Here is a 144179-nt window from a genome sequence, read left to right as displayed (position 1 = left end):
GCAAACCGTTTAAGCAAATAGAACATTATACATTCTTTATCTGTAAAGCTCATCAGGTTATTTTCATATTTAGAAAATCTGGCAAAACATCTCTTAAAATCTTAAAATGTTTGATCCTTCTTTCCCACTAATTCGTCTAGTAAGAACTTATCACTGGAAAAAAAAAGAAATCTATATAAATATTTATAGCTGAAAATACAGTAGAGTAGTAAATGTTTAGACTGAATCTGAATGAAATTTTAAAAGTCAGTGTTTCATGTCCAAACGGGAAAAGTGGGCCGGCAGGATGGCGCAGTGGGTAAAACCGCTTGCCGAGCAAGCCTGGCAAGCTGAGTTCAAGCCCCGTGATGCATATAAAAAGCCGGATGCTGCCCCGGTGTGTCTGAAATCCCAGCACACATGGTGAGATGGAAGCCAGGGGAGACAGAAGTGCTGTGGGATGGTCTGTATGTCAAATGTGTTGCTGATCGTCAATAAATAAAACACTGATTGGCCAGTGGCCAGGCAGGAAGTGTAGGCAGGACTAACAGAGAGGAGAACTAAGAGAACAGGAAGGTGGAAGGAAGGCACTGCCAGCCACCACCATGCCAAGCAGCATGTGAAGATGCCGGTAAGCCACGAGCCACATGGCAAGGTATAGATTTATAGAAATGGATTAATTTAAGCTGTAAGAACAGTTAGCAAGTAACCTGCCATGGCCATACAGTTTGTAAGCAATATAAGTCTCTGTGTTTACTTGGTTGGGTCTGTGCAGCTGTGGGACTGGCAGGTGACAGAGATTTGTCCTGACTGTGGGCCAGGCAGGAAAACTCTAGCTACACAGAAGCCCTGAAGTTATCCTGAAGCGTGCTGCACAATGAAAAGAAGAGAGACCGCCTCAACAAGGCAGAAGTCAAAAACTGGCTCCCAGAAGTTGTCCTCTGACCTTCACATGCCTGCATGCCTGTGCACGCTTGCATGTGTGCACACACAAACACACACACACACACAGACACGACAACGACGACGATGGTGATGATGATAGTTTTTTTTGTCTTTTCTTTTTGGTTTTTCAAGACAGGGTTTCTCTGTGTAGCTTTGCACCTTTCCTGGAACTCACTTGGTATCCCAGGCTGGCCTCGAACTCACAGAGATCCGCCTGGCTCTGCCTCCCGAGTGCTGGGATTAAAGGTGTGCGCCACCACCGCCCAGCTATGATGATAGTTTTTAAAAGGAAAAATGATTAAATGAACTGAGAAGGAAGAAACCATCAGAGGATCCCTGAGGGAGTACAAGTTCAGTTGATTTGCTAACATTATCTTGAGAGGAAAGAGGAAAGCATTCCCTACACTCTCCTGATCGAGGATCTGAGATGCTGATCATGGTGTCAATAGAATGCAGCATAGGAGTCGATCTCTAAGAATCCTACAGAAATATTTACACTTAAATAATAAAAAGGCCCATATGCATGGAAATTCACCAGTTTTACATTAGCAAAATGTGGAGGAAATCCAAATACCTAGGACCAGGAGACTCACATATATATATAATGGTGCACAGGATATGCATGTGATGGACAGTATGTGCAGTTATCTACATGCATTCAATGAGTGTTCTAATAATGGATTATCATTAAAAGAATGAATATGATCTATATGTGCTGAAACAGAATATATACATATACATATCCAAGATAACCTCACTGTGGTGAGAAAATGGCCTACTGGGGACACCATCCTCGACCTCAAATCCTGCCCAGCTAATTGGGCTCCATTACTGTTTGGAGCCTCCATTCCCTGATGAGACTAAGGGTAAGATGACGTAACATTTGTAAGGCTCAGGGAACATATGATCCTCTGCAGCCTTTCCCTACTGATCTACTTGCCAACTCCAAATTCACAGATGTGATCTGAATTGCTGGGTACTTACATGGGCTCCTGTTAGACATCATTTAAGAATCTAGAATAAAATGTCTTTGGACCTTATGTCTCAGGCCCTAGAAAAAGAGAACAATTTGAAGAAAACATTCCATAATTTGGAAAAAGGATTAGCCAACTGAAAGTCAGAATCCCCATAGTGTTCCCCGCTTTGGAAGAATATTTCAAAAAGCAGAAGCCTCAGATGAGTTGTTGGGCAGGGGTCCGTGGCTGTGGGAGTTGTGAGGAACAGTGGGGCAGAGATGCAAAGCATTGATCTGCAGGGATCCCTTAGGACATGACATTGATGTCAGACCAACACTGAGAGAACCCCTGGGGAGGAAGTAGAAAGGTTCAATAACATCTCCGACAGGAGTGGGTAAGGCTGTTGGATGAAATCTTAAATCGATATGTCTCTGTATCAAGATTAGAAAAAGAGCATAGTTGTTAATAGGCATTAAAAGTAGTTGGCAGGGTTATATCCCATTTGTAGAACGTTTGCCTAGCACGCAAGAATCCCCAGGGTTCATGCATTGCAAGACAAAAAGGAAATAATAGTAGTGGGATGTTTTTTTAGTTCTGTCAGGTTTTTTTAAAACGATATTTTATTGTTGTATTATATGGGTGTTTTGCTTGTGAGTACTGTGTTCTCTGCGTGTGCCTGGTGCCCACAGAGGTATTGGATCCCCTGGAACTGGAGTTACAGGTGGTTATGAGTCATCACATGGGTCCTCTGCAAATGCAGCCAGTGCTTTAAACACTAAACCATCTCTCCAGCCACCCACCACGTATGGATTTCCCAGGGGTCCCGGGGATTTCACTGTGTCCGGCGTGGGATATCTGAGGGAGAAAATCTACATACACTATGCTTTTATGTCTGTTAACTTTATTCTTCTAAGACAAAATTCCATCTATTCAGCTACAGCTCCATCAGGCATACAGAACAAGAATAAATCTAGATACACCAAGCTCCTTATCAATCCTGTCTATATAGCATCAGTTCCATCCGGTTCCCTCTCATAGTCCTGCTAATGACTAAGCTCTTATGCTTCCAGTCTCATCTTCGTCCTCTGTTTCCTCATTCTCCATCTCTACTTTTCTCTACTCCTGGCACTGACAGACTCTATAAGAGTTCTGCCTTACCATCTACAAAACCTCTGTCTTCCTCTCTTCTCTCTGGTCATGCCCTTCTGTCCGCTCTACAGAAAAATGCCTGTCTTTCTTTCCCTGGCCCCGTGGTTCTCTGCCTCCTCAGGAATGTTCCTCTACCTTCCACCTTGATATGTAAAAACTTCTTTTGTTCTCAGTCAATTGCTCTGGAGAGCAGCTAGGCCTCCAGGCAGGGGGATGGTCTGAGCTTCATTCGCACAAGAAGCAAAGCTGTGTATCTCCCATCAGCTTGTCTCCTAGGCTCAGTGGAGGAGTTAGTAACCTAGAGGTTCAGCAGGTCTGGGAAGCTGAACTATTAGCCTAATGGTCTGGAAATATTTGGGCACACAAGAATTTCATAGCAGAAGACAGCTGAAATATTAAAGGCTGGATAGCACCAAATATACATAACATGGCTTGCCTTTTGACAGACCCTTGGCCGGTCAAAGTACAGCTTTAATACACAGCTGAATGAATCACTATAATATATTCTTCCAGCCCGAAAGACCCATGTCCACCTCACCCCACTTCCCCAGGCAGAGATATGGAGATACTCCAACCCCCAGGAGGCTGAGGCAGAAGGATTGAGAGTTTGAGGCCAGCCTGGGCTACACAGCAAGACCCAATCTTGAAAACAAAACAATAAACCATTCTATAAACTGTAAACTAAGGTAATATTTTTCTCTAAGTGAATTTAAAGAACAAAGAAAATAAAGCGTTCTAGAGAATCCACAGGTAGAGGAGAGCGGAGCCAAAGAAGGAAGTGAGAAAGGAACTCCAGGGAAGTAGGAAGTGGAGGGTGGAGGAGAGAGGCTGGTGGCAAGCCCTGCCTGCAGCGTCCTCCTAGTGGAGACAAGCTTGGGAAATATCAGTCAAAAACCATTGTGTTCTTGGGTAGAGTGTTTGCCTAGCAGGCAAGAAGCCTGGGTTGCATCCTTACACCAAAGAGACCAGGTTCAAATGCATGAATCTCCTGCCTTTACCTCCCAAGCGCTGGGGTTTACAGGCACGTGCCACTATATTCTGGCTAACTAATTAATAGCTCCGTGCCTTGGTTTTCTCAGCTATAAAATGGGCTAACTCGTACTAACCTGGTTAGATTATAGTGAGAGTTAACATGTCTATCACCCTTAGAAGTGTCTGGCACCCAGCAGACACAGCTCCCTTCATTCCCACAGTAGCTTAGTTGACAAATGACCACGGAGAGAAGTTCCTGTGACTCCCATCATGAATGATCAAGAGAGAATGCAAATTAAATGACTCTTCTGAAATTAATGTGTCCGGACTCCAAAAACGGATTGGAGTCCTGACACATTCAGGAATGTCCTCTGACCTTCTTTCCCTGTTCTGTCCATCTACCACCCAAAGAAGCCTCTAGACCCAGGAGGCCTAAGGGGCTAGTCCTCTCTGGACAGGCACTTGTAGAAGCTGTGGACAAGTCTCATTCCACATTATGAAGGCATCCCTACAGACTAGCACAGTGCCTGGCACACACAGAAGAAATTCTGGAGATATGTGTAACCTGAGAAGAGAGAGAACTCTGATCCATTATTGCTTGAGGTACCCACAATTCCCCTTAAAACAAGAGGTTGAAGGATTCAGCTGGTCCCACCTACTGTCCTCAGTGAAATCCCCATCTTGCTTGGACCACAGTGTCTTTGATGGGACTCTGGAGTTGAACAGCTCTAGTCCAGGGGAGGCCTCCTCTTGCTATGTGACAGAGGTCTCTGCCCCTGACCATACTGGCCCTTAAAGCTTCATTTCTCCTCATCACAGTAAGTCACTAGACACTTAGACTGTCCCCTTCAGGTAGTCCAGCCATTCTAGAGTCAGCTCAGGAGAATGGACTCTCTCTTATCAGGCTACACATGTCTCTAGAATTTCTTCTATGTGTGCCAGGCACTGTGCTAGTCTGTACAGATGCCTTCACAATGTAGAATGAGACAGCTTCTAGAAGTGCCTATCCAGAGAAGATCAGCCCCTTAGGCCTCCCGGATCTAGAGGCTTCTTTGGGTGGTTGATGAACAGAACAGGGAGGGAGGATCAGAGGAAGTTCCTTGGTTCCTCTCTCCTCCCTACTTCCTGGCCTTCAGATCTAGTGACACCTCTCCTGCCTGGGCATATTTTTATAAAAGAGCTGAGAATGCTGGGTCTTTTTTTTTTTTTTTTTTTTTTTTTTTTTTTTTTTTTTTTTTTTTTTTTTTTTTTTAATGCATTGGTGTTTTCCCTGCATGTACATCCATGTGAGAGTGTTGGGTCCCCTAGAATTAGAGACAGTTGTGAGCTTCCATGTGGGTGCTGGGAATTGAACCCAGGTCCTCTGAAAGAGCAGTTAGTGCCTTTAACCACTAAGCCATCTCTCTGAAGAGTCCAAGAATGCTGGGTCTTGGCCATGCCTTTCCTACCACTGTGGGGAGTTCTCATATACCTTCAAACATCTAGGCAGAGTCAGGGGCTCAGAGCTGGAAAAATCTTGGGGGATCACTCACCCTGTTCTTTCACGTGGGGGATCATTCACCCTGTTTTTTAGCATGGGGGATCATTCACCCTGTTCTTTAGCATGGGGGATCATTCACCCTGTTCTTTAGCATGGGGGATCATTCACCCTGCTCTTTAACAGGCAAGGTGAGACAAGGACAGGACATGGACACTCAGTAAACACAATCATAGTGACATGCTAAGAACTTCAAAATGACTTCATCTGACCCTATGACAACCCTGAGGTAGGTATGACTTTCCTACTTAAAGGGACCCGAGGCTGGGAGAAGTCAAATGAGTTGCTTGGGGTCATAAGACAGTGTTGTAGCCCAACATGAACCCACCTGTCCGTACTTTATGGCGCCCAAGTCATTCAAGTGTCTACTAGCCTTGTCCTTTACCGCCTCTTTCAAGTGCATGGCAGCTTTTCCTCAACTCTGACTCAGTCCATGACAATGTATAAGCAAGATAGCAAAGACACAGGACGTGGGAGTTTAGCACAGGGAAGCCAGCATGGTATGGGTCCCGGGAAGCTCTGGCTGGAACCTGCTGGTCTCCTGTGTGTTGGACTCAAAGTCCCGGGGCCTGCAGCCGCTGAGTCACTGCTTCACTCTGCCCTGGATTAACAGTTCCTTGTCTTCAGTTTTTTCCTCATTCACTCCCTCTCAGATCATATGTTGACCTCTTGATTTTCTGATAATAGCTCCCCCATTAAGTTCCTGAGAATCAATCTTTTTTCTTTTCTTGTGTGTGTGTGTGTGTGTGTGTGTGTGTGTGTGTGTGTGTGTGACGGAAATCAGAAGACAACTTTTCAGAGTAAGCTCGTAAGTTCTCTCCCTTTATCATGTGATTCCTAGAAGTTGAACTCAGGTCATAAGGCTTGGTGGAAGGCATCGCTACCCACTCAACTGCCTTGCCAGTCCCAGAAGAATCAATAACTCTTGATGTCTTTGGGGCTAGTAGCCCTGTCCTGTGGCATGTAGTGTGTGACAAGGAACATGTTTCACTTTGGTATTCATGGGAATAAATAGTACTTGAAATGTATACTGTTGGCCGGGCAGTGGTGGTACATGCCTTTAATCCCAGCACTTGGAGGCAGAGGCAGGCGGATCTCCGTGAGTTCAAGGCCAGCCTGGTCTACAGAGTGAGATCCAGGAAAGCTGCAAAGCTACACAGAGAAACCCTGTCTCGAAAAACCAAAAAAAAAAAAAAAAAAAAAAAAAAAGTTAAAACAAGAAAGACATGTATACTGTTAGGCCAGATAAGCACAGCATTCAGTATACTTACATGGTAAGAGAATAAAGAGAAACATGGCCATCCTATTTGAATTACTCAGAAACTTCCTTAAAAGTCTTGTCAAGTCTTTTAATAATCCAAAGATCAGCATCCTAATACCTAATCTAGTTAATTCCATAACACACAGAGTTGTATACCTACTAAAGAGAGGCCAGAACAGCAAAAGGAAATTTTATGTGTTTGGTCCTTACTTCTTCCCAGTAACCTAGTAAGGTTTGGTTAGGTACTCTGTCCTGCCACTGAGGGTATGGGGTGTGGGGAAGCTTCTGGTACAGGTTCACTGATGGTGGTCCACCACTCCAGAGTGACTGAGACACTTTCCCTATGACCTCACACTGGCCCCTGCAGGAACTGTTGCCATATCCCTGGAAGGGATGGCTGCTTTTAACAATATGGAAACTCAGGCCTGGAGACATAGTGATGTGTTCAAGTTTTGAATGGTAGAGGATCAAGCCTCCATTTCCCCAAATGATCTGAAGTCAGTTAGGACACTACGGCCCCACCCTCAGCAGCCCCTGGGGGTTTCCCCTCACATTGGTCATAACCTGGAACCCATAAGATTTCCTAGTTTCAGTATCAATGTGTGTACACAGGCTGTGGAGATGGCACAGTTGATAAAATGCTTTCATGTAAGCATGGGGATATGAGTAGTTCCACATGTAGCATACATGTTCAAAGCCGAGTGGAGCCGTGAGGCTCTGTAATCTCAAAGCTGGGGAGATGAAGGTAAGACGGATCCCTGGAGTCTGCTGGCCAGCCAGCCTAGTCAAACCATGAGCTCCAGGGACAGTGAGAGGTAGTGTCTCAAAAAGTAAGGTGGAGAGTAATTTTTCCAGAACTGAGAAGAGGCCCACAAGTGAGGCCCTGGGTGCCAAGGGGCTCATGTGGATTGGTAGCTTGTGGGTCCAGTAATCATGAGCCTGTAGGATTAGGCAGGACTCACGGAGTTTCAGTATTACCCACAGAAGCCTGGGCTGACCCATGGGAGGTGTACTTCCACCATGCCTCAGGGATTCTGGATTCACTACCCCCAAAGGCCCATTTTCTCCCCATAGTTCCCCCCTCACAATGAGTGGATTGATGTACCCTTACCCTTTCTAGGTTGTGCCTCTGCCTTCAGCTTTATGTGGAGTACTGGAAGACCAGTCACTGACCACACCAGGGCAGTGATGAGCCCAACCTGTCTGCACCCATCTCTGGGCTTCTGCAAACCCCTTAGGATCACACTGCAAGCCTGAGACACAGAGCAAGGTGATATCCATAATGCAGGTATTTCCACATAAAGTCCCTCCCCCCATCCAACCTGGGCCATTCTCTGTCCCTCAAGCCACCCCTTCACCCAGGACCTGAACCAAAACTGGAGAAAGCCCCTTACAGTTAATTCTGAGATACTTCCCATGGGGTCTTTCTCCCCAGGAAACAATGTATCAGTACATGAGGGGACCTCAAGATTGTCCAGAAAGACCCTTCAGATAGCAAAGGAGGAAGTGGAGGCTGACTGGAAACAGAAGTGACTTGGTGTCATAGTGACCGGTGGCGGGCCCAGGATTTAGACATCCCTATCAGTCCTATAACAAATCCTCTACGATACGCTGCCTCTCAGAGGCTGCATGAGTCCAAGAAACAAGCCGTTCCTCTGGTTGGAGGATTCACCAAGAAGTCCCATGGTGCTAACACCAATTACATCCTTGCCCACTATCAGGTGCCAGACAGGAAAAGAACTCAGTGTCTGACTCAGCTAGGGCTTTTAAAGCTGGGAGTGAGGGGCAGAGGCTGTGAAGGCCGGGTGGGGGTTGGGTGGGGTGGGGTGGGGCTGGGCAACACCAGTGTAGCAACAGCTGTGCAGGGGAAGCATCCACTGGTGTCCGGGGAGCATACCCCACCAGCTGTGTCCTCCCAAGGCTGCTGTACCGCAGCCCCTTTCCAAGCACGGTTCCTCCCTTAGCCTGTGGAGTTGGCATGTGCAGGGGCCAGAGAACTGTCGGCCACCAGGGGTGTAGCCCTTGACTGGGCCTCGCCATCTGTAGCTGGGCATAGCCTCTGTCCCAGCTGCCTTCCTGAGCATTGCTTCCCTGTCTTGGTTTCTGAACTTTGAGCCTAATCTGACATCACGAAAACAGAGACAGTTCTGAGGAAAAGGCGAATGTCAACAGATCCTGTGTGTTTCCCCTGCTCTTGACCTCTGGCTTCACTACCCCAGCATGCCTCCTTTATGCAAAAGGAGGCGGCAAGATTGTGCTGCACCAGAGAGGCTGGGAAGAGATAGCCGGGAAGGGAGTGGCTGGAGCCAGCCTGCCAGCCTCCGGGGGTCCTCTGAGCTGCCCTCCCCCCCCCCCCCCCCCCCCCCCCCGTCTGGGTTAGGGTCACCTGCAGGGTCCTCTTCTCAGCTCTCTATTCTTAACCCCACTCCACCCTACCCCAGTACTGGGAGTGCCAACTGGGTGGGGTCCTCCATGTTGACTGAATGCAGGCCCTCCCTGGTGAGAGCACACAGAAGCCGCTGGGCCTTCCAATGCTGGGGAGCGTCAGGGAAATTCAGATTCTTGGTTCCGGGACTGATTCACTGAGATAGTCAACAATGAGTACCTGTGGAGGTGGAGGGAATGAATTCCCATCTTCTGCAGCCTCTGGATAAAGATGTAGAAGGAAACCCCAGACAACTCAGTGATGCTTCGCCATGCTTGTGGCTCACTGAACAGCCCACCCCAGCCTCTCTACTCCTGGCATGTGTGTGGCAAGCCATAGCTTGAGAGCTGAGGGGTGGACATGAACATAGGAAGGATCCTCTGAGCTGCTATCTTGGGGTTTTGTTGCTTTTGTTTAAAACACACTCGATGTAAACTAGGCTGACCTTAAACATGATCCTACCTCAGCACTCCAAGTGCTGGAACTACAGGCAAGCACCACCACGTCACTTCTGAATTACGGTCGTGATCAGCCACCCACTCTTCACAGTTCTAAGGGCGTCATAAAGCCCAAGTGAAGCTGGAAAACGGAAGTGCCAAGACCAGCTTAGAAGACCTACCGCAAGTGCAATTTTAGGCAAAGTGACACATCTTTGTTCTCCATGGCTCTACCTGTCTGGCCTTTCAGTGGCCCCCCTTTCACTGGGACACAACCAGAAGAAAACTGGTTAACTGTAAATTTAACAGAGAAATCTGTCCCTGCCTAAGGCATCTGAGAGGTCTTCCAAGGTGAGGGGCTTTTCTCGTTCCTACCAGAGGAACTCTGGGCATCCCCATATTGGAAGGACTCTTCACAGAAGGCAAGTAATAAGTCTGGTGCTAACTGAATAGGACAGAGAGAAGGAAGAGCAAGCCAGTAGGCGTGTGAAGCTGCTGAGTGTGTGTGGACAGAAGTCTTGTGAACGTGCCTCCTGCATGGGGGGGAAGAGAAGAAATGGGTTTTGCTACTTTGCCTGAATTACTTTCTCTACCTGCAAGATATTCATTACACACTTGCCACTTACGTTTCTAGCAGTTTGTGAGATTACATTTAGTACAGAAAATGTCCCCTGCCAAAGCTTTGTGATTCTTCCTTGTGTGAACCGGGCAGCCCAAGTCTACTCCCTAAACAAGCATCAACCACAGCAGGAGTCCGACACCAGCGACAGAATTTATTTTGCAAAGCTCAGTTATTGGCCACGATCTTCTCCAGCAGATTCTTTTCAGCCATTCTCTACCTGCAGCCGAAGAGGTGGGTTAAAGTCTGTAGCCCAAGTTACATCACTGCTACTCTTAATTATTTTAAGATCACAAAGGGTGTGATTTGAACCCAAATCTTATATAGAAAAGCCCTGGGATGAAAAATTCTGTGGTGTCCACCCAACAGATGCCACCAGCCTTACCCAGCTATGAGAAGGGGACATTTTCAGATAGCCAGAACTGAGTGGAATGGGGTAATAATTGCCTGTGAGTGAGCATGGGAACACAAGCCCTCTAGTACTAATTAGGCAGGATTTAAGATCTTCAGGTGGAAGGCTCCTGGTTGCCTAGCAACTGACACTCCTCCTTACTGTGAAGGAGCAGTGTTGGGAAGGTGGTCTTCCATTTACAAATGTAATGACTGAATTCTTAGGCGTTGAGGAAGAGGTGGTCCTTGGGCAGAGGTGAGTGCCCTTACTTCCACATTTAGGGAATGTAAGCTAGTGCACCTCATACGGGATTTGCTTCGTTCTTTGGATTGGTTTTTATCCTGGATCCAGAAGGCGAGTTTCACTCCTTATTCCCCTTTTATCATCAAACCAAATGAAGCTTGGCTTGACAAACACCATTCTCTGAACTACAACAGATGACAACCATTCATCCAGACCAAAGGATCAGCTATGGGGCCACTTCCATCTTAACAAAGTCCTTTCTTCCTGAGTCAGCCCCATCCCCTGGCCAGTCACAGTGGAACAAGGACTTCAGGGGTTTTATGTCCTCACCAAAGAAGGTACCAGAGGAAGAGGGAAGGAAGCTCCCAGCACTGCCAAACTCTGCTCTCTCTGCTAGACTTTCCTCAATACAAGCATCTCATTCTGGCTACAAGGTCCCCCAGAGTGTCCCTACTTCTGTCTTTAAGGCACACCAACTCCCCTAAGGCTCTCTGCTTATTATGAGTTAATTATTTTTACCATTCAAAAGGAAGTTCTGCATCCAGGGCTTCCCCTTCCCCGCCATTAGCCCTTAGATGCTGAGAGGGTAGGCTGAGGGCACAGACGAATTCACATTAGGGGTTCTGGTCATTGGGGTCACACTTGATCATAACTTTCAGCCCCAATCCCTTTTTGGAGGTTTCAAAGGCTTCTACAGCCTTCTCCAGAGGAAATCGATGGGTAACTAAAGGCTTCACATTCAAGGCCTTCGATGCAAGCATGGAAATCGCCATCGGCCACCTGCAAGAGATCATAAGCATTTTGTTAACCTTCAGGGGCAAAGCCCAGGTCCCAGAAACTGCTCGGCCGGCCGTGTTTATCTCTAGCATGGCCCTTCTGCAAGGTCAGCTTCACAGAGTGACGAGGGCCTGCAGCTGTAACCTGCAGGTACAGAGGCTGTTCTCAGTCGCCCTAGCCAAGCCTCCATCCCCTGGCTTTGCAGTCTGTGCCATGAAACCTTGAGGTTCACTAGCATGAAGGACTGAGCTATACTGCAGAGGCCAGAGTGAAAAGGCAGGAAACGTCAGGGAGGTAGCCTGGGAAAGGTCAGGATAACGAGTTTGCACAGATTAGCAGCCCAGCCTGGCAAAGTTTAATGCAAAGTGGGTGCTCTGCTGAGGCCATGGAACTATAAGCTGGTTGTAAGAGGCATCACTGTGCTCCAGACAGAGCATCCTTGCTGCATACAGTGGGGAGCAGTAGGATATGGGGAGGGTGGGTGAAAAGCGGCTCTCCCCCAAGACAGACTCCTTATTCCCTTTAAAAGAGAGGAAGGGAAGTCTGGCTACTTAAGGATATGAAAGGAGGAGAGATTAGGTGATGAGTGGCAGATCCAAAATCCCCCTCCCTGTCTGATCCTCCCTCTGAGGAATAAGTACATGTTCTCTCTTAGCAGCCCTATCATATCGTGTGCTGGCAGTGTGGTCAGGGAGTGCCCCTCATGAATAAACATGCAGAGACTCCTGGTCTCAGAGGCTGCATAGGACCTGCCTTGGCCATGCTGGCTGTTGATCACTTTGGCTCACCCTCAGCATACTCACGTGTTGCAGTATCGAAACACGCCCTTGATATCCACCTCCCGCACAGATGCATGCATTAGGGGTAAATTGACCATCTCAGAGCCCATTCCCACAATCACCAAGGTCCCACCAGAGTGTGTGGCCTAAGGAAGAAATAAGAACAAGAGAACTCAGGATATACAGGAGGTCCAGAGGGTGGGATTCTTGCTACACTACCAAACTCTTCAACATGCCACCCAACCCAACAGGGCATCCAGAAATGTAAGGGTGACTAAAGAAGAATCAGAGACACCAGGAACCGTCAGTATCGGCTGGGCATGATGGCATATACCCATAATGGCAGCATGCAGGGGGCTAATGCAGGGGGGTTGCTGAGAGTTCAAGACCAGTGTGGGCTACAGAGTGAGGGCCAAGTCAGTCAGAGCTACAGAATGAGATCCCACAACTCAAAAACTCAAAATGAAAATAAATAAGGAACTCCCTCTGAGCTCATCAGTAGTGAGAACACTGCAGCTACTGCACAGATAGGCCGTGAATTCTGTGATTTAAAAACAGCTTCACCCACGAAGGCAGGCAGGAACCACTTCGTTCTTCACCTCAATGGTACTGGGCATAACGGATCTGTCGTCCTTAAATAGTTGTCTGGAAATCCAGTGCTTTGCTAATGTCAAGAAACAGACTCCAGTGGAAGCATGGCAGAGGAGGGAGACTATCTCCTGGCAATGTCTATGCAACCCTGTGTAAGTACAACGCTGGCCCTGTGGTACCCTGTGTTCCCTGCTGGGAGAAGCAGGAGAATGGGCAATTCAGTCCTGCCAAACTTCTGTGATCGTCAGACATGGCAGCAGCACTTACCCCAGGACAGTTCTGAGAGCTACAAAAAAGAGCTACAGGAAGGCCCACAGCCAGCCCTTCTGAGGGGAGGGGTGAGAGAAAAATGCCATGGAGAGAGGCCTGCAGTGCCCAGATGAGAGGTGTACTCCAGCCTGCAGCACTGTGAGGCGACTCCTGGTGTTAAGACCTCTGAGCAGCCGACCCTGGACTTGGCCTTTCAGCTAGCACCTCATGGGTAACATCCCAATGCTTGGTACTAGTGTGTACTCAACGTTCAGCTGTTTCACGCTTTCACTGAAGTGCAGAATCACTTACAAACTACCCAGGAATATGGGTGTAATGGAAAAAAACATCACTGTCCCCACTGGAGATGGGCGAGAAGTCAAAGCCGTGAGTTGAGTCACCGTAAACTCTTGATTAACAACTTTTCCAGGAAAATGGTTTCCCCCTTAGGAGTTGCCCTCCCTGACAATGAGGAGGAACCTGCTGGCTATTCCAAGTAGCAGGGGTCAGCAGTATGCTGGCTATAGGCCAAGGAATGCCTTGAAATACCTAGGCCATAGGTCAAGAAATTACTTGACTACTCTGGGTGTGGTCAATATACCAAGAGACACCATCAGTTCTACCCAAGGACATTGACCAGGTCGCACAAACAGCACCCAGTCACCTCCCAGGAAGGTGATGCTCAGATGTGTCCATATTTGGTGCTACTGCCTGCTGCACTCATTGGCAGTGTGGCCTACCTTTACAGTCCCTGTCATGCATGATGGCTCCGTAACCATGTCAGAAGATACATTGCTTCATGCCTAGGGAGTACCTCAGATCACATTCACCTCTATACCATCCTCAGGTAGCCTGGCAATTGGCCTACACTACCAACTACTAGGGGTGACATCTGTTCCCAAATATCAGGGCAGAAGAGAAGGACAGTCACAGCCATTAAGTTTCATTGCCTCTCTGTGGTGTGGTATCACTGACCAGCTAGCCACCTGAAGATAGTAGACATACCTGTCATAACCTGCAATGTGTCTAACACAAAGCCTGGCACCCAGGAGGTCCCCAAGACACACTGTGAGTCTGCAGTTCGATTTGCCCTTCCCCACATGGAGACCATTGCCTATGACAGTGGAACAGAAGGCTGGTTGACTCTAGCAGAAAGTCAGGACAGGACCAAGTGGCACTTGCTCATCCCTCCTGCCACCTCCTTGCCCTCTGTGACACTAAGCACCTGGACAGGAGGAAACATACAGCTCTGCAAGTGTCCCAGGCCTGAGGGTGTGCCATAGGTAGAGATATTCCTTCCTGGAATATCTCACGTGCTGCAAAGTGCCCTAGGCATGAACTAGCTATGACTCAGAAGGGAAGGAGAAGCCCATGGCCCTGTGAGGAAGCAGTCTAGGAGGCAGAGGCAGGAGCTCCTCCCAGCTCAGGCCCTCCCATCCTGGTACAGCTGCTTGTTCAATCCTTCCCAGCCTGTGGGTAAGGCTTAAGTAATGGGGTTTGGCAGGGCTAGGATTGACTCTTGATCCTGACTCCTAACCCGAGGAATTGGAAGCAAGTTCCCAAGACTCTGTCAACTAAAGTGTTAACTGAATTCAGAAGTAAGGTGCAGAGGCATCATACCCACAGAGTGCCCAGCAGAGGACTGGCACACAGGAGGGCTTGTGCTTCCTCCTTTCCTTGTACTTTGCTCTGTCAAGGCCACACCCTCCCCACCAACTCCCTCTCTGTTTCCCATAAGTTGCTGGAGGGGTGAAACCTTGTGGGGCAGCTTATCTGTTCCTACTTCGGGAAGACAGCACCCCATTCACCAGCTTCGGCCTTGAAAATTCACCTCACCTTGGTGACAAACTGAATTACTAGCTCTTGTTTAGTATCAATGACTCAAAGACTAGTTTTCCTCAATAAAACAATATAGTTATCTCCTACTCTACTAACGCATGATTCCCTGTTTGTCCCACTGATGGTTTCGTCAAGAGCACTGCTTTACAGGTACTGGCACGATGCTAAGGGCAACCCCATCCTGAAGGGGCATGCATGTCTGCTTTTCACAGGTGAACCCCATTATGACTCAATGAAGCCTCAAGGCAAGTCCACACAAAAGGTAAGAAAACGAGGTGCTGAGGGGTTAGCTGTTTGGGGGTCACACAGCAGCCTGACGGAACTTACCGCTGCTCTCTGTACTACTCTGTACCACCCCTGCCCCCAAGCTGCAGGCCAGTGAGCTGCCCTCAGCTCACTCACATAGATGCCCGTCTGGATGGAGGATTCCGCTCCTGTGCATTCAATAGTGACTTCCGGCTTGCTCCCTAGCATACTTTCCACTCTACTGGCAACTTCCAGAGGAGATTCTTTGGCAATCTGGAGGGTGAAATCAGCTCCAACTTCCTTGGCTTTGGCCAACCGAGAGGAAGATAGGTCTAAAAGGAAGCATGAGTTACTTTAAATACAGAAGCCGGATAAGTGACTAGGAAGAAAGGAAAATGGAGGTAGAGATCTGACGCAGCAGTCTCCAGTGCAAGAGGTGGAGCTGCTGAGCTCAGCACACCCCCACCCTCACACGTTGTCCGCTACGTGCTGCACGGGTACACTCATGCAGATACCCTTTCCTTATGCAAAACACCCCTACACAACACCACACACACACACACACACACACACACACACACACACACACACCCCATCTTTGCCTTCTAAATTAAGTCAGACAGACCAAAGGCTGAGCCTCCTCTTAGCACTAAGAGGGCAGTGTGAGGCCCATACATAAGGAGCCACATTCTCCTCTATCTTCTCTTTCACAAAGGAGACTTCTCCTCAGCCCTGAGCTGGTCATTCCTGGACAGGCTTTCCAGCTCTAGAACCCAGGGGACAGGAAGTAGAAGTTCTCCAGCCACCAGTACTTCAGGAAGTGTGGTGGTTTGTCCCCTGAAGGTTCACACAAAGGTTTGGCCTCCAGTGTGGAGTTCTGAGGTGGTACAACCTCTAAGAGGTGGGACTGGGAGTTAGGAAACCAGAGTGCCAAGCTTGAAAGAGACCCCTCTTACCAGTCACCAACACCTGAGCAGCTCCCATTGCTTTGGCCACAAGCAAAGTGACTATCCCAACGGGCCCTAGACAAGGCAGAGAATGGAGACTGCATGTTACTAAACATCAACTTTCCTCCTGCCTGAGCCCTGGACAGGGGCTAGGTTTTGTACGCGTGCGTGCGTGCGTGCGTGCATGTGTGCATTGCTAGTGTCTATCCAAGTGCCTGGCACACAATAAGATTTGTAAAGCTGTGTGTGAATGCAGATGTGAATAAGTGGATGAAGGCTTGTTCTTTTCATGAAACACATTCCTAGCAGTAAGTTCTGCTTGATCCCTCACACCTCAGAGCTAGAAACCCTTCCCTTTCTCTTAGGCTCTGCTGGAGAGAATCTCAAAGAGCCAGAAACTATGAATCAGAAGATCTGGACGTGTTTCCCTGACCTGACTTCAGGAGAACACACCACTCCTCCCCAGGGAGAATCACACTCTTCCCTGACACCCCGAGCACTCCTCTTTCGTGAGGTGGGTCCCTGGGTTGACCCACCCACTTCCACGGTATTTGCTTGCTAGATGGCACTGTGGATTTACTATAAAACAAAGTCCCACAGAATGAGACAACGGGAATACTTAGTTTGCTTTTTTGCTGCACTCCCTTGAAAGCAACGTTGTCGTGTTTCCCCCTAGAAAGCAACACACTGGAAAACAATACCTGAAGTGTCCAAAGTGGGTGACCAGTTACATGTTCTACAGAAAGGGTTACTACACAGCTTTCAAAATTATGTTACAACTCTGCAGCCATTGACACAAATCTGTTTACAGAATCATGATTTTCTTATTGCATTCATTTACTATAGTGTGCACATATACATGTGTGCAAGCATGTTCATGTATCATGGTACATGTGTGGAGGTCAGAAGACAACATGCAAAATTCAGTTCTCTCCTTTCTTCATGTGGGTCCCAAGAATTGAGCTTAGGTCATCAGATTTGGTGGTGGGTGCCTCTACCAGCTGAACCATCTTGATATCCCAGGTTTTCTGTTTTTGTTTTTAAGGGAGTGTACTACTCCATGGCATAAAGCCTGTAACTCCAGCACTCAGGAGGCTGAGGCAGGATTGTAAGTTCAGGGCTATCCTGAGCTACATAGCAAGATTCTGTTTTTAAGTCTTAAGTTACACAAAAGACCTAGCCAGGGGTGACGGCACACACCCACTATTCCAGCATTTAGGCAGCTGGAGCTCCCCAAGTTAGAAGCCAATCTGGCTACCCAGAGAGACCTTGGCCCAAAACAAGCAAAACAAACCACAAAACTAAAGCTAACTGATTCTGCACCAAAATATTAACAGTGGTTCTCTCGGGCTCGTGAGTATCTGTGCGTGCGTGCGTGCGTGCGTGCGTGCGTGCGCACGTGTGTGTTGTCTGGGTTACTAGCAATTAAAAACCCAGAATGATTTGGTCTGAGGCCTCTGGGGTTTGTTCCAAGTGGCCCGAAGCAGGAGATGGGAGAAGACAGAAAGCTGGAACCCCTAGTCAGTGGCTGGACCCCCTCCTTCTGTGAACAGAGCCTACCTACTTCCTTTGCCTAGTGGGCAAGACTATCATTTCTCTAGTGTGACTTACAAGTTCCAAAGGTTACTCTTTACTTTACTACCCCAAATATTATCCTAGTTTTATCAAGGGTTCAAAATTTATTGCAAGCTTTATTTATTATTTAAATGGATAGAGGGTTATATTCCCTATGAAATCTGTTAGTTACTACTGTGCTTGCAGACATTTTATTTACTTATCTGTCTGTTTGGGCTTTTTGAAATAGGGTCTCACTGTGTGTGTAGCCAAGACTGGCCTGGAATACACAGAAATTCTCCTGTCTCAGCCTCCTTGTGCAGAGATACAGATGTGTGCCACTACATCCACTTCAGATACTTTTATTTATTTAGTCAAGTGCTGATCACTGAATGAGACACTGTAACCTTCTCCTACCCAGAAAGTGTCTAGAATCAAACCCAGCTCCCGGAGAAGGAATGAGATGGGGATTTTCCACATGCCCAGCCTGTGAACCCACAGCCAGGGGCTCTGTTTCTTACCAGCTCCACACACAAGGACCTTTTTCCCCAGAGAAACAGAACCTCGACGGCAGGCATAGATCCCCACAGAGAGAGGCTCTATCAGGGCCCCTTCTTCAAAGGTGACATTGTCAGGAAGCCTGAGGAGTAATCCAACATACACAATTAGGGTCTCTGACTTTACTAGGGTACTGATGATGCTATTAACACTACATGACCACAGTAGTGTATTAACACTATAACCCTGTCACTGGTACTCCACTGCATTGACAACAGCTGACATTTGAGCACTGACTAACGCGTACACTTGGCATGCGTTCGCTCACAACACCGTCGGAACAGTTCAGCAGTACTTGCTTACCCCAGTCTACTGAGAAAGAAATTAGGCTGCTTCAAGAGTTAAATGGCTTATCTGAGAAGTTCAAAGAGAGGGCTCAAAGCGTTTGAAGTAGAAGCAGATATGTTTGCTTCCAAAAGCCACGCCATTCTGCCCCAGGAAAGTAATTTTCTTTGGCAAAATCCCTTCAGAGTTCAGTGACAACATCATGGTTTCTGGTGATTTTTTTTTCCGTGCTGGGGACTGAATCCCATACCTGCACATAAACACTGATCCACACTATGTGTTTTTCTAACATGCCTCCCAAGCTAAGGTACAGTATGGTTGTCATGAACCAATGAAAGCTCACTCAACAAACGCTTAACATAACCACACTCTGGCATTTCAGCCTCTGGACTTTTCAGCACGTCTGGTTTCACTCTGGCAGTCCCTACTGTCAGAGCTTTGCCGAGCGGTGACTTAAGTGTGAGACCCTCTCCGCTATCGCCCCCATCATATATTCCAGAAGCACATCTGGTGACAGCAGCTGCCTGGCTGCCCCATGACTGGCTGAGATGGGGCAGGAACTGTCCCACAACGCTGACTTAACAATGTGGCCCCTTCACCACTAGGTCCTTGGTTTTCTCTTCTGAGCCCACTGGCATCTCAACTGCATCCACAATCCCGCTGGTGACAGTGAGTGTGTGTGGGAGGCCTGGCAGGCTAGAATGCTTTCCCACCCATCCTCTCATCTAACCCTGTCAGGCAGGCAGGACAGGCTATTTTCACCTTGACTCTTCAGTGACAAGTTTGCAAGGTTGGTCCCCAGCAAGACTCAAGCCGTGGAGTCCTGATTGCCCTCCTATGGCCCACATCAGATGCCTCTTGGCAAGTGTCGCTCTGGGGCTATTTTATTCCTGCTGGCTCCTTGCTATCCAATGTTTATTTAGTTCCCAGCAACACTTACAAACATGGGAACCTACAAGTTCCCCAAAGAAATGAATGTGTTCACCCCCACACCCTCTTGTCACTGTTCTAGGACCTTACAGAATGAACTGCAAGGCCTCTGCTTCTCTCCCGTCATGCCCCACAGTCTAAGCCATACTCTGCTCATGCTATGGCACATTCTGTCTAAGAGGAAAACATGAAACAAGGAAGATTCCTAAACTCTCAGGGACCGCCCCCTTTCCACACACAAACACACACTCTCAAGACACAACATCCTGTCCCTCTACATTCTCCTACAGAGCCAGGGCTGGTTCTAAGCTGAGTGCTCCTCTTTCCCTCTTTGACCTCTCTGTAGAATAAGAACCCCACAAAGAAAAGAGGCTGGAGTGAGACAGGAGTGAGGGACCACGGTCTGAGTGTCATGACAGTCAGGTGCTGCCTCCTCACACTTGCACCAGGCTGAGGGCAAGGCTCCAGGCATGCCGGCAGAAGACCAGGGGTCTGAGAACAGTCCTCTACCATTGACCAAGGGTTGGGGATCGGAGGACTATGGGTTTCGTGGACCTGGGCCTTTTGTAACTTACAAACCCCAGGGGACAGGCAACTTGGGGGTTTTTACAACAGTGTTCAGGGAACAGATAAAAGGGTAAAGAATGGTCAAGAATCCAAGGAGGAAGATAAATACCAGAAGATATGGGGTAGGAAATGCAGAGGCAGTGGTAGTGTAGGAATCCTCAGAAACAATCAAAGAGAAAGGCTAGGGCAGCGCCACACTGGGAAGAGGCAGAAGGAAGCTTTGAGGAAAGGCAGAGATACATGGCCCCTAGAAATTCCCCTCAGATCTGCCATGACCACTGATAACCAGTATATCATTCACCACCACACCCCATCTTACAAACTACCACCATGCCCATCCAGCCAAGCCTCCCTTCTCAGGCCTGAATCTGGACCTCCATCCTCAGACCACAAGAGGCCTTAGTGTCATCACCGAGCACCTGCCATGTGCCATGTGAAACACTTGGTATACTCTTCTCATTGAATTCTTCGGCTATTCTGGTGAGGAAGATACTATCATGATGTCCATTTTACAGGCAAAGACCTTGGTCAAGGTCATACAGTAAACAAAATGGCGGAGACTCGTGTTCAGTCTTGCCTTCCATAAAAGGAGGTTTGAGGCTTACTTGGCAAAGGACCCAGAAAAAGATGGCTGATTCAGGAATCCCCTGCTGAAAGACATACCCCACCCACACAGCCCGCTTTCTCCCAGCACAGTCTCAGGGGTTGGCCTCAGTCATTACCACAAGGTCTCTAGCCTATGTCTCTTCTCTAAGTTTGCCAGGAATACTAGAAAATCTCAGATCTAGCCAGCTGTGGGGTGCCTGTCTGCAACCTAGCAACTTGGGCAGCAGCAGCAGAAGGATTGCTATGTGTTTAATGTCGGCCGAGACTATATAGTAAATTACAGGCTAGCCTAGACTACAAGTGAGAGCTTGTTGACAAGGAGGATGGGAGGGGGGGGAAGGGAGGAAGAGGAGGAAGAGGAGGATGAAGGACAGGAGGAGAAAGAGGAAGAGAAGAGGAGAAAGAGGAGGAGGAGGAGGAGGAGGAAGAAACCAAGACAAAAAGTGAAAAAATTAAAGCTGGGTGGTGGCGCACGCCTTTAATCCCAGCACTTGGGAGGCAGAGCCAGGAAGATCTCTGTGAGTCAAGGCCAGCCTGGTCTACAGAGTGAGATTCAGGACAGGCACCAAAACTACACAGAGAAACCCTGTATTGAAAAACAAACAAACAAACAAAAAGCTGGAAAAACAGAACAAGAAACCCCTCTCAATTAGATCTGTTAGACCTGGTATCCCTGAGCTTGGCACCTTTAGCCTCCGTCACACAAGCCCCCACACTGGCTGAGCTGCCTTGGGATCAGGCTACACAGAAGGAAAGCACTTGGGTTGGTGAAGGGGGAACAGCACGCCAGCAGCCTAAGGCTCCATGGTGCACCATGTGGGACACTGTGTCTCTCAGATGTAGCTTCTCAACCCAAGAGTGTTCCAGGCAAAGGAAGGGCCGTTTGTACCCTGGCTGTGCTCTGTGCCTCAGTTCATTAGCTTTCTTCTGCTTCAGTTAGCCTGGCATACAACTGGAACAATGGTACTCATCCCATTGTTAGTCATCATTCATTAGGCATGTAAAGCACCAATTATATACAAACACATGTATGGAGTAATAACAGTGACTTTCCATGCAGTGCCTAATTTAGTCTTCTGCTGGTTAACAGAAACAAAGTCACAAGGAGGGACTGGACCTAGCATGCCAAGACTCATGCCCCTGGACCACACTCGGGCTCCTCAGTCAACCTCTGTAAGGTGTTGGAGTTGTTATTGGTGGTGGTTGATGCAGAGGTCTCTGTTGTTAGTCTCTCCTCTGTCTCTGTCTCTCTACCCTGCCCCCCACTCCCCACACACACGGGGTCTCCATATGTAACTCTGGCTGGCCTGAACTACCGACATAGACCAAGCCTGCCTCTGCCACCAGAGCGCTGGGACCTAAGGGGTGGGACACCACACCTAGCTACAGTTTTCCTCTGTGGCTGCCGTGGAAACCAGAGTGTAGGGTGAGGTATGGCAAGTTCTCTCCAGAATGGCTAGAGAAAGTGAGTGATTTGGGCGATGGTTTTCTATTACTGTCCTGGCAATGGGAAGATACACGGAAAGACCACTGTGAGTCAGACTGAGCCCAGGCAGGCTAGCTCCCCTCAGTGCCACCAAGAAGGGAAGGCCTGCCTTTAATGCCTTGCATTTGAAATGAGCTGGGCATGGTAGTGCACAAAGTGGGCAGTTGTCTGAGTTTGAGGTTAATTATCCTGATCTACCTATCTCTGAGTGTGAGGCCAGCCAGAACCACACAGTGCGACACACACACATACACACACACACACACACACACACACACACACACACACACACTCTCTCTCTCTCTCTCTCTCTCTCTCTCTCTCCTCTCTCTCTCTCTCTCTCTCTCTCTCTCCCCGGGGCAGTGTCACTTTAGGCACTAACTTGTAGCAGAAATCAGCACTGTGCTTGTAGAACCGACACAGGTTCCCGTCATCGGGGGGTGTGGCACAGAAGAAGATGGATGGAGTCAGGTTGTAACGGCCAATCTTGCAGAACTCATCTGTTTCTCGGGGAACACCAGGCTCGATGGCAACCCGATCACCTGGAAAGGGGAGTGAGACAGTGCCACATCTAAGAACAGAGCAGAACCTCACTCCTGCTGGGTCTGGTTCTGCTTTCCAACCTTTGAGAACAAGAGTGGGGGCAGAAACGCTACAAAGGCATGCCGGCTCACGGGCTGACACCAGATGTGAGAATTCCCTAAAGAGCGTTCCTTCTCTCCGGGAACCCTTAGAGACAAGCCCAACCTACTGGTGCCTTCTCTCTTCTCCTCTTCCCCTCCTCTCCCTGTCCCTCTCACCTCCCACCCTATCTCACTGAGATCTTCGGTCTCACTCTGTAAACCAGGCTGGCCTTCAACTCTCAGCAATCCTCCTGCCTCAGCTGAGTGCTGAGATAACAGAGGGAGCCACCACACCCAGCTCTCTCAGTGCTTACAGACAATCCAGCAAAGAGTCACTGAGAGCTGAGAGCCAGCCCCCTTCTCCACCTAGAGATTTAGCCTGTTTCATATTATGCCAGCCTGCCCTTGCTCCCCTGGGAAACACAGAACCAGCCCTATCTCTAAAGGGCAAACCCAGCAGGTCCTCCTATCTCAATTTACAAAGGGGGTATCTACTACACACAGGGGCAAACATTTTTTTCTCCACTTTGTAAAAAGATGAGGCAAGACCTCTACAAATAGAAGGGCTATCATGGGCGGAATGGGGGGAGGGGAAACTGTGATCAGAATGGATTGTATGAAAAAAGTTTTTCAATGAAAATCAAGAAGAGCTGTCATGGCCTGGCGTGCGCTTCCTCTGGTTTAAACGATAGCTAGGGGTCAGCTGTTGTGTGCCTGTGCTCAGAGGTCAGAGGGTGCTGGATCCCCCAGGACTGGAGTTACAGACAGTTCTGCGCTGCATGTGGGTGCTGGGAATTGAACCTGGGTTCTTTGGAAGAGCAGCCAGTGCTCTTAACTGCTGAGCCACTGACCCAGCCTCTCCATTTTTTCTAGTCAACTTCTAAGCAGACTGAAAATGCCCATTACCCTTCAGCCTGTCAATCATTTACTAGAATCCAATAATAGCTTATTCTTCTTTGTTTAAATGAAAATTTAGGTATAATGGCCACACAAGTCTTAAGTGGAGCATTAGGTGAATTTGATAAGACACTTTTACCTGTGTGAGGAAAACTCCCCTCAAGACACAGACAGTGCCACTGCCTCAGGAACTTCGTCCCTATGCCCATTCCTAGTCGGCTCCCACACCAGCCCAAGACACCTGACATTTTGAGTTTGTTCACTATGGATTAGCCCTGCTCTTTACACAGCATTAAAAATGGGGGTCATGTAGTGTGTATTCTTTGCATCCGGCTTTTTCACTAAGTATGTTTTTAGGTTGGTACTTGTTATATATCAATAGTTTATTCCTTTTTTGTGGCCGAATGGTATTCCATCCTGTGAGTATAGCACAGAGAGCTCAACTATTCTCATTGATGGACAACTGGTTATTTCCTGTTTTCTAGATCCTTTTTTATGAGTATCATGACTCATCATTTAAATTGAAGAGTATCTTCAGATTAGTAAGTTGTCTGCTTCATATATACTTGCCAAAATGGGGTGGGGGTGGGGCTGGAGAGACAGTTCAGTGTTTTAAGAGCACTGGCTGCTCTTCTAGAGGACCCAGGTTTAATTCCCAGCACCCACATGGAGGTTCACAACCAACTGTACCTCCAGTTCCAGGTATCTGATGCCCTCTTCTGGCCTCCACAGGCACCAGGAGTGCACATGGTGCACAGACACACATGTAGACAAAATACCTATACACATAAAAATTTTTAAATTGAAAAAAATGTATAAAAAGCTTTATATTCTAAAAACACAAAGGATCCACAGAAACCCAGTGGCTTTTAAGATGTACCTCTCAACTTGTCTGACCCTTCCTCAGCTGTTCTCACCCTGTACATTTTTTGCCGCTCACAGAACAATACCCATCATTAAGGACAATATATTCAACTTGACATTCAAGATGGAGTTTACTACATTATCCCATTTTACCTTCTAGTTATTATTACATTATGCAATTCACATCTGTACAGTCTTTTTAAAGAGGGGCCGTGCATTTTAATTACCTCTACCAACTCCCCAGCGGAAGACACCTGCTCTGAGAATAGGTGTGTGAGAACCCAGACACATTATTTGACCTGTGTCATTTTACTGGTCTGATCCTCTTCACTAACTCAAAACAAAACTTTCTCAAATCTCAGATGACAGGCAGCTCACTGGTTCAAACATTCGTCCTTGAGCCAGATCGAACAGGGTGGCATTCCAGACAGCTCTGAGACTAGCCAGTGTGTGGCCCCGGGCAAGAACCACATTCCACTGTCTGCATCTATCAATAAAGCTAATAATTTGTACCTTGTGGTGCTGTCTCAATAATTAATTACATGCACTGGTGTTTAATGACCAGCAAGCCAATACACACAGGCTTTCTTCTTCCTTTTATAATTATTCTTGTCATATATCCAGCCCTAAGACCCAGAGCTATGAAGTTTCTTTAACCACCCGTGCTCACAATCAGTGTCCTTTCTTTGAACTCTGACTAGATACTTTTTTCCTCCAATTGTTGATGTTGTTGGCAGTTTTAATGTCTGGTCTCCCTAACTAGATCTATGAATCCAGAGCTCACTATTTTTTTTTTTTTTTTCATTTCTCAAAGTACCTGACCCAAGTCTGAACCCACTGTAGACACTGACTAAACACTTGCCAGAATTTAGAGAACCTGGTCCCACAGGTAGGGACCAGTCACTGGCTGGCTGCTGGAAGGTAAGAGCCTTCAACTTTGAGACAAGCCTGCATCACCACAGGCTTTTTCAACTTGCATTAACAATGAATGGAGGCCTTGACTTAAAGACTCTTAAATGGCCAGGCGGTGGTGGCGCACGCCTTTAATCTCAGCACTTGGGAGGCAGAGGCAGGTGGATCTCTGTTGTGAGTTCGAGGCCAGCCTGGTCTACAAAGTGAGTTCCAGGAAAGGCGCAAAGCTACACAGAGGAACCCTGTCTCGAAAAACCAAAAAAAAAAAAAAAAAGACTCTTAAATGATGCACATGTTTAACTTCTAAGTTTACCAATCCCTCTCTATGTCTGGTCTCAGAGACTAAGCAGTTTCACAGCACCTCTTGCCAAACCCCAGCCTACTCCAATTAACCTGAAGTCATTCCCAGGCCATGCAATGGCCTCATTAGCAAAGAAAAGTTGAGAACAGCTACCTATGCCAAGCTCGTTCAGACTTAATTCACTGTGTTGAGGGACAATGTAGTCTGCTGCAGCTCAGCATTCTGGGACAATCAAACCCAGGTTTTATTCGACTGCTGTTTTCCTAGCTATCTAATAAAAAAATCAAAGGCTATGTTATAGGCCCCAGGGAGAAACTTACCCCTGCTGTCATGCTAAATGAATGTGTTGTCAACTACCTGTTAAATATCTGTGCTTACACATAGATTAGTGCTGCCCTCAACCCTGGCCAGGAAGGTTCTCTCTGCAGTAGTCAGCAGTTAATGCAGAGCCTCATAACTGGTCAAAGTGATAAGAACAATTGACTCTTGAGTGTTCATCCCTAAATGGGACATCTACATCAACCCCACACTCCAAGGCTCAGGATCATTTTGGAAGATGTTGTTAAGGGAATGTAAGAGCCAGAGGAGGAGGAGGAGAGCTGTGCAATGCTATCTTCTGAACCTGGCATGGCTGTTCGTACTTACGAACTTACTGCAGCCATGGTTACCTGCACAATATCCATACAAGATCAAGCCTAAAAGATCAGTCAACATTCCAACAGGCAGTACTAACTGGACTCTGTTTTGTGTTAAGGCAAAGACTCAAGTGTGTGCAAGTTGGGAATTCCTGGATTCTGTGGCAAAAGTAGAAGGGATACATTATTTATATGCATGAAACTGTTAGAGAACAAAAAAATTCTATTAAAATAAAAAAAGAAGCTTTGGAATAAAAGACAAGTTAGTTGACTAGCTTAAAGGTTGGGGGTGAGGCTTAGCCTTGTTACAGCTAAACTATTCTCTGAGATAAAAATTAAGTGACTAGAAGCAGGAATGTCAATATTTCAAGGTCATCCTTGGCTACATAGCAAGATGGAAGCCAACTGGGCTATCTGAAAAGAAAATCAAGATCTTTCTAATTCAAAGATTCTAGGGCAGTGGTTCCCAACCCTCCTAATGCTGCTCATGCTGTGGGACTCCCAACCATAAAATTATTTTCTTTGAGCCGGGCGGTGGTAGCGCACGCCTTTAATCCCAGCACTCGGGAGGCAGAGCCAGGCGGATCTCTGTGAGCTCGAGGCCAGCCTGGGCTACCAAGTGAGTTCCAGGAAAGGCGCAAAGCTACACAGAGAAACCCTGTCTCGAAAAACCAAAAAAAAAAAAAAATTTTTCTTTGCTACACCATCACTGTAAATTTGCTACTGTTACGAATTGTAATGTAAATATATAATATGCAGGATATTTAATATGCAGCCCCCAGTTCCAGAACCATGGGTGTGTGGCTGGAATAGATCTATCATGGGAAAGCTGACTGTGCACTGTAAATTCCAAAACGCAGAAAACACATTCTCTCCCAACAGGGACAGACTTTCTTTGAATGCTCAGTGATTAAAGAGTATTCCTAGAGGAAACGCACTCACATCTGGAAATGATATAAGCCAGGCATGCTCATGCTTTTAATAATAGTACTTTGGAACCTAGGACAAAAGGATCACCTTGAATTAGAGGTTAGCCTGGGCTATAAAGAGTTCTTGGCCAACGTGGATTACAAAGTAAGGTCTGGGCTAGCCTGGGCTACAGAGTGAGACACTATCTCAAAAGTAAATGAATAATTAATTAACAGTAAAATAAAAAAGATCTTGATTCTTAGAATTCAGGAGCAGTTCGTGGCTTATATGATAGGAACACTTTCTCAACCCCCTTTTCTGATTTATTTCACATTTTCCATCTTTTTCAAAGGAGATAGGTCTAGATACGACATGTTGATCACATTCTCTACCACACATTATGACTAAGTACCTGCTTTCTGTCCCAAGTCTGTGTCCCCTCTGAGGTAGAAGGTAAGGTCCCTACATGCAGGGACCCAACCCTCTCGTCACTGCTGTACCTCCGTGCTTAGCAGAGGCCTGGTCCAGAGAAAGCATACACTGACATTAATACTGACCTGGTTTCAGATGTTTCACCATCTCTCCTACTTTTATGACGGTTCCAGAAGCTTCATGCCCAAGCACCATTGGCTTTTTCACAACAAAATCTCCAATTCGGCCATGCTGCCAGTAGTGAACGTCTGATCCGCAGATCCCCACAGAATGCATCTTTAGTAGCACCTCTAATTAGAGAGTTGAGGCAGAGAAAACACGTGAGGGAAAGGCAAGCCTTCCATCGCTCTCAGGAGCTTTAGCAATTTCCCCCTGGCCAGGGGAGAGAGCTGGGTTCTCAGAGTCAGGTACACATTGGGATTATGAAGGAAAACAAGCGAAGCAGAGAGCCGAAGAAAGCCCAGGAAAGCAGGACAGCTTGACAGAGCAAAGGAACCGAGTGTGATGGGTAAGTTTACACGTTGACTTGGCTGGGCTAGTGTACCCAGCTGTTGGGTCAAACACCCATGCAGATGTTGCTCACAAGGTGGGTTGTTGTGAGGGGTTTTATGGTACAACTAGCATTTAAACCAATATACTGTGAGTGGACCAGATTATCTTCCATAAAGCAGGCAGGCCTCATCCAATCAAGGAAAGGCCTTGTGAGCAAAGACTGAGTTGTTTTTTTGTTTTAGATTTAGTTATTTATTATGTATACAGCATATATGACTGCAGGCCAGAAGAGGGCACCAGATCTCATTACAGATGGTTGTGAGCCACCACGTGGTTGCTGGGAATTGAACTCAGGACCTCTGGAAGAGTAGTCAGTGCTCCTAACCTCTGAGATTTTCTGAAGGAGAAACTTTCCTAAGACTAGCACAGGAAGCTTTTCCTGAGTCTGCTGTCTTACGCTGCAAACCCAGAGCCTTCTAGACCATTCAATCACAGGAGCCAGTTGCTCAACATAAAATAAACTGCCCTCTTCTCCTACCCCACACCTCTGTGTATCTGCACATACATATACATCCATATCTTATTTGTTCTGTTTGCTTGGAGAGCCCTGACCAATCCTGCTGTAACAAGATATTCTGAGGAGGAAGCACTGTATCAGCCATTTAAAGAACAAACTGTTTTGCAGGAGATAACTGTTTCCAAACACTATGCTGAGCCTGACTCTTATCATCCTGAAAATCTCTCTGCTTGCCACTACATGATGAACTGCCATGTTAAGTTCCTCGTGTTCCTTGTTTTCTAGAAAGGTTCAGCTTTACTCAGCACTCTTGCAAGTTCAACTCACACTTCCTCTTTGAGGACTGGACCAAGTGAGGTCTGGTAGTACTGTTGTCAAATGTCTAAGTTTAAAACAATGATGCCTGGGCTTCTCAGCTCAAGTAGGTACCAAAGAATTCTGGGCTCTGTCTGACTGAGATGACCATATCATGAACACCTCCCTGGGGAAAAAAAACTTCATCTTCAAAAGACAAAGAGGCCCAAAAGCTCTGCTATGTACTCAGATGTCTTAGCTACCGCCCTTGGCACAAACCACCAGCAAATTCCCCCAGATGTGGCTCTGGAGAATGGTCTTTGCCTTTGCCTCTGGTTGAGCACTTAGGAATGGCAGGCTGAATTCTGAGATCAGAGTCAGAGAAAAATTACTGAAATCAGAAAAACTCTGAGCTTTCTCTATAGAAGTCCACTACTTGCAGAAAGAGATGAGATCTAACTTATTGGAACACTCCCTTTCCAACATACCTTCTCTCTTCCAATTCAACTAAAGCAAAAGACAAAAGAATGACAGTGGGCTGGGCCGGAGAGGGCCCTTCACAGCCCAGGGAAGGGCTTGGCCACCTCTGCAACCAAAGTCACCTTGTCGGGTACAGTGAGGCGAGGCCTCCTCCACTTCTCTGAATATGATATCTTCGTGAAAATGGTTAAGCCTTAAATTTGCATTGCTTGCTGAACACTGATAGAAACAGCTGTTCCTTATATCTTATCTCTATAAGTCAATAATGCAGCTGACTGAGTAGCAAAGCTCAGGAGTTACCAAGAAAGCTGGCTTCAATCTATGTCTACTCAGGATCTGTGCTTCTGGGTTGAAGTGTGGCAGGGTGGAAAGGGGTCCCAGGTCATCAAGAAGAGCAAAGGATCTGAGGGACTGAAGACCCTGACCATTGCCCCTAGCCTCACCCTGGATTCCTACAGACTATGAACTAGACTTTAGGACGGAAGAAATATACACTAGCCAACTGTTGACATGACCTCCCCAGGTCCAGATGCCACCAGGAAACCTGCATGACAGCTCAGCCCAGTGGGATCACCCACTAAGAGGCTGAGAAGTGGAGCAAAGGTGTTAAAAGCCCTGCCCTTACATGCTCAGTCACTTTCTGTATTTGATTGATTAAAGGAAGGGACAGGGCTTCCCACAGCCCCTCCCATCCCTACTGGACAGGTAGACAGTTCTGGGCTGGCCCTCTTGGGTGTGCTAACACAATGCTCCTTTGCTAACTACGAGATTTAGTTCTGTAGATTTCTAGAACCAGAATATGATTTGGCATCTAATCTGGTAGACAGGGTACTTGGTTGTTAGGTAAAAAGGGTTGGTTCTGCCTTTGGTCCACAGGCTTCACATCAAAACCCAGGGCAGCTCAGCAGTCTGCTATCTTTGTCTTTCTGTTCCTATCACTGATTCTTATACTTCATACAGTAGCCAAGATAAACCACTGTGGCCAATGGACAAAGAAGTAAACACATTAACCAGTAGGAAAGGAGGGGCAGGGGTCAATGCACACGCCTCCAAGGCCAACACCAGCGAGTACAATGTCAGGTCAGTTTCCCAAGGACCTACCATTTGGGCCTGGCTCAGGGATTGGGTAGTTCTCCTGAAATAAATAAAACCAAGAAAGTTGTTTAGTATACATAATGACTTAGCTCTACAAACATTTTTCCACTTTTAAAATATTCACCTGGAGTTGCACTTAATTATTTCTTAGAACACAAGTTCAAACCATACTCTGCTACCAGTGAGCACTGAAGGGACGCAGCAGACGGCAGGCAGAAGACCGGCCCTGCTCTGCACCATGCTGCTCAAAACAGAGCCACTGACCCAAAAAATGGCATGCACAATATATTCCAAATGCAACAGAAAACCACACCTGTGCCTAGTGACATCCCACAGAAAGGAACAAAGTTCTGAAGCTGGGTTCCCTCCCTGGAAAACTGCCAAAGCCCAATTCTAGATCAGAATGTCAAATCCTGAAGGAAGCTACTCTAGTTACTCAACACACCATCCCCTTTGGTGCTACTTGCCTGAAACTAAGAAAAACTGTGTGCTAGATGTGTCCCCATGCAGAAAGGGTGTCTGAGCTGCTCTGGTCTCTAGATTTGCCTTCCACACTGGATCTTTTCATCCTGGAAATCATGTTCTCAGATACAGATGTTTGGCCTGACATATTCCTACCAGGAAAGGAGGAGGATGTAAGCAGGGCTGACTGTATCTCTAGACAGGTGGGAGGGTGTCTACAACACTACTCCTTCCTCTTTACTTCAGTTTGGCAGATAGGTTACCCAGTCCTCTCTTCTAAACCTCCCATTTGGAGTTTCAGGAGCCCGAGGGAACACAAGGGCTCTGCATTTCAGTGCAAAAAGCAATCTGAGGTATTCTGATGTTCTTAGCTAGTATTAGAATTTGTGGGGCTGGAGAGATGGCTCAGAGCAGGGGCTGCTTTTCTAGAGGACCCAGGTTCAACTCCCAGCACCCACATGGCAGCTCACAACTGTAACTCCAGTTCCAGGGGATCACACATATATACATGCAGGCAAAACACCAATGCACATCAAACAAAAATAAAAAGGAATCACACAAAAAAATAGAACTTGTTTGCTGAACTTTTCTCCATGGTTACCTGGCCAGGGTAAAGTCAGGGTTGACAAGGAGGAAGGAGGCTGAGTGGGCAGCCCAGTGTTCACTTTATGAATTCTTTGTGGGTGGACCAGAAGCCAAGGAGAAGGCAATCTGACATGTTGACAGTGCCTGCCGCGGCCGGGACATTACTTTCTCAGCTTTGCCTTACCAAGAAGCCCAGAGTTTACAGAGGGGAAACCTGAGGTTAGGGAGTTACGGAACTTGGTCAAGATCCTATCACCATGCAGTGGTTAACCAGGGCTCAGGCCAGCTGTGTCTGACCCCTCTATCAGTTTCCATTGTACCTACTGTGGTCCCAAGGGAGAATGAGCTGTCAATCATGGGAGGTGACTGACAGGTAGGCCCCATGCACAGTATTCCGATGGGGGCTATGCTTATAGCTTTCCACCTTCCTGGCCAGTGAGATGGTTCAGCAGGTAAGAGTGCTTTCAGACAAGCCCAGCAACCTGAGTTCGATCCCTGGAACCCACATGGTAGAAGGAGAAAGCCAACTCCCACAGTTGTCCTCTGACTCCATACACCAGCCACATCACACACACACACACACACACACACACACACACACACAAATATTTTTTAAAAAGAAAAAAGGAAGGAAGGAAGGAAGGAAGGAAGGAAGGAAGGAAGGAAGGAAGAGCTTTTCAACCTTCCAAAAGTTTCCTGAGTTGCCTTTTTTAATTTTATGAAACAGGGTCTCCCTATGTACCCATGTACTGGAATCCATTATGTACCCCAGGCTAGCCTCAAACTCATGATTCTCTTGTCCCGGTGTCCTGCTAGGATTTGAGCTTGTACCCCCAGGCCTGGCTCAAGCCACTTGTTATAGGTGGCCTCACAGCATCAATCCACACTGACACCATCTAGAACTAAATGCTACTCAACACCACCATGCTCCTACTTCTTCAACACTAGGTACAGCCCAGCCCCAAACCCAGGTAGTAGCCTTCCCCACACAATGCTTCCATATATGGCCTAACTTCTTTCACTCACTTCAGACCACCAGTTTCTCCTGTGGAGAAAATTCAGCGCTACTTGAACTCCTCCAGAGGAAGAAAACCGATCCGTGTGCTAACGCTGCCCGGCAGGCAGAGAGCTCCACTGTCCCGCAGGCACCTGTGCTAAGTGCTTTACAGGCTTACCATGAGTACAGCCCAGGTGCCGCACAGCCTGAAGCCATTCCCCATAGGCTGAAGAGGAAGAACCGGGACAGTGGCTGCACAGGCTAAGGGCGGGTGACCATTACTGAGCCGGGCAGCACAAAAAGAGCCTCCTGTGAGGGGAAAGGTTCAAAGTACTTAAGGAACTTTTTGGTTTTTCTGGGGGACAGTGGTTGGTTTTCTGATGTTTTTTTTTTTTTTCTTCTCAGTAATTGAAAGGGGGAAATCTATAAATCACTGCCTTAGAACAAGTGTAGCCAAAGTCTTTCTCAAGGAAGTCGCCAGTCTCATGTTTGAAATTAACTAACGTTCTCATTGTTGTGTAAATTTGCATTTCTTAATATTATGTCAGGTGAAGTTTTCAACTTCAATTTCAGTGGCATTTAACAGCCGCTGATTTTGTTTCTAACTTGGAACCTTGCCCCACATCCCTACCGATGGCATCAGCAGGCAAATCCCTAGACACTGACACCCAATTCCACAGTCTTCCTATCTTTGCCTCCAGCTAGGGCAAGCTTCAACACCGGACCTGAATGGGGAAGTGTGAGATTTAAGCTCACCCTAACAGCTGGTACACCAAGTAAGCCCTGAGTCACTAGAGATTTACTTACTGCTGTAAAACCTTTCCACATGCAAAGATGCAGTGACTGTTCCAGACACTAGAGGGTGCTGTGCTGGTAGTCCGTTTACTGTCTAGCGGCAAAGGAGACTGAGAACTTCATTCTTCACACCACTCCCCTCTCCTCTCTAGCTATGTGTCTGAAGGTGAGCTTTGCATTAAGTTTCTCCTCCCAGATGCTAGGAGTACAGCTGAGCGCCACCACACCATATTCCTGTGGTGCTGAAGAAGGAACACAAGACTTTGTGCACACAAGACAAGTGGTCTGCCAACTGAGCTACAGCCCTAAACAGCCCCTCCTCCTGAGGCTTCACTCACCCTTTCAACTCAGGCTCAGCACCTGCCTCCCCCTCTGCAGGGGATATGCCACTGGGCACAAGACCAAATTAAGATCAACCACTGGGAGCTGGAGAGACAGGGCTCAGCAGTTGAAAGTGCTTGCTGATCTTGCAGAGGACCAGTTTGTGTCCTAGCACCCATGTTAAGCTGTTTACAAAAGCCTGTAACTCCAGCTCCAAAGAATCAAACACCTTCTTCTTGCACACACACACACACACACAGATATAATATAAAATGCCTTCTTTATATTTTAAAAAACCATCAATTCTCATGCTGGTCATGGTAGCATATACCTATAGCCCCAGTTTTGAGGAAGCTGAGGCAGGAGGATCTAGAATTTCAAGACTGCCTAAACTAGGCACAGCAAGACTTTTTCTCAAAATAAATACACCTTAAGCTTGTAAATATTATCCTAAGTATCACCGTGGGTCCCACAGCTTTACCAAGTTACCACGGCATGGCCACTAAACACTAAAAAGGTAGTGTGTCACTAGCTACAACCGTGTTTACTTAATCTCCTTTTCCATCTCAGATTTCCCTGGTGCTAAACTATGTCCTTACCTCTCAAGGTTTTTGAAGGCTGTAGCTCAGAATGAATGCCTAAAAGGAATGAGGAGACACGGACGGACACACACACACACACACACACACACACACACACACACACACACCCCTGCTTAGTTCCTCTGAGATCCTAGCCTTCCACTTTATTCCCTGTGATTCTGTCATTTCAGGCACATTCAGGGTTTCCTAAGCAGGATTTCTTGAGAATGAGTCACAAAGGTGCAGAGATGGCTTTTAAGTCTTATTAAGTTCTGTCAACATTCTGGAACTTTTCAAGTCAGAAATACCTCTCTGAATCACATATACAGCTGCCCTTCTCTGCAACACACTCACTCCAGTAACTCTTAGTCTCCAGGAAGATGTCCCTGCGTTGATAGGGCCATCAAAGCTGTCTCTGTCATCCCAAATAGCGTGTGTGTGTGTGTGTGTGTGTGTGTGTGTGTGTGTGTGTGTGTACAAACATACACATGTATATGTCTTGACTGTCTCATCATCAGCTCCCTTTCCATTACTATATTTGAATTTATACCCTCAACCCATTCTGCCTTGGTGATGCTGTGATACTTCAGAACTGTAACTTTGCGACTGTTAGGAACTGTAATGAAAATATCTGACATGCAGCAGATCTGGTATGTGACCCCTGTGAAAGGGCAGTTCAACTCCAAAGGGTCACAACCCACAGGGTGAGGACCACTGGACTAGGCGGTAGGAAGGACTTCAAGACAAGAAGTCCGAGAAGGTAAGTTTTCCCTCCTCCAGCCAGCCTGGGTGTGCTTAGGCAGAAGTCAGACTCTGGAATGGCCTGCCCATGTGCAAAGCTGGTTCTCTTCAATCCACTGTGTACCTGGGGCACATTATATAACCTCTCGAATTTCCTCTTCTGTGTCATGAAGATAATCATGAAAGGGAGTGCCGACTCACAGCAAATATGTTTGCTCTTATTACAAAAGAAATAAGCCCATGTTCTGTTTCCTAACAGTTGAACCAGCTCTGGACGGCCTTCTCCTTTGGGAGAGGACAAAGTACTTCAAACTGTTCTTTTCATGTTAATGTTGAGAGAAATTTGCCCTTTAAAAGGCTGGGGTTTGGAAGAGCTAAAGTAGGACTTTGGCACTGATTTAGGCTTGCTTCTTGTTATGTGGATATACAGCCACCCCCATGCCTTAAAGGGACAGGCAGGGTATGGGGTAGGTAGAGATGGCCTGTGCCCAGATTCTTAGCCGATGTCTTTGCCACTTGCTCCCACATAACAGACTGCCTGTGACCCCAAGGGGCTGTGCTGGACTCGTAAGGTGAACCAGATGCCATTGTCACTTCTCCTGCTTCATTTCCCCAATCCCTACATATTTGTCCTGTGTTCTGAGAGTGGGCGGAAAAGCCAAAGGTTTTCTAATTGGGTGAGAGGCTTTGTACTAGCCATGGGTCCTGGCATGTGAGGCGGTCAAAATAAAGGGTTGGAAGTGCTCCCACAGTCCACCGAGCTGGTCCTCTGCCCAGGCTCTCCTTGTTCTGTCCAGCCTCTGTCCTGATGATGACAATCTCTCTGAAACACGAATCTGTTAACCCTGTAACGTTCCATACCCCTCATACCATGCCTCCATCTCACTTCCAGCCACATCCAACACTTCCTCATCCTCATAGGGGCCATTTCTCCCTCTCCTTCTTCATGATCCCACATGAAAAGGGAAGTGAAGCATCCTAACTCCTGTGGGACCCTTAGGTGACTTAAGTTGGAATGTGTTAGGATTGAAGTGTCTGCAAACACCCAGATGGTTCTATCCACTTGTAGGGTTTTTTGGTTTGTTTGTTTTTTTTTTGGTTTGTTTGTTTTTTTAAATTTATTTATTATGTATCGTGTTCTGCCTGTATGCATCCCTGCATGCCAGAAGAGGGCACCAAATCTCATTACAGATGGTTGTGAGCCACCATGTGGTTGCTGGGAATTGAACTCAGGACCTTTGAAAGAACAGCCAGTGCTCTTAACTGCTGAGCCATCTCTCCAGCCCCGGTTTTTGAGACAAGGTCTCACTGTGCAACCCCAGCTGGAACTTGATATGTAGACAAGGCTGGCCTCAAACTCACAGAGATCTGTCTGTTTCTGCCTCCTGAGCGCTGAAATTAAAGGTCAATGGCTTCCAACGGGCTTTTGTATTCTAGGGACTGGTGCTCAGGTATCCTTTCCTGTAAGATGCCTTTCCTGTGCTAACATGACTGGGAAGACAATTCTTTTGCAACCCCTGATTATGAGACCCAAATCCACACAGGACAGAGGACTATTTCATTCTCATCAAGTAATATATAATTTTTCCTAATTCAAAATGCAAGAACAAGACCATATGCTAACATATTAGATAGTCCCTTATAGTAATCAAGAAATGCTTGTTAGCAGCAGTAGGCGAAGGCTCAGCACAGTTTTATGCAAGTATTTGCATTGTTTTACATTGGACTGATAACACTCTACAAACCTTGACCAAGTTTCCTCTGGTAGATAATGTTCTTAGTATAAATCTAGTTTATAGAAAACCTCCACCTTCAACAACCATGCTAAGAACTAAATAAATTTGTTGCCAATAGAATATATACACATATATGTATGTATTCACTATACACACAACACACATATATGTCATGATATGCACATATTTCTCCTCCTTACTTGTCTTAGGATATTTAAAAGGGAATTTCTCCTAATCTGTGAGCCCTTGTCTTCTCAGAATAGGGTTACTTTCTCAGAAGATTAAAACCCTATCAGATTTTTGCTTCCTTCTACTTTGATAACAGTTAGCTCTATGCCCTAGGCCTTTCCAGCAATGGCAATTGCTTTTCCAAGCATTTTGCAGAGAAGCCAGGATGCTGGTTTTGAATTTGAAACGACTTATCAACGGTTTAGATTTGGTTTGCTACAGAAACATAATTTAGATAAAAAGAAAGGAAGTGTTTTTTTGTTTTGTTTTGTTTTGTTTTGTTTTGTTTTTTGAGCTGAGGATTGAACCCAGGGCCTTGCACTTGCTAGGCAAGCACTCTACCACTGAGCTAAATCCCCAACCCGGAAGTGTTTCTTTGGACAGTTTGTTATTATCTGACTCCTTGTTTTCTAAATGAGTTTGGGGTTCTGTTTTTACTCAGAAGTGACTCTGACAGGTAAGATACTTAAAGCTTCTCTTTTCTGTTAACACTGAAAGTTGAACCTAGGGTCTTGCCTGTGGTAATCAAGCACCTACCTGTAAGTTGCATCTCTAATCCTTTTCTTACTTTTGAGATAAGGGCTAAGTTGTCCAAGTTGGTCTTAAACTCACTCTGTAACCCAGAAAGGCCTTGAACTTTTAGTGTTCCTGCCTCAGCCTTGTGAGTAGCTGGAGTTACAGACTTCGACCACTAAGCCCAGACAGACTAAATGACTAAGCGGCCAGCACCACTGTCTCCAGGTGTCCCCGAAAGTCCAGCTGAGCACTAATAACTATCAAGGTATCCGCTCCATCAGGTGTTGACAACACCAACCAGGAAAACAGACCGGATGCCCAAGACCATTTGAGTTGCTAGGTGATCACGACAATTCCTTTCTTTTCTTTTCATCCAAAGCTTAACATAAAGTATACATAGCAAGGTTGGGTCATTTTTGATGTGTGTGTGTGTGTGTGTGTTTTTAAAGATTTATTTATTTATTATGTGTACAATGTTCTGTCTATATGTATGCCTGCAGGCCAGAAGAGGGCACCAGATCTCATTACACATGGTTGTGAGCCACCATGTGGTTGCTGGGAATTGAACTCAGGACCTCTGGAAGAGTGGTCAGTGCTCTTAACCTCTGAGCCATCTCTCCAGCCCTTAATGTGTTTTATTAGATAGAGAAGTATCTTTTTTTTTCTAAAAAAACAAAAACAAAAACATTATCATTAAAGCAATTCTTTAGTCACTGCATCTTATTTAGTGTGCCTATGCACATGCACATACATGCCACAACATACAAGTAAACATCAGAGAACGACTTCTGGGAGCATGTCTCTCTCCACCAGGTGGGTTCCAGATGGCAAACTCGTGTCACGTGTGGCAGCAAGTGCCATCCTGCCGGTCCTCAAAGCAATTCTTTTGACCAAGGGCATGTTACATTTCCTCAAAAAAGCAACAAGTCAACAAGTCTCTTCACTGAACCCCGATTAATATTTAAACTTCCTACTGATGCGTTCTTTTCTCTGCCCTTTATAATAAAATGACACCAACTCATCATTTTAAAATAACTTTTTCCTTACCTTGTTATCTATTCATATAGCCAACAACAGTATGAAACCAACAAAACGTAAACACCGCCTGCTACCTTCTCCAGGGTGGTCAGCTGTCTGCAACAGCAGCTGATCAGTTCCCTAGCCACAGGCTGAACAAGGAAGGCCTGGTTTTCAGGAAGAAAGGAGAGAGCATGCTCTCAGGATGGTCCAAGAGCTGAGTGTGATGCAATGAGACAAGAAATCGGGAAGCATGCCGGGCGGTGGTGACCCACGCCTTTAATCCCAGCACTCGGGAGGCAGAGGCAGGCAGATCTCTGTGAGTTCAAGGCCAGTCTGGGCTACAGAGTGAGTTCCAGGAGAGGCGCAAAGCTACACAGAGAAACCCTATCTCGAAAAACCAAAAAAAAAAAAAAAAACCAAAAAAAGCAAACAAAAAAAAAGAAATTGGGAAGCACACTTAGAAATCATTAGCATTCTGACCTCAGAGTCCAGTGCAAACGTTAGTCTGTGGTCAACTAGAAATGAAAATCAAATCATTCTTTCATCTCGGAGTTTGTGAAAACACTGAACTAAATAAAGTGCCTGGCACACGGCTGGACTGGAGTAAACTAGCAATACCGTCATTCCTTTTGTTAATTTCCCTTACTATTCTAGCAAACTCTACAGCATAAAATTTTTGAATGCAAAAACTCACAAGCCACCCACTTGCCCCCAACACCAAACAAAGCTTTTTTACAGAAAAGCGAAGTCCGCTGTCTCCTACTCCAATTTCATGAACCAGTAATCCATTCCCAACAGAGAAAAGCAAGTTCTAGATTTCACAAGATGGCCAAAGAGACATAAAGTAGTTGAACTGCTGCAGGTGAATACAGAGTTCTTCCTGGCCCACATTCTAAGAATTTTGCCAAAATTGCCATACATTTGTCAGTTTGGGCCTTTATCCATCTCTTCAAGAAGGTTTCAAGGCTTTGGCCTCCTGCCTAACTCCACAGTTAGCACATACCAGTGACGGTGCATGGGCTGTGTTGGCTCTTTTATAAGCACAGTGCCACTGACGTGCACACCATCGAAATGAGTACTAAGGCCTCCCCTCCCCCTCCTCTTCTGCATTAGGAATTTAACCTAGACTCTACCACTGGCCTTGAACTTACTTTGCAGCTCAATCAGGCCTTGAACTTTCAGTCAGTCTTCCTGCCTCAGTCTCCTGAGTAGCTGGGATTACAGGCCTGGTGCCCCTCTTCAAGACAATTACAGCAGGAGGAAAAAAAAAAAAAAAAAACATTGTTAAGCCATACAACTAACAGCAGTGGAGCTGGGGCTAACCTCTACTCCAGGCCCCCAGGCTTTGCGTTTACTACTTCCTTTCTGAGAAGACTCCCGCGAGCTGACATTGTTTGCTGGTGGGTGGGCTGCTTCCTTGTACCTCAGCTTACTCATTTCTTTCTTCCCCTTGCTTCCTTAAGTCCCGATCTCTCCATTTAAAATAGAGAAATATGAAGCCAGGCTTTAGTGGCGCACACCTTTGATCCCAGCACTCAGGAGGCACAGGCAGGCAGATCTCTAAGTCTGAGGCCAGCCTGGGCTACAGAGCAAGTTCCAGGGCAGCCAGGGATACAAAGAGAAACCCTGTCTCCAAAAACAAAAACAAAAAAACAATATAAAACAAAAAGAATAAAATAAAAATAGAGAAATCTGTTTTTTTTTTTTACCTCATTATGAAGGAAACCTACCAGTCTGTCCTAATGTATATGTGTGCATTTATACATCCACCTCTCTCCTACTGTGTATACACACACCTACTAGTCTGCCCTAATACGTGTGTGTGTGTGTGTGTGTGTGTGTGTGTGTGTGTGTGTGCATGTATACACACCACAATTTATCCCCCAAATTACAAATGCTCGCTCCTTGCCATGTTGGCTCTAAGTGTGAGAAGACTTCCATGACTGCAGCAAGGGAAGGGACTCCTTCTCCAGGCATGCAGAGTTGAGACTGGTGTTAGGTTTCCTTCCTGCTTGTCTCAGCAAAGTGGCTCGGGTCCTGTTTTTCCAGAGCAATGCCCTGGACCTTGGCCAGTTTCTGGCCTCCCTGGTGGCGGGAAGGCCACACCGGGAAAGCCTGGGTCCTCCTTCCCTTCAGAACCCTTCGGATTCCTGCTTTGGATTTTAGGGATGGGTGTTTCTCCAAACAATTCCTTGTATGTGAGGCCCTGAGGCAAGGATTTTTAATCAGTAGACCCTGCCCCTAGTCCACCCAAATGAGAGCTAAGCCTCAGTTTGCCAGCCAACCCCAATGGAAAGACCCAAAATCTGTGGCTGTGTGGTGTCAAATCAAAAGGGAAAACCTGTCTGCCTCCCTCCCAATTTTATAATCCACAGCCCAAGCTGCTATGGCTTCCAAATGCCACTACCACTTAAGCTACCCTGCTCAGACATCTTGGGTTTCACTGTAAGATTTTCATCTTACGAAAGGACAGGGGCCCTCAAAGCCTCCTTAAGACTTTTCCTCCTTGATGCTGTGGGTCAGTGCTGGTACCCGCCCCCCAAACTTATACTACTGAATCTATCTGCTCTAAGGAAATGGAGGGACAAAGGTACCCCATGGGGTGGTAGCTGGGAGAGATCATGCCTGGGAAGGAGAAGAGCCCAGGAGGCCTGTGCTGGATTATAGTGTCCGAGCAACAGCATACTCTTCACTAAGGACTCTTATGACTTCTCACTTCAAGGGTTATTTACAGGCAAGCTGAGACATCTGAAATTTCCCTTAAAGAGCAATTCAGGGCAGAACAATCTTTTGTACAGAACAGTGTCTTAACGACTTCTTTCGTCTGTCTCCCTCTTTGGGGGTGCTTGGGAGCAGGGACTATGTCTGCTCTGGGCCCCCAGCTCAATGCCTACATCCACAGCAGACATATTTTCACTTGGTAAACATTAGTGACATGAAGGACTAAGTTCAAAATCACTCTGTCAGCTTTGTAGAGACACATCGTTTTTCAGTCTCCATACCTGCAATTGACTGTAATAACAATCATAGTGTCTTTTTAATTCAGGATGTTGGGTGGATAGTCTAAAGTGATTGGACCGGGCGGTGGTGGCGCACGCCTTTAATCCCAGCACTTGGGAGGCAGAGCCAGGTGGATCTCTGTGAGTTCGAGGCCAGCCTGGGCTACCAAGTGAGTTCCAGGAAAGGCGCAAAGCTACACAGAGAAACCCTGTCTCGAAAAACAAAACAAAAAAAAAAAAAAAAAAAAACCCAAAACAAATAAAGTGATTGGGAACAGTACAAGAAAGGAAGTTTGAATCTGAGCTCTTGTCTTGGCTCTATGAACTAACCAAGACTACCATCTTGGGGATGTCACTTTTTCCATCAGCTGAAGTGGAGTGTCAGCGGCAGGTAAGTGTTCTTGACCCCTCTAAGAACAGGCCAACAGGTAGAGGAGTTAAGAAACTCCTTGAACACTTGAAAACGCTTCCAAACTCAAATCTGTGTGCAGTCTGTAGAATGAGAAGCCACCAAGGACAGATTCTTAAACAGACAAGATCTGTTGGATGAGTCCCTCCTGATAGATGTCCTTTGAGTGGGAAGGAGACAGAGATGCTGGGGTGCACCAGAGATTGGTACCCAACCCACATACTGCATGCCCCACTGAGATGGACTTTGTCATTGGAAATTTGGCATGACCACAGAGATGATTCAGCAGATGTCTGAACTTTGGTTCAGGGGGCAGAACCAAGCTTACAGCCAGAGACAGAGGTACACAGAATGCTCCAGGGACGTGATACAGATGTGTACTAAGAGAAATAAGTGAGAAGCTATATGCCCAGTTAGAGTGCATTGTGAGCACGGACTGAATGCTGGGTCCTCTCATGATTAAAAAAATAATAATTCTGCGAGGGGATATTATCGGGATTAAACAGAACTTCACTGCTTTTAAGTGCCGTCTCGCCACCCTTTTCTGCCCTGAACTGTCTACCCGAAGAAGATCTGAGTAGATCCGAATCCTGGCCGTCCCCCTCTGAAGGGCAATAACTAGAGTGTGAATTTGCAGCTAGCGAAGGGGCCGAAAGGTTGGTTTGTTTTCAACGGTCCAGGGCACAGGCCACGTGCCAGGCACGGGGCTAAGTTCCGGGAGCACGCGACCAGAGCTCTCCCTAGAGATAGGTAACGGCCCGCTAACTGCTACCCCACCCCCACCTCCTGGTAACCAGCGACGATCCGGGTAAACCGGGGCAGGCAGGGGTGCTTGGTACGGGCCAACGGCCGGCCCTGTGAGCGCCACGGGAACTCGGGAGTGGAGACCGCTGCCCCGCCGGGCTTGCAGAGGCGTGAGGCAGGGCTGGCTGGGTGGGTGGCTGCCTGGGTTCCCACCCTCCTTCCCCTTTTACCAGGCGAAGGTCCCCAGGTCCGTGCACCACCACGGACAGGTTCTCGGCCTTTGCAGGAGCTGCCATGTCGCTTTCTGGCTCCGAGGTGTCGGCTGGACCCGGCGAGGCACAGGTGGTTCTAAGGGCCCCACCGCCAAGGGTCTGGAGTAAGGGGCAAGGGCGGGCCCTGGACCGGGCGGCGCGCGGCCCTCAGGCGGGGCCTGCTCGCGCTTGAACGCCTGGGGGTGGGGCCTCGGGGAGGGGCGGGACTTCGCGCGGACCCAGCAGCCCTGAGAAAGGAAAGCGGCCTATGGAAGCCGCTGTCCGTCTGTGGCTGCAGAAAAAGCCTGGGATGCCTCGTCTAAGGCTAGCACTGAGATCCTCAAACAGCAAGTTTAGGTATGAGGTGGAGCCCGGGTGTGTTGTGTCATTAACTGGAAGAGTGCTGATGCAGGAGGGACGCCCTGAGAAACCCCCGCTCTGCGCTGCAGCCACTTTGGTTTCCCCAGCATCCTGCAAAGGGGCCTGTCATCAGCTCGAATGAAAGAAGGAATGAAGAAGTGCATGTATCACAGGGTCCTGATGCATCTGCATAAAGATGCTGTCGGGCGGAATTTGCAAGCCTTTCTCTTTAAAGGCTTTCTCTCTTGCCTCTGCCTCCCGAATGCTGGGGTTAAAGGCGTGCTCCACCACAGCCCAGTGATGCTGGGGCTTTTATTCCCTCACTATCCCTACTACCGACCCTGAAATCTCCAGGAGATTCTCGCCAGAGCTCCCAGCTCTTGATGTTGTCTCCATGTGACGGTGGAGCGCAGCTTTAAATTCTTTAGCAGCATCCATTCCCTGGATGTACTAGAGGACCCACTGAGGCCAAGGATTTATTTCTTGACTAGAACGTAGTGAGATGTTTAGCACAGCACAGGAGCTTAAAACAAAGTTGTGATGAAGATGGATGCTAAATAATGTCAGAAAGGGGAACCAAGGAGAGGTGGAGCTGTAGAAGTTGGTGTAAGGCTTAATAAAGCAACAGGATGGATTTTTTTTAACTTAGAAAATTATTTTATGATTTTATGTGTATGAGTTTTTTGCCCGTATGTGCATGATGGGGTGTACATTATCCCTGGAGGTCATAAGAGGGCATTGGATACCCTGGATCTGGAATTACTGATGGTCGTGAGCTGCCATGTGGCTGCTGGAAATTAAACCCAGGTCCTCTAACAAGAGAAACAAGTGCTTTCAACTACTGAGCCACCCCAGGATGGATTTTTTTGTTTGGTTGTTTTTTTTTGTTTTTCAAGACAGGGTTTCTCTGTGTAGCTTTGTGTCTTTCCTGGAACTCACATGGTAGTCCAGGCTGGCCTTGAACTCACAGAGATCCGCCTGGCTCTGCCTCCCGAGTACTGGGATTAAAGGCATGTGCCACCACCGCCCGGCCAGGATGGATTTTTTAATTGAAAAGCTAACAAATTTCTAATTACATTGCTCCCCCCAAAACTACAGACTGAGTATCTGGCTGAGATGCGAAGCTTAGAAGATTTAAAAAGATTTTTTTTTTTTTTAAAGAAGTCTTCAGGTTCTTGCTACACACTCTTAATCAATGGCAGCCATGCTGCTCAACTCTGAGAGACCTGACCCACAGCCCAACACCTTCCTTTGGAACATTAACTTCAAGGTGGTTTTTTTGTTTTGTTTTGTTTTGTTTGTGTGTGTGTGTGTGTGTGTGTGTGTGTTAATTATGCTTCAGAAAATTTTGCAAGTTGTTTGATTTACAAAGTCAACTTTTAAAAGCACAATTAGTCAAAGGGTCAATAAACTAGGCAGAAATCATTTTCTAAGAAGAGGAGGAGGAGGAGAAGAAGAAAGCCCCAAATGCCTCCTTGTCATTTTATCCATAATTAAGAACAAAGGGACTTTGACTCACACCAGAAAAAAACTGAGTCATAGTGTGGAATCTGCACTCCAGCTACATACTAACAAGTTCTGCTGATTCAACTGGCTGCTGAGGGGCTTCTCTCTCATCTGTGTTCTGCTAACAGTTACATAAGCAGCAGCTGGTGTTAGAGCAGTGTTAGCACAGTGCTACAGTGGCAGGCACAGGCCACATCTCTGCACACCACTCCTCTGTGTACAGTCAGGCTTCCTCCTCTTCAGTGAAGTCACTCTTCATGTGAAGGGATCTGCAACTTTGGGGAGTTTTCCTCTTAAACATATTGCAACAGTCCAGTGTGTAGCACCAAGCAAATCTTTGGTGTCTAAATAGTTTGCAGCTAGAATAAGCTTGAAGAATGTTCCCAAACTTGGTCCCAAACTAAAATGTCAGCTGTCCACTTTTCTTTGTTCTCATCATCCTCAGGAGGAGGAGCGTCCTCCTTGTGGCTGGCCCGCCACTGAATGCTGCTGCATAACATTGTTAGAGGAACTTGGTCCTTACCTTCCTTATCATCCATTCCCAAATCTTCCAATTCGGGCTTAGTTGTCACAGATTATTTCTCAATTTCTACGTCAACTTCAACTATCTCTCCATCAGAACTCTGTGATATAAGTAAAGGCATGGTGCTCTGACTAAAGGAGACTGCAGACCAGAGACCAATCGATCGATGTGAGAGAGAGTGGCATCCACACCACGGCCACTAATGGGATGGATTTTTGCATAGAACAACTTACTCAGCGGGTTGGGTTCTTGCTTTGACACACCCTCCACAAGGCTTAGCTCTGCTTGGCTGGCTCTTCCAGATTCTCTTGTAGCTAAGCAGATCTCACTTTGCTTGGCTTGCAGACCTTACCATCTGCCTTCACACACTTGTTAAACTAAAACCCAGCTTGGGGTTTCCTCCGTTTCCCAAAGACGTCATCCTGATGGGTGAAGGTGAAGCAGAAACTACAGAATAGCTTGTGAACGGGGGACACGTCCAGTAGGACTTCTTGACTTAAAATTATGAAAACAGGACAATCGGAGTGGAAACAGAGGTCATTACAGTGACGAGACAAGGGCCATGCTTGGAGTTGTTTCCTTTCTCTCAGGCAGTAACATCTGACACTGCCCTAAAGAGTGGCCTAGGGCCGGGCGGTGGTGGCGCACGCCTTTAATCCCAGCACTGGGAGGCAGAGGCAGGCGGATCTCTGTGAGTTCGAGGCCAGCTTGGTCTACAAAACGAGTCCCAGGACAGGCACCAAAACTACACAGAGAAACCCTGTCTCGGAAAAAAAAAAAAAAAAAAGAGTGTTGCCTAGGAACAAAGAGATGCGAAGGGTGTGATGTATATTCCATTGGTAAATCGTCATGTGCTGTTTGAACTCACTAATAATCTGGCTCTGGAAGCAGAGTTGGCCCCTCCCCACTTCAGACCCAAGCATATTTTTGTCAAATGTCCTCCAAGACCCTTTATCTGGGGATGGGCCAGTGCCCCTAACTCTGTAACAGGGAGGGAGAGAAGCGCAAAACAGCACAAGAGTAAAGGCAGCTAAAAGGTAAACATTTCCAGCAGAATGTTGATGATTATCCCGCTTTATTAAAAAAAAATCCTTCAATGGGCACAGGAAGTCTCAAGTTCAGCATGGGAAACTCAGCCACTGAGAAAACTCAATCAGGCACTCCAGGTGGCGGCCTCAGCTTCTGCCCTCAGCTTCTGCTGGGTGTCATAAGCCCTGACTTGATGTCACCTTGTCTGCCCTCTCCATCAGGCCACTGCAGTTGTCACTGCTGGACGTTGTGAACGCCTGACTTGATGACGTTTTGCTCTCATACTTGTTCTTTATTCTTTTACGTTTGCTATCTTCTTATTAAATTGCTCATTCAAAACGGAAAGTACATGGATCATTCTCCAGACTGTAGAGAACAAAGGGTCAAGGGACAGTATCTTCTGTGGTAAGACTTCTGATAGAAAAGATAGAAAGGTTGAGTTGATAAGGATTATCATTGTTATTATTATTTTTTTATTATTTGTTTTTGAGACAGTGGCCCTGCCTGGTCTCAAATGTACTGTGTAGACAAGGTTGGCCTCAGACTCACAGAGATCTACCTGCTTCTGCTTTCCAAGTTCTGGGTTTAAGGGTATGTGCCACCACATCAGTTTTTTGGGTTTTTTTTGTTTTTGTTTTTTTTACTTTTGAAGACATCTCATATAGCCCAGGCTTGCCTGAAAATCCCAATCCCTCGGCTTCCATATCCCAAGTGCTGGGATTATATGAGTCAAAATGCCCAGCTGGATAAGAATTCTTTAGAAACTTTCAAAATCCATTTTTAGATTTAGAAATGTACTGAGTACACAAGCTTTTATATAGCTTTAGTTAAAAAAATAAATAAACAGCAACAGTGAAAAACCAAGATACCAGTTCAAGGTATGGCACTTCAAAGCTTTCAAATTCAAGAAATTAAAAAGTTTATAAAAAACACACACAAAAATGAGCTATGACATTCTATAAAACGAAACTTTACTTAACTAAAGGATTCTTCCTGGAACTAGCTCATTTTAATAAAAAATAAGCAAGAGGAAGGGCTTTAGAGCCCGGGTAACTAGGGTGAAACAGCAAGAAGCTGAGCCTCAAGGGGCAATCCCTGCCCCTCTGGCCCGGTCCAGCTGAGCCTCAAGGGGCAATCCCTGCCCCTCTGGCCCGGTCCGGCTGAGCCTCAAGGGGCAATCCCTGCCCCTCTGGCCCGGTCCGGCTGAGCCTCAAGGGGCAATCCCTGCCCCTCTGGCCCGATCCGGCTGAGCCTCAAGGGGTAATCCCTGCCCCTCTGGCCCGGTCCGGCTGAGCCTCAAGGGGCAATCCCTGCCCCTCTGGCCCGATCCGGCTGAGCCTCAAGGGGCAATCCCTGCCCCTCTGGCCCGGTCCGGCTGAGCCTCAAGGAGCAATCCCTGCCCCTCTGGTCCGGTCTGGCTACTTTGAATGCAGAGATCCTTCCTCACCTGACTATGAATTAGAGAAGCCTGTAACAGACCTCAGTAGGCCCCTAGACCTTAGCACAACCAACTCCATGATGGAAGTGCCATTCAGGCTGTAAAACTCAGCACACAGACAGCAGCACCACCTGCCAAAAATGAAGACCTAATCCATCACAGTCCATAGTTCTGGAAAAGTATTTACCTTGCTTTTGGCTTCTGTAGTTCTGCTTTTGGCTAACTGTTCTTGTTAAGTGAAATGTGCCAACCCAGAACATAGTTTTTGTGCTTAAAAGCTCACTCTGAGAAAGGTTCAGTGCTACACTGGGATCCCTAGCACCCAGTGTAGTCACTGGCAGGCTAATAAAGACTTTCTATTGGCTTAAACCCATGTCCAAACAGTCTCCTCTGGTGAATACCCCACAACAGTCCTGATAACCTGGGCCCCAAACCAGAACGGTCACCAAGGTCCTGGGCAGCAGGCTTCCACACACCCAGTGAAGGGAACTTAAAGACACCCATGGGTGCCTGTGCTCCAAGCATGAAAACACCCCATTTGGTGAGATGCTGACTCAGCTGCTGCTGCTGAGCTGTTCTGAGTCTTCAGGGAAGGAGCCACGCCCTAACTTGTCTGTCTCCAGCTGGGGAAATTAAAACCATGCCTTCTTCTCTCAGCTCCATGCTCCAATCCAACAATGGAAACAGACACCTGTGGTCGAAGTATAACATGCTTTCTCCTCTGATCCAGGCCAGTGTGCAGCGCCGGCATGCCTGTGATGAATCAGTGCAACATCAAAAAAAAAAAAGTCTTCCTCTTGGAGTGGTTTAGACCAAGAGAAAACTCAATTTTGATTCCTCCACTTCTCTCCCTGGGTCTTCTGACTGTCTCTGTTGCCTGTTCCTAGCAAAGGGCTTTGCTCTATAGTTATCAAACAGCATGGTATAGGAAAGAAATGAGGAGTCTCTTGTGTAAATCAAATATTTGACCAGTGTTTGCAAGGAAAGAATTTACTGAAACCTACTGGTCCAGAACAGTATTCACCTGTTGCTTGCAGAATATATTTATTGTAGATACTTGTTTTCTTCAAGGTGGCTTTCAACCTATTGTCTGCTTTTAGCAAACGATTTCTACAACACACACACACACACTATTCTGGGTCAGGGGCTTGGAAGAGTACATACTTTAAGATTAAAGCTTTGTGTTTAGCTTAGCTTGAAAAATCTGATTACATGGGAAGTCCAAGACATAGTAACATTGGTTACGTTGTTAACTTAAACAGGCTGAATAGTAGGAGAGAAACAGATTGGGTATGTAGTTTTCAGTGGTCTCACCGCATATGATAAATTTGGTCCCAAGGTCGGCAAAAGTTTAGTTTCAAGAAGCATGAGGTATTTTCAGAAAAAAGCTCTTTCCACATGTGTCCACTGATGGAACTGTGGGCATCTCACAGATTCCAGCTTCAGAAGAAGAGGATGAGGCTATGGCAGAATCACAGTTCTTAAAGTTTTGGGGTTTTTTTTTTGTTTTGTTTTGTTTTTAATTTGTTGGTATACAAAAGATACAGTAGGCAAGAGGTTATGTTATAGGTTTATGTTGGCCAGTATATTCTGAGTACAAGACTGGATAGTAAGAAGCAAGGCTATATTATAGATTGTTCAAATGGTCTTCTAGGGGACGGATTTGGAGTGTCAAATTCCCTTTGTGTAAAAGAGCAAAGGGGAATGTACAAGACAATCTACAGAAACTGGGCAGTACTCAGTCTACAAGAACCACCAGCCTCCAGCACACTGCCAGAAAGAGCAGGTGATCGCCCTGGAGGCGAGGGTGATCCAGGCACCAGGCAAGGGCAAAGAAAGGCTGTAGGCCCCACGGAGTGTCCCTCTCCTTTGATGAGAGCCTGCTACCCGGGTAGGGAGACAAGCTGGAAGAAGCAGTCGCAGTGATGGGCCCGAGAGGCCTGGAGCTGGATGACAGTGTAGTCAACATTCAGGTGACCGGCTGATCAGGATTGTTTCTGGTCGACTTAGTGCAGAATCAGAGTTGAATCTCTTGATTCGGAAACCAATAGCCTTAGTGATGAGGCTAAGAACTTTCAGAGGAAGACAGCACAGTATGGAGAGTTACAGTGTGTCAAAGGGAAAGTAGGACAGGTCCATCTGAGGAAGACCCAGGAAGCTCCTTGCCTGGCTACTAAAGCAGACCTCAGTAAACAAAATGAATCTTGTGGAACATTAGTTGAAGACATATTTCATTCACATTTATGCTGTAGAACATTTGTTTAATGATGCAACGATGTGTTGCATTCCTTTATGTTGCATTTGTCTAAGTCTGTGAAGCTGTGTTACTTTGTCTATCTAAAACACCTGATTGGTCTAATAAAGAGCTGAGTGGCCAATAGCGAGGCAGGAGAGAGAAATAGTTGGGGCCGCCAGGCAGCCAGAATGGAAGAAGAAGAAAAGGGGGAAGAACGAGAAAAGGAGAAGAAGAGGAGGATACTAGGGGCCAGCTACCCAGCTACACAGCCAGCCACAGAGTAAGAAGAAAGACATGTAGAATAAAGAAAGGTAAAAAGCTCAGAGGCAAAACATAGTTAAAGAGAAATGGGATAATTTAAGTTAGAAAAGCTGGCTAGAAACAAGCCAAGCTAAGGCTGGGCATTCATAAGTAAGAATAAGTCTCATTTATTTATTTGGAAGCTGGGTGGAGGGCCCCAAAAGAGTTAAAAAAAAAAGTCCAACTACAGAATCCTTCCCTTCTCCACATTACAAGAGTCACTGGGCCCTTCACAAGACCTGGCTTCCAGAAGATAAAGAAGAAATCTTGGGAAAACCAACTAGGAAACTCAGCTCAGGCAGAAGAGGACTCGGATGTACCTGAGGGCCAAACAAAGGCAGTGAATGACTCCCAAGGGCCATGTACTGCGGAGAGTGAGAACTAGTCACACCCATCAGCTTCTAACAGCGTTTATAGTAGCTGAGAAGACAGAAAATATGAGAAGGAAGAAACGCATCACAAGAAAATATGGAATCCATTGACCTCTGTACATTGTCTCAAGGTCGACCTAAAAATGGTTGGGTGCATTGTTTGTAGCCAAACAGGACATTTTCTGTCATACTTCACATGGACGAAGAAGATAAGAAAATGAATAACTCCTGCCTAGTAAGCAGACAGCCAGTTAAAATTATGTGCTAATGCATTTCAACTAGCTAACCTGTTCATAAATTATACTTTTATTTTTATTTATTTTTGTTTTTTTGAGACAGTGTTTCTGTGTAGCCCTGGCTGTCCCGGAACTGGATCTGTAGTAGACCAGGCTGGCCTTGAACTCACAAACATCTGCCTGCCTCTGCCTCCCAAGTGCTGGGATTAAAGGTGTGCTCCACCACTGCCAGTCTATTTTTACATTTCTAATTATAATCTAAAATTGAGACAGCAGGGGTTTTAATTTTTTTACAGATACCAAAGCAAGAAAGAATCTCAATCCATGTAAAGGGTTTTGTTTTTTGTTTTGTTTTTTTTTTTTTGGTGTGTATGTGAGTGTGTGTGTGTGTGTATAATTTACCCATTCTAGGAGTAGGAAATAGTGAATATTTACTTCCTTTTAGGAAAATTTTACTTTGACTTATATTGTATGCTTAGGTTTTAATGCAATTTGCACTGGCTGTATAGTTTATCTTTTACCTTTATTAAATAATTTTCACTTATCTAACAATAGAAATGTCTGACTTCCCCTTAAAAAATGTAAACTGTGCCAGGCGGTGGTGGTAACTCCAGTGCTAGGAGATCCAACACCCTTTCCTGGCCTCTGTGGGCATCTGTACACATGGCAGACACACATACATACATAGACACACACACACACACATATACACACACAAATAAAATAAAATTTTTATAAAGCTAAAAGCAGAAATGCCATATGGTCCACATACTGGCTGGTTTTGTGTCAACTTGTCACAAGCTGGAGTCATCAGAGGAAGGAGGCTCAGCTGAAGAAATGCCTCAGTGAGATCCAGCTGTAAAGCATTTTTCTCAATTAGTGATCAATGGGGGAGGGCCCAGCCCACAGTGGATGGTGGTATCCCTGGACTTCTGGTCCTGGGTTCTATAAGAAGGTGGGCTGAGCAAGCTATGGGAAACAAGCCAGTAAGCAGAAGCCCGCCATGACCTCTGCATCAGCTCCTGCCTCTAGGATCCTGCCCTGTTTGAGTTCCTGTCCTGACATCCTTCAGTGATGAACAGCAATGCTGAAGTGTAAGCCAAACAAACCCTTTCCTCCCCAACTTGCTTTTTGGTCACGGTGTTTTGTCACAGGAATAGAAACCCTAACTAAGACAGTCCACTTATACCATCCTGGACTTAAACTCAAAGGACTCTATCTGTACCTTGCCACAGACATGCTTATAAAACCATGTTCATTGATGCATCATCAATCACAATAACTGAGAAATGGAATTAGCCTAGATGTCGACCAACTAGTGAGTAAGTGATGAAAATATGGACACTAAGGAGTTTTTAAATTTTTTTTTTTTAGATTTATTTATTATGTATACAGAAGAAGGTGTCAGATCTCATTACAGATGGTTGTGAGCCACCATGTGGATGCTGGGAATTGAACTCAGGACCTCTGGAAGAGTAGTCGGTGCTCTTAACCTCTGAGCCATCTCTCCAGCCCGAGTTTTTAAATTTTATTTCATGTGTAGGGGTGCTTTGCCTGTGTGTCTGTCTGTGTACCATGTGCTTGCCTAGTGCCTACATAGGCCAGAAGAGGGCATCAGATACCCTGAAACTGGAATTACAAACCATTGTGGGCACTTTGTGGTACACTTAAAAGCAAGCTACTGAACCATCTCTCCACCCCCCCCCCTTACACAAAGGAAAAATGATATTATTAAAATCCATAGGAAAATGGCTGAAACTGGAAAACATTATACTAAGTGAAGTAACCCAGGCCTAGAAAGATAAATATCACATGTCACAAACATCACAGCCTCAGCCACCAACCTGATACACAAAGTCACCTTGGGAAGACAGAACCTCAAGTGAATTGCCCAGATCAGATTGACCTGGGGCCATGCCTGGGAGGCATTTTCTTAACTGATAGTTCACATAGGAGGGCCCAGACCACTGTGGGAGGTGCCTTCCTAAAGCAGGGAGGGGAAGAGGCCCTAAGAGGGCATGGGGATAGTAGAACAGATGTGATACAAAAATAGAGGTGGGAAAATACTGGGACTGGAAAAGGTTTGAGCTGTGAGAAAGCCAGGGACAGAGGAGAGAGGTAGAGGGACGCCAGGTGTGGTTGTGGAAGACTGAAGCGGAGATGGGAAGGGGAGATGGAGAGAGAAGGGGACAGGAGGAAGGTTAATAAAAAAAAAAAAAGCATATATGAGAACCCTTATGGACCCACTGCTTTGTGAGCTAACTTAAAAAAAAAATTCAAGAGGAGTTTGAATGGAGGTACCTCGCATGGATAGACAATGCTATTCCCCCAAGCCATGGGCTATTAAACAAATGTCCCAGTGCCTCCGGTTGTTGGTTAGGGAAGCCTCAGAGGTCACCAAAATAGCACAGGTTCTTGCCATTGCTGGTGGTTACCCACCAGAACTAGATGGTGAGATCTATTGTGGTAGACACCATACACTGTATTTGCAGGACACAGAAAAACCAACCATGTGGAAATGTCTCCAAGCTGGTTAGTTGAGGGCGAAAAGTCACCAGTGGTCTTACCCAACACTGGATCCTTCGTCCTGCAATACTGACCCACAAGGCAGGATGTGCGCGCTGGTACAACAGCGGCATGAATGTTGTGGGGTAACCAACCATTTTCCTTTTGGATCTGAGGCCTGCTCCACAAGAGGAAATCCATGTCTGTTACTGTAAATCTGGCCCAAAGTCCATGGATATGAGTTCAAGAGCCTATCTGGAACCTACTACCCACTGTTTTGCTAAATAGTGTCAAGTTGCTGTCCTAGTCAGGGTTACTATTGCTGTAACAAAACACCATGACCAAACGCAACTTGAAGAGGAAAGGGTTTGTTTGGCTTACACTTCCACACCACTGTTCATTATCAAAGGAAGTCAGGACAGGAACTCAAACAGGGCAGGAACCTGGAGACAGGAGCTGATGCAGAGGCCACAGAGGGGTGCTGCTTACTGGCTTGCTCCTCATGGCTTGTTCAGCCTATTTTCTTATAGAACCTAAGACCACCACCTCAGGGATGATACCACACACGATGTCTGGGCCCTTCCCCATCAATCACTGGCAGGTATTCTGGTTTGCACAGGCTGTTCAAAGAAGGAGAGTCACCCCAGGATATAATTTAGGCTCTCTGGCAGCAGGGAGGAACAGTTACTGAGAACTGAACCCCAAACCTCTGTTCAGAAGCATATTTATTGACTGTACACAAAGGCTGTGTTTGGGATACAGTAAATTCCTCATGTCAAAAGCCCCTTTGATTTATTCGATTTGTTATCTGAAGAAAATCATTACGCCCTCGAAACCTTTAGTCCTTATTGTGTACTGTTTGCAGTATCTGATAATACAAGACCTCCAAGCCTGGATAGTCTTGTGACCAAAGATATGCAACAGATGGATAACTCCTTCAGAAAAACAAGTCTATAAATCATAGAAAACAATCACTGTTTTTATATGCTTTCTTCAAGGTCCAAGTATCTTGAACAAACACTAATACATGAAACTGTTACCCTAGATACAGTGAGAAACAACTGTTACATTTTATGTTTACTCTAGATATAGTGACTCTACCAAATTCCCACTACATTTCCCCCTTTTGTTTAAGATAATTTAATTACGTTGAAGATTATATAGTCAGACAGTGAAGACAACCTTTGGTCTATTATGCTGACTCATAGTCTTATGTAGATAAGCCAGAATACATTTTAAATCCAGTAAAATTATTACAGGAAAAACAAGTATAACAAGCATTAGAATAAGAAATGTATTAAAATGATGCACAGGGTTAAATGAAGCTATGGTATCTGCAATGATTTCCATAATATCCATCTCAGATACATCAATTAACTTATTAGAAGTTTCCTTAATTTCTTGCTGTAAATTATAAAGCATTTGAGAAGAATTAGAGTAACCCAACAAATGCATTTTAACCCTTTCCCAATCTTGCTTTCATTCAACCTTAAAGGTGTGTAATACAATAAGATGTAACATTCCAATCACATTTTAATTTAATTTGCTCTCTCAGTGTCTCTAACTGATCTCCCATAAGGATTACAGCTTGTCTCAAATCAGCTATCTCATTAACAACCTCACCATCTATACTACTTTGCTGAACCCAAAGTTCTGCAGAATGTTTATGCCAGTCTTTAATAAATTCAGCAGTCTGAATTTCCTTATGAAGGGCCAGTCCAGCTATTGCCATAGTAGCAATCATTGCAATAATTTCCATAACCACAGCAACAACCAATCTAATCATTCTATGAGTTCTTAATATTCTTTTATCGAGTGTCTGGACTAGACTCATCACAGATGAGTCTGGCCATAGCCTTGACAACTTCATCAGCATTCAAGCTGCTGTCCTCGATCTAAGAATATAAAAACTTTTAGAAGTGACATCTGATAACATACTAACATTAATACAGGTATGAAGAGTACAGCATTCTCAAGTGATACTATAGTTATTAGGGTGCCAGTGTATAGGCCCTTTAAGTAATACATAAGGTAATGGTACACATGCTACAAAGTAATGACTTTGATTTAATCTAAAGGACAAAGTATACTTACCGTCATTAATGTCTAACTCTCCTTTCCAAGCATTAACAGGATATAAAGCACCAGCTGATTTCCACAAATTAGTCTGAACTGATTTGCCAAATTGCGATGTAAGAGCTGACATGCCAAACCCATGCCATTGGATGGGTTCATCAACAGTAGAACTAATTTCTCTAGTTCCATTCAAACTATACCTTTGTCATCTCAATTCTGAGTGAGAATATTTTCCTTGAGGGAATCCATAAGGGCTCCAATCAATGACTTGTCCTTGGGAGATATTAACAAGTACCCAATGGTTCTCACTTTTACATTGTTGCCAATGTATCCAGTCAGATTCCTTGTTGGTAACCCACATCTCACAAAATGGCAGATTTATGGAACTAGTCGTATTAATCTCCTGTCCTCCAGATGCATGAAGTAAATACAGTTTATAATGAAAAATTCTCAGTAGTATTAACTATAGATAGCCATATTTGAATAGTTATATTTAGACAGTGTGTTCCGTTACCCATACAAATAGGAATTCCTTGAACTCCCACAGTATAATTTGTAATTTCCTTACCCTCTTCCTTAGGCCTAGCAGGTCCTCTATGGTCATAAGGATCAGATAGCCAAGATTCATTGGCCACAACAGGAATATCCATATCTCCCCAACTCACCCTTTTATTAATGGAAGGATTGGGAATATAAGTATGTATGGATGTATGATTAGTCCCCGTTACCTGTCCAGCTACCACAGACAGCACAGGAAAGAACAAAGTTGTAGCATTCAAAGGTTCTAGAGCCAGCCAACTACTGCTTCCTCTTCTTCAGACAATTTCTTAGGCTGTCGCCAAGTAGGATCAACTGTTTGCTTCAAAGGCTTCTGGATTTCTTTCTTTTCAGCGTTGTAGTATCCTTGTGAGCAGTTAAGGCTTCTCTTGCTCATGTCAAAATTGTATTAATTTGGATGGTATCCACAACTTCTCGTCTCCCGCAGAAACATAAGCACAACCTTGACCCCATTGCAACACCTCTCCTGGTTTCCATTCTGATGTTAAAACATCCTTGTAGTACACAGGCTGAGTCAATTCAACAGTTTTCCCTATGGTCCTTCAATGCCTTTCAGCAGCTGCTGTCCCTGCTTCATTAGCATTTAAAAAATGTAAAGTTAGTGAGGCATTGTGTAACCTTTTATGTTTACCCTAGATTCAGAGACTCTACTAGAGTCCCACTACAAATCACTAATGAAGAAAATGCCCTTTCACATGTGCTGTGGTATATATGTGTCCCCCCCCCATACAGAACCATACACATAAATTATCTTTAAAACCTCTTAGCAGACTTTATATCTGTCTGTGCCAGGGCACAGAGGTCAGCTTCAGAGACCTTTCCAGGCACAGGCTGGGTGCCCTGTGGTCTGTCCTGAGAACTGAGTCCAGAGTTTGACCTGAACATTGAGTCTGGGGCCAGGTGGAAGCTGGATGGAATGCACTGCCTCCACTTTGGACCTAGCCAGGACCAAACTCACTAACTTGGGCAAGCCAGGGTGAAATTTAAAGCCTCTTTTATCTTCCTCCAACGTGAATCCAGGCTGGGGTTGAAGATCAATGATAGAGTGCTTGCCTAGCAGTCAAAAGACCCTTGGATGGATCCCTGGGACTGTAAAATATAAATAAACAGGAACACAGCCCTCCACCCCGCCCCCAGCACCACCACCGCAAGCCCTAGGAGGTAGCTGGCAGCCCAGCCCCAAGAGGCAGAGGTTCCCCCTGGCTGGTTGCTTTAATTGATCTCTGCCTTGTGAGTTGGCTTTATAGTCTCCCAGTCCAGCTCCAGGACAGCCAGCCCCTCCCCATTGCCTCTCTCCAATTCCAGGAGCCTGGCTGTCTCTAGTGAGGAGCGGAGATTCAGACTTAGAGGGAGGGAAAGTCTGACCTGTGTGATGACCTGTAACCATCTGAAGGCAGTGGGCTTTTGTGGTGTGCTGAGGATGGGGTGGGGGAAAGGCTGGAAAACTCAGTATAGAAATGCCCTAGAGGGACAGAAGCCCAATGTTCAGAGGCCAAAATGCTCTCTTAACTCACAATTCCAAGTAGGCATTTCTAGAAGCCAGTGAACAGATCTGGAAAGGAGCATCCTCCCGTCCAGTTACTGACTCCCCAGTGAGGCTGGAGCAGGGGGTGGGGGGAGCTCTCTGCCTGGCCCTGTGTCTCTGTTTCAAAGTCTGGCTATGCTGTGCGGTTGTCCCCAGTGGCCTTGTCTTGCTCAATCAGAGGTGGAAAAAGATCACCTCCCGGTGACCTCCCTCAGACCCCAAGGGGTGGGCTGTGTCCAGAGCTATGTGGCAGAGCTTGTTCCCAGGGCCTAGAGAGGCCCAGCTGGCCTGCCTTGCAGCCCCAGCCACAGACCCAAGCCCAATCCTGAGAATGATGGGGAGTGGGTATGGGAGACAGTCTAGCCAGGCCCCTGTCTGCTCCAAGCTTTCCAGGAACTAGGCAGTGAGGTCACTATGACCATCCTGGTCAGCTAGGAGAACAGTGCTCCAATGAGAGCTTTCCTTTCTGGGGACTTGATAGGGAGTGGGGTACAGGTATGGAGTAGCCAAAGCCGCCAGTCTTCATGGCTCTGCAGGACTTTGAGGAGTCAGTACCGTGACCACCATCCTCCTGGTGGGACAAACTGTGGCTCTGTGAAGATGAGGACCGGTGGAGGCAGGCTATCCTGGCCTGATACCCTGGTAGGACAGGGTGGACCCACGGGTGTTCTGTGTTTCTGGGGTTCCTGTGAGCTGGCTGCAGGCCTGCGGGACAGAGGTTCGAGGGAACAGCAGAACAAAGCTGGGCTCTTCCATACATGCCTAGCTTTGGCCAAGGTGCTCAGGTATGCGGCCCCAGGCTCGCACTGGCCCTCTTTCTACAGATGGTCCGCCCCGTCTCTGGGTCCACAGGAACAGACAGGGAGACCCAGTGAGATGTAGCATTTCATTCACCCCCAGTTTGGTTGTCCTGGGGTCTGGGCATTCTGCCTTAAGGAGTGGAATGGGGACCATTATATTTTAACCTGTACATAATATTTGGCTTTTTTGTTCTTTACATGTATACATGTGTAAATATCCTCTCCCTCATCAACGGATACAATTTTTAATGAAATCATTTAAAGCAAAAAGAAATAAAAGAAAGAAAGAGAGAGAGAGAGAGAGAGAGAGAGAGAGAGAGAGAGAGAGAGAGAGAAGAAAAAGAAAATGCCCTTGGAAGAAAGTCAGCCCGGGTCCTTGGGTTGGGCGTATGGCTCCTGTCATTTTAAGGAAATAAGGGGCAGAGAATTGGAAGAGTTAGAGAATCGGAATGGTTCATGCTCCATGGAAAGACACATAAAGGAAGAAGGTGGATGAAGAGGATTGGACAGATGTTGGAGCTTGCTACCTGGGTCTATGGTGAGGCAGTGATGATTAGACCGAGGAGGGAGGGAGGTCTGCTTACCACCCGGGACCATTGCAATGTCCAGATCAGGCTGCTAACAAGGGCCATGTGTGGGTCTCCGGTCCTACAGCAGCCAGGGTCTGTGTTAATATCCACGGCTCCTGTGGCCATGTTGACTCCAGAAGGCTGGGCTGCCTCCTGGGTCCGAGTTCGGGTCCACGAGCCATGCTGCCACTGGGGCCATACTGATCTGGGAGGCCTTTGCCGTCACCTGAGGCCATGGTGACAACCAGGCCTAGGCTGCTGCCAAGGACCACGTCTGTGCCCATGTTCCTACCGCACCTGAGGTCTGTGTTGATGCCCATGTCCCCACCGTGCCACCAAAGGCCACATGAAACCTGGGGTCTGGACCGCATCCTGGGGCCATGTTGCCGTCAGAGCCATCTTGATCTGAGTGCCTGGAGCTGCTACTTGGAACAAGGACGTTGAACAGGCTAAGCTAATGCATGAGGCCATGTCTGGGTCCGTGGCCCAACCACAGTTGGGGTCTGCATTGAACTCTGTGGTTACCACTGGGACTCATACAGAGGACTGGGATCTGGGCCAGAGCCTGTGGCTTGGGTGGAGTCGGAGGCCACGCAACAGCAGGGGCCATGCAGATACGGGTGGCCTGTGCTACCACCCGGGGCCAGGGTGTCATCTGGGTCCAGGCTGCCGCCAAGGGCCATGTCTGGGTCCCTGGACCTACAGCGTCCAGCATCCGGATTGACATACGTGGCTCCGGTTACCACCGAGTGCAATGAAGAAGCCTGGGGTCAAATCAGCCACCTGAGTCCAGATTGGTGTCTGAGGACCAGGATGCATCCATGTCTGAGTGGCCTGCTCTGCTACTCAATAACATGGTGACGTTCGAGCCCGAGCTGCAGATGAGGGCCATTTCAGGGTCCGTGGCCCCACTGCAGGCAGGATCTATGCTGATATCCAATGCTCCTGTTGCCATCAAGAGCTGTGCAGACACTCAAGATCAAGGGCCAAGTTAGTGTTTCGGGGCCATGCTGCCACTAGGGGCTGTGGTGACGTCCAGACCCAGCTGCTATTCAGGACCACATTGGGGTCCATAGTCCTAATGTGAGACCAAAATGAGCCATCTTAGAAATAAGACCAAAATGCCTTCACCCAAACACTAAGGCCTAAGATTTCTCCTTCTAGGAATAGGCCAATAGTTACTGAAATAAGTCAGTCCAGATTCCAGAAACCAGGAAGTGTAAAAGTACAGAGTCACAAGGTAGTCATGAGGTAATGCCTGCCGGACTATGGAATGTCCTCTCCCTGGTTTCCAGGGTAACTGACCATAAAAATGCCCCCACCTGAGGGCAGCCAATGAAAAATGGTGGCGGGCAACCACTTCCTTAGAAGTAATTTCTAGGAGCCCCTAGAAGCGAGCCAATCAGAATTGTACCTGTGCTAGCACCCCTAAATGATGTAACCTTGTGATTTTTTCCCTTTAAAAACTGAGCTTGCAGACAGGTGGGCGCTTCCTCCAGCCTCCACTGTGTTGGATGTATTGGACGAAGTCCCTGCCTAGGCTTGTATTGCTTTTGGATATCCAGAATTAAACCATGCTTTTGCATTCCGGCATGCTCGTCTTTGGTGGTCTCTCTGGGGGTCACGATCTGGGCACAACACTACAGTGGCTGGAGGTCTGGCCTGAGGTCGGGGTCCTGCATTGCCACTAATGGTCATGCAGAGGCTCAGGGTTGGGACAGAAACCTGAGGCGTTGGTGATGTCCGGCGACCATATGGCTGCCAGAACCATTCCCACCTGGGTGGCCATTCCTTCCACCCAGAGCCAGGATGTCGTCCCGGCTTAAGCTGCTGCCAAGTGCCATGTCTGGGTCCATGGTCTAGTCGCAGCTGGGATCTGTGTTGGTGTCTGTGGCCAGTGTCACCTGAGGAGGCCTTAGAAATCATGCAAGATGAAATCAGAGGGCTGTACTGAGCCAGTCCTGCCCTTCACTGCCCTGGGAAAGCTGGCCTAGCCTTTTGTGGGCCACTACAGCAAGAGAACTGGCCCCTGCACTCAGGAAAGAGGGCCTCCACCCCTCACCACCAGCGAGGATGAACATACCCTGAGGGCATGCATGTAGGGGAGCTGACTCCACCACCACACCTGAGGCGGGTGGCCCCAGTGGCTCAATCTGACCTGCCTGGCTAACACCCAGACCCACGATTGGGCCTTGGGTTGACCTACCCTAGCATCTACCCCATCTAGGTCCTGCTGGAGCTCGTGAAGGGACTGGCCCTGCTGAACGATACCTGCAAGATCTCCAAGACACAGGATACCCCAGAAGAGCTCTGGTGAGGATCCAGTGAGGATGGTGTGCCAAAAACCAGAGGCCTTGAACCAGAGCAATGACTCATTGCAATGCACAGTTGCCAGTCAAGCTGATGGGACGAAGGGGTACACCAAATGACACACTGAACCAGGACAGATGAAAAAGTGAGAGAGAGTCAGGTGAGAAGGAGAAGCAGAAATTTTTCTGTTTCTGGTTTGGTTTTTGTTCTGTTATGGTTTGTTGGGATTTTTGTTGTTGTTTTTGCTCTTGCTTTTGTTTGCTTGCTGGCTTACTTTGTCTTGCTTTCTTTCGTGGAAGGGGATGCAGCAGGGATGAGGGGGGCATACAAGGGAACCCAGAAGTGAACATAATTGGGGTACAAGATGTGAAACCCCCAAAGATTCAATAAAGAAGTTTAAAAAAAAAAGGAAAATGCCCTACATCTGGATATTATGGAGGCACTTCAGATGACTCTAGCCTGTGTCAAGGTGACGTAAAACTAGCCAGCAAAGTTACTCTCTAAGCACTTACGCTGATACCTTTAGGTTAGTGCTGCTCTCAGCTGTGGTCGGAGAAGCTTCTTTTTTTGCAGTGGGCAGTGGTTAATACAGAGACTCACAACTGGTCAGAGTGCTGAGAATAAATTACCTGTGGAGGGCTCAGCCCTGAACGGGACAGCTCTATCAACCCCCAACCCAAGGCTCAGGGAACATGTTGGAGGAGGTAGGAGGAAGAATGTAGGAGCCAGAGTGCAGGAAAGCGGTGTGAAATGCATCTTCTGGACTTCTGAACCCATGAACTCACAGCAGCTGGGGTTACCTACACGACACCTATAGAAAACCGGATCCATGGAGCGAGGGAAGAGCACGTGACGTCCCACTCCCGGCTAAGACGCTATAGGCAGTTAATTGGTTGATGGGGGGAGGGGGAAGGGTTTTCTCCAGATGTGTAACCACTGGTAAGTTGTACATGGTGTACTAAATAGCCCCGTACCCACGCAAACAGTCCTAACTAATCTCAGCAGGTTATTTTTTTTTTTTAAAGAAAGTAGGATGTATTGGGAATAAGAGAGGATCCAGAGAGTAGGTGTAGAAAGGGAATAAAAAAAGAGAACTGGTCTGATTGAGCATTCCTTGGGAATATGCCCAAGAGTGGTATAGCTGGGTCTTGAGGAAGATTGATTCCCAGTTTTCTGAGAAACCACCACACTGATTTCCACAGTGGTTGTACAAGTTTGCACTCCCACCAACAGTGGAGGAGTGTTCTCAAGTCTCCTGCCTCCGTCTCCTGAGATGGTGGGATTACCAATCCAGGCCTGTTCCTGGCAATCTTCTGGTGACGATTTTCTTTTCCAACAGACGTGTTTACAGGAAGAAGGGACACTAACGAGGCAACACGCACATCAGCTCGGCCTGCTTAGCACTGCACTGGTGGGAATCTCTAAACCCTGGGGCTGGTGTGTTGGCCACTCTACCTCCCTCCTACTCTGCTGATGCTGAAGAGGATGGTCATGGAATTCACCTATTTCTCCCATCCCAGTCTAGTCAGGTTATTTGGGAATAAAGAGGAGAAAGGAAGTACTACTTGAGTGACTGCTACAGGGGCCATCAATGACAAGACATGTTGATTATTCTTTTTTTTTTTTTTTTAAGATTTATTTATTTATTTTGTATACAGCATGTATGACCAGAAGAGGGCACCAGATCTCATTACAGGTGGTTGTGAGCCACCATGTGGTTGCTGGGAGTTGAACTCAGGACCTCTGGAAGAGCAGTCAGTGCTCTTAACCTCTGAGCTATCTCTCCAGCCCATGTTGATTATTCTATCAAATATCAGTACTCACCTCTTCTGGAGGAAACAGGTCCATTATGAGATGATAGAAATTTCACCGGGTCACTTCCTGTTCCTCCTCGCTTGATACAGACAAACTCTTACAACAACAAAGCCCCTTCCCCGCTGCCCAGTGCTGCCGCCCCATTTCCTCCTCTTTGGGCACATCTGATTGTCTCACAGGCACACAGGCCAGTGGACACACACTTCCACTGCCTTCCTTTCCCTTTACTCTGCCCCCTCCCCACACTGCTCAGGATATACGCCGCTCTCAACTTGCAGATAACCTTCTGTTTTGATTAATTTCCCAGTTTTACTCTTTGAGTGATCTCCATCCCCAAGGTATTCTGAATTTAGCAATCAGTAGTGTTATTGTATCAGAAAGACCAAATTATGTGGCATGAACAAAACAATTCATTAAACATTTCATGAGAAAAAAATGAGAGGGTGTTTCCTAAAGAGTGGTTGGTTTCCTCTCTACCTATGGCAAACCAGTAGCTGCCCTTTAGAAGATGAAACTAAACATTTCAAGCCACCTTCTCACCCTATCACAAGCTGCCAAAAGAAGGAGATATATATATCTCCAGTTTAGTCAGTCAGTGTTCTTTGCACTTAATTATCTCCATTCTCTCCAGCTTTGGCAATTAAATCAATACCACTGGTTTCATTTTCAGTGTATGGAATAAACACAAGAAGAATTTCACAACAGACTTCCTGTACTGGGAGAAACAAAAACAAAACATTGTACAGGGGAGAGCAGGCTGAATAATTCCCCCCACCCAAAATATCCAGGCACTAATCTCTGGAACCTGTGAATGCTCCCTTATTTGGGGAAAGGGCTTTTGCAGGTTTGATTAAGGCTCTTGAAATGGGAGGATTACCCTGGATTATCTGGGTAGACCCTAAAGTAATCCTAAGTGCCCTTAGAACAGAAAAGTAGAGTGTTTTACCACAGAGGAAACACTAGTCTGACGACCGGGACAAGACGCTATGCTGATTCGGCTTCTGAGATGGAGCAGAACTCCACCAGAGGCTAGTCCTGTACACCTGTACACCAGGGGCAGGTGGGTTCCCCTTGGAGCCTCTGAGGGAGTTCAGTTTTCTAGGCACTTTGATTTTGCTCCATGAAACTGATTTCAGATTTCTGACTTTTAGAACTACAAAATGATAAATTTGTATAGTTTTAAACCATAAAATTTAACAACAACAACAACAACAAAAAAGATAAAAATCGCCGGGCAGTGGTGGCTCATGCCTTTAATCCCAGCACTTGGGAGGCAGAGCCAGGCGAAAAACCAAAAAAAAAAAAAAAAAAAGATAAATCATAAAATTTGAAGAACTAATGCATCTATGCATCTATGCACTGTTCTTCTTTTTTTTTTTCTTTCTTTTTTTTTTTTTTCCCAGAGCTGAAGACCGAACCCAGGGCCTTGCGCTTGCTAGGCAAGCACTCTACCACTGAGCTAAATCCCCAACCCCTTATGCACTGTTCCTAAGGCTTCAACTTGATATCCAATCCTTTCTCCTTATACCCTACATAATATCCAAATAATGTCATAATTCTACCTAATTTCCTATGACTATCTTACATACAATATAAAATGTGCTAATCCACCCCCCACCTCCACCCCCAAGCATCAACGGCTTCAGCATTGCTCAGAAGTTCAAGTCCAAAGTCTCTACTGAAATTCAAGGTGATCTCTTACCTGTGAGCCTCTGGGGGAAAAAAATTACATCTTCCTTACATAGGTTTCTTTGGAGACCATTACAGAAAGCCACAGCTGGTCAAAATGCTGAGAGCTGATCCTGTGATGCCCAGTCCCAATTGATGCATCTACAACACAACCCCCACAGCTAAGACTCATGGAACATAGTGGAAAAGGGGGCAGAAAGGAAGAAGGAGTCCGCAGTGAGAGTGTGTCTCCTAGAAATGACAGGGAAGCTGCATTCATGTTACCTCAACAATATGGCTGCCTAAATAAGAACAATGGCAAGACCAATGGACGCATTAATGTGGAAAGGAGAAATATCATGAGACTCTACCCTTGCAAAGAACTATAGACTGCTGAGAGAGGGAGAATTAGTCTTCCCCAGGGAGATGTCCCCTAACTGGTTATCCAATTAGTTACATGGTCAGCCATGTAACCGTATACATACAAGCAACACTAAACAGACTCAGGTTATATTTATATATTTATTCATCTATATATGTAACAATAATAATTAAAGAAAAGGGGTCATGAATTTGAGAGTGAGCAATAACGGGATATGGGAAGAGTTAGAGAGAGGAGAGGGAGGGAAAAATGATGTAATTATATTTTAATTTTTTTTTGTTTTGTTTTTTGTTTTTTGTTTTTTGTTTTTCGAGACAGGGTTTCTCTGTGTAGCTTTGCACCTTTCCTGGAACTCACTTGGTAGCCCAGGCTGGCTTCGAACTCACAGAGATCTGCCTGGCTCTGCCTCCCGAGTGCTGGGATTAAAGGCGTGCGCCACCACAGCCCGGCCAGTTATTTTTCACTTTACTTCATTGAATTACTTTCTTCAATTTTCATTACTATACATTTTTAGGTTAATTATTTTCCTTTTTTCGTATCTTAAATGCAAGCACTTATTAAAATTTCCACTATTTATGTCTTGACTTGGGCTTTTGTTAGCCTACTGTTTTCTTTTCAAGACAGTCTTGCTATGTAGTCCCGCTCTCCTGGTGCTTGATACCCTGAAAGCTGGCTCTGAGCTTTGTGGGAGGCACAGAAGTCCCTGTGCTCACAGATAAGCATGAGGGAACCAGGAATGCTAAACACACAGGGTTGTCTCTTCAAGGGGAGAGATGTAGAACCTGCTTGTTGCTCAAAAGGCTGGGAGTGGTTAATAGCCTGGTGACCTTTGTGTAATCTGTGTGGCCCAGATTACACTGGATCCTCCCCCAGACACTTATCATGAGCTTGCCAATCTATACAACCCATCTTTATGGAAGGTGTCACATGTACTTTGCAGAGAGTTTCGACAAGGGACGAACTCACAGCTTAAGTAAGCTTTATAGTGCACACGGAATTGAATTAATTATCACCAGGAAATTTTTTACATTCCAGCTGTGCTGTGCTTAAATATACCTAAAGTAGCTGGGCGGTGGTGGTGCATATTTTTTATCCCAACCCTTGGGAGGCAGAGGCAGACAGATCTCTGAGTTCCAGGCCAGCCTGGTCTACACAAAGAAATCTTGTCTCAAAAACAAAACAAAACAAAACAACAACCAGGACAAAAAGCCTAAAGTAAACTACTTAGAGTCAGACTCCCAAAGTTTGAACCAACATCAGCTACTGAGTCATGTTGAACCAAACTACCTTCTTGTCTCCCATGGATCTTTACTCTGTTGGCCATGTGGTTGCAGAGACCCCCATAGAACTTGAGCCATAGTTCCCTCACACACCTAGTCTCCTGAGTGATGGGATCACAGACAGTCCACCATACTCAACTATGTTTGTTTTTAATTTTAATATTTAAGACTATCAGTCTTGCCGGGCGGTGGTGGCGCACGCCTTTAATCCCAGCACTCGGGAGGCAGAGACAGGCGGATCTCTGTGAGTTTGAGGCCATCCTGGGCTACCAAGTGAGTCCCAGAAAAGGCGCAAAGCTACACAGAGAAACCCTGCCTCGAAAAACCAAAAAAAAAAAAAAAAAAAAAAGACTATCAGTCTTCTATTTAGTTGAACCCATACAAGCTTTGATAAGAAATTAAATTGCTAAAGAAAAGGATTTTTCTTCCTTTTCCATCCAATCTAGGTATTGATTTGTATCTATTATAATAATGTATTTATTGAATTTCCCAATGCGATATTGTGTGTGCACATTACTTTTGTTTCATTCGCTGGGTTTTGGGTGTTCATTTTATTCATGTACATGAAGAAAAAGAACAAATACTATAGGGACTGGAGAGATGTCTCAGAGTTAAGTGCACATGCTGCTCTTGCAGAGGACCTGGGTTTGGTTGACAGCATCCACATGGTAGCTTACAACCAACTGTAACTTCAGTTCCAGGGGATCCAACACCTTCTTCTGATCTCCTTGGGTACCAGGGATGCACATGTGCAAGTGTCACAGCTCTGGAGGGAAAGGTCTACTGACTTGCTGGGAAGTCAGGCTGTATCTAGAGCTGCAACAGGACAGCTCTGGAGGCTGGAGCCGCAGTAAGACAGCTCAGCTCTGGAGGGAGAGGTATCCTGACTTGTCGGAAAGTCAGGTGATACCTGAATCTGGGGTGCAGTGGGGGATGGTCTCCCCACAGAATATAGCAATCCTGCTCCTCTCCTAGAGAGCCCTTACAGCTGAGCTTTGCTCCACCTCCCATTCCCCTTTAAGGAGCCTTCCAGCAGAGCTCCCCTTCTCTCCAGCCCAAGATGTTGCTTCTTTGGCTTCACTCTCCTAAAGAGGAAACGGTGCAGAAATGTAGCAATCTCCTCTGGCTCTGGCTGAAAAGTTGTTACTTTTTTTCTGCTCAGTCTTGCTCAGCCCCCTTAAAGGAATGTCTCAGCAAAGTTTTTTTCTGCTCAGTCCCCCTAAGGGAATCGCAGCAAGATTCTTCTTTCTGCGCCTGCAAATGAAGATCTTCACCCAAGACTCTTTTAGGAAAGAGATTTATTTGAGAAGGAGGAGTCCAGGAGAGTGGCTGCCTCTGCCAGGGTGGGAAAGCACAGCCCACAACTGAACAGGCAGAGGGGCTCATATAGGGCTTCTTAGGGGCGGAGTTTCTCCAGGGGGAAGATTTCCTGCTCAGGGATTGGTTAGTTTTGTTGGTCGGGGTAGAGTTGGCTCTGATTTCAGGGTCAACTGTCTTTCTTTCACAGGTCCTTTTTAGCCTCTTGGCTCTAATTTCAGGGTCAGGGTGTGTTTCTTAGGTTCTGGGTTCAGGGCCAGGGTGCTAGAATTCATGCTCAGGGATTGGTTGGTTTCCCGCTGAGGGATGGATTGGTTTTCTTGGTGAGTTGGTTAGGAGCAGAGCTGGCTGAGGCAGCTCTCCAGCCCTCAGACTGTCCTTTTTGTAAGTGGTTTATTTGAAAATATATTACCACCATAGACAGACAGGCAGATGGCCGTGTGCCGGGTGCTCTGAGGAATGCTCACCCCTGCTTCTTACATGTTTTAGAGGAAGTAGATTGAAAGTTTCCCTCTGGGGCCAGCAGTTGGCCATTGCTGAGTGTAACCATTAGCAGTCAGTTACAGAATGTCAGATAATAGATGAAGATCTTTCCTGAGCAGCCATTACTGGAAGTCATCAGGGCAGGGTAGGCTAGAACTCAGAGAAACAAATCATTTTAGTTCTAGAAACCAAACCACAGTAGCTATGCAATTATCACAATTCAACCACAACTGAGGAGCTGTACAAAACGGCGTGACGTCGTCGACCACACAGGGAAGAAAGACACTGTGGTTGAAAGAAACAGCTCCTACCTCAAGGGAATGAATGAGACGGTTTATTGCAGAGCTAACTATGAGCGGCCCTGACCCAGCAGCACAGAATCAGGTTCCCCCAAATATCCCCAAGGATGTAGCAGTTTCATGAACTTTCTGTAGTAGTAGAAGTAAATCACAAAACAGCATACTTTCCAGTGCATTGGTGGGTACTTGGGGCAGGTCGGTTATACAGAAGCAGGGAAGACTCTGCTGTAGGCCTCAAATGCTATCTGATGGCATTCTCAGTGTTCCGTTGGAACCTCCAGCTGCCCCAGCATGATCCGAAAAGCCCTATTCCTGTCTCTCCAAACCCCCACCCACTGAGAGAATCTCAGACAAAGGGAAGGCACCAAAAAGCCCAGTCGTGCATTCTTGGCGGCTTCTGCAGCTTCTTCTCCTGAAGTTGCCTCAACCCAAATCCCCACCTAAGTGCTCAGTTTTTGACCATACTGGAGCACAAACCCAGCTTACGGTAGACACGTCATCACCCCTTGCTTACAACCTATATAATCTCCCTGCTTTAGTTCAAGTGTGTAGCTTCTCCGGCATCGATCCCTGGGACTGGAGAATCCACTCAGGAGTTGCTTTGCTCTAATAAACTTGTTCTTATAATTTTTCAATTTGACTTGATCTGGCTTACTGTGTCAGTGAAGAAACCTATTATCAGGGGACAGAAAACCTATTACTTAGTCCATTCATTGGTGTAAACTGGTGTCTGCTCATGCATTCATTCCAAAGGATTTACATAATGGTCACAGAGAAATAAAAACAATAGATCATGAACAGAGAAGGGCAATAAATGGCTATTAAGGAAGCTAAGGACACCCCCCAAAAATATGACTTGCAATATTCCAACCTCTCTTCATCATTAAAGCTCTGGTCAGTCAGTCAGCCTTGGTAGACACATTGCCCCCACCCTCACCAGGAATTCCTGTTCACAATTCCAAGAATGTCGACGTAGAAAACAAATAATAGGACTGATGCATGACAAACACAGCAGGCTTGACTACATTCACGCTGACCTTCTGAACTCCCAACAGAGTCAACTACTAAGCCCTTCTGACAGCTCTCTGGGCTTTCTGCAGCTCCCCTCTCCACATTTTTCAAACTCTTCCTTCAAAAACCACATTGATGAGAACAGGAGCTGGAAACTGGTCAAGTGGGGCTGAGACCCTGGAGTAGCAGTCCTGAGGATGTCCTCTGGGCCCTCGAAGCTGGAGCTCTGATTCCTGATGCTTTGCTATCTTCTAAAGGAGCAACTCCGATTCAAGCCTATGTGACCCTATGTGACTGAAGCTGAGAGGCTGCACCTGGATGCTTCATGGCTGGGCCAAATGGACTCCAGCTCATCCCTGCCTCCACACTTCACCCTGGTTTCTAACATAAGTTCCTTAAAAAGCCCCCAGACTGGCAGCTGGTGGCACCCTATTTCCTGGGACCACTCCTGCTACAAGAGCCTTTCCCTCTGTCTCTGTCTCTCTCAGTGTCTCTCTGTATCTCTGTCTCCCTCTCTTCTTCTTCCCTCAAGCTCTCATCTATGACTCTATGATAAACTATGATAAATCTCCAAAACTCACCCTCTGTAGTTCATGAATTTCGTTCTTTGAATTAATGAGACAAGAATCTGAAGTGGCTTTGGCAGCTAAGAGTCAAGAAAGGCTCCATGACTCAAAGATACCCCAAGATTCCCATATTGACATCATCAGCAACACTCACAGCAATGGCACCCCCCTTCTGCTCTTATTCCACCCCAGCTGCCCACATTGAGGGTGGCAGTTAATCCTCTCTGTACCCACATTTTACTAACTGAGCTTTACTGATCTCTTAAACAGTTCTCAAGCCACTGGGGTTAACCATTCACAAGATCCCCAGGTTTACCTAAGGTGAACATGTAACAGGCTCCATCTGTCATCCCTGCTGTGAACCAACAGGACGCTAAGACACCTTGAACTCCTGACCCTGCTGCTTCCTCCATCCAAGCACTGAGATTACAGATGTGTGCAATGCAGGGAGTTGAGCCAGGGCCTCCCACATGCAGGGTGAGCATTTTACCGACAGAACCACAGCCCTCCACCAACCGTTTCCTTTTTGTCCTTTTTTCCCTTAATTTTTGAGAAGGATTCTTAGGTAATTGATTTTCAGCTTTTATTCATATCTACACTATATATTTAGGATCATAATATTCCCTAGCCTGGATTTAACTACAGGTTATAATTTCTGTGTGTATTGCCATTTAGTTAAGATATTTTCTGATTTTTCCACATGTTTTAAGTATATAGATTCTTTAAAACATATTTCTTTTTTATTTTAGTTTTATGTGTATGGGTGTTTTGTCTGCTGCTGTGGAATAATCTTTTTGTATACTGTGAAGATGCGTCCTGGCCAAAGTGCCTTCTTATTGGTTCAATAAAAAGCTAAATGGCCATTAGCTAGGCAGGATGTATAGGCAGGACAGCCAGACACAGAAGATGCTGGGGAAAAGAAAGACGGAGTTGCAAGGAGACACCAGGACTCAGAGGAAGCAGAATGAGCAGTACAGAGTAAAGGTAATAAAGCTACGAGGCAGAAAGTAAATGAATAAAAATGGGTTAATTTAAGTTATAAGAGTTTGTTAGGAACAAGCCTAAGCTATCGGCCAAACTTTCATAATTAATAAGTCTCTATGTGGTTATATGGGAGCTGGCTGGCAGGACAAAAAAGTCTGACTACAGTCTGCATGTATGGTCTGTGCACCACATGTGTGCCTGGTGCCCAAGGACACCAGAAGATGGTGTCAGATCCCCTGGAACAGAAGTTACAGACAACCATAGCTGTCTTGTGGGTGCTGGTAGTCAAACAAAGGTTCTCTGGAAAGAGCAGCCAGCACTTTTAACCACCGAGCCATCTCTCCAGTCCCTGGAAGTACATTTCTTAATATTCAAATATGCAGGTGTCTTAGTTGGGGTTACTATTACGGTAAAGACCATGACTAAAAGCAGCTTGGGGATGAAAGAGTTTATTTAGTTTACATATCCAGCATCACAGTCTGTTGAGGGAAGACAAGGCAGGAACTCAGATCAGGGAGGAACCTGGAGGCAAGGGCTGATACAGAGGCCATGGAGGAGTGCTGCTTACAGGCTTGTTTTCCATGGCTTGCTCAGCCTGCTTTCTTATAGAACCCAGGACTAGCAGCCCAGGGATGTTACCATCCACAATGGGCTGGGTCCTCCCACATCAATCACTAAGTAAGAAAATGCCCTACGGGCTTGCCTACAGCCCCATCTTGTGGAGGCATTTTTCTCAGTTGAGGTTCCCTCCTCTCGGATGACTATAGCTTGTGTCAAGTTGACATAAAACCAGTCAGCACAGCAGGCTTTCTAGTTACTATTTTTTTTTTTTATTGGTTTCTGGCTTAATTGCCCTGAAGTCAGAACATAATTTGAACAACTTAAATTCTTTGAAACGTGTTGGTTTCTGATGCAACGGACCAGTTGTAGTACATCATATTTCCCAAAGATGGCCCTGTCTCCCCAGCCACATGCCCTCTGCAATGTGATCCTGCACTTTACAGAACAAGAGGAAATGGGCCCTGTCACTGACCGAGAGAAAACAGCTGATCTGGTAGTTTTCTCATCCTGCTGGGAAGATGACCACCATGGAAGAAGTATGACGACCCTGAAACCCTGCAATGCTTGAGAGAGTCAACACAGGTGGAAAGACTCTGAAGGTGACATGTCATCAGAGGAGAATAGGGCCAAGGAGTGCCACAGAGCCAAGATAGGTAACTAAAGAAGCCACCTTGGATCTAATCCAAACATGCCTTTAGACGACTCCAGTCTCGGCTCTTTCTGACCAGAGTTACATAAGAGACACTAAGTGAGAATCACCTGAGCATAGGCAACTCAAAGAACCTTTTAAAAATAGTAATAGACTGCTATTCTAAGCGCCATATCTTAACAGCAATTGTTTGTTTGTTTGTTGTTGGTGGTGGTTGGTTACTAGTTTGGAAAAATCTCATGTATCCAAGGCTAGCCTTGATGTCCTTGAAACAGGGTCTCAGGTAGCCCAGGATGGCCTCAAACTTGTTATGTAGTCCAGATTGACCTTGAATACCTGATCTTGCCTGGTTTTCTTGCCTTCACCTCTAGAATGCTGGAATTACAGGTGTGTGCCACCCTATCCAGTTTATGAGGTCTTTTTTCCCCAACCACATGCCCCTCTGCAATGTGATCTCCCTGCTAGGCTAGCTCTCCTCCAACTGAGCTTAATCTCCAGACCAAGAGTAATTTTATTTATTTATTTATTTATTTATTTATTTATTTATTTATTTATTTATTTTGGGGTGGTTTTTTTTTTTTTTTTTTTTTTTTTTGAGACAGGGTTTCTCTGTGTAGTTTTTGGTGCCTGTCCTGGATCTCGCTCTGTAGACCAGGCTGGCCTCGAACTCACAGAGATCTGCCTGGCTCTGCCTCCTGAGTGCTGGGATTAAGGCGTATGCCACCGCCACCTGCTGTACCAAGAGTAATTTGTGATGCATCAATAATTATGCAGAATGTGATTGATTTATGTAAATGTTCCTGATGGGACTGGAGAGACAGCTCAGTGTTAAGGTACAGCACTGCTCTTGCAGAAGACCCAAATTCAGCTCCCAGCACCCACATCAGGTGTCAGAACTGCCTGTAATCCCAGCTCCAGGTGATCTGACACTCTCTTCTAGACACACACACAAATACATACACACACAATTTAAATTTTTAAAAGATTTATCTTACAAATGTCCCATGCATATTTAAAAATAATTATCAACTATAACTATTAGTATTCTGTTGTGTCAAGTAAGCCAAATACATTAGCTTGCGTATCTAAATCTACATACTTTATTGCTTGGTTTGCTTTTATAAATTACTGAGAGGGATGTGTTACAAATCTTCCACTATGATTCTGTATTTGAGTACTCTCCTTTTAGTTCCCTCACCCCAGCCCCTGTTGAAGATCGAGGGCCTCTAACATGCTAAGCAAGCTACACCCCAGATCCCTAGTGCTATACTTCTGTTTTCTATTCTTTTACTGTCGATATGTATTGTTTACTTACACATCTAAGCTAAAATACAAAGTAATGAGTTTCACTATGGAATTTTCATACACAAATATCTTACTCATCTCTCTACCCAACCACTTTCTCTCACCCCATCTGGCCCCTTTCACTGTTCCCTACCTCCCTCCAGCTTGTCATCCTTCCTATTTACATGTCATATGTATTCTACTACATTAGCTATCGATCTGTCTGTCTGTCTGTCCGTCTGTTTGTCTACAGACATTGGCTTTAAGTCCTTTAGTTAAAACCCAAGAGTGGTACAGCTGGGTCATAGTTCTTGTTTCTATCTTTTGAAGAACCTCCATGCTGACTGCTAGAGTGGTTACCTAGTCTATTTCAGCACTAGGACTGGCCGAGTTGAAGCAGCCAGGACGGCTGGGTGACCCCATGGATTCTCACATGTCAAGAGGATGAGGAAGGTGACCATCAAACAGAAGAGACCCACAGCCCCAGGCAGGGCAAAGTCCAGAGCAGCATAGAAGAGCTGTTGCTCCATAGATGGGTTCCCAGCATAGCCAAAATAAAGCTGCCAAATACCGCTCCCTGATCCCGCCACACCAACTGTGGTGCCCCCTGGGGCACCAACAGACCTGGCTGCTGTGTCGATGTGCTGAGATACAACTCTGATCTGGAACATCTGGCCACTTGGAGAGGGGAGCTGCTGCAGGGAAGCTGTTAGGTGGGGCCTCTGGTCTTCTCAGGAGGGAGGCAGACACAGGCCTGATCAGAACTGGAGAAGCAAGAAGCCTTGGTGCTCCTTATCGTATCTTTCCCATCTACCAGCTTTAGCCCTTGGTCTCTGGGAATTAAGTTTGACAGGTAAAATTTTGGTCCGATCATTCCTCCCTTTAGGACAGAAATGCTTACTTTGTGCCACTCTCTAATGGAAGGATATAACTTGTCTTTTATTTTATACAAGCCCACAGCTAAGAGACTGGAATTTTAAAGTGTTGGAATTGTTGAAAACTATGGGGATTTTCAAGCTGGACTGGATACATTTTATGTTTTTATGTGGTCATGAGACTCTGTGGACATGGAATGGAAGGTTATGGCTTAAAAATGATGTTTGGGTGTCTTATTGACAAGGGATAGAGCTGTGTATGTTAGCTATCAACTTGACAGGATCTGGAATCACCTGGGAGATGGCCCTCTGGGGATTTCATTAATTACAGTAATGGAACGGGGAAGACCCACCCACTGTGGGTGAGGCCATTCCTTGGCTGGGATCCTGGACTGTATAAATGGAAAGGGGGAACTGAGCGGCAGCTTGCACGTCTCTCCCCAACCCTTGCTCCTAGTGGCACTTGTGAGGTCCAAAGGAAACTCCATTTCCCCAAAGTCTGGCAGGTAGAAAAAACTGAGCATTCCTCAGGAACTTGTGAAGCTGGTTCCCCTCTACCAAAAGGAGCCATTTCCCTTATCACTGGCAGAGGGGACAAATGGCCGTCTGTGGTGGCTATTAGTATACCCAAGTGCACGCTGGCCTCCAGGCTTCCTCAGTATTTCAAGTACCTGTTTTATACATTTTAAAGTCCATGCTAGCGTCCTAGCCCTTCTCACCTCCCCAGTGCTTCTCCAGCTCACAGGCTTCCCTACCCCAGCTTCTCACTCTCCTTACAAGCCTGCTACTTCAGCTGTACTCTCTTTTGTCTGAACTCTGTCCTCATTTTACTTTCTCCCCATTTCTCCCTCTCTCCGCTCTGCTCCTGCTGCTCTCCTGGCCAGGTCTGGTCTGCAGTCATGCTCAGTCTACTACTTTCCCTCTGTGCTCTGGACTCTTCCATATGCCTCTGCCATTTCTCCCCCTCATGTATACAATAAAAACCTTAACCACACCATGGAGCGTCATGTTCACCAGTTTTTACAGCTCTACCTTACCTGGGAGCCAGAATAAACCCCTTTCCCCTTAAGTTGTCTTTATCAGAGTATTTTATCACGGGAACACAAAATGAAACTAAGACATTTGTCATTTTATTTCTTCACATTTCCAAGTCCTGAAAAATTTATGGTATCGACTGATTTTATTGCCCCTGGTAATATTCCAAGGACACCCCCCCCCCCCAGCTGAGGATCGAACCCAGGGCCTCAAGCGCTCTACCACGGAGCTAAATCCCCAACCCCCAAGGACATATTATATTTGCATTGTCTATCTGAAATATAATCATTTTGTTTGGGAGACAAATGTTGGAGGTTTTTATTTACTATGTACATGTTGGATAAACACTGATTACTCTTAAAATAATCCAATGTAAACAACTTAGTGTAAATTTACGTAATACTTTTAATAATTAATTTTAAATCTACAGATAGGCTTAGTTTCTATGTAAAAATCTAATCAATAGAATGTGACTAAGATAAAGTATTCAGGAAGAGACAATATTTAATGTTTCAGGAAAAGATAATTAACAGGTTTATTTTTTTTTTCATTTACAAGTTCAGAAGGGCTTAACCATAGACACAAAAACAAATAAGAAAAAACTACCAAAGACAAAAATACAATTCTCAAATGTTGAGGCTGAGAGTTAAAATTTTATGCTATGAAATTTGAGTTGTAAAAAAAAAAGGTAGAACTAAGGCTCACATACATCCAAATAATACACACACCAAAAAAAAAAAAAAAAAAGGATACATTTTCTTTAGATAATTCTGTGGCTGCCATAAGTTCCAGAAGGACAAACAGGTCTAACAAGATATCTTCAAAAATAATTCCATTTATGTCTCCAGAAAGTAATAAGCCCACCAAACTCTATGTAAGACGTGGTTTCTGTGTTCATGTGGTACTTGGAATTTGAACCCAGGACTTTGTACAATCTTGGCAAGTGCTTTACTATCCAAGCTTTGTAACTAGCTTCTTCTAACTTTTTATTTTGAGACAGGGTCTTAACTAAGTTGCCCAGGCTGGCCTGAGCTTTCTATTGTCCTGCTTCAGCCACCCAAGTACCTGGGTTACAGGTCAGCACCATAAAGGCGAGCAAAACTGCCTTCTTGAGATTGCCACATTTCTAGATTCATTTAAAAAGCAGAAAAGCCAGGTCCAGTGGCACACACCTACAGTTCCAGCTTATTTATAATGCTGAGGCAGGAGCATTACTCAGGCCCAGGAGTTAAAGGCCAACCTGGGTAACACAATGAGACCTTGTCTCAAAAAGGTCACAGAATACTGACCCAGAGTTTCCAGCACAACCATCTAGGAAAACAGGGGATAAACAGCAGCCTGGACAATCAGTTTGGGCTGGGCCTCATTTAGTCGCTCTGGCAGGAGATCCTCTCAAGTTTTCACTTCCTCATAAGCCATAGTATTGGGCTCATGCTCTACCATGGGGACTACAAGGCACCTGACTCACTATGTTCAGAAACAAACATTTACAGTTCAAGTACAGCATCCTCATTTTTTAAAAATCAAAATAATGTGACCAAAATCATAAAGGTTAGCATTTCAATACTGAACCTAGAAAAAATATAATGCAATACTAAAGTCAAAATCAAAAGAGCATTTGACAGAGAGTTCTTTTAAATATGTTTGGATGACAATAATTCCATAACAACTGTGCACTCACAATTTGTGAATATGTCAAAATGGAGAAACAAAATAATTCTGAGTTTTCTCAGGACACAGGTTGAGAAAGAAAATAATTCTTTCTCCAGTCTCATTTAAATTATACATGTCATAATATTTTATAAAAAATAAATGTCCAGATGTAAGTACAATTTAACTTAGTTTCCTCTTTAATTTGTTTTTTATAGCAGACATGTTAATTTCATTTTGAACATGATATGCCAAATATCCTGAGCTTCCAGGAATGAAGTCATGTAATTCTCCAAGGAATTTCTCCAAGGCATCAATTGATATATAACCTATAAAGATAAGAAATAGATACATTTGAAATCTCATCACACTATTTTATTTTCAGTGTCTTTGATTTATTAGTTAAAAATTTTATAGAATTTCTTTTAAAGAACTAAAAAGAAAAAATAATACTAGTGAGAAGATTCTCAAAGGACAACCTTAGGACACCAATCTTCCTGCTCCTACCTCTCCAGTGCTGAGATTACAGGCCTGTTTCACCGTGCTCCACTATATAGTACTGGAGACCAAACCCAGAGCTTTGTACATGCCGCCCAAGCACTCTGCTAACCGAGCTCTATCCCCAGCCCTCAACACTGTTTTCTTTCTTCCCCTTAGTTTATAAAACAATGAGTTTTATCATGACCTTGTCATTCAAATATATCACCGTATTTTGGTCATATTTGTCTCTTCTCTTCTACCAATCTTCCCTCTCCACTGTCCTAGTTTTTTGTTTGTTTGTTTGATTGATTTTTTTTTTATTTATTATGTACACAGTGTTCTGTCTGCATGTATGCCTGCAGGCCAGAGGAGGGCACCAGATCTCATTACAGATGGTTGTGAGCCACCATGTGGTTGCTGGGAATTGAACTCAGGACCTCTGAAAGAACAGCCATTGCTCTTAACATCTGAGCCATCTCTCCAGCCCTGTTTGTTTTTTGAGACAGGGTTTCACACTTTAACCTAGGCTAGACTGGACCTCAGTTGTAGCCCAGGCTGGCCTTAAACTTTCAGCAATCCTCTGCTTCAGCCTCCTAAATTCTCGGACTATTGGTGTGAACCAACACACTTAACTTTTTCTCCCACTCTTGAAAAGCATAGATACTTGGTAAGCAACTTTGACTACTGAGAGTGGAATGTCCATATTGGGGCTGGAACATTACAGTACCGAAACCAAAATGACTGGGGATAACTGGCACACACTGTAACCACTGAGAACTCTCTCTCCAATCACCCAACAGCACAGGCAGCACATCTGCTCTACAGAGCAGACAACACCTCCAAGCACTGAAAAACTGGAATAATGTTCTCTAGTGAAAAATTAATAGTAAAGTCAGTACTGCTACCAGTCAACACAAGTTATGGGTGTAATTTTGATGCCATTAATAATCAGAAATAGCTGGGGAACCTGCATGGGACCAAACTAGGTCCCCTGAATGTGGGTGACAGTTGTGTGGCTTGGGCAGTATGTGGGGCCACTGGCAGTGGGACCAGAATTTATCCCTAGCACATGAACTGGCTTTTTGGAACCCATTCCCTAAGGTGGGATACCTTGCTCAGCCTCCATACAGGAGGGAAGGGCTTGGTCCTGCCTCAACTTGATATGCCAGACTTGTTGACTTCCCATGGAAGTTACTCTCTGAGGAGTAGATGGGGGTGGGATAGGGAGAAGGTGGGAGGTGAGCAGGAGGAGGGGAAGGAGGGAGAACTGTGGTTGGTATATAAAATGGAAAAAAAAACTTTTAAGTAAAAATAATAATAATAGTAATCTGAAATAGATATGAATGCCAAAAAAGAAACCTTGCCTAAATGCAGAGAGCTTAAGGAAGGACTCAAAGCCCTTAAGCAGTAACTTGATAACAACTACTTATCATTTGAATGATTATATTTTACGTATAATACAAATGTTTGTGGTTTATACTAATACTAAATACTAATACTAAAATTGCAATCTAAAAGCAAACACTGTACATTAAAAATTCTAGAAGATCCCAAGTATGACTGAATTTAAAAGTACCATCAATAGCAAGAGTTTATACATATAACTTGATTGTTTTAGTAATAAATTCAATTCATAGTTTAAAATTATGAATCTGGCCATTGAAAATTAGTGTCTTTAATTTATTTCAGTCGTGGGTGTCTACTTCCTTAGCTCTTTTTGAAGCACTACTGTGACAGCCCATGTATATCCATGATCTCTGCCTGATGGATAAGCACTGTGTAAGGAGTGGAGAAAATGTGTGAGGTTTCTAAATGCTTACTGCACACATAGAGAGAAGGCACCAGGCCTTGTATTCACAGAGAAGCACCAAGAGAACCAGGAACGGTAATCAACCATGGATGTCTCCTCAATGGAGGACATAAAATTAAATACTCTGCATTCCATCCAGAAAGCTGAGGGTAAAGGTTGCTAACAACCTGGTGACATTTTTGCTATCTGAAGGGACAGACCTCACTCTAATTCCCCAGAATGATTATCCCAGACTCTTCCCTCCCAAGACCATTACCCATCCTTAGGGGAGATGTCCCATGCATTTTATGGCCTGCTGATCTCTGTGCTATCAGTCAGAGACCACATTAGATTGTAGGCCTTTTAGCTATATAACCTACCCTCAAAGTCACATGTACTTTGTAAAAAGAATTTCTATGTAATCACATCTTAAGCCTTATCATGCACCTGGAGTTGGAATTATGGGAATTATTGTTGCCTGGAGACCCTTTCCAAATTCTATTGCATTTAAATACACCTACAATAAAGCGCCTGGTATTAGATTCCCTGAAGTCTGATCCAGGTTGATGAATTCAATCTGCACTGGGTTTTCATTCTTATTTCTGTGCGGTTTGCTCCCCTGCCTGAATACCTGTAGGACCTCCTCACACATACACTATGTAAGGTTTCTAAAGGCATCAGGAAAGAAATACAAAATTAATTAGCAAATACATTCCTACCAGGATAAGTGTGCTATCGGCTTTCATCCAGTTTTTGGCTTGTAACTCTTCCTCAGAGGTATAAAATAGAATTTCCCTCCCCCAGGCAGCTCATGGAACTCTGTTATCCCTCTTTTCTGTCTTAAAGCTGGTCATTGTGAACAGAAGTTTACCAGAAAGAAAAAGCACCCTCTGAAAGGCTGACTAACAGGTCAGAACTTCTGACTGCAGAGAGGCTGCCAAGTTACAGCCTTCTTACTAGACATCCCTCTCCCACCTGTGGCTAAACCTAGCATCCTTGTGACTAGAGGTAAAATCTTAACTTAGCAGACCTTGAGCTTCCACCAACCCCAAAGCTAAGAACATCACAGACAGCCTAAGGCCTGTGACAGAGATTCTCTGCTTGGCTATAACCAACTGCCTACCTGGTGTTTCTACCAATGAACTTATAAAATATTTTCACTTATGATGATTCACCTCATCAAACTGTTACCACATGGGGATGTGGGATTTGGTGTAACCTGAATCTGTGTTTCATGGTCACTTATAGTTTCTAGAAAATATCTCATCTCATTTGCGGTGGGACTTTTTTTCACATCATCATCATAAATTATCTAACCTACCCTTATCTAATTGATGATAGCTCATAAGATGCTTTGTTCTGGAAGATCCTGCCCCATAGCCTGGAAGGAAGAATGCCACAGAGAGAGATCAAGTTGAGCTTTTGGTATCATATCATACTCTTCCTGTCCCATCACATCTCAACACGGTTGCTGACAGGGACTTGGCATTATTCAGAATCAACTATCATCAGTCTCTTATTGATCACAAGTTTTTCCTCTACATTTTAGCTTTGTTTTCTTTTTCTGGGCCAAATTGTGTTCCTAATGGTAGAAAATATGGTCATTTGGTATAGCTTTTAGTTGAATGCCTGCTTAGCATGCATGAGGCTCTGGGTATGATTCCCACTAATCACCCCTTACCTCACCCCACTCCTGTGTGTGTGTGTGTGTGTGTGTGTGTGTGTGTGTGTGTGTGTGTGTGTGTCATACATGTGTGGTCACCTAAATAATGAGTTATCTGTTATACCATGTCAAAAATTCGAAAAAAAAAATTACTATGGTCAGCCCATCGCAAATCAGGTGTTCAGTCCCAAAGCAACTCTTGGGACTACAGACAAAGCAAGCTTGTATTTTAGATAATGCCTGTTTCTGGGCAGGGGAGATGGTTCAGTGAGTAAAGTCACTTGCTTCCAAACTTGATGACCTGAGTCTAGTTCCTGGTACCCATATGGTAGAAAGAGAACTAACTCCTCAAGGTTGTCTCCTGGTCTCCACATGTACATTGTGGCAAACGAGCCCATAAGCATATATCATGTACCAGCATGTACATATATACAACAGTATTAGGTAAATTTTAAATATAAAATAACAACTTCATGAAACAGTTACCATGTGGAACATGGACTTTTGGGGAAACCTGAATCTTTGTTCCTGAGTCATGGTCACTCACATGTGGCTACAAATAAATGATCTCTTATCCTCTGTGAGGTGAGAGCTGTTTCTTATGTTGACAACAGTCTCTAAGAAGGCCTTAATGAGTGATCCTCATCTCTTGGTATTCACAAACTTGTGTAAACCCTGACTACTTCCTGTGGAATATTCCTTTACACTGTTTGAATATATGTCACTGTGATTGGGTTAATAATGAAGCTGACTGGTCAATAGCTGGACAGGTAGAGGTTAGGCAGAACTGGTAGACGAAAAGAGAACATGGAGAGGAAGAGGAAAAGTCTCAGGAGCAGTGAGGAGATGCAGAGGAAGCAGGAGACGAACTTGCCGTACTGAGAAAAGATACTGAGCCACATGGCAGGGCATAGATAAGAAATATGGGTTAATTTAAAATGTAAGCGTTAGCTAGTAACAAGCCTGTGCTATTGGCTGAGCACTTATGATTAATAATAAGTCTCAGTGTGGTTATTTGGGAACTGGACGGTGGGAAAGAAAAGTCAGCCTACAACTTCCTACTTGGGCTGGTCTATGTGTTGGCATGTCACTTCTGAAAACAATGACTGGATTCTATCTTAGATATTCTCTTATTACTTTTGGGCCTCTTACTCTGAAACAAGCTACTATATTTTGAATAGACTTTATGAAAATGTCCATTCAGGGAGCTGGAGAGATGGCACAGTGGTTAAGAGTATTGGCTGCTCTTGCAGAGGACCCAGGTTTGATTCCCAGCACCCACATGGTGGCTCACAACTGTGTATAGCTACAGTTTCAGGGTATCCAGTGCCTTACTCTAGTCTCTTGAGATATCAAGTATACAGGCATACATGCAGACAAAACACCCATATGCATTAAAAAAAAAGTCCATGTAATATAAAGTGTTTGGCCAAAATTCAGCAAGGACCTAAGGTCTGTCAAGTATCACTCATGAGTAACCTCTGACATGGATTTTTCCACTCCCAGTTGTGCCTCCAAATGATTGTAGCTTTGGTGACAATTTCACTGAAAATTTATGGAACTCTGAAATAAGTCATCAGTTACTAAACTCCAGGACTCTGACCCTCTGAAACTATAAATAATAAACATTCATTATTCTGGTTTTGTTTTTGTTTTCTCTGATGTATGCTAACCTGACCTCAAACTTGCTAGTTGTAGTTGAGGATGAGCTTCTTATCCTCTTGTCTCTACCTCTGCAGTGCAAGAACTACAGGTGTGACCCCATAAGCAGTTTCCATGGTGCAAACACTGTACCAACTGAGCTGGAGGCCCAGGGCCCTGGGTTGGTTTGTTTGTTGGAGATAGTCTCAACACTGTAGTCAATTTGGTCTGTAACTCACTGTGGAGCCCAGGCTACAGATTTATAGTACTTCTCTTGCTCAGCCTCCAAATGCCTGTCTTTATAGAAACTAGCACCCATGCCAGATACATGGCCATTGCTTTAAACTGTTAATTTCTGAAATGATTTGTTACATACCAATAGATACGTAAACAGTAATTATTTTGGATTGTTGATTTAATTACTAGAATACTTTGGCTTGGAATTTTTGTCAGTAAGGTATTTAAATTGTTAGTGATGATTTTCTTCCCTCTACTAATCACAAATATAACTTATCAATCAGAACGTCTTATTGTAGATAGTAATAAGTGATAATTAAACTGAGGTGATAATAAAAAACAATTAAAAAACAGTATTTTGGGAGCCACTTGGCAAAGTCTGGAGATACTTTTGGTTGTCACAGTTGCGGGGAAGAAGTTGTATGGCTGGCACACAGTGGGACACATCTTACAACCATGCTCAAAGCTGATGCTCATCCATCTCTGTCAAGAGAATAGTTTGGCCAGCAGTGCCAACAATGCCCAAACTGAGAAGCCCTATTCTAACACAAAGCTCCAGCTTGTGTTTTCTTATAACTAAAGACCTCAATTAATTCTGTTTTCAGAAACTTAACATGTTGCCACTGAACTTAACCCATTTAAGGGAGGAAGAGTCAAACAGCAACAATGTTACTAGAGTTTGTTAGGTTTAGATCCTGGACTCTGGCAGCCCTAACAGGCCAGGCTGGGTCACTGCCCTCAATAGGCCAACTAGAGAGAGAGACTCAATGGTATAATGTATGCTTAATGAAAAGCTTCAGGTTTGGGCTTCAAGGGGGATGGTACACCGAGGTACACTATCCTTGAGATAACAGATTTATTAAATGTAACAATGAAATGTTAAAATCTAGCTGCTACTTGAGCCATAATACTTTGCCAGAGCCTCCCACTTTCAGATACTGACAGGCACCCTACTGAGACACCAGCTCCAAGTCCCCAGCTAACAGACTTCCTGGTGCTAGGATCTCTCATCTGGGAAGATGAGCTGACATCAAAGAGGTGTGGTTGTATGTCCTGCTTACTACCATTTCCCTGTCTCACGGTTGGGAAACCTCCCCATCCTCAGAAAATATAAAAAGAAACCACACTTCTGCCATTTGGGCTCTGATTCCTATCTCTGCCATGTAGTCTGTGTCTGGTGTTGGGGCCTGAACTGCCCCCAGAGCACTCACCATGCTGTTGTCTGCCTGTCTGTCCATGACAATAACTTCTCTAAAAGTCTCCAGTAATCCATTTCAGCATATCTCTCGAACCACCCCAATTTGAAACCTTTCGTTAGAAGAATTATTAACACCATAAACATATAGACACCAGAATGGAGGTCCCTTCTTACGGGTCTCAAAGGAAAGGGGAGGTTCCATGTTATATGGCTGGTGAGTAGTCCACAGAAAGGGCCCAGTTGTCTCAGGCTCCACAGAAAAGCCTGATCCTAGGCATGTATGAGACCCTGGGTTCAACCTCCAGCATTACAAAAACAAAAACAAAAGAACTGATCCCTGAATGTCAGAAATAAATTGCAACTGTCTCATGCAAGCAAGAGTAAGCATCCCTCCTATCTAGAGACCCCTGCCTTGGCACAGAAAATATGAAGCCCATGCTTGGTCCATTCTGCAGGTTAACGTTTTAGGAGATGAATGGCACCTCTCCTATCACCATGGTAAAAGAAAAGCTCTGCTTGGTAACAGCTTGGTTCTACCCAGTCCCCCTGCTTCTCCCCTAGCTGAGGTAACTCAATTTCTACTTCAAGTTACCTGTTACCATGTTGTTCACTGGATAATTCTGAAGAGGGAAGTACATCTGCTTTTCTACAACTGGAGTTGTCCTTATAAAATCATTCTCTGCACTATAAAAATGGAACATACAGAAAGTCACATTCATATTTGATTTTTTCATTTATATTACAAATGAAGATTTATTCCAGACAATGTATATAATAATTTAACACTTCTTTAATCAGGTTTTAGACTTACTGAAATATTAATTGTAAGCTTTCTTTTGTGATACTAACAAAGACCAGAGCTTATATATCTGCTTTTGGTCTTCTTAGCTACTTCACAAGTCAAACAATTATTGAATAGAGGCCTAGGTCATCTCAATATCTCCCAAAGCACAGTAATAATTTATAATAAGATAACATAGAGCTAGGAATATAGCTCAGTTGTAGGGCTTTTTCCTAGCATGCATGAGACTGGGTTCAATTTCCAGCACTGTCAAAAATGTAAAATAATTTATTATGTCCATCATAATCAATACATATATGTATACACATGTGAAATCTTACATATGCCAAAAGAAAAGCACAGTAGATTATATAAATGGTCACAGTCTTTTGTTATTCAGTATTCAAATAATTGAGACTCTATGAACTAGTACACTTCACCATACTTCAGCACAACAAAAAGAAACAAGGTCATGGAAACCATGAAATACAGTGAGATTTTTAAGTAACTTAAATAAATAAGGTTTACCTTAGATCATGAGCCTGCCTATTTAAGACCAGATGGCAGCCTGGAAGAAATTAGCCCACACCTCCCCTATAGTCTGTCCTCTGAAGCAAAGAATTGACAAGCTCTGTGTTATCACACAAGCCTAGATGGGTCCCCATCCTTTTTGTGGGGGGAGGGTTCAAAATAGTTTCTTTGCATAGTCCCGAATGTCCTGGAATTCGCTCTGTAGACCAAGCTGGCATCGAACTCACAGAGATCTGCCTGCCCCTGCCTCCCAAGTACTGAGATTAAAGGCATGCCCTGCCACTGCCTGTATGGTAGTTTGAATGTAACTGGCCTCCATAATCTCACAGGGAGTGGCACTATTAGGAGGTATGGCTTTATTGGAGTGGTATGGTGTTGTTGGAGTAAGTGTGTCACTGTGCAGGTGGGCTTTGAGGTTTCCTATGCTCAGGATACCGCCCAGTTTGTCAGTTGACTTCCTGTTGCCTACAAGCCAAGATGTAGCCAGCACCACATCTACCTGCATACCGCCATGCTCCCCACCATGATAAGGGACAGAACTTCTGAAACTCTAAGTGAACTCTTCAATTAAATATTTTCCTTCTAACAGTTGTCATGGTCATGGTGTCTCTACACAGGAATGAAAATGCTAAGACAGCCCAGCATGGCTTGCTGGGTCCCCTTTGGGAAAGAGTTGATAGAATATTAAATGCAAAGTCAAGGGACTTCAAGATGACCTCAGCTCTAGAAATTGTGTCTTATTGTAAGAGAAGAGAGATATATACTATTCAGTGGTAGAATTATTTCTGATTTAAATTTCCTTTATTCTTTTCTGTATGTCTTATTTTCATGAATTTGCAGGGATTTTCATTTTTTAAATTTTGGCATTTTTGAAATAGGGTTTCATAAAGCCCAGGTTGGCCTCAAACTAGCTATGTAGCTGAGGATAACTTTGAACTTCTAATACTGTGTTCACCTCCAGGGTGCTGGTTTATGCAGTGTTAGGGATCACACCCAGAGCTCCATCACACTAGGTAACCCCTATAACACTGAGCTACATCCCCAGCCTATTATATTTATTTTTAAATAATTTAAAACAACAACAAAAAGTTAAAATACACATGGCTTTAGAATTTGAGGAATATTTGGGGAAAGGAAAATAGTACAATGGTTAAAAGTTTGGACTCCACATGGTTTCAAATTCAGCTGTGCTTTCTGAATAAAACTGAATAAATTACTTAGCTCTTCAGATTTGTTTTCTCAACTGTAAAATGAATGGGACTGATTGCATATCTAAGTGGTGAGAATCAAATGAAATATTGTAAACTGCTTGTCTCACAAATACTTAGCAATTGTTCAATAATAGCATTCCTTTTAGTATGTGCTCGCTATTATTTAGTAAGTAATGCTTCATACATGTATTTTAGGGTATATTTTATTTATGTTCATATTCCACCATCTCGTAGTTCCACAAAGAAATGGCTCTACAGATGTAGTGGAGTTCTCTAGCATAACATGACAGGGCTACTGAACACATGAACTCACAGTGGCTATGACAACATGCATAGGACTACACAAGATCAAGCCAGCCAACATCCCAGCATGGGTAGAGGAGGGGCTCATGAAGACTCAACTCTAGCTGAGAAGCTGTTGGCCATAGAGAGCTGCTACAAGAGTGAGAATAAGTTTTCTTCGGGGATGCAGCCCTTGAAAGGCTGCTCATGCTCCTGTAGATGGTCTAATACTCATGCACATAGAGGCAGCACTAAGTAGACTCGGCGGGTTTTTAAAGCAAGAAGCATCAGGGAGTGGTGGCGTACATCTCTAATCCCAGCACTCAGAAGGCAGAGGCAGGTGGATCTCTGTGAGTTTGAAGCCAACTTGCTCTACATAGTGAGTTCCAGAACAGCCAAGACTACACAGAGAGAGAATACATGAAATTGAGGGAAAGAGGGGAGTTAAAGAATTAGAGGAGGGGTTGGGGGTGGGTTTGATCAAAATTCATTATATGCACTATGAAATTTCTAATTAAAAAAGGAAAATTGAAAAATAAAAGGCAAAGCCCAGCAGTGGTGATGCACACCTTTAATCTCAGCACTTGGAAGACAGAGGCAGGCAGATCTCTGCGAGTTCAAGGCCAGCCTGGTCTACAGAGTGAGTTCCAGGTCAGCCAGGGCTACACAGTGACAGTGAAACCCTGTCTTGAAAAAAACAAAAGGAAAAGAAAAAGAAAAAAAGGCAGAAACCTAGGGCATATTCACATAATTGGTCTTTGTTTTTTTAAAATGTGACAGAGTCTTCCTATGTAGCCTAGTGCTCATCTCAACCCCTATAGTGCCAAGATTATACTTAAAAAGTACCATGCCTGGCATTTTTGTCATGTATGCATGCATATTTGTATGGGTGTTAGTGTGAGTGCGCACATATACGAACATGCATGTGGAGGCCAAAGGTTGATATTAGGTGACATCATCAATAGTTCATCACCTTATTTTGTTATGTATTTATTTATTTTTGTTTTATGTGCATGAGTGTCTTGCCTGCATGTGCACCACATGTGTGCCTGGTGCTCTCAGAGGTCACAAGAGAGTGTCGTATCCCCTGGAACTGGGGTAACTGATGGTTGTGAGCCACCATGTGGGTGCTGGAATCAAATCCAGGCACTCTGTAAGAGCAATAAGTGCTCTCAACCATGGAGCCATCTCTCCAGCCTCACTTCTACTCTTTCTAATTTAAGTTCGTAAGACTTCGGACAAATTAACCTTTTTTTTATCTTAGATCTCTTTTTCTATAAATGGGAATGGTGATAATGATAATATTAATCTCAGAGGAACTGTGAAACTAAAATAAATCCACAATCAAGCTCAACGATTTCTCCCTTAGGTTTGAACAGCACTGAAGCACAGTAACTCCCTACCTTTCAGACCACTCTTTCTTGTGTTCTGTGGTTGGCTCACTGCTTTCCCTCTCATTTGATGGTATTCTGTCATGCTGCAAACAGCAAAAGAAATCACATTTGTAGAATATCGCACACTAATTATCTAATCATTAATTTTTAAATTAAATTAAAATATAATCAAAGGCTATTTAAATTTATTTTTTTAGTTCCAGTCATTGTAACCTGGTAGGGAAGCTTATGAAATTGTGTATATATACTCATATAATCATGCTTTTAGAAGAGTATAAAGAAGGAAAACCAGAATTCTAAATACCAGCTATAGCTGTAGCAAGTAACTGAACTTTGTTTGAGGGAAGAGGAAGAATACAGAAAGGAAGGAAGAAAGAAAGGAAAAATCAAACATTACAAACTTAAAGACTTCTTAAAATCCTTGACTTCAGGATTCCCCTACTTACAAATCAATAAAAAAAAAGAGCTGAATGGTTTCCATTTTAAAGTGATGGTGACAGAGATATGTTTACTCTGAAGTTGTAACAAAACTAGAAGTATATTATGCTTTTCCAAAACATTTGTAAAAATGACTCAGATGCTTATACCTAATGCATTTAACAGAATGTTATTAGAAATTCCATATTTAGATCATAAATTTTCCCTAAGCAATAATAATGCTCCAAATTACTTTCCAGATTTATCCTTGTTATTTTCATTTGAAATCATAACTTTCTACTTATATATTATGTGGTTACAGTATTATAATTAGCTAATATTCAACATTGATAACTACTTTAAAGAAATTGACAAGATCTTTTATCAAATAATAATGTCTAGCCAATAATCAATAAAAGTATGTTATTAACATTTTTATTTTTATTTATCTGTCTGCCTGTGTGTCTGTGTAAATGTATGTCACATGCATACAAGTGCCCACAGAGGCCAGAAGGGCTTGTTAGAACCCCTGGAGCTACAGTTATAGGCACCTGACGTAGGTGTTGGGAGTTCAGTGGTGAACTGAATTCTGGTCCCCTGAGCCATCCCTCTAGCCTTATACTAACTTTTTTTTTTTAACAGAAATGACATTAGATTAGGTTGAGGCTAAGAAAATTTGGTTTCATTGTGCTAATATATGGTAACATGTACTAAGACAGATTTTTTCCTCTTCTGTTTATGTCAGCATTTTTATTTATAAAATTAAATGATCTTTAGGTTCTTTTTAAGTCCCATAGTACTGGTATACTGAACAATTGGCAACTAATTTTTAAAACTCATCATCACTTGTATAGAAACACTGACAAATCTGAGATTAGATATTTTCAGAACTTATCATCTCCATCCTAAGGTCCTGAAGAGACTATGATTTCCAAATGATGACACTCAGAAATAAAAACAAATTAGTGGGGCTGGTGAGACAACTCAGAAATCAAGAGTGCTTGCTGCCAATCCTGACAACCCACAGGGTGAAGGAAGAGGGCCAGCTTCCCCAAGCTGTCCTCTGACATCTACATGTGTATAATGGCATGTGCATACACACAAAGAAATAAATAGAATTTTAATAATGAAAGGAATATGAAGTATATAAATTAATTACTTGGCTGTGGAAATATAGACATTTTTCTATTTTTTCAGTCTGAAAAAAATAACATACTGATAAGTTTTTAAAAATAAAATAGTACAATACCTTACACTTAGAGATATTTTTGCTTCTTTGAGTGTGCTCTTTTTCAGTTTTGTGAGACCATTTGAAAATATAACATTTCTATTTCTTAAGATCTAGCAAGAATTTTCTCACAAATATATTTTATCTTTATAATATCATTAACATACTTAAGAAAATTTAACAAATCATTATCTAATATCCCATCAATCAGTTTTCCCACTTGCTCTCAAAATGCCTTTTTTGTTTTGAGACAGGGTCTCACTATGAAGCCCTGGCTGGCCTCGAACTCACAGAGCTCTGCTTGCCTCTGCCTCCCGAGTGCTAGGATTAAAGGCCAGTGCCACCATGTCATGTTAAAAATGCTTCTTTTATGTTAAAAATATCTATATATAGAATCCGATCAAGGTTTATATACCACATTTGGCTGATGTATCTCAATTTAAAACAATCCTTTTGCCTTCAGTGTGACAGTCGCTATAGAGGTCAGGCCAGCTGACTGACTGTGGCATAGTCACTTCCTGGATTCATGTGACTAATTCATAATTGGATCTCGATTAAGCTTTTGAGTAAGAATACAGCATAGACAATATTGTGTACTTATTACAACACAACAGACTAAGAATAATTAGAGGTTATTACAGTATTAGTGACACCAATTTGATCATTTGTTTAAAGTGGTATCTTCCAGATCTGTCCATTTGAAGATATTGCTTGCCTTGGTAATTAGTAAGTAATCTGTGGGTGATAATTCAGGATCATAGTTTTTGCATTTATTAATGGCTCTTTCTAAATCAATTATTATATTGGCAGTTACAGAATGCATATTTTTTATTTTAATTGTGTGTGTGTGTGTGTGTGTGTGTGTGTGTGTGTGTTGGGGACAAGGCACCCAATATGATACAGCATGCCTATGGAGGTCAGAGGACAACTTGCTGGCATTGGTTCTCTCCTTCCTCTATGGAACCTCCCCAGGTCATCAGGCTTGTACAGCAAGCACTTTGACTCACTGAGCCAGCTTGCTGGCCCAGGGAAGGATTCTCTATTTTATCATCCTTTCTGACTCTATTAGCTGCTATTGCTATAATGAAAAGTTTTACTTATACCACTTTCTTCTTCTTTCTTTTCTTCCCCTGTCATTTTTTTCTTTCTGCCTTTGGATTATCACTATGAACTAATTGATTCCTTTTTATATAATGTATCATTATCGATTACTGTCTTCTTTGATACTGAAATTATCCATATTTGTCTATTGCATAAGGATTTTGAAGTCAAAATACAGACAAATTTGAGTAAAATGACAAAAACTAAAATGCAGTATTGCATATCTATTAAGGAATATTCCTCAAAACATTTAACAAGTGATAGATACAGCACGAGAATTCATCAGAATCTACACCAGCAAATACCAGGCACTTATTGTTACTCTATAGTACTGACTAAAGAAACCAGTGTCTTATTTATTTTTCCAGTACTAGGAATTGAACCGGAGGAATTGTGTGCTAAGGAGGCATTCTGCTACTGTGTTCTACCCCAACCCCCAAGTTTCTTTTCTTCGTTTTCTTTCTATCTTATTTTGACAGGCTTTCTTGAACTTCTAATTCTCCTGCCCCTGTCTCCCAAATGTTAGGATTACAAGTGTATGGCACCATGTCTGGTTTTTATGCTGGGCTGAGGACTAAACCCAAGGCTTCCTGCATGTTAAGCCTGCACTTGAGTTTCTTATAAGAATAGTTTCATTTATACAAAATAATTGTTTTACCATTGCATTGCACTATGTAAAAACCATGTCAAACCAGATAACACTCAACAAAAACATGATCTTTCCATTCCTTAATCTGGCTCATTGATGCACACATATCACAAATTATACTGCCTTCAAAATTTCTGAAACTGCACATCCTAATCAAGTATTTTAATTTCCTCTTACCTTTTCTATCAGAACATTTTCATCTTGTTCCCAAATAAAACTACCAATTTTTCTTCTTATTTCTGTGGTGAGAAAAACAAGTTCAATATTTTTTAAACTAATTTCCGGATTTTGCATAATGTTTGAAACTTGTAGGTTATGTTTATTCTACTTGAATCAAAATAATCTCTCTTTTTTTATTCTACTTGAATCAAAATAACCAGATTCCTAGTGAACCAAGGCACTGAAAAGCCCAGGAATTAAAATTTCCAATCCACTCTCCAGATGATTCCAGTACACTATGATAATCACTATTCTAGACTTCTTCTTAGTATGGGGTGTGCATGTGTGTTTGTTGTGTAAGTATATGTGGTTGTATGCATACGAACATGTAGATGCCTATACCTGTATATAGCATGCAGAGGCCAGAGGAGAGCACTGAGTATTTTCCTCTGCCTTATTGCCTTCAGACAGGGTCTCTCACTGAACTGGAAGCTTGTTGGTTCAGCTAGACTGGCTGACCAGCTCCTGGGATCTCTCTGTCCCCATCCTCCAACTGCTGGGGTTACAGGCACTCATGACCATGCCTACCTTTTCATATGGATGTTAGGAATTCAAATTCAGGTCCTTATGCTGGGCAAATTCTCTTACCCACTGAGCCATTTCCCTGCTCTTACTTTTTCTACTAGCATATATTACTTCATTAGATATGTGTCTCCATTATGCCAAGTATTAATAAATAAGACAACTATCACAATAAAATGCATAAAATTGTTGAGTGTGTAGAGCTGGGTTTCTCAAGAATAAATTTATTTTACTAAAAAGTAGATAAGCAATGTCTAGTAGACAGGAATTCTATAAAATTCAGTATGTCTGGTGACTTTTATTATCTTAATAATCTCAAAATTCAGCTGGGCGGTGGTGGCACATGCCTTTAATCCCAGCACTCGGGAAGCAGAGGCAGGTGGATCTCTGTGAGTTCGAGGACAGCCTGGTCTCCAAAGTGAGTTCCAGGAAAGGCGCAAAGCTACACAGAGAAACCCTGTCTCGAAAAACCAAAATAATAATAATAATAATAATAATAATAATAATAATAATATTAATAAAGCTACACAGAGAAACCCTGTCTCGAAAAACCAAAATAATAATAATAATAATAATAATAATAATAATAATAATAATCTCAAAATTCTCCACAACAGCCCACTGGAGGACAAAAGGGTCTAATTACAATAGACTTTTGCTGACCAATATGGTAGCAATGTAAATGTATGCTTAGTCAAATTGAGGTATGGTGTAAGTGTTAAATAAGAACTAGATTTTGAATACCTGGTATCAGAAAGAATTTAAAATATTTTAATAATTTTCATACTGATTACATATTGAAATGATCTTTTCAATATCAGGTTAAATAAAATATAATCTTAAAATTAATTTTGCCTATATATTTTTAATATGGCTACTAAAACTTTTTAAACTCACATAGTTCACAGTGGCATATTACACATCTACTAGGCCATACTGCTCTAAGTAGATAAGTACGCTATCCTGGTTTGAATGAGAATGGCCCCACAGGCTCATGTTTGAATGTTTGGTCCCCAGTTGGTGGAACTGTTTGGAACAGATCCTCACTGGAGGAAGTATGTTACTGGTGAAACTGTTAAGGGAGGATCCTCATTGGCGAAGTATGTTACTGGCAATGGATCTGAGGTTTCAAGGGACTGTGCCACTCTCAGTGGTCTCTGCTTCCCGTTTGTGGATCCAGATGTGAGCTGTCAGGGCTGCTCGAGAGCCATACGCCTGCCTACTGCTGCCATGCTCCCCACTATGATGGTCATGGACCCCTATCCCTTTGTTAACCGTAGGTCCCAAATAAACGCTTCCTTTTATAAGTTGCCTTGGTCGTGGTGTTTTATCACAGTAAAGGAAAAGTAACTAAGACAGTGATATACCCTTTTTTTTTTTTAAGGAGTATGTTTTCATTTCAAACAGATTTTTTTGTTTGTTTGTTTCAAGACAGGGTTTCTCTGTGTAGTTTTGGTGCCTGTCCTGGATCTCACTCTGTAGACCAGGTTGGCCTCGAACTCACAGAGATCCGCCTGCCTCTGCCTCCTGAGTGCTGGGATTAAAGGCGTGCGCCACCACAGCCCACTCAAACAGATATTTTAAAGACTTAAATATATGTTAATAGATGTTAAACTCAAAGATAAAATAGGAGTTATAGTTTAAAATAAGGTTAATGATACAATTATAACAAGCTCCTTGAAGGCAGCTTTTTGGCAATATGGTTTTTGAAGAGAGTTTGAGGTCAGTCAGGGCTACATAGCAAAAACTTGTCTCAGAATTTTTAAAAAGTTGCTGGACATGATAGTACCTATCTATAATCCTGGCACCCATGAGGCTGAGACAGGAGGATAGCCATGAATTTGAAACTAACCTGGGCTACAAAATTAGTACTAGGTCAGCCAGCATGACATAACAAGACCCAATCTCAAGAATGAAAAAGAGAGGTTTAGATAGAAAGGGATGAAGAGAGAGAGAAATTTTTTTTCTCTTTTTTTATTATTAAGAAATTTTTTATTCATTTTACATAACAACCACAGATACCCCTCTTCTCTCCGAGATAGTTATTTTTAACAAATCAATTTTGCCATAATTCATTAGTTTATTTGCATAAACACTTAGACAATTTAATGTTATAATTAGGTTGTGCTGGAACACTAGTTACAAGAAACCAGTCTTTTGGGTTTCTAAGGATCCTGGGGATCTGATGCCCTCTTCTGGCCAGCACAGGTACCAGGCACCACTGCGGGGCACCGACATGCATGCAGGCAAAACACCTACACACAGAATGATTTAAACAAGAATTGAGTAACTAAGGAAAGACCTACAAAAATGAGAGATATAAGGTTAGGTAGATAACCTAGGTTAAGCTTTGGACAAACATGCTAAGACCATGTTCCAAGCAGGGAAAACTGAAAGGACCAATCTCAAAAGCAGTTCACTGACTTTTCCTTCAGTTGTTGAGATAATGTGAAAGTATTTTCAAAAGTATAACGAAAAATACAAATATGAATTTACTATTATAACAAATATTTAAACAAAAATTAGGATGAAGAGAGTCAACACTAGCAAACAACACATTTATTAAGTACTCACCACATGTCATATACCTTAATCTATTATCTCATTTTATCCTCAAAATCACTCGGAAGAAGTCAATAGCATGTTAGATCACAAAACTGCTGGGCATGGTGGTGCACATCTTTAATTCCAGCACTTGGGGGGCAGAGGCAGGTGGATCTGTGTGAGTTTGAGGCCAGCCTGGTTTATATAGTGAGTTCTAGGCCAACCAGGACTACAAAGTGAGACTCTGCCTCAAAACAAACAAATAGAACAAAACAAAACAAAACAAAAACCTCCATAAAAACAAAGTAAGTGTTGGATCCCAGCTAGTAAGCACTTGACTTTTGGGGTAATATCTGACTCTGTCTTATTCACCATTGAATGCAAGCACCTGGGTTGTGACCTGGCAAACAAAGAGAACTTAATGAGTGTGTAAATAAAGAAAGCTAGAATACTCCCTCAAGGTGTCTCTTCCCAAGTCCATACTTATTCTACCTATATTAAATGATTCAAACATTTCTGTGGGTGTAGTGGTTCACACCTACAATCCCAGAACTCAGGAGACTGGGATACAGAGTGAGACATTGTCAAAAATAAAAACAAAAAACCCCAAAAAGCAAAACATACACACACACACACACACACACACACACACACACACACACACACACACAAATATCCAATTGAGAACAGAGATTGATAAAATTAAATTTGGTTATCCTAAAAGGGATTGGCTGGATTTGGCAAACAGATAGGCTTATGATTTTTGCTAACCTTTTTGCAGACATGCAGGAGGAAGAACAAAATGGCCCAAGGCCACTGAGTTTTTCATCTCAGTGTTAGCTACCGCCGAAAGATAGTAGGCATGAAAAACTGTAGCATTATCTTCTATGTACTCGAGGCTCTGATATATTCTAGAAGAAAGGAAATCTTCTAGGTTATGAAATAGACAGGAATGCATTCAACCTTCCAAAAGAAAAACTAATGACTTCAAGTAGGATTACTGCTAACATTAAAGAATACATTTATGATGGTCCTTTTTTCCTGGCAAGAATGAATAAATTTCAGGTCTATTAGTTTGAGGATCTACGTGTAGGCAAATCTCAGCTTTAGAGTGGGTAAATGATTATATAAATTTACAAAAGACCTAAAACAGTAGTCAGCTGGCCATCAACAGTGGACTGAAAGCCAGCAGCCCAAGGAGTGTTACTCATAGTTACTGCCATGAAAAAAAATCAATTAAATCTGAGGTAGAGTGGGCATGCAGTTAGAGAAGCTTTCACATACAGAAAACATCTTTTCTAGGCCCGTGAAAAGAGGGAGAGAAGAAAGACATTAGGAATAAAAGACATACATGAAGGAACAATAATGACAATGTTGACTAGAATACGAAAGACATGGAAAATTAAAAGAGGCTTTAGCTAAATCTAAATCTGTAGGTAGTGGGGCGAGGGCAGGCCTGGAGCAAATCTCCGTTCAGTACTTAAAAGCAGTTATGAAAGGAGATGGCAGGGCACACATGGAGGCAGAGTAGTCTCTTAGGAAGTTCCTGTGACAGTCCTGGCAAGGGGTAATTACAGTGCTTGTAAAAGCAGCATTGAGGAGGAAGTACTGTTACTGGAGCCTGTTCTATGGCATTAGGTACCAATTCACTCGTGGTAATAGCAGTTGGTTAAGATGCCAGAAAGCCCAGTCTTGACACGTGCCTGAAATCTTGGGACTTAGTATGCCAAGACGGGAAGAGCATGAGGTGCAAGGCTAGCCTGGGCTACATCGCAAGAGCCCGTCTCAGAGAAAATAGACAAAAAAAGGGTGTGTGTGTGGGGGTAGATTTTCAGCTTGCAGAACTCGGGACGTACTCCGGTGTAGAGGTGATATCTGGTTGGAACCTGCAACTTTCACGTGACAGCTGGGCATTCAAAACCAGGATTCCGTTAGAGACCGGAGGGACAGGTAGAAGGCGAGGGCGGAAGGAAAGAAAGGGGAATGGCATCCCTCATAAGGAGGGCTGCAAACTTGCTGTTCCCCAGTGGGGATAACTGGACTGCCACTTCTATGTGTGTGGCTCTAGCGGGTGGCCCTGGGGTACCTCAACGTGTCTGGGTGCGAGGCATCACAGCTGAACAGGAAGTCGGCGGCCTGGGCATCGCTGACGGTCCCGCCTTCGTCCACTGTGGAGGCAAGAGCACGTGTGAGCGCCGGGCAGGGCAAGCACCCCCAACCCCGGTGGGGGAGGAGGGCTTCCGGGGGACACACTGTGCCCCGCCCACCTTCCTACCCCAGAACTGCCTCAAGTCCTGACTGACGCTGCGGCAGAACCAACCACGCTGCCCCTGGAACATGGCGCCGCCTGCCTCCAGGGCTCCTGGGCGGGGCCTAGAGCCGAGACCGCTGATTGGTCCGAAACCAAGCTTGCTGATTGGTTCCCAAAAGGAAAGGGCGGGAAAGGCCTCGGGAAGCAGACAAAGAGACGCTAACTCCCATACTTGAGAGAATAGCCACGGAGGGCGAAGTTCGCTGGACCTGGTGAGTTTTAAACACTGAGTAGTTAAGTGTGTGTGTGTGTTATGTATGTATGATATAGATAGATAGATAGATAGATAGATAGATAGATAGATAGATAGATAGATAGATAGATAGAGATAGAGATGTAGATGTAGATATAGATATATAGATATATAGTATGTTTTAGAACGTTTCATATAATCCAGGATGGCTTGGACCTTGCTATGTAGTAGGGTGCTGATGCACCTATAAACTGCTGGAATTACCAAGGCAAGAAGAAGACACTGAACTGGAGTTACAGGCCGTCGTGAGCCACCAGGTGGGTGCTGGGAATTGAACACCAGGTCCTCTGGAACATGGGTCCTCTGGAAGAGTAGTCAGTGCTCTTAAACCCTGAGCCATCTCTCCCACCCTAAGAATTATTTTTAAATGTAGTGATGGTATCATTTTGTTTATATTTATTTTGGGGAGTGTGTGGTGTGTGTGTGTGTGTGTGTGTGTGCAGGTCAGAGGACAACTCTCAAGAGCTGGTTCTTTACTTCCACCATGTGGGTTCCAGGGACTGAATTTAAGTGGTCAAGCTTGGTGGCAAGAGCTTTCATCAGCAGTGCCGAATGTTACTCACTTATATCATATTTTTTGTCATTTTGAGACAGTCCATTATAACCTAAGCTGGTCTTGAACTTCAACTGAATATGGCCTTGAATTTCCGGTTCTCTTGCCTCCACCTTCAGAGTATTGTGATCACAGGCCTGGGTCACTATGTCCAGTTTATATATTGTTGAGGATGGAACTCAGTGAAAGGGACTCAGGGTCAGCATAGAACACACCCAGACACCAAATTCTCAGCCTAGAAGGCCAGGCTAGGGCGTTCCTCTTAAACTGAGGGTCACAGGTTTTTTGAGATGTCATTTCTTATTTATTGCTTGGTTCAAATTATTCTCAGATTTCAGTAGAACATTTTGTAAAGTGGGTTATTTGTCTTTTTTGTTTGTTTGTTTGTTTGTTTTTGAGAGAGTCTCCATATTATTTACAAGCAAGCCTCAGACTTGTGATCTTATGCTTCAACCCCCAAATGTGAAGATTACAGGCAGGCATAGCTATACACACTGATATATTTTAAAATTTCCAAATACATATGATTTTCTAATTCTAATATATTTACTCATGGCTTAGCTGCATTAAAATAAATTACTGGTCTGTCTGTTTGGTCAAATCTTGAAGTTTGTTAGCATTTACTTTATAATGGCAGTGTATAGCCCATGAGGTTATATCTTTAAAAAGAATGCTCTTAAGTGTTCTTTATATATGTGTTCTGTATATATGTTTATTGGGTCAAACTACTCATATTGTCTGATTCTCTGTCAATTAGTAGGGAAGCCATGTAAAAATCCTATGGATCTATCAATCAATTCTTATATGTTAAATTTTTATTTGTGTGCAGGCCTTGTACTGCACTACTTTTAATTAGACACATGTAAACTCATGCTTGTCATTTTCTGTTTGTTTGAGTCATTGAGCACTTAAATATGAAAGGCAAAACCTCAAGACACATAGAACACGAGAGAATATTTTTGGCCCCAGGCAAAGGATTTTTTTTTAATTGAGACATAGTGTTAACCATGACAGAAAAAAAAATTACATAAATTTGACTCCATGAAAATTCTCTTCACCAAAGTCACCATAATTAGAGTGAATATATACAAGTCACAAAATAGGGAAGGTACCTGCAGTGCAAATAATCAAGAAAGGATTAGTGTCCAGAATATATAAGTAACCCTATGAAACAATAAAAGAGAAATGACCCAATTAAGAAAATTCAGCAAACATCTGAATAGACTTTTTATAAAAGACCCGCAAATGACCAATAAACACATGAAAATATGCCTAATCACATGTAGTTAGGGAAATGCAAATTAAAACCACAATGAGATACCATTACATACTGAACTTAATAAAAAAATGGATTGGCAAAGGCAGAGTCATAGGAATTCCTCCTGCCGCTGCTAGTGAGAATGTAAATCTATACTCCTCTCACTTTGGTCAACGTGTTACTTAAAGTTATGTGTCTAATGTCACCCAGCATTCATCAGCTATACACCCGGGGAAACTCTTGTTCCCATGTACACATACAGCAGTACACATAGACTATTTATGGCAGCTTAATTGCTAACAGCAGCAATAACAAAAAGGAACAATGGAAACAATCACTATACGCTGGGTATTTAAATTTCTAAATTATGTTTATTTCTTTATTTGAGGGGTGACATGGTTTGGATGTGGAAGTCAGAGGACAACTTGAGGGAGTCAGTTCTTTCCTTCCATCATGTGGGTCCTAGGGATCAAACTCTGGTCATCAGGCTTGGCAGCCACTGTCTTTACCTGCTAGTGATCCTGAATTATACTGTATTTCATACAATGAAATACAATAGTCCTTAAGCACAGAGGATGCTTTTCAACATCCCAAATGGATGCTACTAATACTAGACCCTATATAGACTATAATACTTTCCACCACTACACAGATATCACTGTGACAAATTTTAATTTATAAATAAGGCATGGTAAGACATTAACAATTAATAATAAAATAGAACAATTATAAGAATATATTGAACAAAAGTTAGTGTGTTTTCTCTCAACTGCCATGAGGCAGTTAGTATATACATTGTGGATATGCTACCCTATCGATCCTAAGGGGGAGGGGGAGGAGGGCATAAGATTTCATCATACTACTAAGAACTGCATATTTGATTTATTTGTTTGTTTATGAAGTCCTAGGGATTGAACCCAAACCCTCCAACATGATAAGAAGTCTTTACCACTGAGTTGCACCCCAGCGCTCAGAACCACAATTTTAAATTAATCAATCATTTATGTCTGGAGTTTCCCATTGGTATTTTCAGACTGCGGTTGACTGTAGGTAATTTTAACTGTGGAACATGAAACCATGGATAAGGGAAAGAATACTAGTACATCATAATTTTGAATTTTCAAAAAGCCCAGGAAGACATACAACACCATACCATTTATGTTCAAGTTCAGAAGAAGTGATAAAATGAAAATATATATTTTAGGAATACACGGATATTTAATATAGAAAAAATAAAATAATACATGTATAGAAAAACCAGCTATAGTTTATATTTTAAAAGAATTTTTATATAAAACATATTATTTATTTATTCATTATGGGTATGCGTGTGTGTCTCAGTATGCATGCATACCACATGTGTGCAGGAACCTGAGGAAATCAGAAGGAAGCATCAGATTCCTGAAACTGAAATTATAGGTATTTATAAGCAGCCCTGTGAGTGCTGGGAACTGAACCTGGATCTTCTGCAAAAGTAGTAAATGCTCTTAACTGCTGAGCCAACTCTGCAGCCCCATACCTTATGTTTTAGTACAAAGCATAGAGTAGTGAATACCTGAAAACTGAGAGAGGCACCCAGGAGCCACCAATGTTTCATTGCTGTTTAGGTTCTAAAGCTAAGTTATTAGTTAATTAGTCTTTTTTATTATTATTCTCAGAAGACCTCTACATATCTATCACCTGCCTTAATTATTTTGTATTTTTAGAAGTAATTAAGAAAGTATATTAGTTGAGAGGGGAGGAGAGGGGAGACAGTGACAACATCAAGCAAAGTTCCAGGCTCAAGATGAGTCCTCACCACATTCTGGTTGAGGTGAAGTCATTAAAAGACATGGATAGTAAGGGGCTGGACAAATGGCTCTGTGATTAAGAGCATGCACTGCTCTTTCAGAGAACCCACATCAGGCAGCTCACAACCACCTATAACTCCAGCTCCAAGGGATGCGACATCCTCTTTTGTATTCCACAGGCACCTGCATCCATGTGGCACACACTCAGATACACATGCATACACATACATAATTTAAAAAAATAAGATTTTGTTTAGAAAAATAGTAAGTTTTCAATATATCCTTTTAATTATGTCATGCTAGTTACCTAACTCATCTATTATAAATGTGTATGTGTTGTATAGGAAAGCAACTTTAGATCGGGAATTCCAAGGAGGGGAACTAGGGCCATTTTATCAAGAGTACTGTGGATATCAAGAACTGTAAACCTAGAAAGAAGGAACAAGCTAGACATTGAACAAGTTGAAGAGAGAAGGATGAAAAATGCTGTTGATTAAAAATATAGACAGGACTGATGAAGAAGGACAGAGTCAAAAGCAGATGGGAATATGGATGTATTTTGATCTAGGGGAAACAGGCAACTCTCACTAATAACGCAGGAAAAAAGAACTGAAAAGAGGAAAAAGAGCCAAAGATTTGCTAGACTAAAAAGTATGTTGAGTGCATGCAGGAAGACATGATTATATGCTAATTCAGGCCATTTTCTACTTCAAGTCTCTGGAGAAAATTTTTACATTTACAGCAACATGTTTTGGAAAAGAAATGAGGTGAATTTTTCAGAATTAAATCCAACACTGAAAAAAGCTAATTCAACGGGAAGAAGAGTACAGATGTGAACATCCATCCGCTAGACTCAGTATGCTGGCAGCACATTCGAGAAGAGTTTCCGAGCATTACAAAATCAAGCTGCAGTTTGCTCCAGAAACAAGACATGAGGATCATACTCAGGGAAGCTCCCTGTGTCCTAGAAGACCCCACAGAAGTAGAGTGTTATTTTGAAAGGCTCCAGCAAAATCCATGTAGGGAACTGAAATGTAAGTCAATTTGTGAATCCTGCTTTCATTGTTTCAGAGTTCCCCATAAATTGGAAAGAGAATCCAGTGAAATTGGTAAACTATTTCAACACTTTAATAACGCTCTGAATTTATACAACAGTATGACAAATTACTGTGGATGTACGATGTGCAATGGTTCTTTATTCTCTCCACCATCATTAAGGCAGGGACAGAAGTAGGGGAAAAGTGTCTCCATGAAAAGACTACTGAAGGTATAAAGATGACTCATGGTTGCAGCGTTATAGAAGGACACCTGCCCTCCCTCATAATCCAAGTATATGCCCACCCTGTTGAGGTTACCCTCTTTCAGACTACAAGAAGGCAAATCCAGAGCCTTTAGATCAGTTTGGTTCCTTAGTCTTAAAAGCCAGAATCCTTGCTCAGGAGTCAGAGGGCAGCTCCCCTTCCGAATGATGGACTCTCTGACGACTCCAACTGTCCATTTTGTCTTCTTTGCTACTTCTACTTCCCAATACCACTTTCCGGAGGTGAAGCCTTTTGAGCCCAGTACAGCCACACTTGAATCAAACCTCTCTGGATCATCAGGCATTACCTGCTTAACATCACCATGACACACACTGGTCATGCTATCGGATAGCACCAGATTTGGATGAGCTGTTTTAGGATCCAGAGTTAATTGAGATAGGCCTAGTAAGAAAATGAGATAGCAGGGAAGAGGGGAAAGGAAGTGAATGTAATTTTCCATAGTAAGAAATAATACTAACATAGATATTTGTGTTTTCATCTCAATATACATAAACCCTTAGTCAGGAAGTTTCTCATATACTTTCTATTGCTTGGTATCCATGTTGCTATTTCTAGACCTTCTTATATTAGTGATAAAATCAGACTTTGCTCTGAAGTAATATATGTTCTACTGAAGGAAACAATACAAATAATGTGAATCTTGACTAATACTAAAGTGGTAAAAATAGGTGAAGTTGTCCTAGGAAACCTTACTAAGGAGAGTGTCTCAACTGGGCTACAACATGGGAGATGTATACTTTGGGTAAGCAGAGAGGGGGGAGGGTAGATTAAATGCAATTAGTTGCTTGTGTATGAGAGACTCTCTGTTAGAGCTAGGGAAGACTGAGGTACCTGGTGGAGATTATATTTGGTTTAACATGCAGTGAGACATTGGAGCTCTAGGGTGGTATATGCCACTGCTCTTTGGAATGGAGTCTACAGATTATGTGGTTACCAGCCTGGGACAAGATAATACAATGAAAGCAAACATTTAGAAATTTTTATGGCAATCTAACAAAGTAACTTTATGTCATTTTAAACTGGTAATTACAAAACCAGGCTTATACTTTGTAAACAATCTTTAATTTCACATTTATAAGTAATTAATTTATATTGTATTCTATAATATTAAAATTCCATGACAGATGAAGATTTTTTAAAATATGTAAAAGCTAAGAAAGTTTGCCTCATAGAAATAGACTAGTGATCACTGGAGGCTAGAAAGGATAGGGAGGGATGGGGGTAGAATAATATTGGATAACAGATACCAAAATATGATGACATAGACGTTAATTTCAGAGTTTTATAGCACAATATGGTAATCATAATTTTATATATATATATAAAATTTGTTGCCAGTGCTGGAGATTGAACCCAAGGCCTTGTATATGTGAGGCCAGCATTCTGTTACTGAGCTATATCCCCAGGCTTTATTTATTGAGGAAATATAAATACTAATTATCATGATTTAATTATTATATGTTGCATACATGTGTTGAATATTATATTGTATCCTATAAATACGTACAGTTACCATGTGTCAATTAAAATTCATTTGGAGCTGTAGCACATACCTGTAATTCTGGCACCTAGGAGGTTGAGACAGAAAGATCCTAATTTCAAAGCCAGCCTGAACAATATAATGAGATCCTGGTTTTGTTGTTGTTATTGCTGTTTAATGTTTTCTATCAGGTGCATGCCTATAATCCTAACACTTGGGAGGTAGAAACAACAGTATGGGGAGCTCAAGGTCATCCTTAGCCACACAGAACTCTCAGTCAACCTGGGCTACATAAGACTCTATCTCAAAAAACTTAAGTTAAAAAAAAAGGAACCATCAAAAAAGCCATTTGTGGCTGGAGAAATGACTCAAAAGTTAAGAGCACTTTGCAGAGGAGTTCTGTTCCCAGGACCCACATCAAACAGCTCACAACTGCCTGTGACTCCAAGAGATCCAATACCTTTTACTGGCATCTGTTGACAGCCACACTCAGGGGAACAAATTCATACACAGACACACAGTTTTGTTTTGTTTTCTTTCTTTAAATTCTTCTTTACAAACATGAGTGATAAAGGATTTGTCCCTTTATAATTTAATGTTAAAACAGTCCGGGCTGGAGAGATGGCTCAGAGGTTAAGAGCACTGGCTGCTCTTCCAGAGGTTCTGAGTTCAATTCCCAGCAACCACATGGTGGCTCACAACTATCTATAATGAGATCTGGTGCCCTCTTCTGACCTGCAGGCATACATGTAGGCAGAACACTGTATACATAATAAATAAATAAATCTTTTTAAAAAAATTTAAAAAAAAACAGTCCAACAAAAGTGTGGTCAAAAGATTGAATATATCTCACCAACAAGGCATAGGAATGAATGGCAGAGAACCACGTGGAGAGATGTTCAACAGTATTAGACAATAGAGATGTATACATTAAAACAATGATGAAATGTTACTATACTTAAGGTTAAATAGTTAAAATTAGAAAGATTAGCAATATCGGGTTTTATCAAGAATATAGGAAAAATGGTCTTGTCATCCATGCAGGAGGAAATGTAAAATGATTCCTCCACTTGAGAGAAAAGGGGTTGACAGTGTCTCATAAAGTTAAATGAACATCTTCAACCCCACCACTAGGTCTTCTCCTCAAAGATGTATAAACAGACCCATACAACTTTATTCTTAATAGCCCTTAAGTGTAATCTACCCAAATGTTTATCAGTTGAAGAATAAATAAACACATTATGATGTGTCCGTTAAACAAATTTATTGCTATGTGCAACTACATAGGTGAAGGAAGTGCTGTGGTAAGTACTAAATCTAGACACTAATTTAAATCCTACTGGAATGTGTGATTTACATTAAATCAAAAGTTTGAAAAGACACATGCAAAATGAAATAAAGCAGATCAACAAGCATTAAGGGCTAGAGCTATACAGAAAGAACTGATTGCAGAAAGACATGCCTGTGTGTGTGAGTGTGTGTGTATGTTCCTGTATGTGTTTATGTACACAAGTATACCTATGCATGTACATACATGTGCATGTGGAGATCAGAGATCTACTTTGGGTGTTTCCTCAATCACTCTCCATCTTATTTTGTGAGACAGGTCTCTCACTGAAATCTGGAACTCAGTCTTTCAACTAGACTGGCTGCCCAGCAAGCCTCCTAAGATCTACATTTTTCCCCAACTCCTCCCCAGTGATGGAGTTACAGTTGTTTGCCACCATGCCTCACTTTCTACATAGGTGCTAGGGATTCAAACTCAGGCCCTCTTGTTTGTTCAGCAAGCACTTCATCCACTAAACCATCTCCCCAGCCCCCGCCTATCTTGATCACAGAGATATTTACATGTTTGTTAAAACTCAGCAACTTGTACACTAGGTATATTTAGGTAAAATTGGCAGATTCTGCTCTATTAACTGTACTTCAGTGAAGTTGTTTTCTTTCCATGTTAGTCACTTGGAAAATGTGATAAGGATATATTTATGATTTTAAGTAGGCTAATAACAAACAATAATAATATGTATATAAATTTTGCAAAAGCTATCTAAAATTTTATTTCTATACATATTATATCTAGAATATTATTTCTTTTTTATGAAATACCACTTGTGTTATTTTGTCCTGTTCAGTCCTTTGATATTTGCAAGAACACAAAAATGTGCTCATTAGACAGACGTATCTACTGAAATTAGATACTGTTTTCTTCTGAAGAACTGTTTTTTTTTTTCCTGAAGCACTGATAATCTCTAACACTCTTTTACATGTTGTGCTCTATGCTATGACTATAAAGCACTAAAAGACCTATAAAGACTCTAAATATATACAAGGAGTATGTGTGGGAAATGCCTTCAAAGCAGAGATACTCCAAAGATTCTTATAGCTGATGTAGCAAAACAGGATAAAATTGTGGCTGTTTCTGCATATTCCAGATCAAACAAAATCATAGGCTGAGGAGTAATTCTAATATCAGACTCTTATGTATTGTTAGTTCAAAGACACATATTCTTAGATTATAGCAGCAGGAGAAAAAGAAAAAGTCTTCTTGATTAAACTCCACCCAAGGGCTGGAGAGATGGCTCAGTGGTTAAGAGCACTGGCTACTCTTCCAGAGGTCCTGAGTCCAATTCCCAGCAACCACATGGTGGCTTACAATCATCTACAATGAGATCTGATGCCCTCTATGGCATTTAGGTGTACATGCAAACAGAGCACTCACATACATAAAATGCATTAATAAATAAATCTTAAACTCCACCCAAGACCATCTACATCTTGCCTCAAGCTAAAGAACTAACTTGGGCCATAGCAGAGACCCCATAGATAAAATGTAGATTAAGGGCCATAGGAATGAGTAGCTACTTCCCACTATACCTGGACAGAGAACAGACTGCATTTCCCTCCAGATCATATACTGGATGGGACCTTTGAAGCGGCCTGGGTTCAGCTTTTTGGAGATAAGCTGCCTGGGTAAGAATGCCCTCATTCCTTGCGCCACGCTGTAAGGGACATAAACAGTTTATTTTTTAGACATCCTCCAGGGCCAGAAGGAAGGGAATAGAGTGCCATGGAGAAGCACTTACCTATCTATGAGCTTTGTGATGTCCTAAAAGAGAAAAGGAGAAATAGAGCAGTCAGATGCCTGTTTATCATCTCTAGAAATCTGTCTGGTTATTCTGATTACCATCCAGGTTTCATCAATACTGGCTTCCTGTGCAGGTGGTGGTGCTCAGTCCATCTCCAACAACAGTTTTCATCCTCCACAGGCTTTTCCTAATCAGCACCCCAATCTAACCCGTGAGAAACTGACATCCCATTTGCTAACCTCCTGATTTCTATAATTCCAACTCTGGTAGGAGTTATATGGAGCCAGTACGTCCATAGTTAAGGTCAACTTTTTTTTAAAGTGAGAACTTCCAAATACTCCCACAAGAAAAGATCAGAGGCAATTCCAGTGCCAAGGGTAACTAAACTTTTGAGTCCTGAAATGATCACCAGTGTTGCTTTAGAGGTGAGACTTCAGGTAGCAGTTTGACAAAAAGATTTTTAAATAGTTCAGTTTATTATTTCTGTAAGCCCAAAACTCAATAAAGGCTATCAGAAACATACTTTTGAAAAATAAAACTTCAATGTTCTTTATGGGAAAATAAAAATATTGATCCATATAGCTTTATGGATGAAATGGTACTAATGTTTCATAGGAAGATGAAAGCACAGCTTTCCACTGAACAGAGAACAAAAGCAGCCTACATTTTCCCCAAAGGATCTACAAAGCACTGCAGTGGATTGGGTTCAGTTCAGTTCGGTTGAGTTTGGTTAGGCTATGCTTTCCTTCCCTCCCCAACCAACCCCAGGCCCTCTTCCCTCCTTCACGTGTACCCATAATCAAATTGCTGTGGAATCTCACTTTGAGGAAGTTGAAGGGATTCTGCTGTTCCATCCGTGTCTGAATGTTTATCAGCATGTCTTTGGCGAGAAGACACTGTTCCTGAATCTGGTTCAGATTCAGCTCCATCTCCTCATTCAAGACTTTCCCCTCATCGCGGAGGTCATTTAGAATGTCCTTTTCTTTGTTGTGCAGGAACTGATGCAGCTTGAGAAACTCCAAGGAAAGGTGTTGTTGCAGTTGTATCTTGTTGTCCTGGAAACCTCCATAATCATCACCACGATTACTACTGAGACTAGCACTTAGAGACAGGGACTCACACCACACAACACACCTTGGAAAATTCCACAAATGGCTGCTTAGCATCAACATTCAATCCTACTAAACAGAGCCCCTTGGGAGACTTATTCCTTCTTTCCCAGCTAGTTTAATGGTGTAAGAGGAAAGGTTTTGTTTTCATTTTTTCTCTCAGTGCTTGGATAATAACCAGTGCTCTATTAAATAATGTTGTGGAGTCAATCAAACATTCTAAAAAGAATTATTGTTGTTGTTGTTGTTGTTTTTCCGAGACAGGGTTTCTCTGTGTAGCTTTAGCTGCCTTGGAAGTCACTCTGTAGACCAGGCAGGCCTCAAATTTAGAGATCTGCCTGCCTCTGCCTCTGGAATGCTAGGATTAAAGGCATGCACCCCCACCACTTAGTTAAACATTCTCAAATTAATACTAACAATACCTTCCTAGACTGGCAAACTATCTACTAAATGATGCTGTTAAACTAGGGCCATAAGGAACCTGGGAGAACTGTCCTTTCAAAACCAAAACTACTCTTGCTGCCAGGACAGCATGAAAGAAACAGGATACGAACAATGTACAAAGTGCTGAAATTGGTAAGTACTACACTTGCCTCTTGTGTGTGTGTGTATGTGTGTGTGTGTGTGTGTGTGTGTGTGTGTGTGTGTGTGTGTGTGTGAGAGAGAGAGAGAGAGAGAGAGAGAGAGAGACCGAGACCACAGCTTCCTCCCTGGTGAACTCTCTATATCCTGGCTTCTCAGTTCCTCGTTGTCTTCTTTTCTAATGACTTAGAGCTTTCTCCACTTAGTCCCAACCACACATGGAATTTTATCATTCCCAGAAAATGTATCATCTCCAAAATGACTTTTTGCTCCAAGTTCACTTGCTCCGCACTGCAGCACTGTTGAATCTCAATGAAAGTTTGTATTCAACCTGGGCATGGTGATACATGGCTCTAATCCCAGCACTTGGTGGAGGGGACAGGGGAGCAGAGGCAGGCAGATCTCTATGAGTTTGAGACTAGCCTTGTCTACATAGTGAGTTCCAGGGCAGCCAGGGCTACATGGAGAGACTCTATCTTAAGAAAACAACAAAGTGCCGGGCGGTGGTGGCACATGCCTTTAATCCCAGCACTCGGGAGGCAGAACCAGGCAGATCTCTGTGAGTTCGAGGCCAGCCTGGTCTACAAAGCGAGATCCAGGATAGGCACCAAAACTACACAGAGAAACCCTGTCTCGAAAAACTAAAAAGAAAAGAAAAGAAAACAACAAAGTAAGTTTGTAATCATTGACCCTCCTCTGTTTCTGTTAATAAACTTCTATCTTCATGGCCTGTCTTATGTAGCTTAGATTCCAAGGACGATCATTAGCACACTCTTAAAATGGTCTTAACTGTTCTTCTAACCCATGTGTTTCCAGTTTCCCTTTCACCTTTCTCATGATTTCCCATTTCCTCTAACCACAATTTAAATATTAAAATTAGTTAGTATTCTGTCCTAAACTCAAAAATTAGTTAGTATTCTGTCCTAAGCTCATTCTACACTTTTAGGCAATCCCTCCTGCAGCTTTAAGTAGCATCTAATACTGACAGCTTTTCTCCAGCTTTTGGGCTCCAGATTCCTAAACCCAAATGCTTATCTGATATTGCTCTTCACTCTTCTTATCTAATCAATCACCACTTCTATATAGTGTCCTCCCTACACCATATGCTTTTGTTTATCTCTGTGTTTCCTGCTCTTTAGTCCAGTCACATGCCATTGTTCTTGACAAACTAACCTGCAACAGTTTTCTAACCATATGATTTTGTCATTGTCTCTCTAACTCATTTTCCACACAGCAATCAGACATTTTCAAAATGAGATGAAACTGTGTACTTATTACAACTCTTTATTTCCGTTGTCACAGGATCAAGTATTCAAAATACTTAATGTCTTCTGTACAAAGACGTGCCTGACTGGGCCATATCTGCCTCTTCAGTATTACCTTGCTTAGTGTGCTCTAGCTTTATTGGACTTTCTTCTGTTTAACCTCCTGTTTCTGGACTTTTCCTTGTATATTTTCCTATGCCTACAACACTCTTCTCCAGGCCCTTTGGTTCATATTCCTTTCACCCAGTTCATTTGATTAAGTTACTCATCCTTCAGTCCTTTAAAAAAAAAAAAAAATTGAGAGTGGATCTCATGTATCCCAAGCTAGTCTAGAACTTGGTATGTAGCCAAAGATGACCTTGAACTTCTGATTCCCCTTCTTCTACCTCCTGAGTGCTGGAATTACAAGTGCGTGCCACTGTGCCCAGTTTATGTGATATTGGTGATAAAACCCAGGGCCTCATGCATGCTAGGCAAGTTTGAGTACATCTCCAGCTCAAGTGACTTCTTCAGAGCATATTCCTCCTCTACCTAAATTAGGTTCTCTGCTATAGTTCTCTTCATTACTATATTTTCATATCATGTAGTGCTAGTCGTTATTGTTATTTTATTGGTATAGTTAGCATTATGTAATACCTGTCTCCCAAACTCAGATTCTAGTGTGGGAGTCTAATGCTTTGACCAATTCAATAAATATTTGTTGAATGAATATTGACTGTAGTATCTGAACTAGGAAACAGTAACACAATTCTCTGGAAACATCCTTAACTCCATCTATCTCTCTCTGAGGCTACATATTTTTCTAGATGCCAAATGTCAAAGATGGCTCTCCTATACAGAGTAATTAATGAAGAAACCAAAGTTTCAATTTAGCTCCCAACCTAGATACTGATTTGCTGAATCTTTCCTATTAGTATTGTTTAGCACTTCTGTGAAGTCTAAAGTGGATAGGCATGTATAGGCAACAGCTTTACAGAGTTTGGGAGCAGTTAAGGAAGATAAATCAGATGGAGGAAAATGTAATCTGAGAGTCCATAGGTCAGAGGTACCTGGTTATAAACTCAAAGGAAATAAAAGTATTTCTTTGGACATAGCTGTCTTTGGTAGGTTTTATTGGTAAAGTCCTTATTTTGCCATAGGTGAAAGGACAGAACAAGCAGATCTCAATACCACGTTGTTCACCTAGTGACTTAACCATCAAAAGACCCAGAATGTTAGGACAAAAGCTAATCTGTTCAATTATCAAATATTTTTTCCCACCATACATTTTTTTCCCTACCCTGCAATGAAATAGCAATAATTCTATAACCCGGGTGCCATTTAGTATATTGATAAAGCTGGTGTTCTAGGAAGGGATTATCCCAGCTCTGCTTCATAAGCACTTCCCCTGCCCCTCACCTTGTAAGCAGCAATAGCATCTTTCTGCATAGTTCTGAGAGACTGAAGCTCCTTCAGGGTTGTCTGAAGTTGGTTCTGATAGATGGCAAGCTCCTCCTAGAAATACCAAATAGAATTAACCTACAGCCATTTGGGAGGTAAAGAAAACCACGCAGGTCCCCAGGGGCTGGGGAGATGATGGCTCAGTTAGCAAAGTGTCTGCCACACAAATGTGAGGACCTGAGTTTGATCCCCAGCATTTATGTAAAGGGCTGGGCATGGTAGCACACACTAAGTCCAGTGCTGGGGAGATGGAGACAGACAGATCCCTGGGATTTGCTGGCCAGATAGCTGGCCTAGCCTAATCTGCTACCCCAGGTCTTTGTGAGAAAACCTGTCTCAAAAAAACAAGGTGGACAAGTACTTAAGGTACAGCCTAAAATTTTCCTCTGGCCTTCCCATGCATGCACACACATGCCGACAGCACGGAGAGACCTCTGTAGAATGGGAAAAGAACTGTGCTAATAGCACAGGAGACAGGAACAGGACAGGGGTTGAACAGGACAGGCTAAACAAATGGCAGGATGAGGGGTCTAGTCCTGGCTCCAGAAGAGATCCTGCCAGGGGATAGAAGGCACACCGGTATTTGTTTGAACATAGACATTTTAATGTAAGAAACTATTAATTTTTTAAATTTTTTTAGTTTGTATTTCTTTTTGGTTTTTCGAGACAGGGTTTCTCTGTGTAGCTTTGCGCCTTTCCTGGAACTCACTTTGGAGACCAGGCTGGCCTCAAACTCACAGAGATCCGCCTGCCTCTGCCTCCCAAGTGCTAGGTTTAAAGGCATGTGCCACCACCGCCCGGCAAGGAACTATTAATTTTAAAGTTAGCTCATTGCTGGGATGGGTGAGGTGATCATGTGGGTAAAGGCACTCATTGCTAAGCTTATCAACCTGAGTTCAGTCTCCAGGAACCACGTCATGGAAGAAAAGAACTCTCTCTCTCAATCTCTCTCTCTGTCTCTTTGTGTATGTTTGTATGTCTCCCCTACCTCTCTCTCTCTCTCTCTCTCTCTCTCTCTCTCTCTCTCTCTCTCTCTCTCTTTCACACACACACACACACACACACACACACACACACACACACACACGAGGAAGGATGGTGGGAAAGACATCTACAAAGACATGGTGTGCCAAGAAATAAATAAGCTCGAGGTGTTCCTTCTTTAGAGTCCCTCTCACTCTCTGGGATCCTCTCTCATTTTTCTCTAATAAGTCTGTGTTCACTCAAGTAAACTCTTGCAACAAAGACATCTTACCCTTCCACTGTGTCGTAATTCCTGTCTCTTTTGAGAATTATGACAAAGGCTCAGGATTAACTCAATAGCATAATACTTGTTTTGCTTATACTATGCCCTGAGCTCAATCCCCAGCACCACCAAAACAAAATTTGTGACTAAAATAAGCAACAGAAACAGTTAAGTTTTGACATCTTATTGTCTAGATACAGGGATTTGAGGAGGCTACTGTAACTCTACATCTGGACACCTTTACTTAGGCCATTCCCATTGGAACATTTCTTTCTTCCTTCTGCCCAGCCAAATCCAAATGATTTCCCAGTTCTAGTCTCACACCTTTCCTTCATTGTACATCCCCCCTCTCAGAAATCCTAAACACTTGGGAATTACAAATGTGACAAAACTTAGTTCTCAATAATACATTATCATATACTGTTTCTATTTTTGTACTCATTGAAACTCCATCAAAGTTTGAAACTTTTGTAGCAGGAACACTCTTCTGTTCATGCTTTACCCAGTGTGTGACTGAAGGAGTCATACAGTCCTTTATAGTGCCTTTCCTACATGTAGCATCTCTAAAGGAAGAACTTTCCAAGGCATGTTGTATTTCTGAGGACTCTGAACTTTCTCATTATTTGAATAAAGAAAGGGATGAGATCAGAAGAAAGAAGCAGCCCTCCAAAAGAGTTTTCCTAAGGGATTGCTCACGGCCCAGGTCTCACACACCGTAAAGAAATGGACAGCATCAGAGATTTGCAGGAAATCCTTAGACTGCCCCATAGACAACCGTGCATCCTTGCATTGAAAGCAGATCAGTTTCCCATCTGGCTTACTGAACAGTTTCAGGTTCTCTCCATGCTCTGGGCACTGTGGATGGCCCTTGAGCAGGGGTAACTTCTTAATCTTCTCTACCAGCTTCTCCAGCACAAGGTTGAATGTACAGTTGCTATACTGGCATAGCATCGTACACTCAGGACAGAATGTTTCCTTTGCATGCAGTTTCCAGTAGTTTTGGATACAGGCTTGGCAGAAGTTGTGGCCACAGCTCAGCATCAGCGGATCACGGAACCAGTCATTACACAGTGGGCAGTGTAGCTCCATAGTAATATCTTGTATCACCACTTTTGAGGGTGTGTGGGTGGTTGGATCATTCACTTCAACATAGGTGCCTGGATCGAAGTTGGAGGGGGGCCTGGAGGATACCTTTGGGAAAGAATAATTCAATTAAGGTTCTCTTACTGCCCATTTCAATACACAAGGATGCAGAACTCCATTCCTAAAGGAGCTGAGAATTGATTCAGCTAAAACATCATAATCTCTTCTTTGAAAATAATGCAATGGAGGCTGGAGAGATGACTCAGCAGTTAAGGACACATACTGCTCTTGCAGAGGACCCAAGTTCAGTTCCCAGCACCCACTCAAAATGGCCTGTAACTTCAGTTTCTGGAAACCCAACACCCTTTCTGGCCTTCACAGGAATGGCACTCATTTGAACAAACGCATCTACACATAATTTGAAATAATTAAATAAATAAAAATAAATAAAAAATAAAGCAATACAGTGAATTTAATGTTTTCTAACGTCGTAGTTTGTGGCACTATTTCAAGTTTTAATACAGACCCAAAGCAGGAGAAGAAAGTACTCTATCAAAGATACATATTTTGTTGTACATTCCTCTCTTTACCAACCTTCTCCAATTATGCATTGAAATTTTTATTTCCGGTTTCTGTTTCATTGGTTATTTTTATTTCCTATGGATCACACATACCTAGAAATGCAGTGTCTGGGGCATCCTGAACACACACTTATGATTCCATTGACATCAGAATATACACTATTTTCAAATGTGCATGGAACATTCTCTAAAACCATATGTTAAGTCACAAGACAAATCTCAATGCATTTGAAAGGATTAAAATCATATGAAGTGTGTGATGGTTTGAATAAGATTGGCCCCACATAGGCTCATGGATTTGAATGCTTGGTCATTAGGGAGTGGCCTACTTGACAGGGATTAGGAAGTGTAACCTTGTTGGAGGAGGTGGCACACTGGGGATTAGCTTTGAGGTTTCAAGGGCCCAAGCTAGGCTGAGCCCCCTCACCCACCACCTGCTGTCTGCAGATCTGGATGTAGAAATCTCAGCTGCCTCTCCAGCACCATGTCTGCCTATGTGCTGCCATGCTTCCCAGCATGATGATAATGGACTAGACCTCAGAATGTAAGCAAGACCCAATTAAATGCTTTCTTTTATAAGAGTTGTCATGGTAATGGTGTCTCTCCACAGCAATGGAACAGTGACTAAAACAAAGTGTCTTCTCGGATACTATAGAATGGAACTAGAAATCAATAATAAGCAAAGTGGAAAATTCACAATTATGTAAAGATTAAACAATACACTCTTAATTAATCAATGGGTCAAAGAAAGAGGTAAAGTTAGGGAATATTTTGAGATGAATGAATAAAAAAAATAACATACCAAAACTTACAATAAAAAGCAATAATATCTGGGAAATGTATAGTTGTAAACACTGACATTGAAAAACTAAAATGGAGTGGCACTCAGTAAGTAGTAGAATGCTTGCTTAGCATATAAAGGCCCTTGGTTCAATTCCTAGAATCAGCAGCATCAACAATAAAACTTAAAAAAATTAAGAAAGAGAGCTTAGTACCCTGACATGTGCCTATATTTCCAGTTACTTGGGAATCTGAGACAGAAGGATTGCTTGAGCCTGGAAATTTGAGTCCAACCTGGACAACATGAAGGGATCCTGTCTGGGACCTCTTAAAAGGGCTGGGAACATAAATCAGTGGTTGAGCATGTGCTCAGCATGCCCCAGACCTTAGGTTTGATCCCTCAGCACCACAAGAGTAAGTCAGTAGGTAAATACATAAATAAATTCACAATAAATGGCCCAAATTTCCCTTAAAGAACAAGTAGGGGGAAAGAACAAACTAAATCCGAAGATAGCAGAAGGAAGAAAACATAGAATGGAGATAAGTGAAATAGAGAACAATAGAATCAGTGAAATCAAAAGTGCAGCTTGTTAGCTTTGCCAAGCATAAGGGCACACATCTGTAATCTCACATTTAGGATGTTGAGGCAGGAGCATTGCCCATGGCTAGCCAGGGCCTAAAATAAAAGTAGTGCTTTTAGTGGGTGAAGAAGCTAAAATTGATTAGCTAAATTAATAATTAAAAAAAGAATCAAATCACTAAGATTTGAAATGGTTTTATTTATTACAGGCCTCACATAAATAAAAATCTTAAGACTATTATGCACAATTGTATGACAACAAATGTGTAACCTAGATGAAATAGGAATGGTCCTAGAAACATATCAACTATTAAAACTGACTCAAGAAGAAATAGAAAACCTGAACATCCCTGTAACAAGTAAATAAATTAATCAACAAAGTAAAACCCAGGACCAGATGACTTCACTTGTTAATTTTATCAAACAGTTAACAGATTAATATTAATCTTTCTCAAATTCTCCCAGAATAGGGTAGTACTTCTTGACCCTTTATATGAAGTTAGCATTCCCCTGATGTTAAAGCTAGGTAAATAAGAAAAACTGTTCTTATTTCTCCTTTCACAAAGTAAAAGACAAATTACATAAAGGAAGAAGTTATTTGCAAACTCTAGTCCTTGTAAGGGTCTAGAATCCAGAATAAAAATCTAGAATCTCAAAACACAAAAAGATTAGCAACCACTTTTTAATGGACAGAAAATTGAATAAGCATTTGTCCAAAGAAAACAGATAGGTGGCTAACACACACACCAGAAGATGTTCAATACCTTTAGCCATTATGAAAATTCACATGAGAATTTTGAATTCATTATTCTCACTATATCTCACAATGAAATATAATTTCACACTAAGATTGATATAATTTTAAAAGGTACATTGCTGGGGGCTGGAGAGATGGCTCAGAAGTTAAAAACACTTTATGCTCTTCCAGAGGAATTGGATTCCATTCTTAGCACCCACTGGCTGCTCACAACCGTCTAAAACTCTAGTTCCACATGCCTTCTTCTGGCTCCAGTGGCTCCAGTAATACATGAGGTACACAGACATATGCAAGCAAAACACCCATACACATTTCCTAAGGACATTGTTAATGAGAATGTCAAATAAGCAGCCATTTGTATACTTCCTCAAAAAGTTGAACATAGAGATGTGCATGGTGGCACATGCCTTTAATCCCAACACCCAGGAGGTAGATCTCTATGAATTAGAGGCCAGCCTGGTCTACATATTGAGTTCTAAGACAGCAATATAGAGCTATATAGTGAGAGCCTGTCTCAAAAAAAAAGAAAGAAAGAAAGAAAGAAAGAAAGAAAGAAAGAAAGAAGAAAGAAAGAAAGAAAGAAAACTTACGGACTGTAAAGACAGCTCAGAGTACTTGCTGCATAAGTATGAGTTCAGATTTCCAACACCAATATAAAAAACCAGGTATGGCAGTGTATTCTTGTAACCTCAGTGTTGGCAAGGGTGGAGACAGGGATATCTCTGGGGCTTGCTGGCCACCAGCCTAGCCAGAAAGCAGTGGGAGACCCCATCTCAGGAGAATAAGGAAGAAAATGATGGAAGAAGACACACAACTTCCTCCACTGGTCTCCACATACATGCTTATGCATATGTACACTAACATACATGCATATATATCACATGCACACACTATATCATTATGCTGGACTGAACGTTGCTCAGTGGTTAGAGTATTTGCCTAGCATAACCCCAGAACAAATAAAGCCTACACAAAAGATCACATTTTATGATTTTGTTCATATAAAATATTCAACATAGGTAAATCCCTAAGAGACAGAAAGATTAGTGCTAGGGCATATGGGAGAAGGAAAAGTGGGGAGTAACTGCTTAATGTAAAAGAGATTTCCTTTGGGGATGACAAAAACATTTGGAAATAGAAGTAGCTGTTGTACAGCATTGTAAATGTACCAAATGCTACTGGATTGTACATTTTTAAATAGTTAATTTTATATTACATGTTAGTTTTTTTTTTAATGAAAGATATTTGTTCCAGAGCCTGAATTTTTATATTGAACAATATCCTGCTTTGCAAAATCTTGTAGTTTTGCCATACAAGACGTGCTGTTATTTGATAAAGAGCCATCAAAAGTTGTTTCAGTCCCTACCTGTGAGGCTGATGCTATTCATAAGCACACAGTGCCGGCTCTGTTCTATCCTCCACTGTATTTGTGTGTCATTGGCAAGGCTACTACCTCGGCCTCCTGATGACTGATAACAGGCATGAACCACCACACTATGCTTCTAGTTCTTTTCCTAAACAGCTCCTAGACAGGCATTGGAGAGCCTCACTGTCCTTTCCATTTTCTTCTTGTTCATGTTTTCTGGTGCCATAGCGCTCTCTCTTTGTTATGGACAATTTTATCCCTTTCTTTATAGTTACCACAAACTTTTTGTTTCTTTTTTATGTAGGGGAAGGCCTGAAAGACAACTTTGAGTGTCATCCTCAGGAATACAGTCTACGTCCTTTGAGATAGTGTGTCATTGTCCTGGAGCTCACCAGTCAGGCTAGCCAGGCTAGTCAGTGATTCCCAGAGCTTCTTGTCTCTGCCTTTCTAAAACTGGGGCTACAAGCATGCACCCCCATGCTTGGCTCCTAACATCCAGCTCAGCTCCTTGTACCAGGCCATTGCTCCAGCCCAATTTCTTTGTTTCTTTAAGTACTTTGAATGAGATGAGTTCTTCCTGAGTTAGCTATTGAGAAAAGACTTGTATGAAAGGGGTGGCAGGTCCATACATTTGAGGTTGTTTTCTTCTTGAAACAACATGCACATGAGTTCTCCCCACAATGAACCGGTCCTGCGGGCTTGTTTATTGTGCAGCATCCCTCCACTCCACCTCACCATCAGATGGACTCTGCCTTCCTCAGCCTTAAATCTTTGTGACAAGTGCATCTAGGAGAGCTCTGGCTTCAGCCTCCTGTCTGTTCTCATTGTTGTGGGTGTTGGAGAGTCGGATGCCGCACTTCCTTTGGGAAACTACGTCACTGTCTTTATGCAGGTTTACATTCCTAGTCCCCTCTCACGCTCTGTTTGGTTTTTACTGTAGTCTGTAGTTTTTCCTACCCGGCTGGTACCTAAAGCTTCTGAATGTCTTAGCTTCACTGTAAAGAGGTTGTCTGGTTTTTTGCTTTTGGGGTTTTTTGTTTGTTTGTTTTTGTTCTGTTTGCTTTTCTTGTGTTTTTCATTCTCCTTGAGTTTTTGTTTGTTTGGGACAGGGTCTCAATATATAACCTGGCTTCCCTCAAACTCAAAAATCTTCCTGCCTTTCCCCTTCCAAGTGCAGGGATTACAGGTACACCAGCACATCTGATTCCCTCTTTACAACTTTGACTTTACAAAGAATAAGGGGTTCTTTTGAAGGGGAAATCACTGTTTTTATTATTTCACCATTCAAAAACAAAATCTTGTCACTAGCACTTTTTCCAACATTTCTATATGTTTAGGGAAAGATATGCATGTGTGTACACACATGTATATGTGTTTAGGAGAGAGTGGGGCAGATGGGAGGGGATGGATTTCAATGTAATAGACCATCTTTTTTTTTTTTTTTTTTTTTTGGTTTTTCGAGACAGGGTTTCTCTGTGTAGCTTTGCGCCTTTCCTGGGACTCACTTGGTAGCCCAGGCTGGCCTCGAACTCACAGAGATCCGCCTGGCTCTGCCTCCCGAGTGCTGGGATTAAAGGCGTGCGCCACCACCGCCCGGCGTAATAGACCATCTTGACAAGATGAATAATGAAAGGTCAGCCATAATTTGTGTGGATGCTGTTACTCAAAGAATATAAATTGAGCTCCTTTGAAGCCCATAGGAAGGGAAATCAAAGTCAACATTTATTAATGTTATAAACAATTCTATGTGTTATTCTTTGCACACTTGACTTTTTAAACTAAGATTTCTCTTCAGGGTCTACTAAATGTGTTCATTAAAATAGCTGCCATCCCTACACTCCATGCTAAAGTCCAAGCCACATACACCGTGTGGCGTCCTCTTCCTGCCCCAGACCACAGATGGGCTTCTGGACCATTTCATAGTCTGTCCCGCAATCCCAATTGTTACCTAATGCAAACCAGAGCCTCTCATGAATTCTAGTCTGAAAACAAAAGGATCAGAAGACAGACAATAGGAACAACAAGATCACTGTGAGATGCCATGTGGAACACAGAAAATTATTAAAGAAACAGGATCCGCCCAGGCCTAGAGGAGCATACCCTTAGTCCCAGCACATGGGACATGAGTTCAAGGCCAGCCTGGTCCATATAGTGAATTCCAGGACAGCCTGAGAGATCTGACAGAGAGGCGGGGGAGGCTGGGAGAGGGGAAAAGAGAGGCAGGATCTGGCAGATACAGTTGAAACAAAAAGCAGAAGAAATGGAGAGAGGCAGGTAAAATCAGTTCATTGATAAAGACAAGAAGACATTACAGAGAGAAGGGCTGGAAAGATGGCTCAGTGGCTAAGAGCATCTACTGCTGTATCAGAGAACCAGACTTCAGATCCCAGAACTCACAAATCTAGAAACAAGCAATATGGCAGAGCCAGCTCTGCCTAAACTAAAAAACCACTGCGTCCTGAATTGGCCTTGTACACAGGAGGAGGGAAGACTCAAACCTTGCTGACTTCTCAAAGGTTTCATGTCCTTCACTATTTCCAGCCTCTGCCTGAATAGTGGAAGTAACAGTAAGTTCACTGTCATGCAATCTTTATTTCACTATTAAGGAAGAGTATTTTCCCCCCTGACTTTGGCTTTAAGGGGATCAGAGTATAGTATGAAAGGCAATAGCATTTGGGGTTTTTTGCCTACAAAAAATGTAAACAAAATATTTGTTGCTCAGTTTGCTTCAGTAGCTAAGGACAAAGAAGAGCATGAGCAAACCTCAAGGTCCTGCAGTAGAGGAGGTGAGAGCCTGATCATCACAGTGAAGAACTATATACGACAGACTTCAACCTCAAGCTGGTTCTGGTGGCATGGGCCTGTAATTCCAACATTTAGGAGATGGAGGCAGGAGGATCTTGAGTTCCAGACCAACCTGCATAAAGAGATCCCAACTCAAAACACAACCTACCAAATCAGAACACCAAACAGTAAGTTTCCTAAGTAAAAACTGGGGGGAAATGATAAGTCAGCATCAGGGGCTGTGTGTTGGGATTTCTATGAGCTTTAGTGGGCTTTCCCTCCTATGGTAAATTACTGTTTTCTTTAGTCTCTCTGACAACACAAAGGTTTAGAAGACTGATTTCTTTTACTTTTGTTTTAAGGTGTCTTAGAACAAGGAAATCTATTTAAAACCTTTAACTGGGCTGGGGAGATGACTCAGCAGGTAGAGATGCTTGCCTCCAAGCCTGATGACCCAAGTTTGATTCCTGAGAGGAAGGAGTGAACTGATTCCTGCAAATTGTCCTCTGACCTCCACACATGCTATGGCATGCACAACGACACATGTACACAAAATACACAAATGTAATTTTAAAGATATTTAACTTCTCTGTTTTAAAAATAACACACCAAATGTGATAGTATGAAAAAACATTGTAATTTTTCATCCAAAGATAATAAAGTTATTAATAAGGAGAGTAAACTTTTATATAATGTTTCTTTGAATTATTTTCAGAGGTTCTGGTGGGCTTCCTTACTTTCTTACCCATCTCTTTAATTTCTGTTTTTCAGAGGTCTAGAGAGAGCATAGAAGGCTAAAGCTATATGTTAAACATTTCCTTGATTTCCTCTCTTGAGCCACAGTCCATACCCGGTTCCTATGATCTTGTTTTCCACACTGTGTCCAGAAAACCTGCAGGGCTGTTGGAGAGTAACTTACCTCCATGAAGCTTGGTCATCAGGCCACCAGGTGGCAGAGACAGGCAACTTGGCTTTGCTCAGTGGGCCCAGGATGGCTGCCGCCCAGTAGTCCTGGGCCTGTTAGTTTGCTAGGAATGGACTTGGGACCCATGAGAGGAGCAGGGAGAGTTCAGGAGCTGGAGAAGAGAGGAAGGCCAAAGAGAGGTCTGGCGGGTTCCGTGACAGTTTGTCAGTTGCTTTGATCATATTCGCTTTCGAGAAAGAGAAACTCTGATTGGATTGGAATGGCCTATCAACCCCTTTTATTTTATTTTATTTGGGGCAGGGTTCTTTTAAATTTCTGGTGGTAATCTAATTTTTTAATATTTAATCTTGTATGTGTGTGCCACATGTGTGGAGATATCCACAGAGGCCAGAAGAGGGATCAAATTCCCTGGAGCTGGAGTTACAGGTAGTTGTAAACTACCTGACGCAGGTGCTGGGAACCAAACTCTGGTCCTGTGCAGGCCAAGTCCACACTCTTAACTGCTGAGCCATCTCTCCAGCCCTGGTAATGTAACGTTAAGGTTTACAGATCTTGCTTCCGAATGAGGCTGCTCTAGAAAGAGAAAACAAACAGCAGCAGCAGCAGTAGCAGCAGCAGCAGCAGCAGCAGCAGCAGCTGTCCTCCTGACTCAGGAGACAGCACTTCGGCCCACCTGGGCCTGGCAGCCCAAGGCACACTGACCGTGGAGGGTAGCTGCCTCCCTCTCACCTTCCTCTCACCATCTATTGAAGCACACCTGAGTGAGTAGCAGGGCCTGAGGTCAGGCCCTAAGGAGGCAGGGTAAGATGCTTTCACACAGCTTTCTCTAGCACTTTCAGCTTAGAGATCCCTACCTAGACCATGCTCATCCAGGGCATATAAAGAACTATCTCGGAGCCAACAGGTTTGCTGTTTTGCTTACAGTAATTCCAACCCAATAGATTGTCTGGAGTGGGTAGTGCCTGTCTGCTATCCATGCACCACTCTGCTGCCAGAGTTAGGAACTGCCGACATCCGCCTCGTTTCTCTGGCTTTGCACAGGCTGTCCCTTCTGCTAGGGGGCGCTCTCTGCCAAGAGAGTTAGTGAGAAGTCAGAGCTAACTCTTTATGCAGCCGCACTTTGCAGCTGTTTCTATCATAGCTCTGATTATACTGCGTTGTTTCTTCCATAAATCCTACTTGTTTTCATATCTCTTTCCCAAGAAACTGTGAGCTTCTTGAAAGGAAGGGCTATCTTCTTAGGCCCCCAGGCTTACCACACTATCAATATGTAATAAACGCTGGCTAAGTCAGTGAATGGACAAATAAGGGGCACCTGTCAATGGCCTAGGCCCTCTCCTTTCTGTTTGCTTGTTTGGTTTTACTATATTTGGGGGGGGGTGTTTTGGTTTGGTTGTTGTTGTTGTTTTGTATTTGTTTTGGTTTTTGGTTTTAGAAGCAGTGGCTCTTTACATAGCCCTGGCTGTTCTGGAACTCACTATGTAGACCAGGCTGGCCTCGAACTCATGGAGATCTGCCTGCCTCTGCCTCCCAAGTGCTGGGATTAAATGCCCTGCATGTATGTTTGGTTTGTATATTTGGTGCTGTGGTTAACTCAGTACCTTGTACCTGCTAGACAAGCACCCTAATTACTGCCCTACCCCAGCCTTCTTTCCGGTTGGATGATTGAACAACTGCTGCTCTTGTAGTTTGTTCAGAAAAAAGGAAGAGAGTGGTTCCTTCACTAAAAGCACTCTCCTATCAGGAAAGCCAAGGGACATGGTGACACCACACTGTCAGTTTCTCTGTCTTCCCTGTAGAGAGTCAGTGAGACTGGGGCTCGTGTCTTTGCATGCCTCAGAAGTAAGGCATATAAGCTACAGGAACTTTTCATGTACTGCAAAGTAAGAGGAAGGGGTGATCTCTCAAATACTACCTGATTAATGTCTTCCATACCACAGGGTTATCATGTCATTGGACAATACAACAAAACCCCACATTTTCTCAAGTCAGAAATCTACCTGCATGACACTGTGGCACTGAACTATGAAATTAAAGATGCAGGGAAGATGCACAAGGTTGCACTGCTGACATAATGCTGTGGGCTGCTAGGCATGATAGTGTACACCTAGAAAACCAGCACTTGAGTGACAAGCAGGAAAATCAACCAGTTCATGGCTAGCCTGGGACAAAGTGAGACTTGTCTTAAAAGTCCCTTTTTTTAAAACCTCACAAAACTGTGTACTAATAAATATTCAAAACTATTAGTACTAAAGCTGCTGCTCCTAACTTTGAACACATTTTTAGAAATACGGATTGAAAAGCTGGGCCAGGTGGATCATGCCTATAACCAGCCCTTGGGAGTTAGAGGCAGAAGAATCATAGTGAGTTAAGGCCAACCTCAGTTATATGGTACATGAGACCCTGCTTTTTTTTAAAAGGAACAAAATCTAGGGAGGTGGTTCAGTGAAGAGTGCTTGCCCTTCAAGGTTAAGGACCTGAGTTTGAATCCCCAGAACCCACTTACAGCCAAATGCAGCAGCTCATTTATAATCTCAGTGTTCCTACCATAAGATGGGAAGTGGAGCCAAGAGAATCCCCAGAAACTTACAGGCTAGCTAACCTACAGAAAAAGAGAACCTGTCTCACCCTAGGTGAAGGCATGGATCAACACCCGAGGATATCTTCTGACCTACACATACATGCTCCCTCCATGTGCATGTTCATACGCACAAAATAAACTGCTCCCCCAAAACCCTACTGCTCAGTGAGACCCATACCTTCCTGTGAGCCTCAGAGCTAAACCTAGACAGTACTGGAGCAGTCCAGGGTTATAGGTACAGAAGTGCAGAGATTGCATGCAGGCCAAGGCCTCCCTAACGTGCTCCCTGGTGCTTAGTGTGTTTTAGGCTGCCAGGAGAGCTAGAGGAAACCACAGGAAAGAAGTCCAGGACAGTGTGTGCTGCTGTTGCTCCTTGCTATCACTGAGAGGACACTACTGGCTTAGAGACATCATTAGGATGCTAGTGCCATTGAGAGCCTACTTAATAAAACTCTTTGACTCTTCCAGTATAAACATTTTAATAGTAGGAGTTAAGTGCTTAATTGCAGCCCACAGGTCACATGTGTCCCAAGAAAACTATGAATGTGACACAACACATTTGTAGATGACAAAGGTCATGTTGCAGTATGAAAAGGTTGGACATTTCTGGGTATGTCATACTCATCTTGCACATCCTATACCAAGCCAAACAACCAAGGTCTGGGATATGGGCAACATCCTAAAGAATTCAGTGGTGACAGAGGCTGTAGTCCCAGAACTCTGAAGACTGAAGTAAGAGAATCACCACTAATTCAAGGCCAGCTAAGGCTACAGAGTGAATTTGTGGTCAGTCAGTCTGAGTGACGTATTGAGACCCTGTCTCAAACAAACAAACAAACAAACAAACAAAAATAAGCAACCAGAATGCAATGGGAGACAGACGTGCAGGTACAGGCACTGCCTTACTGGTTCACCTGAGCTTGCATGTGGAGAAAATGCTGCTGTGTGTACTGTGAGGAATAAGAGTGCTTCCCTGCACATTTTATTAGAGAAAGGGAAAGAGCACTGCAGAAATCACACCTCGCCCATCCCAAGGTACAGGTTGCTTTGTGAGAGCTACATGATGCTCTGTAAAAGAGTAAATATGCTTCTCAAGGCCTGAGAGCCAGCCAGTCTGCTGTTTGTTCATAGGAACATGCTAAGTTGGTTAGCTGACCCAATTGTTAGAACACAGACAACCTGTACAACCAAGGTAAAGTAGTTCCTCCCTGTCCTGGCATGTCAGAGGTCAGAGAATGTAAAACCACTATTGTAAGTTCCAGTGTGCTTAGCAACTTAGCAGGCTGGCCTCAAAGGCCACTAGTCATGGTATTTACCTGCATACCATGTACTTCACCCTCCGGTAGAAGTAGTCAGAAAGAACTGACTTCCACTCCAGTATAATCAGGAAATGCAGAGAGTGCCCTGCCTGGCCCATTAACAAAAATAAAGTTTCCCTTGCTCTAAACAGAAACAAATTTGATGCTTAGTTTTACATCTAATCTTTTTTTCTTTTTCTTTTCTTTCTTTCTTTCTTTCTTCTTTTTTTTTTTTTTTTTTTCATTTTTCAAGACAGGGTTTCTCTGTAGTCCTGGCTGTCGTGGAACTCCCTCTGTAAACCAGCTGGCCTCAAACTTACAGACTCTGGAGTGCTGGGATTAAAGGCATGAGCCATCACTGCCTGGCTTATAGCTACTCTTAATTACTGAAAGGCCTTACTTCTGCACACCATAGCTAGAAAGTTTCCACCCTCTTAAGCCTTACAATGAGGATTAAATTTCAACATGTATAAATACAAGAATGTATATACTCTTTCAGCCCCATGGATCAATTCCAGACAACCCTGAGAGTTGTCTGCATCTAAAGAAAGATGCTAACTCTATAGAATTCTGGGGAAATAAAGGGTCTGGCTTCACTTGTGAACATCTTCAGCCTGGAGTAGTTGACTTAACTCACCAAGATTCCAATAAGTCACACATTACCTGACTGTACTGAGTGTCTGATTTGCATGGGAAGGCACTCAAGAGTCACATGAATGGAATGCAGTCATAGAGTGGAGGGAACAGTTCCCTAAGTCTCAACCTTAGGGAACAGTCACACCATAACAAAAGAGAAAGTTCCTGCGCATGGTGTCACATGCCTTTAATCTGTGAGATCCAAACCAGCCAGAACTACATAGTGACACTCTGTCCCAAAAGAGAGAGGGGTACAGTGTGTTGGTTTAAAAATAACTGTCAGAACTGCCTTAGATCTAACAGCTCATGGTTCTCACACAATGATATGGGAAAGCCACCTCAAGCCAGACGGTTTATTTGTCCTAAGCACCAAGCACATGTAAATACAATAGTGCTGACAATGGTTGATTTTTTTTTTCTCCAAACAAATCAGTACAATTTAAGTATTGTTTAAGAGAAATTCACAAGGGACCAACTATGGAAGATATGACCACATTCGGTAGTGTTTCTGTGATTGCTGAGGATTGACTGAGCTGCAGGCTGGGCAAACTAGGCAAGCACTCTGCCACTGAACTTATACCTTCAGCTCTATGACTACATTCCATCTATATGACTCTTAAGAGCCTTCCCACGCAAATCAGACACTCAGTACAATCAGGTAATGTGTGACTTATTGAAATCTTGGTGAGTTAAGTGAGTTAACTACTCCAGGCTAAAGATGTTCACAGGTTAAGCCACATCCTTTACTACCACAGAGTCCTATCAGTTATCCACCCAAGGCCATGCCAAGAGTTAGCATCTTTCTTTAGATGGAGGAGAACTCTCAGGGTTGTCTGGAATTCACCCATGGGGCTGCCAGAGTATATACATTCTTGTATTTATTACAGTTTTTTGATTTGGTAAGACATCTGTGCCAAAGTTAATGCCAACATTAAGGGCCTCTGCATCTCATAACTGTTGTCGATCCCAGCTGGTTTACATCAGAATTTAGAGCTCAGAGCTTCTGGAATATTTGGCTTAGATTCTGATTCCAGTCCCATCCCCACCTCCACATTCTCTGTGCTCTCACAAGGCAAAGTCAGCTCAGTGTGATCTTTTTTGGTTTTGTATTTTGAGACAGAGCCTCATTCATGTAGCCCAGCCTGGCCTGGAAATTACCTTTATCTTTCCTGTCTCAGTCTCCCAAGTGTTGTGACATCAAGACAGCCTGAGTTTCATTCCCCAGATCCACATGGCGGAAGGAGAGAACTGACTCCCTCAAATTGTCCTCTGCCCTCCACATACATGCTGTCGCGTGTGCGTCCACATACACACACACACACACACACACACACACACACACACACAAAGCAAATAGTGTAGAAACAAAACAAAAATGGTGAATGGCTCCTGAGGAATAACATCCTACTTGTCCTCTGGCCTCCACACACATACATGTTCACACAAACACTAAATAAACAAATGTAATTTTTTTTTCCGAGATGGGGTTTCTCTGTATAACAGTCCCGGCTGTCCTGGAACTCACTTTGTACACCAGGCTGGCCTCAAACTCACAGAGATCCGCCTGCTTCTGCCTCTCAAGTACTGGGATTAAAGGAGTGTGCTACCACTGCCAGGCAATAAATGTAATTTTAAAGCTAAAAAAATAAGATTGAAAGTAGTATAAGATATATAGAGATATATGGAAAATGCATACTCAAAAATTTAATTATGCTTTTAAACAAATTTTGGAGACCATTACTCTTGAAACTGCGCCTCTCCCCCATTCCATGTCCTGGTGGCAGTGGTGAGAAGGTGAACCCGAGAAACATTTACCTGAAGAAGAGTACAGACTATTTAAATATTAGCAAATAGTCTAGATAACATTTTATTTTTATTGCTATATAAGATAGGCGAGATGGCTCAATGGGTAAAGGCATTTGCTGCTAACCCTGATTGTAGCTGGAAGTTTTCCTGTGTCCCAGCCTTCCAGCAGTTGGGACAAATCTCTCCCATTCGTGTCCCCAAGTAAACACACAGAGGCTTATATTAATTATAAGTGCTTGGCCATTAGCTCAGGCTTATTACTATCCAACTCTTATACTTAAATTAACCCATAATTCTTATCTATGTTTAGCTACATGGCTTGGTACCTTTTCTCAGTTCTGCCTTGACATCTTGCTTCCTCTGTGTCTGGCAGGCGACTCCTGACTCAGCCTTCCTTTTCCTAGAATTCTCCTCGTATGCTTACCCTGCCTATACTTCCTGCCTGGCTACTGGTCAATCAGCATTTTATTTATCAACCAATAATCAGAGCAACACATCCACAGCATACAGAATGAGATTCCATAGCACCTGATGATCTGAGTTTGATCCCTGGGTCCCACATGGCAGGAGGAGAGAAGTGACTGATAGCATATACCTGTTATCCCACCACTGAGCAGGCAGAGACAGGAGAACAAGGAGTTCAAAGCCTGCTTGGGCTACATGAAAGTGTGTCCTTTAAAAAAAGAGAGAGCTCTAAAGGCTCTTTAGGGCCTGGAAAGATGGTTCAGTGGTTATGAGTACTGGCTGTTCTTCTTGAGTTCTCACATGGCAGTTCCCAATCTGCTTTAACTTCAGTTCCAGAGGATCCTATCCTCTCTTAGGCCTCTGAAGACATTGCATGCATGTGGTACACGTACATGGTACATACACATGCTGGCAACAAACACTTGTACACAGAGACGATAAATTGTTAGAAAGCTCTCCATGTGTCTGAGTTTCTATTAAGAAGAAATATATAGTATATTTGCTGCTTCACTAGCCCAGATTTCTCTAATATGGGTTTTTAAAGAGTCTTGTCCAAAATTTTGTTCTAGGAAATGAGATGAAATTTGAGCATTAGCTATAGAGAGACTTGGTTTCAACCTGGGCATGGTGCTGCACACTTTAATCCCAGCATTTGCAGGCTGAGGCAGGAGGACTGCTAAGAGTTCAAGGTAAGCCTGAACTTCATAGCAAGACCTTTTACATATTGAAACTGCTTAATTTATTCCTGATAATACAGAATTAACTTCACTATTCATACAATTACAAGAAATCATTAGAAATAGGGAACATCTTATACATATAACACACAACAGATCCCCTACAGGTCTGCCAGGACCTCTAGCACAAGGTAATGATGAGATTGATGAGTTACTAATAAGTAATGTGCTAGAAGACTAAGAATTTCATAAGAAACACCATGTAAATAGCAAGGGTTTGAAGAAAGATTTCTCCATCACTGGGCAACAAGCCAAGGAAATTGTAAGAAAATATCCTACTTGTTCCTTCTATAACCAAACTCCATTACACACAGGAAACAATCCAAAAGGTATACAAATAAATGAGATTTGGCAGATGGATGTGTTTCATTTCACAGAGTTTAGAAGATTAAAATATGTACACCATACCATTTACACCTGTTCAGGATTTCAATGGGCAACTCCTGAGTTCTGAAAAGAGCTGATTCTGTGATTACACACCTATTAGAAGTTATGGCCATCATGGGAATACTTGTACAAATTAAGACTGACAATGCCCCAGCATTTGTCTCAAATAAAATGAGACAGGTTTTTTTTTGCTTATTACAATATAAAGGATGTTACAGGTATACCACACAATCCCATAGGCCAAGCAGTCATAGAAAGATCCAATCAAACTTTAAAGGATATGCTAAATAAACAGCAACAGGTAACAATGACTCCTAGAAATCGATTGCATAATGATTTATAACCTTGAATTTTCTCAATGCTGATGAGAAAGGAACAACAGCTGCAGAGAGACATTGAACAACAAAAAAACCTTCTGAGCTAAACCAACCAGTTTACTTCAAAAATGTGTTGACCTCAGAATGGAAACCAGAATATGTCTTATGTTGGGGAAGGGATTTTGCTTTTGTTTCTGCAGGAGAAGAAAAGCTATGAATACCAACAAAATCAATGAAAATTCAATTTGAACAGGACAAACCCCTTGATGAGGAGAAGTAAAAGCTCATCCACTGATGTGACATCTCTACAAGTTGTAATAAAAATTTAACAAACAAGGGTTTGGGCAGGGTTCTATTTTCTGTCTTTACAGGATAATATTGGACTCAGTATTCTCCTTAAAGAAAAAAAAAGGAGGGGGATGGATAGGTATAAGATATTAAGGTAGATTATTGAATATACTAGTAAACTAATTTAGTAAAATATCAGCCTTAGATAATTTGCACTGTTATGGATTCTTGTATGTTGATACAAATGTAAACTATTTTTATATTCCTATTTAAGATAATTTGTATATTGATATAAATACAGAACTATAATTGTTATAATGTACATATATTTCTACTCTTATTTGAAATATTTTGTATATTGATACAAATGTAAAATATTTGTCATACTATATGTATGTTCTACCTCTGTTTAGGATATTTTATATATTGATACATATTTAAGATTGTTGTCATATTGCATATTACACTATGCATTTCTACCTCTGTTTAATATATTTTGTGTATTGTCACAATTTTGAGGTCATTGTCCTTTTACCGTACATTTGCCTACAGACTGTTTACCTTGTTTACATGAAGCCTTAGTCCTTAGGTTATTAGATAGATAAGACTTACAGATTTATAATCACCTATGCTTGTCATCTCTATAGATATATTATTTAGGTTGTCCAGATTTTCAGATACATAAGTCAGATGGACAGGTAATCTTCAAACACTTGGTAGATCTAGAGACTATGGCATTTAAATGACTTAGAATTCTATTGATGTGAGACATGATTGCTCCTGGCAGCACTGATTTGATCTCGAGAGACTGTTGGGCTTCTAAGACATTTTCATTTGGAAGCTTTTCTTCTTCTTGGCAAAAAATGGCCTCCTGGGCAAAGAACTGCCCTTGCCTCAACTGCTGACAGTACAAATGCTGTCCTTTCTGGATGAACGGGACACAAGGAAAAGTGATTACTGAACTCTGCCAAGACAGGGTAAGATGGTCTTTCAAAATTCCTGCTTCTGAAAATGGTCTGTCAGATACTCTAGGCCTTTAGCCAATTTGAATGCACCAACTATGTTGAGAAACTTTAGGTAACTGTCCAGGCTGCGAGTTGTCTCTGTCTACTCTCACAAGATTCCTGAAAGTTGCTTGCATCCACTCTCCTGTTTTCTCAGGTATTATTATATTCCTTCTCAGGTCTTTGATGGGATTGAAGACTAACAGTTACAGTTACAGCCTTCTTGTATCTTAGCTAGAACATATTAAGCATTAGGTTTAGATTAGATAGGACACCTTTTGGAATAATCTCTGTAACATGCCATTTACCTATGCTCTAGACGTCTCTGGATTTCAGTATGTGTCTCTTGTTTTATGTTGTTCTTGTTGGTTGTAGTTCTATTTGTTTATGTCATTACCCTTTATTTCTCTTTGATAATTATTCCTATTGTATATAGTTTTGTGTTAAGTTAGAACTTTCTTCCTTAGACAAGACAAGGAGATGTGTAGGGGTGGTTGTCTGTGCACCACCCCTAGTGAGGCAGCAGGTAGCTGCTAGGTACCTGCCCCCCCCCCGGGGTCTGGCCTGATGGGGACCCCTTAAGACCTGGGATACATGTACATGCTCTCTCTTCTCTTTGTTACCTCATGGTCTGGTGCTATGGATCAAGGCAGAGCTCCTGAGAACTGAGTTGGACTGCACCCCACCCCTCCTCCAAGACCATATCCTTTATTCTTGTTGTGAGTTAACACCCCAATAAATTCCTATAACCATTAAGCTATTTCCATGGATTGGTAGCGATTTAATCGCAATACTAGCCCAGAATTCTCTACTAGGGGTTTTTAAAGAGTTTTGTCCAATATTTTGTTCTAGGAAATGAAATGAAATTTGAACATTAGTTATAGAGGACTTGGTTTCAACCTGGGCATGGTGCTGCACACTTTAATCCCAGCATTTACAGGCTGAGGCAGGAGGACTGCTAAGAGTTCAAGGCAAGCCTGAACTTCATAGCAAGACCTTGTAGCAAAATGGGTGGAGTGTGGGCATTACAATCTCCAAAGGGCAAGTGAGGTCATTCAGTGGGTAGAGTTACTACTGCCAAGTCTGGCTACTGACCATCTGAGTTCTAGATCCTACATGGTGACGAGAGAGAGTTGGCTCCGTCAAGATGTCCTGTGACTTCCACATGTACACATGCCCACACGCCCAAGGAAATAAAATAATTTTAATAAAATAAAAGGAATATCAAGAATAGGAAAATTTACAAAGACTGAAAAGTTAATGGTTTTCTAGGGCTAGAGGTTGAGGAAGAAGGAGGAGAGCCTGCTAACTGGGATAGGGTTTTCATGGGAAGGTGATAACCATGTTCCAAAATTGTTGGACATGGTGGCACATACCTTTTATCTCAGCACTCAGGAGGCAGAGGCAGGTGGATCTCTAATGGATTCAAGGCCACCCTGAGCTACCACAGTGAGTGAGACTCTTACCTCAAAAAACAGAGAAGAAAAGAAAATGTTCTAAAATCATGATGATGGAGATACATAGCTTTGTGAATATACTAAGCCTCAATGAATTGCGTACTTTAAATGTACTAATTGTGTGGTTTGTGGATTATATCTCTGTTGTAAAGTATTATTTGAAGATGTATTACATTTGTTTATTCTGTGGAATATTTGTTTAATTATGCAAAGATGTGTTGTATTCCTTTATGTTACATTTGTTTAACTCTGAAGCTCTGTTACTGTGCCTGTCTAAAACACCTGATTAGTCTAATAAAAAGTTAAATGGCCAATAGCAAGGCAGGAAGAAGGATAGGCAGGGCTGGCAGGCAAAGAGAATAAATAGAAAGAGAGAAAGGAAATCAGGGAGCAAGAAAATGAGGAGGACATCAGGGGACAGCCACCCAGTTACACAGCAAGCCACAGAGTAAGAAGTAAAGAAAGGTATGCAGAAATAAAGAAAAAGCCCAGAGGCAACAGCCCAGCTCTCTAGCCCCTAGGCCCCAGGGGCATATATTGTGCTCCTCCCCCACCTATCATAACACCAGAGACCAAGCAGCAGCATCCTCCCCTTCCCCCTCCCTAACCACCACCCCCACTGGAGCCACATGCCCAACCTCCACCAATTGGAAGAAGAGGTGAGTCTCTGAGCTCCCAGCTGGGCAGTCCAGCTCTCTAGCCCTTAGGCCCCAGGGGCCCATATAGTGCTCCTCCCACACACATCACAGCCCCAGAAACTAGGCAGTAGTATCCTTCCCCCCACCTCAACCATCCCCTGAGGCACCAGCAACCACCAGAGCTGCAGACCCCACCTGCACTGATTGGAGGAAGAGGGACTCCAAGAGGCACAGGCTCCACCTGTGTGGATTGGAGGGAGAAATGGGTATATGGCAGTGTAAGAATACGTTCAACAACATAAAGAGCAATATGGCACCACCAGAAACCAGTGGTTCTACAACAGCAAGACCTGAATATCCCAATGCAGATGAACCAGAAGAAAGTAACCTTAAAAATAACTTTATGAAGATAATAGAGGTCCTTAAAGAGGAAATTAAAAATTCCTTTAAAAAATGGAGGAAAAGACAAACAAAAATTGGAAGAAATCATTAAATCCCTTAAGGAAAGCCGAGAAAAAACAATCAAACTAGTGAAGGAAACAGTTCAAGACTTGAAAATTGAAATAGACACAATAAAGAAAAGATAAACCGAGGGAATTCTGGAAAAGGAAAATCTGAGTAAATGAAGTGGAACTACAGATACAAGCATAACCAACAGAATACAAGAGATGGAAGAGAGAATCTCAGGCATTGAAGATACGATAGAGGAAATAGATTCGTCAGTCAAAGAAAATGTTTAAAAAAAATCCAGCAAATTCCTATCACAAAACATCCAGGAAATCTGGGACACTATGAAAAGACCAAACCTAACAATAATAGGGATAGAAGAAGAAGAATTCCAGCTCAAAGGCATAGAAAATATATTCAACAAAATCATATAAGAAAACTTTCCCAACCTAAAGAAAGACATGCCTATGAAGGTACAAGAAGCTAACAGAACACTAAATAAACTGGACCAGAAAAAAAAGTCCCCTCACCACATAATAATCAAAACACTAAACATACAGAATTAAGAATATTAAGAGCAGCAAAGGAAAAAGGCCAAGTAACATATAAAGGCAGACCTATCAGAATTAAAACTGACTTCAATGGAAACTCTGAAAGCCAGAAGGTCCTGGACAGATATTTTGCAGACACTAAGAGACCACTGATGCCAGCCCAGACTACTATACCCAGCAAAACTTTCAATCACCATAGATGGAGAAAACAAGATATTCCATGACAAAACCAGACAATACATACCCACAAATCTAGCCCTACAAAAAGTACTAAAAGGAAAACTCCAAACCAAGGAAGTTAGCTACATCCACAAAAGCACAGGCAATAAATAACCTCACACCAACAAACACCAAAGAAGGGAAACACACACACACTACCAACAACAACAACAAAACCAAAAATAACAGGAATTAACAATCACTGGTCATTAATATCTCAATGTCGATGGACTCAATTTGCCTATAAAAAGACACAGGCTAACAGAATAAGTACGAAAACAGGATCCATCCTTCTGCTGCATACAAGAAACACACCTCAACCTCAAAGACAGATATTATCTCAGAGTAAAGGATTGGGAAAAGATTTTCCAATCTAATGGACCTAAGAAACAAGCTGGTGTAGCTATCCTAATAACTAACAAAATAGACTTTAAACTAAAATTACTCAAAAGAGATGGAGAAGGACATTTCATACTCATCACAGAAAAAATCCATCAAGATGAAGTCTCAATTATGAACATCTATGCCCCAAATACAAGGGCACCTACATTTATAAGAGAAATATTACTAAAGCTTAAATCATACATCAAACCCCACACACTAGCCCACTTTCACCACTGGACTAGTCTGCCAGACAGAAACTTAACAGAGAAATAAGGGAACTAACATGTTATGGCTCAAATGGACCTAACAGACATCTATAGAACATTTTACCCAAACACACAAAAAAAGTATCTTCTCAGCACCTTATGGAATCTTCTCTAAAACTGACCACATACTTGGTAACAAAGCAAATCTCAACAGATACAAAAACATTGGAATAATCACCTGTATCTTATTGGATCACCATGGCTTAAAGTTAGAATTCAACAACACAAATTGCAAAAAGCCTACAAACTCATGGAAACTGAACAATGCTCAACTGAATCATCACTGGGTCAAGGAAGAAATAAGAAAGAAATTAAAGACTTCCTAGAGTTCAATGAAAATGAATGTACAACATACCCAAACTTATGGGACACCACGAAAGCAATGCTAAGAGGAAAATTTATAGCATTAAGTGACTACATAAAGAAATCTCACACTAGCGAATTAACAGCACACTTGAGAGCTGTAGAACAAAAAGAAGCAAACTCACCTAGTAGGAGTGGATGACAGGAAATAATCAAATTGAGGGCTGAAATCAATAAAATAGAAACAGAGCAATACAAAGAGTCAATGAAACAAAGAGTTGGTTCTTTGAGAAAATCAACAAGATAGACAAACCCTTATCCAAACTAACCAAAAGGCAGAGAGAGAATATTAAAATCAACAAAACCAGAAATGAAAAGGGGGATATAACAACAGATAGTAAGGAAATCCAGAGAATCATTAGGTCATAATTCAAAAACCTGTACTCCACAAAATTGGAAAATCTAAAAGAAATGGACCATTTTTTTTGATAGGTACCATATACCAAAATTAAAGCAAGATAAGATAAACAATTTAAATATACCATAACCCCTAAGGAAATAGAAGCAGTTATCAAAAAAAAAATCCAGGGCCAGATGGTTTCAGCACAGAACTGTACCAGAATTTCAAAGAAGAACTAATACCAATACTCCTCAAATTGTTCCACACAATAGAAACAGAAGGAACATTGTCAAACTCTTTTTATAAGGCTACAGTTACCCTGACACCCAAACAACACAAAGACACAGCTAAGAAAGAAAATCATAGACCAATCTCCCTCATGTACACTGATGCAAAAATACTCAATAAAATAATGGCAAACCAAATCCAAGAACACATCAAAAAAAATCACCCACCATGATCAAGTAGTCTTCATTCCAGAGATGCAGGGATGGTTCAACATATGAAAGTCTGTCAACGTAATCCACCATATAAACAAACTGAAAGAAAAAAACCACATGATTCATCATCATTAGATGCTCAAAAAGCCTTCCACAAAATCCAACACCCCTTCATGATAAAGGTCTTGAAGAGATCAGGGATACAAGAGACATACCTAAACATTATAAAGGCAATATACAGCAACCCAACAGCCAACATCAAACTAATGGAGAGAAACTCAAAGCAATTCCACTAAAATCAGGAACAAGACAAGGCTGTCCACTCTCTCCATATCTATTCAATATAGTACTCAAAGTTCTAGCTAGAGCAATAAGACAACAAAAAGAGATCAAGGGGATACACAATGGAAAGGAAGAAGTCAAGCTTTCCCTATTTGCAGATGATATGATAGTATACCTAAATGACCCCCAAAATTCTACCAGGGAACTCTTACAGCTGATAAACACCTTCAGGAATGTGGCAGGATACAAGAATAACTAAAAAAAATTAGTAGCCCTCCTATATACAAATGATAAACAGGCTGAGAAAAAAGTCAGAAAAACATCACCCTTTACAATAGCCATAAATAACATAAAATATCAAGTAACTCTAACCAAACAAGTGAAAGACCTGTATAACAAGAACTTTAAGTCTTAGAAGAAAGAAATTGAAGAAGATACCAGAAAATGGAAAGATTTCCCATGCTCTTGGATAGGTAGGGTCAACATAGTAAAAATGGCAATCTTACCAAAAGCCATCTACAGATTCAATGTAATTCCCATCAAAATCCCAACACAATTCTTCACAGACCTCAAAAGAACAATACTCAACTTCATATAGAAAAAAAAAAAAGATAGCCAAACAATTCTGTACAATAAAGTAACTTCCAGAGGCATCACCATCCCTGACTTCAAGCTCTAATATAGAGCTATAGTAATAAAAACAGACACGTGGATCAATGGAATCGAATTGAAGACCCTGACATTAATCCACACACCTATGAACACCTGATTTTTGACAAAGAAGCCAAAATTGTACAATGGGGGAAAAAAAGCATCTTTAACAAGTGGTGCTGGCATAACTGGATGTTGGCATGTAGAAGAATGCAAATAAATTCATATTTGTCATGATGCACAAAACTCAAGTCCAAATGGATCAAAGACCTCAACATAAATCCAGTTATACTGAACCTGATAGAAGAGAAAATGGGAAGTAGCTTGAATGCATGGCACAGGAGACCACTTGTTGCTGGAGAATTTCTCTCCAGCTCCCGCCTCCAAGTCCCACCAGTCCCAGAGCCCACTTATAAAATAAACACACAGACTCTTACATCATTTAAACTGCTTGGCCATTAGCTCAAGCCTATCATTGTCTAGCTCTTACTCTTATATTTAGCCCATTTCTATTAATCTTTACTTTGCCACGTGGCTCGTGGCTTACCGGTATTTTACATCTTCCTTGTCCTGGCGGCAGCTCCAGGCAGTCTCCTTTTTCCTTCCTCCTTCCTCAATTCTCCTCTCTCCTTGTCCCGCCTATACTTCCTGCCTGTCATTGGCCAATCAGTGTTTTATTTATATAGAGCGATATCCACAGCAACCACTTCCTAAATATAACACTAGTAGCACAGACACTGAGAGCAATAATAAATGGGACCTCCTGAAACTGAGAAGCTTCTGTAAGGCAAAGGACACAATAAATAAGACAAAATGGCAGCCTACAGAATGGGAAAAGATCTTTACCAACCCCACATCTGACAGAGGGCTGATCTCCAAAATATATAAAGAACTCAAGAAACTAGACATCAAAATACCAAATAATCCAATTTAAAAATGAGGTACAGATTTAAACAGAATTCTCAACAAAAGAATCTCAAATGGCTGAAAGACATTTAAGAATTGCTTAACATCCTTAGCCATCAGGGAAATGCAAATCAAAATGACTCTGAGACACTATCTTACACCTGTCAGAATAGCTAAGATCAAAAACACTGATGACTGCTTATGTTGAGGAGGATGTGGAATAAGGGGAATACTCCTCCACTGCTGGTGGGAGTGCAATCTTGTACAGCCACTCTGGAAATTGGTATGGCGGTTTCTCAGAAAATTGAGAAGCAACTTAACCTCAGGACCCAGCAATACCACTCTTGGGCATATACTCAAAAGATGCTCAACCATACCACAAGGACACTTGCTCAACTATGTTCATAGCAGCATTATTTGTAATAGCCAGAACCTGGAAACAACCTAGATGCCCCTCAGCCAAAGAATGGATAAAGAAAATGTGGTACATACACAATGGAGTATTACTCAGCGGTAGTAAACAATGACATCATGAAATTTGTAGGCAAATGGATGGAACTAGAAAAAATATCCTGAGTGAAGTAATCCAGACCCAGAAAGACAAACACAGTATGTACTCATAAGTGGATATTAGATGCAAAGCAAAGGATAACCAGACCACAGTCCACAGCTCCAGAGAAACTAGGTAACAAGGAGGACCCTAAGAGGGACACATGAATTGCCCTAGGAAGGGGAAATAGTTAAGATCTCCTGGGTAAACTAGGAGTGGGGTAGATGGTAGAGGGGAGGGGAGGAGGGATGGGAACACGAGTGATCGGAGATGGCTGAGTTGGGTGAGGAACAGAGAGAGAGCAGTGAAAGAGATATCTTGACAGATGGAGCCATTATGGAGTTAGGGAGGAACCTGGTGCTAGGGAAATCCTCAGGAACTCACAAGGATGACCCCAGCTAAGACTCCTAGCAATATTGGAGAGGGTCCCTGAACTGGCCCTCTCCTGTGATCAGATTGGTGACTACCCTAATTGTCATCATAGAACCTACATCCAGTAACTGATGGAAGCAGACGCAGATACTCACAGCCAAGCACTGGGCCAAACTCCTGGAGTTCAGTTGAAGAGAGGGAGGAGGGATTATAGTAGCAAGGTGGGTCAAGGTCATGGTGGGGAAATCCACAGAGACAGCTAACCTGAGCTAGTGGGATCTCATGGATTCTGGGCTGACAGCTGGGGAACCTGCATGGGACCAAACTAGGCCCTCTGAATGTGGGTGACAGATGTGTGGCTTGATCTGTTTGTAGGGCCACTGGCAGTGGGACCAGGGTCTTATCCCTGGTACATGAGCTGGCTTTTTAGAACCCATTCCCTATGGTGGGATATCTTGCTCAGCCTTGATGTAGGAGGGAGGGGCTTAGTCCTACCCCAATTTGGTATGCCAGCCTGTGTTGACTCCCCAAGAGAGGGCTTACCCCCTATGAGGAGGAGTGGGTGGGGGATGTGATAGTGAGAAGGTAGGAGAAGTGGGAGAAGGGGAGGGAGGGGGAACTGTAATTGGTATATAAAATGAAAAAAAATTTTTAATTAAAAAAAAAAACGGAGACAAAAGGTAGCCAGGGTAATTTAAAGTTAAGAAAAGCTGGCTAGAAACTAGCCAAGCTAAGGCCTGGCATTTATAAGAAAGAGTAACCTTCCTTGTGTGATTTGTTTGGGAGCTGGATAGTGGGTCCCCCAAAGAGCCAAAGGAGTAAGAGTACAAAACAACCAACAATATATCTCAAACACAGTGGCAGAAATACTGCACAATACAGTGTTACTGTAGGGATTTGGGTATAAACAGTGGAACCTGGTAGACAATCGGAAGCCTAAGAAGGAAATTGGTGGAGCCCAGGGATGGGTGCCTAGCACTCCGTCATGGTCACCAACCTTTTGATCCAGGCAATCCTACTGAGACACATGACTCTGGCCGGCTCTCTCCTCTCCACTCTGGTCTCATGATCACAGACCATAGCTGCACTTTACCTCTCCAACCAGGGAAGGAGAGGCCTCTAAGTGAGGCTGGGCAGCCCTAGAAAGCAGAGCCCATCACCTGGTCTCTACCTAGGCATCCAGCAGCTGATGTGGAATCTATGTCTTTTGTCCTTCCCGTCTCAAGAATTCCTGCCTGGGTAGCTATTGGGCGGGAGAACTAGAAGCATGCACTTGCGCATGTGCTGAGTTTGTGACACTGGCTGGGCAGGAAGACCGCACAAGGCTGTGTAGATGTAGATAAACAGGAAGACAGCTGTCACAGGGATACCCCAGGTTACAGAGCAGAGGTCACAAAGTAGGTTGATAAGGGGCAAATTCCTTCTGGAATTCCACTCTTGCTTCTCGTCCTCATCCCTGCTGCCACTGCCTCCTGAAACACTTTTTTACTCTTTGTGAACTGCGCACTTAGCGCAGGTTGCCACGTCACCCACCAGGCTGTAGGCAAAAAGCGCCGGTTGGTTAGAAAAAGGACTTCCCTGCCTCCTCCCTCTTGGTTTCCTCTTTCACCAAAGCCCTTTACAGGAAAGGGGAAGGGCGGTTGTTCTCCGTCCCCATCCGCCCAGAGATTAGATCAGCAATCCAGCTGTCCAGTCACACTTTATGCTTGCTCCGATGGTGACGTTACTTGTAGTGTCCAGAAACTGAGGGTCAGAGGTTGCAGCCTACGAGATACTCAAGTCTTTATAATCTGGGTTTACAATCACATGTAAAAAGGTTGTGTTTTTAAATTGTTTTATTTCTTGAAATTTTGTGGACCACTTTTTTGCTATGCCTGGCTAGAACAGCTGAATAAGTACAAGGCAACTCAAAAGGTGTAGTTTGGGATTTTTGTTTGTTTGTTTTAGGAATTTTACCTAGATTGTCACCATTTCAGAAAAGCATCACAGAACGGATAGAATCAGAGCCATTGATGAGGCTCAAAGCAATATGGCAGAATGTGGTGCTAGAGAAGCCATACACACACACACACACACACACACACTCACTCACTCACGAAAGCCAAGTTTACTGCTCAAGGTTTAACCAGTAGACACAGGACTTGGGGACAGGAAGTTGGAAAGATAGTCTTTCTTGCACCCTGAGGTGCCAAAAAAAAGTTCCACTAGAACAGTTAGGAAGGGTCCACGTCTCCATCTGCAGCCTGCCCTGAGGTTCTTTTCAAGGTAACAAGGGTCAGCCGGGCGGTGGTGGAGCATGCCTTTAAACCCAGCACTCGGGAGGCAGAGCCAGGTGGATCTCTGTGAGTTCGAGGCCAGCCTGGACTACCAAGTGAGTTCCAGGAAAGGCACAAGGCTACACAGAGAAACCCTGTCTCGAAAAACAAAAAACAAAACAAAACAAGGTAACAAGGGTCATTTTAAGGTGTCTTGTGGGGAGTGATTCAAGCAGTTTCAAGCAAAGTTTGGTTTCCAGCATCTAGGTCTGTAATTCCAGCTCCAGTCTCTGGCCTCCAAGAGGACTAGCCTTCACATGTACACACACACACACACACACACACACACACACACACACACAAAATAAATTTTAAAAAAGTTTCTTTTTAAGGTGTCTTGGCAGGGTGGAGGGTGGGTGGGGTTCTTTCTCCCAAGTCCGTCCCCCAGGTTCTTCTTGAGCTCCTGGCTGCTGGACAAAGCAGCCTTTGGGGGTGCTAGCCCAAACTCCTTCCCTTCGGCTGAGTTCCCAGGCTGCCGCTGCAGTCTTGTTCTTGAACAGCTTCGACTGGATCAGACCTTGGGATGTCTCGGTGAAGGAAGAGCTTCCCATGAAGTTCCCTTACCCTGCTGAAGCCCAGTAGTAACACAACCATCTTGAACCCTACCGAAACTTCACTAACCAAGCAAGACTAAACAGGAGACTGAGACTCAAACTCTACATCTAGAACCCCAAGGAACTTTGTCCCAGATTGCTGTCTTCTGGGCCCATTTACCTCCCATAAAAATAATTTATTGGGGGCGTGGAAGATGCCTCAGTTTTTAGACCTTGGGACCTGGGTTCAATCCTCAGTACTCATGTAAAAGCTGGGAGTGGTGATAGTGTGCCTGTAATCCCCGCGCTGAGGAGGTGGAAACTAGAGGATCCCTGTCTTAGTTAGGGTTTCTATTGCTGTGAAGAGACACCATGACCACGGCAACTCTTTTTTTTTTTTTCTTTTCGAGACAGGGTTTCTCTGTGTAGCTTTACGCCTTTCCTGGGACTCACTTGGTAGTCCAGGCTGGCCTCGAACTCACAGAGATCCGCCTGGCTCTGCCTCCCGAGTGCTGGGTTTAAAGGCGTGCGCCACCACCGCCCGGCCACGGCAACTCTTATAAAGGAAAACATTTCATTAGGGCTGGCCTACAATCAGAGGTTTAGTCCATTATCATCATGGCAGAAGCATGGCTGCATGCAGGGAGACATGGTGTTGGAGAAGTAACTGGGAGTTCTACATCTGGATCTGCGGCCAGCAGGAAGAGACTAAGACACACTTTCTCCAGCAGTGCCACACCTACTAATAGTGCCAGTCCCTGTGAGCCTATGGGGGCCATTTTCTTTCAACCCACCACAATCCCTAAGGCTTGCTGGCCAGCTAAATCTCCAAATTTGAGGTTCAAAGAGACTCTGTCTCAAAATATCAGGTGGAGAGTAATAGCAATTGAAGATATTCAACAAGAAGCATTTCTGGCCTCCAAATACACACACACATGCATGCATGCATGCATGCACAAATGTATACATACAAAAAAATTAAAAGGCTTAGCAGTTAAGAGTGCTAGCTGCTCTTTCAGAGGACCCAGGGTTTAGTTCCCAGCACCCACATGGTGGCTCACATTCATTCCTAACTCTAGTTCCAGGGGATCTAACAGCCTCTTCTGAACTTCATAGGCACCAAGCATACATGTGGTGTACTTATGTACATGTATCATACACATAAAAATAAATGAATAATTCTAAATTTAAAATAACAATCGAGTGAATAAATGAATAAGCTTTGTGATACAGGACTAATTATCCCACTTTGGGGTTATGGTGACTCTAAACCAGTAATTAATTGTTATAACAAAATACTTGACACAAGCTACTTAATAAGATTTATTTAACTTACAGTTTTGAAATTTCAAAATTCAAATGATTAGCACAGACTCTATGCCAAAGTTTCCTCCTTCATGCCAACAGCAGTGGGAAAAATGCATCAGGAGTAAGCACGTGATTATGCGTTAGACCAGAAGGAACAGAAGGGGCTAGGTTTGCTGCCTTTATAATAACCCTTTCAGAACTCAAAAAGACCTGAGAGCACCACAGGACCTCCCACTAGACCCCACCTCTTAGAAGTCCAACCACAAAAGGACCTTTGGGGATACAACTAAATTGTATCAAAATTAAAAGCTCAAGTCAGAATTTTATAGTAACTTTGTATTAGGATTCAAACTTAGTTCTATCAGCATTTCCACTTTAACACTAGCCCTTAGAAACTGTGAACTGGTGGTGGGGCTTTCAGACTGGGTGTGCTGTAGGCACAACAGAATGGAACAGGAAACACAGTAGCCACTGATGCCCCACCTACATCCTTCAGTAAGAGCCAGTCAGTCCTCAGCTTTTGCATGCCAGTACTTGCACACCACCATATCTGGGCTTTCATCCTACCACACAGTCCTGTAGAGCCAGCAACAGGCTTGTCCACATTGCCAAGACAAACGTTAAGATGTGGTTTTTGCTCTAGAGCTCCCTGTGGGACCGGCACTTCTGAAATCCCTACTCCCCTCTCAATTCCTTCCGATTCCCTGTCACCAACCACACTCCTACTGCTTTGCTTTGGAGCCCTTTCTTAGTCATGTTGATCTCCTGGTTCAGGAGCCTGCTTCTATGAGAACCTCTTAAGACACCACTGGCTCTTCAGGTGACAAAAACCACG

At 43.4% G+C, this 144179-nt stretch overlaps 3 protein-coding genes, 1 long non-coding RNA gene and 1 pseudogene across 9 annotated transcripts; 1 reads left to right on the top strand and 4 right to left on the bottom strand.

The window, feature by feature from the left end:
- Positions 1-10414: 10414 nt before the first annotated feature.
- On the bottom strand, positions 10415-43362 carry Sord (sorbitol dehydrogenase). Of its 3 annotated transcripts, XM_059261281.1 has the most exons (10): positions 43144-43361; positions 39913-39998; positions 30786-30819; positions 28027-28191; positions 22711-22870; positions 18418-18536; positions 16352-16417; positions 15552-15727; positions 12495-12616; positions 10415-11694 (listed from the first exon to the last, which is right to left on the bottom strand). In XM_059261281.1, exons 4-10 carry the CDS (start codon positions 28175-28177, stop codon positions 11529-11531), a joined length of 960 nt encoding a protein of 319 aa, XP_059117264.1. In that variant the 5' UTR covers positions 28178-28191; positions 30786-30819; positions 39913-39998; positions 43144-43361; the 3' UTR covers positions 10415-11528. The 3 variants fall into 3 exon arrangements, with proteins under 3 accessions (XP_059117264.1, XP_059117263.1, XP_059117265.1); XM_059261280.1 differs by lacking the exon at positions 39913-39998 and having other exon boundaries at positions 43144-43362; XM_059261282.1 differs by lacking the exons at positions 30786-30819; positions 39913-39998; positions 43144-43361 and adding an exon at positions 24539-24627 and having other exon boundaries at positions 28027-28137.
- A 1891-nt stretch (positions 43363-45253) lies between these two features.
- LOC131908502 (S-phase kinase-associated protein 1-like) lies at positions 45254-45674 on the bottom strand (annotated as a pseudogene).
- Positions 45675-77542: 31868 nt separating this feature from the next.
- Terb2 (telomere repeat binding bouquet formation protein 2) lies at positions 77543-97606 on the bottom strand. Of its 2 annotated transcripts, XM_059261279.1 has the most exons (7): positions 97528-97606; positions 97339-97420; positions 96024-96163; positions 92145-92206; positions 88582-88655; positions 84966-85057; positions 77543-77694 (listed from the first exon to the last, which is right to left on the bottom strand). In XM_059261279.1, the coding sequence occupies exons 1-7, from the start codon at positions 97589-97591 to the stop codon at positions 77549-77551; spliced, it is 660 nt and encodes a 219-aa protein (XP_059117262.1). In that variant the 5' UTR covers positions 97592-97606; the 3' UTR covers positions 77543-77548. The 2 variants fall into 2 exon arrangements, with proteins under 2 accessions (XP_059117262.1, XP_059117260.1); XM_059261277.1 differs by lacking the exons at positions 97339-97420; positions 97528-97606 and adding an exon at positions 80956-81015 and having other exon boundaries at positions 96024-96611.
- On the top strand, positions 97568-121548 carry LOC131909571 (uncharacterized). Its single transcript, XR_009378877.1, has 4 exons — positions 97568-97775; positions 101762-102451; positions 120817-121066; positions 121241-121548. It is a non-coding gene; the product is annotated as an uncharacterized LOC131909571 (long non-coding RNA).
- On the bottom strand, positions 102519-122001 carry Trim69 (tripartite motif containing 69). Of its 3 annotated transcripts, none has more exons than XM_059261274.1 (7): positions 121798-122001; positions 113662-114138; positions 111660-111755; positions 108127-108360; positions 107303-107325; positions 107094-107218; positions 102519-103120 (listed from the first exon to the last, which is right to left on the bottom strand). In XM_059261274.1, exons 1-7 carry the CDS (start codon positions 121801-121803, stop codon positions 102582-102584), a joined length of 1500 nt encoding a protein of 499 aa, XP_059117257.1. In that variant the 5' UTR covers positions 121804-122001; the 3' UTR covers positions 102519-102581. The 3 variants fall into 3 exon arrangements, with proteins under 3 accessions (XP_059117257.1, XP_059117258.1, XP_059117259.1); XM_059261275.1 differs by having other exon boundaries at positions 108127-108368; positions 113769-114138; XM_059261276.1 differs by lacking the exon at positions 121798-122001 and having other exon boundaries at positions 113769-113882.
- Between the last annotated feature and the right edge of the window lie 22178 nt (positions 122002-144179).

This window comes from Peromyscus eremicus, chromosome 4 (genome assembly GCF_949786415.1).
Source record: "Peromyscus eremicus chromosome 4, PerEre_H2_v1, whole genome shotgun sequence".
Lineage (NCBI taxonomy): Eukaryota > Metazoa > Chordata > Mammalia > Rodentia > Cricetidae > Peromyscus > Peromyscus eremicus.
Note: the sequence above shows the minus strand (reverse complement) of the source record. Positions and strands in the feature narration are given on the sequence as shown.

Bases quoted from the DNA above. Each gene is read 5' to 3' on its own strand.
- Trim69 (XM_059261274.1), bottom strand. The intron at 111,756-113,661 runs GTGTGTGAGACC...TGGTATTTCTAG, and splicing joins ATGCTGTCCATTTCTTTACG to GAGGAGCTTGCCATCTATCA. The intron at 107,326-108,126 runs GTGAGATTCCAC...TTTCTCTTTTAG, and splicing joins ATCCCTTCAACTTCCTCAAA to GACATCACAAAGCTCATAGA.
- Terb2 (XM_059261279.1), bottom strand. From the start codon at position 97,591: ATGTTCCAGGGGCAGCGTGGTTGGTTCTGCCGCAGCGTCAGTCAGGAC. The intron at 96,164-97,338 runs GTACCCCAGGGC...CCTTTCTTCTAG, and splicing joins TCGCACCCAGACACGTTGAG to AATATATCAGAGCCTCGAGT. The intron at 85,058-88,581 runs GTAGGGAGTTAC...CCATTTTTATAG, and splicing joins AAGAAAGAGTGGTCTGAAAG to TGCAGAGAATGATTTTATAA.
- Sord (XM_059261280.1), bottom strand. From the start codon at position 43,209: ATGGCAGCTCCTGCAAAGGCCGAGAACCTGTCCGTGGTGGTGCACGGA. The intron at 12,617-15,551 runs GTGAGTGAGCTG...TTTCTTCCTTAG, and splicing joins CCATCCAGACGGGCATCTAT to GCCACACACTCTGGTGGGAC. The intron at 11,695-12,494 runs GTGAGTATGCTG...GATCTCTTGCAG, and splicing joins GTGTTTCGATACTGCAACAC to GTGGCCGATGGCGATTTCCA.